Below are 144,179 nucleotides of genomic sequence, written 5' to 3' on the forward strand. Positions count from 1 at the left end.
AAGAAAGAAAGGAAGGAAGGAAGGAAGGAAGGAAGGAAGAAAGGAAGAGACAGCAAAGCACATGTTTTTAAATTATTTTGTTTTTAAACCATGGCTTTAAAAAAATGTTTTTTGCTACCTAAAGGTATTTTGGAAACTCTTTTGCTTATATGTCCTTAAAAACATCAGAGAAAATGTGTGAATGTTAATCTGTCCAACCACTGTTATCATCGCGACTTTCCTGAGCTGACATAGCTACTCCCTGATAAGCTCTGGAAAGGGTGGGTTCAGGAAGGATGAGGGTCTGAAAGAGCAAGCTTTGCCCACTTCAAGGGCAGCAGTTCTACTCCTGGCTCTTTTGACACAGAACCTCTAAGTGTTGCTTTTCCTGCCCCAACATCATGCTATCAAACTTGTCAATAAACACATGCAAGCAGTCAGTACTAAGAAAACAAACAAATGAAAACAGCCAAAAAAGAAGCCAATGAACAAAACAAACAAACAAACAAACAAACCACATTTGCAGTTCAGAATTGTGGCCTAGCATTGTTTCTGAAGCTAGAGTCCTTCAAAATTACCCAGTAGGGACTCAAAGGGTGTTGTAAGTCACAAGCTGAAAATGTTGAAATAAGGACCTAACAAGTTCACAGAGCTCACATGGCGAATAAACCACGAACATGTGCAAAACATAAAAATTACATATAAACAAAGGAAGGCTGTATTTCATGAGGCTGTGAATCCAAAGGGCTCACGTTTCAAAGCCAGATGGACTTTTGCTGCTTCACCGCAGCTCGGGCATTACCACTGTGGAGTCTCTAATGGGTGATTTAACATCTGGTTACCTTAGTATCTTTATCTGTAACCCGAGGGTGATGATGTCTTCTCTATGGCGTGGTGAGAACTAAATACATGAAAAACATTCACTCCGAGGACTGGCATATAATAAGCGCTTGGGGAAAATGGCAATTATATTTCATTTTATGAATTTGTAAATGAGAGTACCACAAGCTAAGTCATTTTTTGACCCTCCCTCCCTCCCTCCCTCCTTTTCTCCTTTCTTTCTTTCTACTTTTAGGGAGAGTCTCATACAACCTGGGCTAGCCTTTGACTCACTGTGTATCTGAGGCAGAACATGAATCCTTGTCGTTTTGATTCTTTTCTGCCTTCCACTCCCACATCCTGAGATTATATGCGAGTGTCTCCATACAAACCACACAATATTGTATCTGTAGTAAAATATTAGATGCACATGCTCTTAACAAGTCAAACGCTTTACTAAGTGTAAGGCCTACCCCTGCGCTCCCCTCTCTAGGGGTGGCAATAACTGCTTCTTTAGCTGGGCAATTTGCTGTAGGTTCATTGTCCTAATTTTTAGTTAAAACATTCACATATTACTTTGTATTGTAGAATACTCTAAAATTATGGCCTGGATTATAGTTATTTTCTTCACCCTGAAGTTAATGCTGGTCTGGGTTTTTTCCCCCTAGTATTCTTTGTAATTATCACTGAGTTCCAGCACCTACAACCTCTACGAGCCTTTTGATATGATTTCCTGTGACATCCATGAAATAGACAGCAACCTTCCTTATTTATCTCAGTCTCCTTAGGCATACATGTGCCATTTGTCTTCTCCCCTCTCTCTCCAAATGTGGGCCACGACCTTCAAGTTTAGCTTCCTAGCTAAAAGCCGGTTTGACTTGAAGGATTTAATGGCATATAATCTAATGTACAATGGAGTGTCTTCTTTTCATGGCGAGTGTGTGCAGTGTGCCTGTGTGTGTGTATATAGATCAGAAGACAACAACTTTGAGGAGTTGGTTTGTTCTTTGTATCACATGGGACCTGGGGATTGAACTTATATTATCAAGCTTGTCAGCAAGCACCAAACTCACTGACCTAACTCGCAAGCCCTGAATTTTTTTTTTTTTAACAAAGAACAGTTTCACATTGTCATGATGTCATGATGATCATGTTGCAAACTGTGTCCATGGATTTTTTTTTTTTTTACATCAACAATGATTTCATGTCAAAGCAAAGTTAGGCAAAAACTAGACTCAATTAAACTTATATTTCTTTTAAAATACATTAATGACTTTCCCTAAACTGGCTTTTCATTACTGAAATATGGTGGGCACAGTGGCACACACTTTTAATCCCAGCACTCTATAAGCAGGGGCAGATGGAGCTCTGTGAGTTCAAGGGCTATTTCTGTTCTATGTAATGAGTTCCAGGACAGCCTGGGATAGGAAGAAAAATCCTGTCTTAAAAAAAAAATGTTACTGAACTATTATTTCAGCATCTTCTCTTTTTATGAAACCAAATATTATATCTGGTTACTCTCAGTCTTAATTCATCTGAGTACTTCCCAAACTTCTCCCTCAAACATGGCTTAATACGAGATTTTGAAATATACCATTCAGAGGGACAATTTTTAGCTCTTCTAAGTGGCACTACTATCGGTACAAATGACTTTCCACTCTTGTTTTGAGAGCTTTTTCATCTTCATGTTCCTAGTGATGCGTAGCCATGAAGACATAAAGGGAAGCAAGCATGTTTGCAGTTTAGTCCCTTCTCATCTTCCTTTCTGACATTCTGCTATGCTGGCCCAGCCCGTTCATTCGTTGACTGCTCTGGACAATATAACAAAAGTTAAAAGGGAGAAAGAGACTAGGGACAGTATAATCCTAATCAAGTAAATCAATCCATTAGCCCTTCCAGTGCAGTGACCAGTCCCGGGCAGCTTTCACATTGTGCTATATCTAACCTTATGACATCTTATTTTTGGATATCTTTTTCTTAATTTCCTTAATTCCTAATCACAGGGATGATTCAGGAGGCTCAGATGGGTGCCCACAGCCCTAGCATGCCTTGGAGACTCCAGCCACTGGTACTCACGCTGAGTATGAAGGGGACACTGCTATGGGGGATCCCAGCTAGGACCACCTTGCCAGTACTGCTCAATCCATGAGCTCATCAGAAGGCCTAAGCCAGTTCCTGCCAGATTTAGTGAGGATGCGTACTGTCATTACTTTTCTATTGCTGTGCTAAGACACTGTGACCAAAACAACGTATAAAAGGAAGAGTTTCTTTGGGGTTTATAGTTTTAAAGGATTGGAGTCCACAATGGTAACGTGGACTTAGAAGGTAACTGGTGGCTGGAGCAGCTAAGAGCTCACATCTTGAACTGAAAGGAAGAGGCAGAGAGGGCACGATGGGAATAGAATAGTCTTTTGAAACTTTAAAGGCCATCCCTAGTGGCCTGTGTCCAACAAAGCCTTACATCCCAGTCTTTCCGAAGAAGAGGAGGAAATTAAAGGTGCTAGCACTGTAAAAGCAGAAGTCAAACTGTCCCTGTTTGCAGATGGCACATTGTATCTAAGAGATCCCAAGCACTGTGACGGAAAATTCTAGAAACGATAAACAAATTCAGCAGTAGGGCAGGATACAGAATCAAAGTGCACAAAGCAATGGCTTTTTCCATTCACCAAGGGTTCCAGAGAAAGTGGTCTTAGAGGCACTCTCATTCAGGATAACTCAAAGAAAATAAAATACCTAGGAATAAACGGAGCCATAAAGCAACATGAACTCCCGAACATTTCTGTTCAATGGTCAGTTGGATCATATTGAGTGAAGTAACCCAGATCCAGAAAGACAAACGCTTGTGTCCTCTTTCTTATCTATGGGGTTCTTAGCTCCAAATCTGCAGACGACATAACTTCAGAGTACATAACCTGGAGTAATTGCAGGGAAAAGTAACAGTAAGGATGTCTGAAAAAGTCATAAGGAATCAAATTACTAACTGCTTAACTAAAAATACCTATAATACATCTATGTCAGTGTATAAACGCACATACATACTTTAAATAAAAATTTCCCATCTTGGCCAACAATGTGATTGTGTCTCCCAGAAATACTAGAGACTACATTGATGATAATGTCATCCCCACCTGCAGATGACGAGCCATCCCTGCTCCCTGTGTCTGGTGCAGTCATAGTGAAGTTTGTGCTCAGTGTCCTCTGATGTTCCTTGATCCGCTCATGGCCTAACTTTGTCATTCCCATGTTATGTTAGCATCTGTTCCTTCTGTCATCCTCACGCAAAGTACCATGGCTTCCTGCTAATTAGGTAGAGCTCGTGCAGTGAAATAAGGTGGTTGCCGTCTACTGTGACTGTAGGTGATGGCTTCAAAGAGCGCCATTATCACTGAAAAGAAAAATTCATGCTGAAAACTTCTCTGATAGAGAGTTAGGAAACTAAGTCCATTGTACATCTCATTTGTAAAGATAACGATGGGAGGGGGACAGTCTCTGCTGTTAGGCAGAAAAGAAGACAATTACTGGGACATTAATCAATGATCCAAGGTCATTTTTAGAACCCTGGACTTAGAAGCTTCAGCTCTCAATGTGCCAAAGCGGGAGGTTAGAGAACACTTTTTGCTCCCATCAGGGGGTGAAGGAAAACCTTCTCTGTTCTGCTAATGCCTCAGGGGCTCACAGCACTGAACTGTCTGAACCATAGCATGGCTTTCACAGTCAGTGAGGGTGGAAGTGACAAGTGACCAAATCATGTCCTCTGCAGAACGCGTCTGTGACCTGCGTTCTCCTAACAAGAGTCTGGAGATCCTAGCTGCCAGCCCCTGCTCAACAGCTTTATCATATCACGGATCCTTCTTGGGTTCTGCTCTTACAGCATCTGGGGTTGGGGGTGGGGGCGCGTGGCAGGTGGCATAGTCTTTTATCTTTGTGTTCTTCTTCACTTCATAGCTGCAAAAAGGCTGTGGCACATGAAACACATGTCAGAAATCATAGAGGGCAGTGCCACCATGTCGTATTTTGAACAAAGAAAGGTAAACAGTTTCCCACACTCATTTCCATTTCTTGTCTGAGCTACAGATCTAAGCCACAGTGAGAAAGTATTTACATTCTCTAGCTCTCAAGATGGAGGCGGGCAAGGGAGAGAGTTTGGTAGTGACTCTTCGGTGCTGCCAACCCGTGTGTCTGCCCCAGATAGGGACTGACAAAGCTGCTGAGTCACAATTGTTCCCATCATCCACCCAGAGGACAGACCTCTGTGCAGAACAAAATGTGACAGTAACTGATGCCTGGAGGGAAGCAACTGTGATCAAGTCTCAGCTATAGAAGGTCTGGTCTTCCAACGAAGAAAATAGTAACTTCCTCTGGAATCAGATGAAGAGTCTAAAATTATTAGTAGTAAAGTTGCTCAAAACCTAAGATACGTGTACATTTACATCACTGGGTGGATGGGTGGATATGCATTATATATATATAGTGCTAGGAAAATGCCATTTCTGTCACTTATTATTGAAGGAGAATATCACCCTTCTGAAGTTGTAACCAAATTTTAAGACTTTTGGTTTTCTTCAATGTCAAAGATCTTACTGGTTTATTTTAGCGGTAAAAGAATAATTAAGAGATAAACCTAAGATTATGCAGGAAATCTGGCCCATTCGTTGAACAATAGGGTCTTAGGGACCTCCGCTTTCCACCTCCCAGGTGTTCAGGCAAAAACTAAAACACCAGCTGTCGCCCTGAAAGACTATCTGCTCTTTCAAATTTTTCCTCTTTGTTTACCTAGTAAAGAGAGGTGGTTAAGCCAATAGAGGAAAAAAAAAAAAAACAAAAAACAAAAGTAATTTTCAAAGAGATATACACTGTTATGTTTTATTATGAAACAATAGAATGAATTCAGGGATTGAACTGGGTGATGAGACCCAGTTTTCAGATCTGTGTAATGCTCGCTGGCATAGGCCCTCCCACTGTATCTCTGCGTGTAACAGAATAACAAAAGAAGAACTAGAATATTGAAAACTATAGTACTTTTTTTTTTCTTTTTGCCAGGGGCCTATCTGTGTTAAGGGAGGACAAGATCGTCACTTTTCCTCCCTCCCTGAGCTCAGAGGGTCAGGACAGACTTTGTAAGAAGAGTGGGAGGGTAACCAAAAAGACTGCCTCCAGCTCTAATTAGCAGGCCTTGTGACTCACTGAGTTGGCGTAACTACTGTTCAACCTAATTTCCAACGAAAACAGAGTGCTGCTGGCGAGGCATGTTAAGGGCCTAATGACACTTTCAAGTACACATGGTATAAATAAAGATTTTCTTTTTTTTTTTAAATAACCACACACTTGGAATGACTACAGAGGAATCTAATACCGAATAGCTCCAACCAGGAAGAGTTAATTATCTGAAAAGCGAGTGAAAACAAGAAATGGTGAGTTCTAGATCACAGAAAAATCATTTAAGAAACGACTGACATTTCTAAAAATTTCTGATGCTCCGAACGTTGCCGTAAGCGAATGCCGGTGGGTGTCGTACAAAAGGATAAAGCACGCGCGGCTGCCGGCGAGAAGGAAAGTGATCCTTGGGTTTCTGGACCGGGAAACAACACTTGATATACCAAACAGCGGTTTTGAACCATAATCTGGCCTGAAAAACACCAGCATGTTCTGACATCCGATCTACCTGCAGAGACAAATGCTGAACACCTGTAATCAATCCCGAGCTACCTCAAGGCTCTGAGGGGAGAAAGGCTTGATCCTGGGAGCCCCAGGCTAGCCTACAGTACAGTAAAATTCTATCGCAAAAGACTAAAGGAAGAAATGAGGGCCGACTAAGAAAGCTGTGTGGGAAGAGTGATGACCGAATCAGAAATCGCATCTCAATAAGACCGTGCTCCTCTGCCTGTCTCAGAGATGAGTGTGGAGCCAAGCTCAGAGCCTTTGTTTGCTTGACTGCCTTTCTTTCCCTGGTTTCTCCATCTGTACACTTCTGCCACTCAGGGCTGGAAAGATCTGTGCTTCCTCCTCTGCCGCCTGTACTGTAGCACCTTGAGCCTAGGAAAACCTGGGTGTGACCTGCCTACTCCTCTCTCTCTCTAGCCCCCGCTTTGTTTATAGAAACGTTTCTTGCCACTCCAGGCCTCCACTCCTGCACAAACTCCCCAGTTTTTAGACTTGGTGCTATTAGGTATTCTCTCCCTCCGTTTGCTGTGTTTTATGCTATTATTTAACTTTGTCTTTGCCAGATCACAGATTTCACCTTCTGGACTGTCACTAGGGTATTCTCAGTGCTTGCTGCCGGGCCTGTCTGCCATCAGAGAAAATAGCCAATGAATGCGCAGAACCAACACAACTCATTTCAAACTGTGTGCTCTCAAAAATGAGTAGCACGCCTACTTCTCCCTGTGATGTGGATTAGGTATAATAAAAGTATAACCTGTCAGTGTCCTGAGAAACATGATATGTGTGTGTGTGTGTGTGTGTGTGTGTGTGTATGTATATATATATATATATATTTGTATATATATATATATATATATATATATATATATAATTTTATTTTATTAAAAGCAGACCTCAAATTCAGTTTGCAACCATTTGATTATGTGACCGCTATGTTTTCAGAGTCTCTTTTACAATAGCTTTAACTCAAAATGTCCATCATCCCTTATAAATGGAATAGGATGAATGGAATAAAATAGGCTCATGAAACTAAACTGTGTCTAAACAACTGTCCCCGAGTTTAAATAACCTGTATCTGTGTTTCTGCTCATTTGACTTATTATCTGACTCCCCCTAAGAGTTTCTAAAATTATATGCATACACACTTCTATGGTTTATTTTTGAATCAGGTTCTTCTTGGAGAACTTTGCTTTTAGTTGGCTAATTTATAATTTACCCCATACTCTGTGGCATTTTAACGCATGTCTTTTAAAAGCAACAGCTTATGATTTGGACCAGTGACCTTCATGCAGGGGCTGGCTCTCTGGATCAGGTAGTAAATGATAGTAGTAATGATTAAAGGAAAAGGTCCCACTGTGAAAACTGCAGTATAGTTGGTTGCATTTGGTGTCGTGAAGGCAGAGGCTTGGGTTAGAAGGAAGATTAAAGATTAACATGGGTAAGGTCTGAAACATTGAGGAAGATTCATAAGAGTTGGCTGTGAAATAACCAGACTAGGCAGATAAAAGGGACAAGGGATTCTGGGCCAGTGAAAGTAGACTAGTCTCCCCTCCCCCCTCCCCCTGTCCTGGCTAGTCTCTTGTGAATTTGACACAAGTTCCAATCATTTGAGAAGAGGAAACAACAGTTGGGAAAATGCCTCCATCAGACTGGCCTGTGTGTAAGCCTGGAGTGGGGTGGGGGTGGGGGGATCATTTTATTGATTAATAATTGATTTAGGAGAACACAGCCAGTTGGATGGGGTCAGGTTGCCTCTGGGCTGATAGTCCTGGGTAAGTATAAGAAAGTAGGCTGAGCAAGTCGGATTTTTCCACGGTTTTTGTTTCACCTGCCGTAAGGTTCATACCTTACACTCCTGTCTTGGCTTCCCTAAATAGACTGTGACTCAGGATATGTGAGCTCAAATAAACCCTTTCCTTCCCAAGTTGCTTTTGGGCCTGGTCTTGATCCTCAGCAATAGAAACCAAAGTAAGATATCCCCAAACCCTGAGGAGACATGGAAGTCACTACTAGTTTCTCTTATATTCTTGCTTGTAATGCAGTTAAATTATACAGTTTGCTTCCAACAAAAAGTTCCATCCGAGAGACCTCAGACTACCCTAGGGACAAGCAACTAAACATGAGATTAACCAAGGAAGACTGTGGCTACATCTTGGTGGCTGCGATAGGGTTAATTGGCCCAGTAAAACTACAAGGTAGTCATGTAATTTTGAGAACAAAGGAAGCTTAGTTTAATTAATAGCACTGGAGACATCTGCAATATCATACCGTTCCTGGCAAAGTGACTAATAGTTACCAGTCAATAACTAACATAGTTGGAGTCAGAGATGGACTGACGGAGTAGGTGTCAATCACAGCTAGCTGGCTAAGCACCATGTGAAGAGCTCAAGAGGCTAGGGCCACAAATTTAAAGCCATGTTGGACAATACAGCAAACTCTACCTCTCAAATATGAATAAAACATAACTTTCTAAAATTCTAATCAATTTCCTTAAGTAATGTTCCATTATCCTTTAAAATTACTCCTGAATAGTGACTTGGCTGACTTAGATGAATTATACCCCGTTGGACTTTCTACATAAATACTTATTTACCAGGCCAAAGGCCACTGATGTTTTTATGTGACACCAGGAGGTTTATATCAAGAGCCCCTGAAATGTGAATTCCATATGAATTCAGGGATTTTAGCCCTTTCTAGAAGCCAAACCCTTATGACTGCCCTTTAAAAGTGGTAAGAGAATTGGTCAGTGGCCCTGACTCCAAGGTCTGGAGGATACTGACAACAGTTTCAAGGGGATACTGTTATCATTCTTCCAATCCGAAGTTCCTGGGAAACCATGGTGGACAGGAGGCTCACTGCCATTTCATTCAGAGCACAGCTGAGTTTGAAAATACAAAATGAGATGTTTTGTTTGCTCCTTAGTTGAGAAGCAAACATAGGTAACCACATACAATGGCTACAGTTAACCCTGCTCCTTACAACGTAGCCGGCCACGCTTGACACGGGTCAGTAGGACTCCACCGGTCTAGCCTTCAGCGCTCTGCCTGCCCAGTGGGGGTTGGGCCGGAAGGGCGCGGCGGGGGCGGAGCAGGTGGTCACGGGGGGCGTGGCCCAGAGGAGGCGGAGACAATATGGCCTCGCCCCTAGCTTGGAGGACCTAAGAGGCGCGGCCGGGGCCACGCCCCGGGCGGGAGGGCCGCTCTGTGCGCGCCCGCTCTATGATGCTTGCGCGCGTCCCCCGCGCGCCGCTCTGCGGGCGGGGCGGGTCTCCGGGATTCCAAGGGCTCGGTTACGGAAGAAGCGCAGAGCCGGCTGGGGAGGGGGCTGGATGCGCGCGCACCCGGGGGGAGGCCGCTGCTGCCCGGAGCAGGAGGAGGGGGAGAGCGCGGCGGGCGGCAGCGGCGCTGGCGGCGACTCCGCCATAGAGCAGGGGGGCCAGGGCAGCGCGCTCGCTCCGTCCCCGGTGAGCGGCGTGCGCAGGGAAGGCGCTCGGGGCGGCGGCCGTGGCCGGGGGCGGTGGAAGCAGGCGGCCCGGGGCGGCGGCGTCTGTGGCCGTGGCCGTGGCCGTGGCCGGGGTCGGGGCCGTGGCCGGGGCCGGGGCCGGGGCCGCGGCCGTCCCCAGAGTGGCGGCAGCGGCCTTGGCGGCGACGGCGGCGGCGGCGCGGGCGGCTGCGGCGGCGGCAGCGGTGGCGGCGTCGCCCCCCGGCGGGATCCTGTCCCTTTCCCGTCGGGGAGCTCGGGGCCGGGGCCCAGGGGACCCCGGGCCACGGAGAGCGGGAAGAGGATGGACTGCCCGGCCCTCCCCCCCGGATGGAAGAAGGAGGAAGTGATCCGAAAATCAGGGCTCAGTGCTGGCAAGAGCGATGTCTACTACTTCAGGTATCTCTCCGGGGGTGCGAGGGTGGGGTTAAATGTCAGTTCGGGGTCAGAGGTCAAGAGCTGGCCTGGGCCGGGGTCGCAGGGTTAGAGCAGAGTCCTGAAGGTCTATGACAAGGACCGGGTGAGCTGGTATGGAAAGGGGAGGGGGGGTGTGCGGCTGAAGCCCTGGGCAGAGGTTAGACCTCAGTGGAGTGAGGGGCACAAGTCTCTGAAAGGTCAGGACACATTCTGTAGAAGGCTTCCGGGAAAATGGTTGGCGAAGAAAGGGTTAATGGGAAGGGATGGCGGTTCTGTCCACGAAAGGGTTAAAAGAAGGTGTAATTCATCGAAACTGTAAAACCCAGTCACTGTTGGCGCCTGTCCCAGCATGTCCCAGATTCATCATCAGAAGTGCGTTTAATCTTGCACATGTGGAAGAATTAGCCATCTACAGGAACAAAGTTTCAGTTAACTTTGTAGGATACAGGGAGGTTTCCCATAAAGTAGGCATTTGTAACTTCAGAAACTGGAATGCTTTGGCGTGGCAGTATATTCTGGTTTGTTATTTGTTTTTTTTTTTTTTTTTGGGGGGGGGTATTATTTTTTGTTTTTTGATTTTTGACAACGGAAGTTGTCAAACTCCTAGACCAACATTTGTTCCCCAGTGAACATGTGGCAATGTCTGGAGACATTTTTAGTTTTCACCTGGGGAGAGGGTGCTGTTGGCATCTGATGGGGAGAGGTCAGAATTGCTGCTGCTTACTGTACTGTATAGTCCGCAAGCAGCCCGTGCAGTAATTATCTTTCACCAAGTATCAAACAGGACTAAAGTTAAGACATGAATCTGAAGTGCTTCAAGGTTTTTCAGTTGACTGTAATCTTGCAGTATTATGTTTATAGTGCTCATGGCCTTCATTTGTGATAGGTGGCAAGCTCAGGGAAGGGACAGTGGCCCCTTGATACCATTGGTATCATAAACAAACTGACTAAATGTTCCTCCAGACCATCCTACGTATAGGAGAGTATAAACACGTTCAACTCAGTAGTTTGGAGGTCCCAGCTTGTGGACAGATTGAGCAGTTTTCAGCCAGCGTAATATTTGAGTGTTTAGGAGCTAGTTGTTAGTCATTCAGAAGTTGGAGTAATGTGAAGGATATCCTATTGGTCATTTAGCCAGGTCAGGGAAAATATACGTAATATTTTCAATTCATGTAGTTAAGTTTAAAAGGTTAAAAAGTTGTATACAGTTATATGCATCAAAATACATGACTACAAGTCGCTGCTGAGATAGAACATAAATATGAACATATTGTTTTCCCCTCCTCCTTGGTGCTGCTGGTCAAACCCAGGACCTGGTGCATCTGCAGGCCAGAGTTCTGCCACTGAACAGTGCCCCAGACCCGAACACATTCTCACTGGTTGCTTGGGATAATTAGTTTACTATTTTTTAGCTCCTGAAATTAAAAAAACAAAAAACAAACAAACAAAAAAAAAAACCAAAAAAACCATCGTGTTGTAGTCCAATTAATTTTCTTCACTTTGTTTGAGACAACTTATTTTCAGTGTTGGATTAAATCATCTTTGCACACACCAGGCAAGTGCTATAAGCTGTGTTATATCTTGCTCCCTGTCCCCTTTTTAAAATTTAGTGATGAGAGCCTTGCCAGGCTTCCCAGCTGGCCTTGAATTTGCCTTGAGCTCCGGATGTTCTTGCACAGCCTCCTCTGTAGCTGGGGTTATAGCTGAGTACCATCAGGCCTGGCTGGAACACTTGTGTGTGTGTGCGTGTTTTAATTTCTTCATTGCTATTCAGTTCAGTGCTATGATGGTGCTAAAAGAGCTCCTACTCTCAGGTCCATTAGTTTCCTTTCGTCCTGTTACAATTCCGTGTTACTTCGTATTTCCTTTTACTGTTACCTTTTTCTAGGTAGGCAGTCTGCACAGGCTTTGTGTGAACCCTGCCAGCGTCTGTTTGGAGGCTGTTATATCTGACAAGAATTTGTGTGTGTGTCTGGGGTTGAATCCCTTGGAAAAGAGCTTCGTTCCCAGTTGAGCACTGTGGAATCTGTATCTCTGTGTTGCTTATGAAACCTGTCTTGGGATGTGGCTTGCTTGGCTTTGACTGATGTATTTATTCAACCTAAGTTTGCATTATAGAAAAGCTTGTATTTTTCTCTTTCTGGGTACGTAGCTAGGAAAGCTATTTCAGAAGCCAGACTGGGTTATCCATGCTGTGCTCTCAGGTACTCAGGAGACTGAGGAATCGGATCACTGAGCCCAGGAGTTCGAGCCGGCCTGGCCAATAGAATGAGATTCTTGTCTATAGAAATACAGTAGAGGCTGGTCAGATGGCTTGGTAGGTAAAGATGCTTGTTGTCAAACCCGATGACTTGAGTTTGATCCCTGGTACCCACCTGACAGAAGAGGACTGACGCACAAGTCGTCCTCTGACCTACTTGCCGTGCTATGCACAGCGTCTACCCTAGACGCCAAATTATAGACGCATGTGTGTACAAAAGGCAAACAGTCTGAAACTTTGACTTTTATGTTTTTTTTTTTATTAATTAATTTTTTTTTAGGGTTTTAGAGACTGCGTTTCTCTTTGTGACCCTGTCTGTCCTCAGACTCTCTTTGTAGACCAGGCTGGCCTCAAACTCAGAGCTCTGCTTGCCTCTGCCTCCCGAGTACCAGGATTAAAGGTGTGCACCATCGTGTTCAGTCTAAAAATTAATAAAATAACCAAAACTTTGGACTGGTGTAATAAACGCCTTGTCTAGCATTTATTATTGTTGTTGTTATTGAGATGGAGTCTTACTGTGTAATTCCAGCTGCCCTGGGACTCACTATATCTACCAGGCTGGCCTTGCACTCTTAGAACTTGGCTTGTCTCTGCCTAGGCCACCGTACATAATGTCTTTTATGGAATGCATGTCTGTGTGGTGTGCACGTATGCATGTGGGTGTGTGGAGGCCTCAGGTTGACATCAGGTTTCTTCCTTCACAGTTCTCTACCTTCCACACTTAGAGTTCCTGACAGAACCTGGAGCTAGCCTTTCTCTCTGCCATGCCTGCTGACACCCAGTCAGGACTGGGGCTCCTGAGTGGGTTTTGGGGCTCAGATGCCAGTCCTCACACTTAGTCTCGAGTTTTCTCCCTCCTGAGCCATCTCCTCAGACCTTGCCTAACATCCTCCAGGCTCTGGGCTGGGTCCAGTACTACAGGACAAAAGCAGACAAACAGACCAGTCACGGAGCCACAGAGCTCCGTTCTGGTCATGGTCACATTTTCCTCTTTTTTGCTTTTTTTTTTTTTTTTACAAATTTGAATAGTAATGGTTCTTAATAAGTAATAGTAATGGTTCTTAGTAGATAAGCCCTATTTAACCAGTTGAAAACCAACTTTCTGTACAAATTCATTGTTAGGAAGATCATCAAGCATCCTAGTGATAATTATATCCTTTTGTAAGATACTACAGTGAGATTTTTTGCATTTTAAAATGGAAAGGACATATAAAATGGCTTTGACCCATGCTGGCTTATTTAGGGCTACAAGGAGTGGTGTCTGCGGTTTGCCGGCATCTAGTTACAATGTGTACCTTGTGATTCTCCTGAGAGGCTGTGCTCTGAAACACACTCAGGAAGCCTCAAGTACACTGTGAAGCACGCAGCTCATTAGTCTCTTCAACTTGTGATGGTAACTGTCTGTGCTGGGTTATGAGGATAGACCAGTGTGACTGAGTTCAAATTACTTCTCAGACTCAGATTTACATAGTGCTGTCCCCTAGTGTACCTGCCTTTAAACAGAAGCTCACAGAACTGTTAGTGGTAAGTAAGTTAAGGGGGAACTCTCTTGCTGGTAATGTGAACACATGTGTCCAGCTGTTCACACAGATTCTAGTCATGTTAACCCTCGAATTAGCCTGCTCCTGGGGAGATTAATTTAAATTAAGCCATGCTTATTAACAGAGGGTGTGCCTGACACTTATTAATTGGGCCGGAATTAAACACCCAGGAAAAGCCTTAGGTTCTGGTGGAATATGTTTTGGCTGCATCCAGAAACTGCCAGTTGTAATAGCAGCACCTCTGGTTGCCAGTTAAGCAGTATAATTATGCCTTCTGTCAGGATTGCTGAGATAGTGTTGTGGCAGTTCATATATTATCATCCAAAGCATATTTTAAAGAAGGGTGTGGTTTGTTAAACTACTGGGTCCATTGGTGCAATTTCTGAAGAAAAAAAAATGCTTGCCACATTTGAACCCATAAAACAGTAATTTACTGGCTAGCATTTGGCTTTCTGTGTAACACTTGCTGGTTATGAAGACTTCCGTCTTCACAAGGTTCTTTAGGGGCTTGCGCTCTCTCCCCGTCCCTCCCCCTCCCCTCCCCTCCCCTCCCCTCCCCTCCCCTCCCCTCCCCTCCCCTCCCTGCCTCCCTCCCTCCCTCCCTCTCTTTTCCTGTGCAGCTTTTGTTGGGCCTGGTAGTTGCCATATAATCACAGGCTGGCTTTGAAGTCATGGCATTCCTTCTGTCTCAGCCTCCCAAATGCTGGACTTGCAGGCACACACTACCAGCCTTGGGTGGCTTCACTCTCTTGAGCTAGGAAGTACAGGGCCCAGATGCTGTTGAGGTCCATTAAGAATCACAAGTGATAGAAAGTCTCCAGAGGAGGTGGAAGATTGGGCCTGGAGATGCTTCTCCGGCTTGTCGGCTTACCGGGGGTGCAGCATGGGTGTGCCGCAGCAGTCCGCATGCTCCTGGCTGCCCACTCTCTGGTGGGTCTGGCTGCTACACAGAACAGAGCTCAGTATTTGACACCGGTGACTATTGTCCCTGCTCAGGTAACCAGACAGGCAGCACGCGCAGTGAGGAGTGACCTTGTCCTTTATTTCTGCTCCCAATTCCAAGGGATATAGTGCATTGCAGTCCTACCCAGGCTATTACCCTGAGCCAACCTTCAGTATTTGGAGCAAATTAATACTATATAATTTCATTCATAAGTAGCTACTTAAGTGGACTGCTTGTGGAGATAAGACTTATGTGTGGAAATTTTGTAACCACACAGAGTTCAACGTTACAAATGTAGAAGCAAAGTCAGCCGGCAGGTCAGGCTTCTTTTCCTGCCACAGTGGTCCTTTCGCTGTGTGCTAAGAGGACGGCAACACTTCTGCTCCTCTCTGAGTGCTGTGCGGGCTTCATGGTAGACACAGGATGGTAAAAAAGTAGCAGTCTCCAGAGATCTTGGAGATTGGAGCATTGCATTATGGACCAGGTAAAAAGATGGGTCATTCAGCCACTAATGATAGAGTGAATCAACCAACATGGTTGGAACAAAGGTCACTAGGTCAGAGACGTGGTTGACAGGTTAAAGGGAGCCAGGTTAAAAAGAGCCTCAGATACAGAGCTGGTGGAAAGGCTACCGAAAGCTATTTTATTTTTTTTTAAAGTTTATTTTAAACGTACCTATATTCTAAAGATAAATTTCCATAGAAGTCTTTTATAGAGGAACCGAGGTTGAAGCGCTGTTGTAGGATGAGCACTTGGGCACGTTAGAGTCTGTTGTGATGCCCTCAGGTTACGGAGGCCATTTTGACTGTGGCCAGGATGGGTTCAAATGTGATTGCTTAGTAGCCGACAGACATGGGGTAGCCGTGAAGTAAACATGAGTAGTAACGCACTTGACGGTGTTGTACGGGGCTTTTGAAGGTAAAGCTTTAGAAAAGCTTACATTTGCAGGGGGTGGAGGACTTGTGAGGAGTTGGCCTTCGTCAGCTTTCCTGTCAGCTTGCACTGTTTTCTGAAGCAGGGGTGTACGTTTTTAAAAGACTGATTTGTTAGTTTTCTGTTACAGGGTTTATATGGAAGTACAAAAAGATAACTCTAATTTTCACAATTAGCCTCACATAAAACTTGACTTCTTGGGTGACTTGTTTTTAATGTTAAGATAATCCTTCTTTTGTTTGGTTGCTTTGAATATTAACTTAAACTTTAACGATCTAATGTAGGAAAGAAATAACGTTGACGGTACAAGGGGTTAGAGAGATGGCTCAGTGGTTAGGAGCACTGACTGCTCCTCCAGAGGACATACACTTTATTACTAGTACCCACATGGTGCCTCAACTGTGTGTTATTCCAGTTCCAGGTGATAGAGGGCTTTGTATGTATGTGGTACTCAGAATGCATACAGGCAAAAGACCCTTACAAATAAAATACATTCAAAAAATAACAATTTTTTAAAAAGTTGAGGTTTTGGTTCGTTTGAGCTATTTCCATTGTTAAAGTATATAGAGATTTAGTGTGAGGGTTTTCCTTACTTTCTCAGTAAAGCTCTTGCTGCTAGTGGCGGGGAGTGCTGTACTTTTCACCACATTCACCATCACTGTTCCTAGCCCTGTGCCCTCTGGAGATGCCCTGTGCCTCACAGGCTGCTGCAGCTCCTTCTGCTGTGGTGACTGCCACACTGACAGCTCTCCTTGTCAGAAACTGCTTTGAAGAAATGGAAAGCTATAGTTCATCTTGTCATCAAAATATGTCCTGCTGTTAGTGAGGCCTTCAGAGGACAGTTCCCGCTGCACACTGCAGGCCTGGCGGGCAGGCCCAGCATGCTGCGGTTGTCTGTCTCAGGCCGCGGTGTTTCCAGGTGAGTTCAGTGTGACACAAACGCAAGCAGTCCTGAGTACTCTGGTATCACCGCTGCAGTGTTTAAGGTTTCTTCTACATAAACTTTGTTTTGGATAATTATATTTAAGAATCTTTTTTTTTTTTAATTTTATTTATTATATGTAAGTACACTGTAGCTGTCTTCAGACACACCAGAAGAGGGCGTCAGATCTCATTATGGATGGTTGTGAGCCACCATGTGGTTGCTGGGATTTGAACTCAGGACCTTCAGAAGAGCAATCAGTGCTCTTAACCACTGAGCCATCTCTCCAGCCCCTATATTTAAGAATCTTAAAGATGGAGTTAGGTTTAGCAATCACTTTTAACAGTTTTATAGAAATTAGAGAAATCTGGGCTCAAGTGATGGAATGTCCTCATGTGAACTGAGAAATCCAACTCCTGACTTTGATTTTTATTTAAGTAGTGGGTAAGAGAAATGAAAGGCATGATTGCAAGTTAGCTTGGGAACAGATAGGGGCAGTTGACAGGGAATTTTTCTCTGTGGCTGAAACTGAAATAGTATTTCATTACTGGATTAGCTTTGGTCAGAGCAAACTGAAAATGACTAATATCATTCACCAGTCTACTAACATTAAAAAAGCAATGCTGCAAACCTGAGTTATGAATCGATACTTAAAAAATAAAAGCTTAATTGACATCATAGAATAGAAGTTTAGTCACTTTGCAAGTCCTAGTATTTCTGAGATGTGGACCGGTAGCAGCCATCTTAGAGGGCAGATGGGAATGTAGTCATTGTGTGTGCTCAATCAGTCCCTCACAGGGTAGGTTGCCATGGTGCAGATGATGCAAATCTGCTGGGTACATGTCCTACTTGACTATGCTTCTGGGCCTTGTCCTCCTATTGCTTGGCTTCATCTCCTGTAGAGCAAGGTCCCTGGTCTTACATTCCTGAGATAGGCAGGTTTACTTTCTTGAAGCATGTTACAGAAAGGACAGTGGCTTGTCCTTCTGATTTTGGCATGGCACACATATCAACCAGATGCTTTGGAGAGTCAGGTTTACATGGTAGGAGCGAAGTAGAACTTACTGGGTAGCAGCTGATATTGCTAACATTGAAAACGTGGCTTCCACATTTTACCCTTTTTGGATTGTATAATTAGTGGAGTTTGTGAGACTTTTAAAAATTGTAACTAGTACTTTATATTTGTCTTTAAAATTAATTAACATAGGAGCTATTTTAAGCCATATTGATGTAGATCATACACTGATACAATGGGAATTGCTTCTTCAGTGCTAGAGACTGGCTCTGGGCCCTGTGCTTGCTAGGCAGCACTGTTGCCCTGATCTGTGTCTTTAGCGCAGTATAGTCTGGGGTTGAATTCTCAGGTATTGACGTCTCTTTGGGGTCTGAGGAGAGAAGTGTCTAGAGTGTAGCCTCCTTAGTGAGTTATTCTCTGTAGATGCTGTGACACTGGGGGGTTGTCATATTTCCAAGGTGAGTTTTAACATAGGAAATACCTTTTGCACATTCAATTTTGAAATTTACTAGTTCTTCCCAAATGTCTTCCCCAAAAGTCCCCAGATGACTTGTTTCAGCCACATGTTAAGCAGTTTTGGTAAAGTTTCTGTCTGAATATTTCCAAGTTCTGAAAATAAGTCAGCTGAAACAAGGTCCACACTGGATCTCAACTTTTTCTTGTGTTAAGAAGATCATTAGGAGGAAATGTGATTAAGAATTTTCATTTTATTTTTTGGAAAGGTATTTTTCTTGTTTTTCTCTATGTACTGGAGATTTTTTTCCCCAGCATAATATTTTTATTGCTTCGTTGGGGATTTCACATCATAGACCCCGTCACATTCACTTCCCAGTCCTTCCCTGTCCCTCCCCTCCCCTGCCCTTCTGACATCTCTGGCAGCAAACAAGAGAAAATGAGTTTATTTGTGTTATCTGTCTACTCACTGGAGCATGGTCAGACTCTCAGTGGCCCGCCTCTTCAACAGAACTGAGTCGTTCCCTAGCCTGCTGGAAGCCATCTAATGTGAAGAGCTGCTCTTTGTCCTAGGATCCCCTGCCCTAACTGGACTGCCTAGTTGGGCCTCAGTGGGAGAAGAAGAGGTGCTTAGTCCTACTGAGACTGGATGTCTCAGGGCAGGGGGCTACCCAAGGGGGACTGCTTCTCTGAGAAGAGGAGGGAGTAGTGGAGGGGGGAGGGAGAGGAAGGGAGAGAGGGAGAGAAGGAGGGAGGGTGGGGGGGAGGGAGGGAGGGGAGAGAGAGAGAGAGAGAGAGAGAGAGAGAGAGAGAGAGAGAGAGAGAGAGAGAGAGAGAGAGAGAGAGAAAAGGCTGAGATTTATAAAGGTGGGACTGGAGGAGGAAAGGGGTTTCGATTGGAAGCAGAGTGAATAAATTAATGAAAAACCTACGGTTCCACAGCTTTCTGCTTAGGCTGTTACTCTTTTCTTTGTGGGGAGAGTTGTGGGGGGTAGGGCTTGTCACTGATGTCTTCCATGTTTCTCTTTCTCAACTGTTCGTCTGCAGGTATCAGTATCACTGCCAGAGTAGCTTAATTGCTCTCCCCTGGTAGATGCCAGGAGAGCATCCTGTCACTGAGCTATATTACCTACATTCTTTACTTCTTAAAAGCTATCTGGGCTGGGCTTGCATTCTCTCTCTTGCCTCAGCCTCTTACAAGGCCTAGCACCCTCCCTCCTGCCCTTCCTCTCCTATCGCCTCCTCCCTCCCACCCTTCCTCTCCTGTCCCCTTATTTACTAGCCATTCTAAAGATAGCTTCTAGAATTGTTCCTTATCAGTCTCATGAGTTTGAATCGTTAGAGCTACATGGGTATTGTAGCATAATTAAAACTGTAATCATAAATGACTAAGGAATACAATATTTTATAACTTTTCAAACTAATTTGTGACTTATGTAGTAAAACGGACTAAACATGATATTTTTAATTTTAAGATTCATCCCAGTGTGCTGTAAAAGAAAAACTACATTCTGTCTTACTCAGTTGATAAGGCTTCTTGCTCTCAGAAAGTTACTTTTGTTCAACGGTTGCCTCTAGATTGTGACCTTTGAGTTTTAGAAAAGGGGGTTTATAATATTTGGTTGTTGCAAGTATATAGGAATCAAGGAAACATACAGAAATTGTAAGAAGACAGTTTCAGAGGATTGGACAACTGTTTTTAGTTTGGAATGAAGAATGACAAGGCTCCTTAGGGGACAGGACCATTCAGGTGAGCTTGAAGGATTAGAAACCTCATTGACAGGTTTATCCTATCTGGAAACACACACAGGGAAGACTCAAAGGGACATGGCATATTTCAGTGACTGAGTTTAGAACTCAGGGTGTCAGAGTTGACAGAAAAAAAGTCTGGAAACAGTGTCACTTACAGAATTTGAACGTGTTGCTGCATGGGTAGCTGGGAGATGTGGGACCTGAAAGATTCTTATGTCTGTCCAGCTTTGAGGGCTAGGTGCTGCATGGGCAGTGATGGATGCTGCTGGCAAAGCTGGGAACAACTGATGGTGTGTAGGCAGGAGTGAGGTGGGAGCATGTGGCCAGTGGGGGTGCTCAGGTTTCGGGCAGTTCTGAGAGTGACCTGATGGGTGCTGCTTCTGTGGTTTTGAGCGAGTTCTCAGTGTAAGTTCCGCCTGGTTATGAGCACTCTGCTATCCTCTCTTCTTTCCCAGTGTGGATTTCAGTATGAGCTGCTTTATTTTATTTATTCTCTATGGCCTGGTGATTGGTGGCTGTAATAGTCATCTGTTGGATGAAGTTTGTGTGCTTTGAATTGTGTTCCAAGAATGCTTAAGGCGGGGATTGTGGAAACAATGTTGATGGCCCTTCCAGCTGTCCAGTCTGTGCTGACAGGACATGCGCTGTGCTTAGCCTCCAGCCTGGAGTTACTTTCATCCTGAGAAGTGGTTTATTGTTTAGTTTTCCAACAATTTAAGACACCCTTTGTCTGTTGAATTATGTTGCACACATTGTGACCACTTAGTGCAGGATCACAGCCTCTTTGAGATGCTTCTCCTGCAGACACAGTCACAGTTTGCTCTAGCATATTTGGCTCATAAAAAGTGCAAGATAAGACTTTTGGGACATTCCCCCCCCACCCCCCCAAAGAGTTTCTTTTAGACTAATGGCATAGAAAGCCTTTTAAGGAAAGTCTGTGCAGTTCTGGCACTTTTATAACTTTGCATCTTCAGCAGTTGTTTGTTTGTTTACAAGAAGTAAATTGTTTATTTATCTGACTTCTTTAGGATTAAAGCCCAGGCAGGTACCATAACACCTGGCTAAGAAGATATTATTATTGATGGGTTAATTTTACTTATTTATTTTTCTCTCTTTAGATCTCTGCTTTTTTATTTTTACTTTTGAAATTATAATTACATTTCTCCCCTTTCCTCGTTCCAACATTCCTTTATACCCTTCTCTGTTTTCCTTCAAATGTATGACCTCTTTTTTCATTATATGTTATTGCGTGTATCTACATGTATGTATATACTATATATTTCTAAATATAACCTGCTCGTTGACAGGGTTATCTACGATAGTTTGTCAAAGCGAGCCACGGCAGAAGTGAATGAGCAGGTCTGCGGATCATAGTGCTTCTTTTCATTTCAGTTGTTACGGTAGCTTTAGTCGGAAACATTCACATAACAAAATTTGAGAGTTTCATTTTTTTCTGTTATAGATGTTATAAGCCTATACCAGACTATGTGCATTCCAAACGCATATATTTTAAATTAGCTACTGACTTTAAAAGTTTGTGAGCTGTTGGCATTGTACATAAACCAGTGTTTTCATTTGTGGTTGTGCTCAGTTCTCAGCAGTGAGCTGTGTGTGCAGTAGCAGCATGCGCAGCACTTTCCGGTGTTAAGTGATACATTATGTCTTTCTTCAGGAAGCTAAGGAGTTCCTTCAAGACTTGTAATAATTCCAAAATTAAACCAAACCCCTACAATTATAATTTGTAACAATTGAAAACAGGTTAAAAAGGTTATATAGGGGTCTATTTTAAAAGATTATATAGAAGCTACTACTATTTCCCTTTGTACAATTAAACATATTTTCTCCTAGTCCAAGTGGTAAGAAGTTCAGAAGTAAACCTCAGCTGGCAAGATACCTGGGAAATGCTGTTGACCTTAGCAGTTTTGACTTCAGGACCGGCAAGATGATGCCTAGTAAATTACAGAAGAACAAGCAGAGACTCCGGAATGACCCCCTCAATCAGAACAAGGTTGGTAAATGGGCTTGCAGCACTGCGTGCACTTCCTAGGCTCTCCACAAGGGCGGCGCGCTGGGGTTGGGCTGCTGAGATCTTGGTTGCCTGAGTGTCTCTGGCACTTAGTTTTCTATAGTGGAAGAGCTTCCATAGAAACAGTGTAAATGACTGCACAGAAGAAAGCAGTGTTTCAGCACGGCACTAGGCCAGCGTGGACACCACACTTTGGGATTTTCTTTTTTTTTTCTTTTTTTCTTTTTTTTTTAAAACATAGTTTCCCTGTGTAGGCATGGTTATTCGGAAACTCACTTTGTAGACCAGGCTGGCCTGTAACTCAGATACCCCTGCTTTTGCCTCCCAAGTGCTGGGATTGAAGGTGTGCGCCACCATCATCTATCTGGCTTGTGATTTTCTTAAAATATATTTTTTTTCTGTTTCCTAAAAAGAGTCAACATTACCACACAGTGTATAATTGCATAGTCAAGTCAGACGTCAAGCCTTTGATGGTGGTGATGATGTCTTCTCGTAGACATTACTGTTCTCAGTGATGATGCCTTCTCATAGACATCACTCTTCTCAGCAGAGTTTTTCACTAGCCCTTAATTTTCTTGAGCTCCTTGGTTGGCTATTCTGTAGCAATATAAACAAGTCACATTTGAATATGTTAATTTATTTTGATTAAAGCTTTACAATGTTTTTTTTAAAGAGCTTCTGTTCTTCACCACGTATGATATGACCTACAGCTAACTTCCATTGCCTTGCGTGGTTCCTCTAGGTGTGTTCTCACCTTAGGGCTGAGGTAGGCGTTGAGGTGGAAGTCACTGCAGGTGCCTCAGGGATTGCAGTGATGTTGTTTTCAGTTGTAAACGGTTTCCATTTCTATACATTTAGGAGTCTGTTTGATGTTACCATCAGCGCCCCCTTGATCAGTCTTGTGACAAGTGGAGGCATTTCTTAGGATCTGACTGCTGCAGGCCCAGCCAGACCCTCCCTCCCGTGCAGCAGTCATTCAGGAAGCAGGCTGTGGACTCAGGCAGGCATGGGCTTGGTGAGCTGGCTCTGCTGGGTATTAGATGCTAGTCATACACAACTTTCTTAACCTCTGAAGGCCTGAGGCCCTTTGTAGAGTTGGGCAATAAAACTCCCATAGCTTTATCATGAAAAAACAGTGGGAATTTACATACAAACATTTACCACGATATTGACCCATGATATTTTCCTTTCCCCCCCAAACTTCCCTTTCCTTCCTTAAGGGGCAGCAACCTTTCTGAGCACCAAGCCATCAGCTTACCATGGTATCCAGTGTAGGAGCTTTCTGGTGCGAGCTCTCTCCCTCCTCATCTTTTTTGTTTGGAACACACACGCACACACACACACACACACACACACACACACACACACACACACACAAGTGCATGTGTATATAATATATACATGTATATAACTATTAACTTTTTCTGAAACTGTCACTTTAAAACTCTAGTCACAGTGCCGTTTGCGTACCTACAGAAGGACTTAAATATTTATGAAATGAAAAGAATGCTTTTAAATTACCCTGCTGTTTCCAGAATCACAGTTTGGCCTCATTTAATGTAATGTGAAGCTTTCCACCCTGACAGTTCCGGCTCATTAAGAAGCAGACACTAATTGGTCTCTAGTTTGTGTGCACCTCTCTGCTCCAGCCGCTCTGGACCACTTGCTCGCTCCCTCGCTCGCGCTTCACCCGCAACATGGCATGCGCTCTCCGGATCTGCTTGCTTCTGTGCTGTCTCCTGTGCTTGGAATGTGCTCCCCCCCACCCTCACCCCCTGACCTGGTGACCGCCTCAGCTGCGGCTCAGCTCCATTGCCTGCATAGCTGGGAACCCTGTCCCTCCTTCCATGATGACCATGTGTTTGTGGCTGTGCTTCAGCTAGACTGTGAGCTCCAGGAGAGCAAGGACTTTCTTCGTTTTGTTTTTGTTTTTGTTTTTGTTTTTGCTTTTGCTTTTGTTTTGTATGTTGCCGCAAACCTTGCACGTAGCAGCCTGTTAAATAAATACTGCTTTTCTTTCCGTCTGATTCCAGAAGGGTGTTGTGGTAATAAATGCTTATTCAATAAATTAGTACAACACACTGTATGGAAGTGCCTGGTGTTTTCATTGTGTTCTGAATGTATGAAGTTTTTGTTCTGCCCGGTCTTACCTCCACCTGATTTATGTTTTAGGTAAGTAGCCACAATTTGGAGTTCTTGCAGTTTTACAAGGAGGCTCGCTTTGGGACTAACACTGTCATTACAAGCAGAAAAAAATATTTGTGGTAAAGTTAGCTAAATGAAGTTCTTCATGACAGTACTGAATAAAGAAAACTGGGAAATGTCAAGTGGCTGACAGAAATCTCTGTATGTAGTAAGCTTGGTCAAAGTCAATTATTCATTAGGTATTTTTCTCTTTTTAAGTTTTTTAAAAAGGATTTTCTTCTTAGAAATGGGGATATAGTCAACAAATAAGGCTTTAAACAGGATTGACCAACTGTGTTGATGTTGATGTATGTCCTGTATATTATTGCTAATGAATGGTATTTTCAAGTGTAATTAGAAAGCCCCCTTTCAAGCTCTGTGAAAGCTCTTTAATTAGACGCCAGCCAATGGGTAGGGTGAGGTGGCAAACGCCTTTTGATTAACACACACTGCGGTTTTTGTACTTGCTTTTGCTTTTCTCAAACTTAGTTTTAATCTAACCTCCATAATGGATTGCATTCTTGATTTTATTACACTTTATTGATTTTTCTTGCCGCTGCTATAATTATTTGCAGGCAACCCCATCTTTCAAGGTGATAAAATAGATCTGAAATACCAAGTAGGTTACTGAAGATCTCGATAGGGTTAATGGGAGCAGGCAGCTCAAAATAATATGAAAGTGGCCAGCTTGAGTGTGCTACAGTCATAGCAGTTTGATTACAGTGGGGAATTCTGGGATTGAATCCGGTTAGCTTTAGCCACAGGTGTGGTCAGTATGTAGCTGCATATGTCTGGTGTTCTTAGAAAGTAAAGTTCTAGAACAAAAAGGCAAAACCTTAGCTTCAAATATAAATGTGTGTGTGTGTGTGTGTGTGTGTGCTCACACACACATATTTCAAGGTTTCACAAATAGGATTTGACATTTGAAGGAGGCAGTAGAGACAAGTCACAGAGGTGTGTCCTTCTACAGAGATCCTTTTGCCTCTGATTACTGTATCCTAGGATTAAAGGTGGCACATATCGGCACGTGAAGCATGAATCAGCTTCTGAGCACTAGGTTTTGTGGGGACAGAAGCCAGGTTGGATTGTAATGTGAAAGATAAAATTGGTCAGAACGAACAGTCACTCCAGTAAATCTTCATAGGAAAAGTTGAGAGTCACTGAAGGAGAGATGAAAGAGATGACACTTCGGTTGAACTCTTGTCATTTCAAAGATTGGAATGGTTAAAAATACAGATCATGAGAGAGGAAATTGTGGAGGTCAGAAAAGTTAAATGTATTTGCAGACAACAAGACCGTGGAACTCTACTAGTTAGGGAAGAATGTGAAAGGTGCAGGAAGCTAAGGAAGAGGGATCGTCAGTTGATGGAGATTTGGGGGTCAGAAGAGGCAACAGGCAGCCCTGAGTTGTGAGCTGCAGACTGGAGGCATGCATTGCAGACTCAGATGAGTCATTGAGATCTGGAGACAGTTGGTGCTTTTGACACACATGTAACTAATGGCAGGTAAGTGAGGTTGGACAGGGGGAAGTCCAGGGATAGATAGAGGCCTTTAAAAATGAGGACGGAATTTGGGCTGAAAAAGACAAAGCATAATGAACTGTAAGAGAAGACGGTGAGGAGGAAAGATGGAGGAGCCACATGCTGGGGGCTTTAATGAAGCTGCTGCTTTGGAGGGAGAAACAATGGAGAAAGTCTGGGATGCAGTAGGGAGAGCAGAAACCTCCATCCTGATCCCTAGATACATTGTCTTAAGGGGTCAGAAAGGGGCCCAAGTCTAATGTCTGTAACTTCCATGAAGATGAACTGAGATATGTGACCTGACACAAGCACACCACCCCCAGTCAATTAATAAACATAATTTAAAAATGAAAAGGGCTCAGGGTGTAGCTCAGGCATAGAGTGAGTTTCTGGATCATTTCTTTTATATTAGTAAACTGGAACAGACAACCTTCCTTTTCATGGCAATAGTTTTGATGCAGATCTTACAGATTACATTTAATTACATTATTTTCATTTAGTACTTTTAAATTCAAGACAGAAAATAAGATTACTCAGGTTAGGGCTGTTCAGTGTAGGGCTAAATGTGTAATGGCATGTTGGCTCCAATTAGCTTATTGGAAAGAATTTTCAAAGTTGGGGCAAGCATGATTCTAAATTTGAGACTACTGGAGAGGAAGTCCCATGAGGGGTGATAAGGTGATTCGTCAATTAAAATATAAGTGCAATGCAATGAACTAAGTAATGCTAGGTGATAGTTTAGACTGAATGTTGATGACAAGTGTCTCTGCTGGTGAGTTTTAGATGAGCTCTGAATGGCAAGTGGCCGTTCTTCAATAACCCGAGAGAAAAGCGTTCTATGCAGAGTAGAGACCTTCAGCAAAATCTTTAAGGAAAGATGCACCAGTATGTGAGGACAGAAGGAGGTGTTAGAGTGGACTGAGTGGAGCCCAGATGAGGATGAAGAAGAAGATGAGCTGCTCTTAGCTGATGCCAGCACAGGGTAATGCCAGGAGGCCGAGGCTGGGTGCAGTTCCACATGAAGAAGAATACACTGTAGAGCAGTGGGTCGGAGGCCTGGGTCTCAGCTGGGATGTGTTGGAGACTGTTGTACTTGACCAGACGGTGATGGTGACTTAGGCAGCGCTTGTTTTATGAATAAAAGAAAAAATAAGAGGTAGCAAAGAAAACTGGTTAGTATATTTTTTTTGTCCAAAGAGTTTATGGTTTTATGTGTATAGAAATATCCTTAATAAATGCATAAAGGCTATTTACCCTAGCGAGTAAAGTTATTATTAGAAGCATTTCACCTTTACTACTAATTTGAGTCATACATTTAGAAACTTGGGTATAATAATAATAGTAGTAGTGATAATAACCCAAATTATAAGCTTGCTGGTGAGAGCAGTCTGATGAGTCACGTGTTAGGTTGGATTCACATGTATCCCACCATGGTAGAAACTTCTGAAAGCACCTGGACTTTTGGATTTCATGTTAATAATGGAGGTAGAATTGAGGATATGGTTGTGTGTGTGTCATGATAGTCATGCAGTTTTATTTGGATATTCATTTCCGCTAATGATTTTATTAAATTTTGTAGGTCCTGAAGGGTTAGCCCAGTTTCGCAGACCTAGAATCTGGGGTCATCGTGGTAAAGAACACATTTGTGTGACTTTCCATAGTTCTCCCAAGGATGCATAGACATGCCAAACAGAATGTGATATTCCCTGAGCTAGAGTTACGGGGAGTTGTAAACTGACATGGGTTCTGAGAACTGAACTTGGGTCTTGCAAGAACAGTAAGCGCTCTTAATTGCTGAGCCATCTCTCTATCCTAAATGTGTGTGTGTGTGTGTGTGTGTGTGTGTGTGTGTGTGTGTGTGTGTGTGTGCGCGCGCGCGCGCGCGAGTGCGTGCATGCATGTGTGCCTGCTTACAGTGTTTATGTGCACCACACATATGCAAGAGCCCATAGAGGTCAGAAGAGAATGTTGGATCCCCTGGAACTGGAGTTACAAGTATTTGTGAGTCACCATTTGGACGTTGGGAACTGGTCCTGGGTCCTGCAAAAGTAAAATGCTCAGAGACATCTTTACAGACCCTGTGTGTACTTCTCAAAAGCTATGATGGATTTCTAGACAGCATGCATTGTGGGTGTTTGTTTTTGTGAAATTTGAGATTGCTACTTGGAGATAATCTTGATTTCACTCAGACACACCCAAGATATAGCTGTCCTGGAAAACCTTAAAATGTTACAGGTCTAAGTTTTGATAGCATGCCCAGTATTGTTTTAATGCAAAACAGGCTACTATTTATTCAGAATTTATTTGCCAAGACAATTACAACCTCTTTTACTGATGGTCTCACCTCTCTGCCTTCTGGAATGTAATCTCTAAGGCAAGGAATGTTTATAAATGACATTTTCAGCTTCTGGTTAGGACCCAACACACAGTAGACACAGTCTTTGTTCAATGACTGGCTAAGACTGCATCAGTGTCATTATCACGTGCCATTTTATTTGATCTGTAGAAGAGTCTTATACAATAATTATCCAGATTAACACATAAGGAAATTGACCATAGTTGTCATATTTGCTTCCCAGTTGGGATATAAATATCTCTGGAGCATGTTGTGTACTCAAAGTGTGGCACATGAATTATACTTTACAGTGTCAGTTATAAACACGTTGGGTAAGCAGAGCAATTGTTTCCAACCTGTGATAAAGTATAGAATTTTAAAGTGAAAAGTTATCAGTCTGAACGTAAATCCTCTGTTTTAGTTATAGAATCTATACAGGGTTGGGCTATCTTTCATATAGCTTTTCTCCAAACCTGACTGACAGGGCTGGAGATGGCTCCAGGGTTAAGAGGACCTCCTGCGCTTGCATAGGACCAGGGTCCAGTTCCCAGCACCCACAAGGTGGCTCACAACTACTTTGAAACTGCAGTTCCTCATACTCTCTCTAGGCTTCTCCAGGCAACACAACCAAGTGATGCACACATACATGCAGGCAAAAACATTCATACAGATAAAATAAAATAAATTAAAAAAATCTGTCTAAAGAAGGTGATACTTAGAGTCTAAGTCACTATTCTGTAACATGTACATTTTCCATAGATGTCTCTCTGCCTGTAAGATTTCTTTACAGGGCTTTCCACATGCTATGCAGGCACTAACCACTGAGCCACACACATGCTTGACACACATGACTTGGAAGGAACCGATCTCAGCATATCTATGAAGCTTCATAAACTCTGCATGTTTTCCTTCAGCAGATCTCTGGAGATTGGAGATACCTGTGATGGGTTTTGTTTTTGGTTTTTGGTTTTTGGTTTGTTTTTTTTTCTCCACATTTTCCTCTGTCACCAGCCTTCCATTTTAGAGACCAGCATACTTCTCACTCGCAGTATTAGAATGACATTAAATGCTGTTGCCAGTAGAGGAACAGTTGGAAATACTGGATTGGGAAATGAATCACTTGGTAACAACTCTTTCCACAAAGACAGCTCTGCTTTGAACGAATGTAGGGAACTTTCTGTATCTGTCTACTGATTACTAAGTAATTGTTTTGATGGTTTACTGTGATATTTTAACACAAACTCTGGTAAAGGCAGCTCGAAGTCTGAGTCACAGGCTGAGCTCATTCTCCCCAGCCATGTGACCCGGGCTTTTCAGTGCCACCTCCTGTAGAAAAAAGGAGTAAGAATAGATGTTAGCAATTAGTAATTCTTATAGAAGAACATGAAGCTATTTCAAAATTCTTTCAGTCTGGCATGGTTGAGTGTGCCTATAATCCAGGTACTTGGGAGGGTAAGGCTGGATTTGAGAACAGGAGTTGGAGGCCAGCCTAGGCAATATGGCAAGAATCTATTTCAAAAACAAGAAGTAGAAAAGGTCCCACCAACTTTCCCTTTGACCTGTATCTTGTAGTTGAAGTTAAATATGTTTAGTAGTTATTTTAAAATATACCATGTTTCAGTATTTTTATGATCACAGTACTTTTATATGATCACAGGAAGTAGGAAAATATCACTAAATATCAGTTGGATAAAATATTAATTGTTTATTAATATTAATAATACTGATAAAATATCAGCAAATATTATTTTTCAAGTCTGAAATTGGAATAACTTTGGAAATAAAATTTTTTATTCAAAAGAAACAAATGTAGGTTGCTGACATGTTCGTTTATGCATAAAGGATTGATGGCTCCTTAGTTACAGTGTAACTAGGAAGAAGCTGACGGTTGCATTTGTAATGGTCTACATTAGGTAAAATACAGACTGCTGTCAGCTTTAGAGTGCAGTGAGCTGCGTGTGTTTTCAACATTCTGAAGAGGCAGGGATAGAAACAGCTGGCAGGCGCTGGTTTATAGAACAGTTCTGTAACCTGTGTGGCTCAGTGAAGTGTTCCATGGTACTGCGAGCCCTCCTCTCCCCAGTCACACTTACTGCGTGGACCTTAAGTCTTATGTTACAGGAAATTTGTGGAAGGCTATTGAATGTAAAAGAAAAACGAAATCTGCTCATTTAACAGGACATGTTTTTAGAATTTTAAAGTTCATGAACTTCTGACTAGAGGGCTGGACTGGTTTATACTATTGCAGTGAGTTTGCTGGTTTAGTTTGTAATATAAAGGAACTTCACTTTTTTTATATATATATATATATTTAAAGGGAGGATTTTAGTTTTATGAGCAGCTATAATGGGGCTTCATGCCCAGGTGGTTGTTTCTCATGCCCAAGCTTATGGCAGAGGGCCAGCGATCAGGCAAACTCACGTGACAGGCGGCTGCGAATTCAGTGACTCTTTGGCAGTCCTTAGGGGACTGTAACAATACAGTTTACTGGTTTTGGGAGCTTCTGGGAAGCCAGTCAGTCTACTTTGCCCACAAGAATATTATAGGATACAAAGTCACCATGTTTGTTTACTATTTAAAAGGAAAAGGAAAAGAAGTATTAAACATGGCTGCATGAGATCAAGAGAATGATGAGATCCATGAATATTTTTACTCTGTGCAGTTGTCGTCCTTAAGAAGTAGAGCAGGGAGTGGGGTTGCGGGCGGTATGGTGTGGTGCTGGGGAGATGGCTCAGTGGTTAAGATCACTGGCTGCTCTTCCAGAGGTCCTGAGTTCCATTCTCAGAAACCACATAGTGGCTTACAATCATCTATAATGGGACCTGCTGCTTCATGAGGATAGAACACCCATGTGCATAAATACATACATCTTTAAAAAAATAAAAGAATTAGACTAGGATTCTTAAAGATTACATAGAATGAACCACCTCACTAGACAGTGGACTCTAACAGTGTATCTTGAATATTTTAGCAAATTCTTCTCACTTTTCTCTATTGACCCAAGAGCATAACTGTGTATAGAAACACCAACCATAGCATTTTTAATACTAATAATTTCATATTCTACACATCTAGTCTTTGTGAATTTAAGACTCAGTGAAGAATTCTATAGTATATGATATACTTGATATGATATATGTAATGACAGCAGTTGTCTAAAGAATTCGGTTAGGATTCTTTAAGACTGAACATTGGCCTTGGGTGACTTTGTTTAGGGCCCCAAGTGTTCTAAATGATATAAGGGAGATTTTTTTTTTTTTCGAGACAGGATTTCTCTGTGTAGCCCTGGCTGTCCTGGAACTCACTTTGTAGACCAGGCTGGCCTCGAACTCAGAAATCCGACTGTGACTGCCTCCCAAGTGCTGGGATTAAAGGCGTGCGCCACCATGCCCGGCAAGGGGGAAATATTTGATGTCTTGTATGCATAACAGTGTTACTGAGAGATTTTTAAAAAAATGCTCACACCTAATACCCAAGAAAAAGCACCAACTCTGTCTACCTTTCATCCCAGCGCAAGGGAGGCAGACAGGAAGGTTGCTTCTTTCTGACCAGTTGATCTAGCCACATTGGTAAACTTCAGGTTTGGTGAGACATCTTGTCTATGAAAGTAAGGAGGACAGACACCTGACACCAACCTATGGCCTCTATACATAGGCATACATATACATATATAGCTATACCACATGTGCACAGACAGGCACATGCATACACACAAAAGCACGTGCCTGAGTCCCCATTAAGTAATGATAATAAAAAAGCCTCCCTGTGTCTGTGCCCATGTGCTCATGTGCATGGGTAGGGCCGTTCCTATTTATGGCACGTGTGTAGGACTCCGAGGACAATTTGTGGGATTAAATTCTCTCCTTCCATCATGGGCCTTCAAGGGATTAAACTCAGCTTCTTTATCCGTCTTGCTGGATCAGGCCGCAAGCTTTCTAAAGGTGGTGTCCTTAGGTGGTTATTCTGTAGCCCATTCCTTGAATTTGCACGGTTATAGATTATTGAGCTAAAGCGAAGTGCTAGGGACTACTGTTGGGATGGTTATTTGAGATAAATCTCTCTCTCGGGATAAGCACATTCACTGAGGGAAGTTAGCATGAACGAAGAACAAGAATTCATAGAATGCAGAAGAGGAGTGTTAGCTGTGGGCAGAGGAGAGGCACGCTTATAACGGATCTCAATATGACTGAAGATGTCACAGTTGTCTGCTAGGCTTGCTAACCTTCAAGTAGTGGCCACAGACACCGTGCCTATACAGCCCATACAGTTTATGCAAATGTGAGTCCTCCAGGAACGCCAGGGGACACCTTTCGCCTCTTGTGGGCAACTGTGACAAATGTTAACCCAACGAGGTCAGTGAGCCATTTCTCCATCTTTTAGTGTTTAAGAGAAACTAGAAGAGTGGATTTCATACCAGACTCCACCCTTAATCTACTGAAGACGATGAAAAACTGTCAGCACACAGCCATAGTTAGACTTGGACTACCTGCCATCAATCAGGAATCTTTCTTTAAAGCAGTGGTTCTCCAAATATGAGTGAGCATCAGCATCATTCACCAGTGGAGACCTCAAATTGATGCCAATTCCCTGGCTCCACTGCAGCCTAGCAGATCAGAAGCTCTGGGGATGGTGTCTCACATCCTCTGCTAACAAGCAGGGTGGTTCCAATGTGAACTCAGATTTGAGACTTGCTCTTTGGTAGTATGGAATTTCACATTACAATTCTGCATGATGATACTAGTAAAGACATAAGCTCTTCAAGTATAAGTTCACGAATATATCTCTACATAGAAATGTCAGGCATCGGGCGGGAAAGATGGTTCAGCAGTTAAGAGCACTGACTGTTCTGAAGGTCCTGAGTTCAAATCCCAGCAATCACATGGTGCCTCACAACCATCCGTAATGAGATCTGATGCCCTCTTCTGGTGTGTCTGAAGACAGCAACAGTGTACTTACATATATCAATAAATAAATTTTAAAAATAAAAAAAGAAATGTCAGGCATGAATTAGTCTCAGTGTATGGCTCTTTGTATCCTTTGTAAGAATCAAAATCTCAGTTAAAGTTTTGTTATCATTGCATTGGATATTACAAATGACATTAATGGGAGTTCTATTTTACAATTTGAACACACTAAAACATGTTTGGCATGTTATTTACTGGATGATTCAAATTTGATACGTGTGTCACATGACTTTCCAAAGCTTTGATTTCACATCTTGCCAAAAGCATGCCATGTGGGAGGTAACAAAGAATGCCGCTCAGGCTGGGCTCCTGCCCTGCATAGGCAGCTGAGCTACGTACCGGGTTTCTGATCCAGCGTGGATTATGTGGTGCGACTCTGCCTCAGCAAACAGAGCAGAAATGCACGGTACTATTCCCTTACACAGAGGGCCTGCATGCCGGAGGGGGTGGCCTGTGTGTGTTGTCAGGGTTTGGGGTATCTCCACATATGTAATTAGGTAGCCCTCACTTGCTGGTCAGACCCAAGTTGGTGCATGCAGCCTATAGGTTTTCATATGTCTACACTTTATACATGGACAGAGGCCATTTTATGCACTACATAAGACTTGTTTTCACCCTGTCTTGTATGTGGAATTTGCCGTTTTTATCATAGGTGCTCAATTTTTGATGTTTTAATTTGGGCATGTGTCTTCATTTTGTAAATATTTTCAAAAATGAATTCTGTTGAATGGAATTTGTTCTGTAATATGGCTTTATGGTAAGTGTGGTCTCACTGCTAATGAAGTTAAGTTTTAATGCTCATATATTTAATGCTAATATCTGTCCCTATTCTTAGAATGTAGAAATAACTGTCATCCTGATTTTTGTCTTAATGTTTTTATTCTGCCTCAGACACATTCATTCAAATGTCCTTAGTACTCTGCTAATCAGATAATATCATACAAAGAATTAAACATGCACCTTACTTATGAAAAAAATACACAACAAAGCGCTTGAAATGCAATTTTAGAGAGACTGGAGAGATGGCTGAGCGGTTAAGATCCACATTGCCCTTGTAGAGGCCCTGAGTTCAGTCTCAACACCGATACAGCAGCTCCCAACCATTTGTAACTCCAGGTCCAGGACATCTCAATGCTTCTTTAGCTGTTTCATGCACTTGCAGGCATGGGGTGCATATACACAGACTCAGGCATAGATACATATAAAATAAATAGCGTTTAAAAAATTATTGTCCCTTTAGAATATTTAACATGCTGACACTGACTGAAGTTGGAATAATCTTATTTAAAGTTTCGGACTTTGAATTTAAAAAGGTATTGATCCAATTTGTTTTCATATAATATTAATGAAAACACATTTCTATTCTCAGGGTAAACCAGACCTGAACACAACATTGCCAATTAGACAAACTGCATCAATTTTCAAGCAACCAGTAACCAAATTCACGAACCACCCGAGCAATAAGGTGAAGTCAGACCCCCAGCGGATGAATGAACAACCACGTCAGGTAAGAGCTCATTTGTCCTCCAGTCGTATTTTCCAGAAAGTTCTGGTATTTTTACCAGGAATAATGAAGGTAAATTCGGGCTAAATTGGAAAAAAGTTTTATGTTCAGTCTTATTACAGAGAATAATACAAGACTTGATAAAATACTTTAAAATTAATTAAAATGAATCAAAGTACTATTATTGGCAATGCTTTCAATTTTTCTGTGTTATACCTCAGGCTTGGTTGTACTAATCTTAGTTTTTTTAGAGGGATTATTTTTCTAGGGATGGTATTAACTAGAAGGCTGAATCCTGAAGCTTGTGTTGTGTTTGATTTGAAAACATTTTCTGTTATTTGGAAGTTGATTCTTAACCCGTTTGATTCTGGTTTTTAATTTCGAGGAATTTCAAACCTTTTGAAAAACTGAATTAGATACAGATTGCCAGTATGGGTATATTTCTGTGAGTTCCGTTTTGTATAAGTTCAACGCAGTTTTCTCTTTCTTTATTTCTACAACTTATATCTACCAGAAACTGTTCTTAGTATTATCTGAAAGGCTTCCCTGGGGCTTACCAAGGTCACACAGCCAGGGATGAAGACTGTATAGCCTTCCAGATGGCTCAGCTGGCTTGTACCTCTTGTGGTCAGAAGTTAGGCACTCCATGAACATCAGTCACAGCCAGGGTGAGAAGGTGGAGGGAGAAAGTGAATTTCCTCTCTTTTCTCTGTTTCCTCCCACTTTTGGGCTAGAAGCCCTGATTGGCCTACGATGAGTATCTTTTGCTAGAGTATTCTCCGCTCCATCTTGTCATTTGATTTGTGTTTCACTAGTCCTTCAAGTGTTTCATCTTCATACTTCACAAAGGGCCAAATCTCTCAGACATTTGCTCTAGAAGAAACTACAGAAAAAAAAAATCAGTTCCCACATCCTCTGCAGTGTTTTTTCCTCTTCAGGTGAGCCAGGAAAACAGAAGATGTGTGGAGCCACATTGGATCAGCATCTTGCTATAGATGTCTCAAGATTTGAAGTTCTAAACTTGCTTTACTGTTGGTCCCCAAGAGATTCAACAGGGGCCATGTAAGTGTATCACATCAAGTATAAAAGATGCGTACCTGCATGTGCCATTAGGTTCTTGTCAACACAGAGGTGTTCTCTGGGCCATTCAGCTTTCTGCGTGAGGCTTGGCCCTTGTTTGACTCCCGCATTTAGGATAAATACACAACTGCTGGTGTTGGTATGTTCGCTCCAACCCAGAAGGGATTCTCCCATCTTGACCTCTGTCTGCCTTTATCAAGCTGTTCTCTGGTTGCATTTTTTCATAGATAAGCTACATAGTCCTGAATATCTGTCCTCTGGCTTTTTGATGTTTTAATGTTTTTAAATTTGTTTCCTTACAAAGGTTTTTATTATTTGAAAAATTTGAAAGTTTGTAACTGAGTAAAATGCTTCTCAAACCCCAGAAGGAGGAGGTAGAATATGACCTCTACTAGTACTGTGTAAAACTCCAAAAGGAGGAGGTTGAATGTAACCTCTGCTGGTACTATGTACATGGGACAGTTGAGTTGCCTGTTGAGCTCGGGTTTTATTTAATGGGTTCTATCCTCATCTTTTCTTGCTAGACCATTCTCAATGTTGTGTATAAACTTGTGTGCTTTATTTAAAGATCAATTAATTGGCATGTTTGGTCATTTTAACAGTAACTTTATTACTTACTACACCTGAGTGCAGTCACAGATTGCTAAAGCTGTGGTAACCACATTATGCTGGATGTGTCCTTGGCTGCAGAGTTCAGGAACCTTGCTGTAGAGATTTAAACCAGACACCAACAGAATGGTGCCTGCTTATTCTTTGCTTTGTTGAATAGTTTTGAGTTTTTCTCTCTGTTGTGGTTTATGGGATTATTCTAAAATGAAAAGTGTGTGTCCCTTCTCTCCTCTGACACTTGTCAAAGAATTTTAGCATCAATCTAACACAATCTTTTGAAGGTTTACTCTTTCTTTTAGCTGGTATAGACAGGTGGTATTATAATTATTTAGCAGGTTACCTCTGCAAACATGGCTGTTTTTCCAGTTATTTTCTTGTGACCTGATAACATCTTTAAGATTTTTGATCACACCAAGACAGTTGTTTTTTACTCTTCATTATCTTCAACCTAACAGCTGAAGTAACATTTAAATGCTGTATTGTCAATATGAAGGTAATAAGGAGGTCATTTTTATAATTGTGTCATCTAAGCAGTTTAGATACAAATTTTTAAATTAAATGATCCTGGTTTTAATTATATTTTGGCACATGTATGGCAGACCAACCATTGTTGAGTAGACGGTTGATGCAATACATGAAGGCAAAAGTAATTCTGATTTGCTATTATTATTTAGATCCAATAAAGTAGGTCATCAGTATAAACTAATCATTACTCAATGTGACAAAGTCATTTTTATTAGGCAGTGAATAAATTAGGCAGTGAGATTTATATTTCTAACGTACCCTTAGGTAACATGATTTTTATTCTTTAAATATATTCTTCTCTTTTATTAAGGTCTTAAAATTAGTATTATAAGCATTGAACCTTAGGCCTAGAATTAGAATGAACTTTTTGGATTTTAATTCAAGCTCCACCCTCAATAGGTTTGAAGTTATAGATGAAAAAAAAATGAGCAGTTTTGTTTTTTAGAACAAGCATTTTATGCCCAGATCATTACAGACTTTTTCAATATGAGTTCCGTAAACTATAAATTACCAATTTATATGGATTGACTCTTTTAAATGCTTTTTAAAAAAATGTGTAAACTATTATATTTAAAGAGGGCATTAAAACAGAATTTAATATAACATAAAGTTATGTCTGCATAAATTAAGATTCCAAAGTAGGAATGGAATGTATTGTCCCTGGGTTGTTGTCCTGGATTGTGTTGCCATGCAGTAGGGTAAGCAGCTGTTGTTTTATGTGTAGCAGTGGCCTGTTAGGATGAAAAGATGGAGTGACTCTCCTAGCAGACTGTGACTCCCGTTGGGGAGGTCATTGCAGCCCTTATTTAACTAGATATACAAAACACATTCAAGGGGGATGGAGAGGTGGCTCAGCAGGTAAGAGTACTGAAAGCTCCTCCAGAGGTCCTGAGTTCAATTCCCAGCAACCACAATGGTGGCTCACCATCTGTAATGGGATCTGATGCCAACTTCTGGTGTGTCTGAAGACAACTACAGTGTACTTCGATATACAAAAATAAATAAATAATTCTTTAAAAAAAGACATATTCAAGTTTTTAAAATTGAGTTCCAATTGTGATAAGAATCTTTTTCCTAGTTAGTTCTCTGACTAGGACAGTTATGTGGATAACTCACTGTTTTGAGTTTTATTTCTTTAATATGGATGCCTTGATGACAGACAAATAGAAACAGAACAAGTAGAAAAGTTAGTTAGAAATGAAGTGTGTGGGGTCTTGTGTTTTTGTGGTTGGTTTGTGGGTGTCTCTCTCTGTGTGTCATTCATTTATTTATACAGTACTAGGTACACATTCAGGGCCATCCATGTTCTAAGCAAGTAGTCAGCCATCGGCTACGCCACTAACCCCAGAAGAAGGAAGTAATCGAAGCTGGAGTAGATCGTGTTGTGGAGGGTTTCTTAGATGCTGACCTTTACAAGGTTAAAATATCTCTATCATTTGGGTTCTTTATAAGAGAAACAAATTTGGGCTAGGTAAAAAATACACACTTTCTTTTATCCGATTCAATCTCAATTTCTTTTTACCATTTAAAATACTTTTAGTATTTTAGGACATTTTGAAGAGCACAATAGTGATTTTGTATTTGTGTATTTTAAGATATTTCATGTAATACTATATACATTTTTGAGTTTTATTTGATATGTTCCTGTAACTTGTAAGTTGGCTATACTGTATGTTGTGCTAGTAATTGTAACGTTACTATTGCTTATGATTTTCCTGTTTATCTCCCAGCTTAGTGTCCAGAGAGTTTTTGTACATAGTAAGTCTCTTCTATATGCTGCAATGGTTTCCTGGGCTAAATTCTCAGAAATATAGTTAGCATGAACTTACAATTTTGATATGTGCCATCACAATGATTTCCACAGAGTTGTACCATATTAAGAGACACCCGTCAGCAAGTTAAGCATCTCAGTGTCCTTTGTCTTCTGTGGCACTGCATGTTACTTACAAAGGCCTTTCCTTCTATATTCATTTATTTATCTATTTATTTATTTAAATTTAAGTTTATTTGAGCATGTGTGCAGTTGACTAGATCAAGGCATCTTAGTCAGGGTTTCTATTCCTGCACAAACATCATGACCAAGAAGCAAGTTGGGGAGGAAAGGGTTTATTCAATTTACACTTACACACTGCTATTGATCACCAAAGGAAGTCAGGACTGGAACTCAAGCAGGTCAGGAAGCAGGAGCTGATGCAGAAGCCATTGAGGGATGTTCTTTACTGTCTTGCCTCACCTGGCTTGCTCAGCCTGCTCTCTTAGAACCCAAGACTACCAACCCAGAGATGGTCCCACCCACAAGGGGCCTTTCCCCCTTGATCACTAATTGAGAAAATGCCTTACAGCTGGATCTCATGGAGGCATTTCCTCAACTGAAGCTCCTTTCTCTGGGATAACTCCAGCTGTGTCAAGTTGACACACAACCAGCCAGCACAGCATCTGTGTGTCTGTCCTTCTGTAAGGAGAACTCTGAGAAGATACTGGCTGTATTGTTGTTGTTACCCTGCCCTGTGCTTGATGAAACTTCCTGTGGCATAAGCTAGTGTCTGTGACTTTCTCAGACACCTCACTGAGTAGACTTGGTCATCTGCCTCTGGAGTCAAACTATATAAACTGGCTTCTTCCACAGAAGATTCACGCCTTAGGAACACGTTACCTGAACGCCCCTTTAGCGTTCAGTCTCATCCTTGTTCTCTTTAGCTCAGCTTTTGTATGATGTCTATATATTTGCAATTTACATGTTATTCAGTTTTTCATCTACAAAATAGAGCTTTTATTCCTGCTCTGCCACTGAATAACATAAAGAAGGAGCTTTTATTCTGCCACTGAAGCCGCTCTTGCTGTGCTTACTGAAGATGCTTGTTAAGTTAAAAGGATAAGGCATTCTCCTTGAGTTACCTCCTGATCTACCCGCCTCTTAGGTGCAGTTACCATTCCTGCCGACCTGTGTGTTGGGAGGGTGGGGTCTTTGTCAGTGCCTTGTTTCACTCGGTCCCTGCAGTCCTGAGTGAGCTGTGGACTGTTGGGCTCCCAGGCTACACAGTGCACCCTTGGGTTCTTTTCCCATGGCTCTCAATACATATATTAACAGCTCCATGGTGGTGCATGCCTTTGATCCCAGGACTTGGGAGGCTGAGGCAGGTGAATTTCTGAGTTCGAGGCCAGCCTGGTCTACAAAGTGAGCTCTAGGATAGCCAGGGCTATACAGAGAAACCCTGTCTTGAAAAACAAAAACAAAAAGCCAGTTCCCAAATCTGCATTTTTTTCCTGCACTTACTTGGTTCAGTCCTCATGGAAGTATCCCAAGCTTGTTACAGTCTGTACTGTCAAACCGACTGGTTCCTGTTTGTGCTCCATTTCATGAAAATGGCACTGTTCACCTTGCTGGGGCCAGGGGAGCATTCTGCTGTGTTTGCATTTTAACCCCAAACCTTCCTGTGGGCTGTCTTCCTGGCCCCACCCTGACACTCCCCTTTGACAAATCCTTTGTCGATTTTATTTTATCACCTTATCACTGCACCCCAGGAAGCTTTCTGCACTTCTCTGCTTGGTGAGTCACTTTTCAACAGCCTGGGTAGGGGTTCTTTACAATTGTGTTTACCACTTTTTCAGGAAAGGAGGCCATGAGGGAAGCCTTGTGCATACTGTCCTAGTGGAAGACAGCCCTCTGGTACTCAGCAAGAAAGTAGAATTTGAAAGATTGAGATGGAACTCAGAAATTCAGGATTTTTAAAGAAGAACCTCTTGGCTAAGCATGGTGGTTGCACCACTTTGATCGCCAGCACTCCAGAGGCAGAGGCTATCTGTGAGTTTGAAGCCAGCCTAGGCTACATAGTGAGTCCAGGACAGCCAGGGCTGTGTATAGTTCTGTCTGAAAAAACAAAAGCAAGATCCACAAACAAAAAAAAAGAACTTCTTAGTATTAAATACATTTATCTACATTATAGTCCCACTTAGTTCAAACAAGCAAACCTAAACAGTGAGACTTGACACAGAGCAGAGGCCAATAGGTACTGGAGCACAGGTAGATGTTACCACCCTTTGGTTCCTTCCCGAGCCCCATGGTTCTGAGCTGATGGTAAACCAACAGCAGCCACTCTCCTTTACCCCACACCACAGTTACCATTTTGTCTCTGCTTTCTGCCTTGCTCCCTTCAATTCATCCTTCATACTCACCTTGGTGAAGGTTTCTGTGGCTGTGATAAAAACCAAGCTTTTCATCTTACACTTCCATAGCATTGTTCGTCACTGACGGACGTCAGAGCAGGAACACAGAGGGCAGGAGCCTGGAGGCAGGAGCTGACGCTGAGGCCGTGGAGGAGCTTGCTTGCTCACTCCCATGGCTGGCTTCCTCAGCTGCTTTCTTGTATAACACTGGACCACCTGCCTAGGTGTGTTCCCATTCACAGTGAGCTGGACCCTCCCACATCAGTCAGTCATCGAGAAATGCTCTGCAGGCTTGTAGAGGCACCTCTCAGCTGAGAGTCCTTCTTCCCAAATGAAGCTAAGCTAGCTTGGTCAATTGACAGAACAGCAACCAGGGCAAGTTCTTCTGTCATGAAGATGTAAGGGTCTTTTGCTCAAGCCCCGAGGCTGCCTTTTAGTCACTTTAAAGCACCTTAACGTGACTTAATGCTATGCCCTCTCCATCTTCTAAGATAAAGTTGCCTGGGACTGATGGTAACAGATGACTTTAAGCTTCTGATGCCCATGTCCACCTCACGGTTATGGGTGTGGTCACTTGTGGGTGTGGTCACTTGCTGCTCGGCTTGAACCCAGGTTTTCATGCCTGCCAGTGAAGCAGTCTGTACCAGCTCCTAAGCTCCCCAAAGCAATTCCCCCAATTATATTTTGTTGGTTAAATAAATCAATACTTTATCACTATAAATAAGTAATTTCTTAATTATGAAATAAATTAAAATTAATATATTGCCATAGACAGGCTATTAATGAATTGAATCGGGAGCATGTTCCATAGGGTTTGTGTGGGGGTCAGAAGATAGCTTACAGGAGTCAGCTCTCTCCTTCCACCATGCAGTTTCCATGGGTTGAACTCCAGTCCCTGGATTTGATAGCAAATGCCTGTGCCTGCTGGGCTCTCTCCACAAAGCTCTTCTTGATTTTCTTGGGTTTTACTGCTCTGGCTCTGGCCTTCTTCTTTTGTCTTACACTCAAGTAACACTGAGACTTGGTTTTCAGCTTTCTGCGTTAGTGCACTGCTTGCTCCTCTCACCCTTCTATACCTTACTCATGTTTTGCACATTTTCTTTCTAACCTTTAACTAGCTAGTTTAGACTGGTCCCAGAACGCTACCCTTTTTCTGTTCTAAAAGCCTGGGTTTCATCAAGTCTGGCGTTAGCGACCCGCCTGAGTGTTTTTCCTTCCTTCTTTTTTGATTCCTACCAGAGTTTCCATGTCAGTTATCCATGTGTATTAATTGAATGGAATTCCTTTATTTTTTCACTTATATCCTTTATTGAGACATTAATAGGGGCTCGGCCCTTTCCTAAATAATGAGGATATGGTAGTGGACAAGACAGTGTCCCTGCTATTCTGGAGCTGACCACTTAGTTTGTCAGAGTGCGGTAGAAAAATACTTATTTATGTCTTATACAATGTTGAGTAGGTACAAGGAGCGTGAGAGTATATGGTCTCTAAAAGGAGGCCTGGAGCGGAGTCCTTAAGAGTGCCTGCTTCTCTTTCAGTGGACCAGCATTCAGTTACCAGTAGCCACGGCAGCTGGTAACCGTTAGTAACTCTCGTTTAAGGTGATCCAGTTCCCTCTTCTGGCCTCAGAGGGCACCAGGGATAGAGTGGTGATCAGGCAGGCATGCAGGCAACATGCCCATACACACTAAAGAGAAAGGAGAGGAATGTGAGGAGAACATTCTAGACAGAGCTCTTCACCCAGCTGTTGTGCAGAGTATAAGGATTGGCTTGTGGCTGGAAGATCATTGCAGACATTGTGATGGGCTGTTAGGACATACTCGATCAGGCCATGAGATAATTGATGACTCACTGACTGAGCTCAGCTGCTTTGGGGGAAGAGTTTTAACAGAGCCGAAAGACTAATGCCACCAGCAGGAATGTGGAAACAACAGAGTCGCTCAGTATTTTAAAGAAATAATAAAATAGGAAACTAGATAGTAGAATATTAATAATCTTTATAATCATTGGATAGCAAAAAAGGATGGCTGGGACCCAAAGGGAAATCCATATAGAAATACTAACTTACTGTTCTTTCTGAGGCAAGGGTTGCTTACTGTTGGAGCATCTTATGTAAATGAGAGTGAAGGTGTTTATAAGTGCCTCACTTACCCCAGACAGTTTATGCTCCCAGCTCCTTATAAGACTTGACAACTCAAGTGAGGGTGACTCACGTGAGGGTGACTCAGGACTTTTCCTCCAGTGTTGGGGGGTGAACCTCAGGGCTTTGTGCTTGCCAGGTCACTGACCCACCATGGAGCAAAATTCCTAACATCAACAGAATGTTGTTTCTCTAACAAACTGAAATATAGATAAACAATATTAAGTGTCATAAAATGTTTCACATCAAGAGCTGTTTGAGTCCATTATCTCTCATTTCTGTTCCCAGATATCGTGATTTTCATTCCTGCCCTTGTCTTTATGGTTACCGCTTCACTGTGTTCAACAGTAAAGCACTTGACAGCGGTGGTTAATTCTTGGTGCTGTTGGTTGTGCTCTCCCAGGGGAGAGTGATGCTCTTTCCTCCCTTGGCTGCTCGGCTGCTGCGTCACAGCCTGAGTAGGGACACTGGTGAATTCATGGTCATGGGTTGTCTCTAGGATCAAAACATTGGCAGGGCCAGCCACATACCGCAGTGGTAGGCTAGACTTTCTACATAATTATCATCTTGAGGACGTCTGCCACGTCCCTACTAGTAATGTTTCTGTTTCTTGTTGGGTGTTTTGGAGTTGTCCTAGCCGTTGCTGAGCTGGGTTAGTTCCTGAGAGCTGCTGTGCAGTTGGAGCCCTGGCTTGCCTCTGCTGAGTTTGTTTCTGCATTCCCACCTTCATCTGAGGATGCTCCTTCTTCAGTTAGTAATTAAGCCTCCAGGAGCTTGTCAGAAAATGTGCTGGAAGGTGAAGGTTTTGAAAACGTGCATATTAGACTGACTTCCTTTTATTTGGACATACTAATTTTTCTGCTGGTGGGAGTCTAGGTTGAGTCATTTTAAGGGCTTTGATTCACTGTTGCCTGCCTTCAGGGTTTCTGCTGAAGAGACCAGCATGGGCTCTCACAGCCTGGCTGCTTCTCTGACTGTTTTGTATATGATGTTAAGGAATTCATTCAAAAACTATATATAATATATCATATATACTTACACCTGTATTTTATATGTGCGAGATAGCCACAGATCGGCATGGCAGAGCATGCTCGTGATCCTAGCACTCGGCAGGCTGATGCAGGAGGATAGAGAATCGAAGGCTAGTTTTGGGCTGTATGCTGTTTCAACAGCAAAACAAAGGGGAGTGCCTGTGTGTTTCTCAGGTCTTTTCACTCACCTGGGCGTGGGTAGGAGACAGATGATTTCTGCACTTTTTGGGGGAACATTTCTTAATCTTTCAGAAGTTCCTTCTCTCTTGAATCGCTTACGTTTTCTCTTTCTACGTGTAAGTTGGCTTCTTAGACTTTTTCTCTAATTTGCCCATGTTTGTGCCTTTACAGTTTTCATTTCGTTGATCCTCTTCTTTCCTTTTATTGGTGATTCTTACATTGCTTCACGGGAGTGCTCTAGCTTGTATTTCTAAGTTTGGGTTTCACCCAGAGTGGAGCTGTTGGGTCATAGAGCACGTGTGTGTGTGTGTGTGTGTGTGTGTGTGTGTGTGTGTGTGGAGCTGTATAAGATGCTGCTGAACAGTTTCCTTGGTGGTTTCATACGCCTGCACATCCATCAAAGGGCGCAGTTCATGTCAAGTCTTTGTTGGTGCTTAGTGTTTTTAGTCTCCAGAAGTGTAAATATTTCAGTGTGTACTCAGTGGTATTTTTTTTTTTTTATGGTTCGAGTGCACATTTTCTTGGTCGTAATGGCACTAAGAACCAGTTCTGTGACTTGGCCATATGGATAATCCGTTTAACACTTTTAATTTGTTTATTATTTATTGTGTATAGATTTAGGGATTGAATTCAGGTCACTACCAGCTTGGTAGCAAGCAATGAGCTATCTCATTGACACCTCTACAAGTTTTTATTCATTATTATTATAAGGAATTAGTTTTTTCTCATGGATTTAAAGAGTTCTTTATGTATATTTGGATATAAATCCTAATATTTGCTTCAAGCTTGTAGATTACACTGTTATTCTCTTAAGATCATCTTTTGAGAAATCTGTGCTCATAATTTTAAGAAAGGTTTTGGTAGCAAGGTAAGAGACTGTCTGTGTGCCGATGAAACCCTGTCTTCCATCTGATAGCTGTCACACAGTGTTTATTTGTTAATCTCCAGTCACCGATTTTAGTTCTCAAGACCTGTTGGTTTACTTGACAGTTATCAATGTAATCCTTTGGGTTATCTTCTGAATGCTTGCTTGCATGACTTTTAGAGCTCCTGTCCACCAAGAATTGACCTTGTGTTTGATGTAAGGTGGATTCATGTCTCAATGTAAGGACATCCAGTTGACATAGCACATATTTTTTTAAAACAAAATATTTGTCCATTGCTCTGCTTTGCCATCCTTGCTGTAGAGGAAATGCTTACATCGGCAAACAAGGGCTTGTGGAGCTCATGTGTAGCCCTTACACCTCAACGTTTTTCCTGGGGATCAGCTTCATGAAGCTCTTGGTACATGGCAGGAAGTTTTGGAGTCCTGCTGGTCTGCGTCAAGATGATCCTCATGTTCTCCCTTCTCCTCGTCTTCCTTTTTCTTCTGTGTTGTGAGTTAAACCTGGTGGGAGCAGCACCTAGGAAATGTTAGCACTGCACATGATGGTCTCTTTTCATATGCATCTTAGGATGACCCAGTCCTTCAGACATGTCGTGAATATGTGGTGCTGTGTGTGCGTAGACTAGAGTCTTCTTAGCAAAATTCAGAGAAACCACTGTAGCAGGTCGTTACTATTCTTTCCTCTTCATTGACCCTGGCATTTCCTTTTATTTTTGTTCCTTAGTCTGTTTTTAGTCCAAATTGTTATTGTTTATTTAGCTTTAGCATGAGACCTCACACACACACACACACACACACACACTCAAGACATATACATCAGGACACACAGACATATACATCAGGACACACAGACATATACATCAGGACACACAGACATATATTCACATATTTGCAGCTACATTATTTATGTACAGAGTTTCACTTGTGTTGCACCATAAGTTTCTCATCATTTATCTTAGTCCCTTTTTCCTGGGACACCAGGAGAAATATGAGGTGGCTTATGCTTGTCTTTGGATCTCCGCCGGTCACGGTTTAAGTTGCCTTAGCTGTCTGTAACCAGGCAGCTCAGGTGTTAACTGAAACTGATTTATTTATTTATTTAATGTAGAGGACTACACTGTAGCTGTCTTCAGACACACCGGAGAGGGTATCAGATCCTGTTACAGATGGTTGTGAGCCACCATGTGGTTGCTGGGAATTGAACTCAGGACCTCTAGGAAGATAAGTCAGTGCTCTTAGCCACTGAACCACTGAGCCATCTCTCCAGCACCTGGACTGATTTTAAATAGAGCAATTTGACCACTGGACAGTGAATTCCTTCTAGATAGAAGCATCATTTGCCCATATAACCCTAATTAGTGTCTTACGTGTTTAACGTTTCAAAAGTCGGTGAATCAAAGTGAACCTCTTCTGGGTTTTGTTATAGTTTGTAAGTTTGTGACAAGACCTTTTTTATTTTTTTCCCTCCTCTTTTTTGTTGGATGGAAACTCAGAGCTTTGTACGTTCAAGGCTAGCATTCTATCACTGATATGCAGTCCTGGAGTATTCTACCTCTGAGATGCAGACTCAGTTCTGGATGGTGTTCTCCCAGTGAACCAGGTACTCAGTCCTGGGGAAAGTCTACTACCAGGTGACACTCCTAGTTCCAGGTTTCTGTATCCTCAGATCACACTCAGTAAATGCCTTATGAAAATGAACTTACATAAATGAATTTTGTAAGTCTAACATTTAAAAATTCTGGGCAAGTTGCTAAAAATTTGTAACATCAAAAAACTTAACAGTTTTTCAATGTTTTGATAATCTGTGATAGAAATAGCAATCATTAGTGTTTGTAGTATACTACTGAAAATACATCTAAGAATAATATGTATTATTTTCCTAAAATAATACATGTGTTTAATGCTGCACCTGATTAAAAACTTTAGCTTCCAAACCAGCCCTCTTTCCATGGATATTTGCATGCCAGCTGTGTAATATTTGCATGACAGCTGTGCTGTATCTCATGTTGCTGGGTGAGCAACTGTGTTACCTGTAACATGTGCTCGACCAAGTTGAAGACTACAGGCTAAAACTTTTAAAAAGTGAAGTGTTTTTTTTTTTTAAAACATAACTTGTTTCTTCTGTTTGATAAAGTATTAGCACTTTCCTCCTTATGTTCTGTGAAATTTATATTTCCTGTGGATTTTAGTATTTTATTGGAATACTATTTACAGTCTTTTTTTTTCCCTTTGACAAAGGCGTTTTTAATATGCTGATTAACAGAGTAGCGGATACTGGTGCATACAGAGACCCATCCTACAGGCAGAACTAAGTCCCCTGACAGCAGGTAAAGATGGTAGTGGAGTTGGGCAGAGGGTCTTGAGACAAGAATTACCCCTAGACTTACAAGGTTCTATGATCTCAAGCAAAGCCAGTGCTAACACAGTACCAGGGAGGGCAAAACCTGGGTAGAAAGAAAAGAATGTCAGGCCAGGACATTAGAAGACATTCTCTTCAGGATGAAAGAGGCAGCTTGAGAGAGCAGCCGCGTGGATGAGGATGTGTTTCAGGTCTGAGAATTCAAGTGAGCGGCTACCTTTAAGGGAAGGAGCCCAAGGAGTGGAAGTGAGATGAGGTGACCTGGGCAGTGGGCGAGCAGCAGGAGGAGGTAGAGCAGACCAGGGCCAGGGTGTGTGGCGGGCTCAGCACAGGAGCAGGACAGCTGAGGCAGAGGAGGATACTGCAGGCTTAGTGCCAGGCACCTCTCTAGTGGCCTGGGACCAAGGCTTGCGGGCTCACTGACTTAGGTGCTAATATCTAGCTCATGATGTTGAAAATAAGCAGAAAGAAATAGTTTCAAGATAGTTTTTAAAGACCTTTGCTTAGTTTCCTTCCTAAACTTTAGCATGTTTCTGAGTATTGAGTTAGTTTTTATTCCAATGGAGATAAAAAGGGGGAAATGCATTTTAAGATGATCTATGAGGGTCAAGATCAGTTCCACTCTTTTGCACGGCTAGATTTGAAGGGATACTTTTCTGTGTGATTGTTGTACACCCAGGACTTATGGACATTTGTGTGGCCAAGAGCAGCGTGTGTGTTGTGTTTTGTTACTATGTCTGTACTTGAACACCAGAAGTCACTCTGATAGGAGCCTGGCCTTTCCATGATATGACAGCTATCTGTGTCATATCTCTGCAGTAGCGTGCTCTGTGGTACTGCAGGGTTGAGAGCTCCTCCTAAAATCTGTGTGTCTGTCTACATTCTGATGGATGGCCATGGCTTTAAATGTTTCAGACATTTTGAACTCTACATCTTCCAAGATAAGTAATCATAGAATGGTTCTAGAACATCACTTAATCCAGTGTGTTTGAATTATTAATAATTAATAATTGCTCTTTATAGCCATGATTTTAGTCAGAGATTGACTGAATTTCAGCTTTTAAAAATATTTTATTACATGTTTTATACAATATATTTTATCATGTCTTCCCTCTTCAAACTTCTCTTAGGTCCTCACCCCATCTCTACCAACCCAACTTCATGTTCTCTCAGAAAAAACAAAACCAAATAAAAAAAAAACAACCCACAAAACAACAGGAAACACATAAAATAAAATCTAAACAAATGAGCAAAAGACCAGAAAGAAAGAAAAAAACAAACAAACCAAACCCTGCCAAAGTCAAGCAAAATGAAAGAAGCCCACAGACATCCTCTCAGCTCTGTTCTGTCACGCACACTGACCGCTCCCTGACCTTTGCCTAGTTTTCTGGCAGTGCAGGAGGAGACAGCCAGCTCCTGTGCTTAGTGGGTCTTACAGGCTCCAGAGGAGGAGCTGGGGCAGGGGCTACCAATTTGTTTCTCCCTCTTTTCTCTGACACCCAGGGATGTCTGTCTAGTTTCTACACTTTTAGGTTGTTAGAAATGGCCTGGTGCCCCAGGCAGAAAAGGCTGCCAAAGATCTACTGTGAGAAAGCCAGCTTGGAAAACCGTGCTGTAGACGCTTGTATCTGGATAGGGCCTCTCTGTTCAAATCTGTTGGTGACTTCAGCACAGATCCTATCTGTTCCCTCCTCTCTCTCCTGCCTGCCATTGCAGACACAAGCCCAGGTCTCCTGAGGTTTCTCTGAGGGCTTTGCCATCATCACAGTGAAGAAAGAGACTAAAAATAACAAGAAATTACAGTTTGCAGAGCTCTTAATTAAAAGCTGCCTATGCCATCCACTGGACTTGAAAAAGAAAAGGATTCAGACCGTCTCTAGGCTTTCGCTCATTTTGACCGTTGGTATAGGCTGCTAGGTGGACCACAGTACAGCGTCTATGCTGCAGTAATCAAGAAGCTTGCGAAGCAAAGCTCCCCCAGCCACAAGTGTCTAAAGCAGGGCTTCCCAATGGGTGCTTCAGTAGCTATGGTGAGGTTTAGCAGCATGGTTGGTCTACACACTCGGTGCCTATGGTACCATCCCATCCCTGACAACCAAAACACGTCTGCCTAATGCATGTGCCCTAGGCTCTCCCCTTTCTACTCATAGGGCTCAGTTGTGCCTTGGCAGTGGCTACTTTCACTGTTCCTCCCAATGTGGAATTACAGGGAGGAAACTTTTTGCATTATTTTTAGCAAGGAACCGACGTGTGTGTGTGTGTGTGTGTGTGTGTGTGTGTGTGTGTGTGTGTGTGTGTGTGTGTAGGGTGAGGGTTACTGTGTAAGTACAAACAGATTTATTTTCTGTTGTCTTTTTGAGAAACTTGCGGGATGAGATTATGTTACAGCACACCCCAAAGTGCTGCAGCCCAGCACGGATCCATTCTCTCCTCCCACTCCATTCACCACTGCTCTATACCACATTCCACCAGCTTCGTGTACAGTTCCGGAGGGCCCTGTGTGCAGTGCAGTGGGCCCTGTGCTTGGGGTAGCTCCTATAGAAGGAGATCCCTGGACCTGGTTTGCGGTTGTGCTCTTGGTGCCTAGAAATTCTTATTTTTAAAAAGGGGGCTTTCTGTTTTCATGTTTCTCTGGTCTCTCAGATGATGTCTCTAGCACTGCTTCTGAAAGCATTCTCAATTAGCACTGAGACTGTGTCCAAGTGGGAAGAGGTCGGCTTGGATGAGAGAGAGAGAGGGAGAGAGAGAGACACAGAGAGACAGACAGAGAGACAGAGACAGACAGAGACAGAGAGAAACAGAGGGGGGGAGAGAGAGGGAGAGACAGACAGAGACAGACAGAGACAGAGAAAGACAAACACACACACACACACACACGCACACAGAGAGAGAGAGAGAGAGAGAGAGAGAGAGAGAGAGAGAGCGAGCGAACGAGAGAGCGACTTGAAGTAGCAAGAAATGCTCCACAGAAAACTTGGGAGGGAAGGACAGGTGCTTAAGCGTGTGATAAGGCTCAATGTTAATGTTGTTCAAAATTAATTTCTGCTTGTTCATTTCTACCTTGAGATTATTTATTAAGACGACAGACTGCTAGTTTTTGATCAACACTTGCTATTAGGCTAGTGAGCTTGCTATTAGGCTAGTGAACTTGTGGTTGCTTTGTACTGAATTTGTTTAGGTGCCTAGCAAACCTCATTAAGTTTCTATAACCATTTGTAATGGTTTTTGTTGTCACACCTCATAGGGAAGGAAACTGATACTTATAGCTACCAACTTCATAAAGTTATTGGAAAACCAAGGCTTAGAATATAGGCTGGTCTGAGTCTAAGGCTCACCCTGCCATTCAGAATTAGATATTTCTATCTTCCCAGGAAGCTGACAAGATGAGGGCCTGAGTAAATAGCAAGATATTTTTATGTCATGTGAATTTTCAACACTGTAAAGATACTGATAGCTTTCAAATTGGGTATAATAGTAGTTATAAACAATGATGGTATACTTGGCACAGACATTTTCAGCCATGGTAAAGATAGTTCAGAACAGCATTCTTACAGAGTGAAGTTGGAAGCTCTTGGTCACACATGCTTAGGACGCAGCCTTTCTCTCCACTCGTTGCATGAAATACTTGTTCATATTCATTGTCAGCCTTGTGGTCCTGAAGATATTATCTTAAAGAATAGTCTCATTTTAAAATTTCCATCCTCTGAAATTATGTTGATTTATATGATTGGTGTTTGCAATTGGGCCCAGGAAAGCTTATTTTCAGTCTATAATTAATACTTCAAAAATCATGCAAGCTATCCAAAGAACAGTTTAATATCTCCCTGAGACTCTACATCAGTTTAAGCTAAAGGTATTGCTCACTGGGCCTCTTTATTCTGCAAAAGGAAAGGGCAGATACCAGGCATGACTTGCCGAGTATTGTGTGTAGGTTCCTTAAACGGATCCTATATTTTAAGTGGTTTCAGACTAACTCAGTAGCTTTCTTGACAGGTAAAGATATATAAGTCTATCATCCATCTCGAATGTCACGTAGAAGAGTCCAAGGCTTGTGCTGTTTGGTCCAGTGGAGAGCCAAGCACTAAGCACTAAGCACTCTTCCTGCTATGCTGTTTGCAGCATGATTGTTTCATTAGCCTAACCTGATTGTAAGTCTCATATACATTGTCAGCCTTGTGTTCCTGGAAATACTTTCTTAAAGAATAGTCTCATTTTAAAATTTCTATCCTCTGAAATTATGTTCAGCCTCACCAAGCCTCAGCTTCTTCATCTATAAATATGAATATATAGATATTTTCCAAAGTGGTGCAGCAAGCACTAACTAAATTCCTAGAACAAAGCATTTAGCAGAGGGCTGGGCTTGTGGTTGGCTAAGTGGTAGTTGTCACTTGTTGCTATTCGCCATATGCCGTTGAGATCTTGTGACTGAGTATATGTGTATATGTGCCTCAGTATATGTGTATATGTGCCTCAGCTGAACTTCGGACAAGCCCTTTCTCTACACCTAAACAGTCACTAGAGCTTTGACAAATCATTCTACAGTGAAACAAAGTGGGAGGGAACACTACTACCCTCTAGTCTCTGAGGTATAGAGGAGAATTTGTGCTTTTTCTATCCACAGACACAGTGGGGCTAAAATGTGCTGTTGATAGCAGAGTGCCCCTATGTGGATACTGCCATTCCCTCAGGGCAGCTCAAACCAGGCTTATGCCCACAGCAGAATCTCCTGAAACAACAGTTAGTTAATGAAACTCAGCGCTATGGGAATGGAGGCCGAGGCTCAGGCTTTAGGCCATTTGGCTGCTCTGGGTAGAACTACTGAGAGATGCTGGTTAATGCTTAAGCTATTTGCTTGGGTAGACATTGCTCTCCATTTCTGTTTGCCTACAGATTATTACTGTACATTTTCTAGAGCTACCTCTTAAAATCCTTCTCTAATGTTGAGGTTAATTTTTTGTCAGTATGCTTACAGTCTCTGTGGTCGATCTTGCTTTGTTTACTTTCACCAAACAGAGCTTCTTTGCCAGTTCATGAACACCGCAGTACCCACCAAAATACTGTGCGTGGGATGGGTGCTCAAAGAATGCTTACTGAGTTGGGCTTGCTTCTGATTACCTTTTCCTTGTAAACCACCCTTTCTGTGCTCTAACCTGCACAGCTTTGGGCCTGACTTGTCTGGGGCAACCAGGCCTGAAGAGACAACAAACAGTTACAGAAAGGTTGGTATGGTGTGTGTGTGTGTGCGTGTGCGTGTGCGTGTGCGTGTGCGTGTGCGTGTGTGTGTGTGTGTGTGTGTGCGTGTGCGTGTGTGTGTGTGTGTGTGTGTGTGTGTGTTGGGGTCTGTGTAGCAATGTTAGGCTGCAGGCATCTGAGAAGGTGAAGCTGTGGTCGATACTCTCTGCAAACACTGTCAACATTGGTACTCAGACCAGTGGAAGGCCTTGACGTTCCCACGGATCTGGGACCCTAGAGTTGCTGCAGTGGTCATACTCATGTCAGCACTCATTCGCACAGGACTCATCTGCTCCCACGTTTCTGGCTTTCTCAGAGAGTGCTAGTCTGTTCAGAGTGTGGCTTGTGCTCCCAGGGTGATGCTGATAAACATTCTAGCAGCTCAGTCTTTGGAGCTCCAGAATTGCGAGCTTGTGACTTTTCTTGTGGCTCTTCAGACGACAAACCAACCACAGCCCAAGCTAAACCAAACCTCAGCAGTTAAAAAGCAAAATTCTACATTTGGATTTTGAATTAGTTTTACTTTCAGTAAACATATTTGGTGGCACATCTTACAAAAGAAGCAGCTTTTGTACACACATCATGTTTGCCCCTCAGGGAGGCCAGAGTAGGTAAAGGGCAGGCAGCTGGGCCCCACTAATGCTCGCCTGAGTGTCTGTACTAAACCAAGAACTGAGAGGAGACGGCACAGTGAGACACAGGCCTGGCGGTGACTACAATGCTTTGCCCCCAGACACAGCCATCAAGGACAGTTTAGGTACTTTGGGGTTTTACATGATGCCTAATCCCATCCGATGTTTCTCCAACTGTTAGTTTCCATGACAGGTCATTGCTGAGACTACTGGCAATAGAAGATGGTGTTCATGTGGGAGTTATCTGATTTTTTCTAATATTCTGGATGGTGATAAGAAGAGCTTAGAGGCAGTTAGAGGATTTTGTTGGTAAGGATTAGAAACATACCTAATAACCCAAGGCAATAGTGCGTTGATTTTGGGACTTGATCTATTTATTAAATCAATGTTTTTCTTATGTATTATATGTATTGGACATTTGGTGTCAGAACAGGCAGCAAGACTGAATTGAGGACATGATTGAATTAGGCAGGTAAAATCTCATTTTTATGTTAGAGTTGAGGACAATGGTGGTGTTCCCAAAATGTGCTGGGAGAGACGAGGTAGCTGTGGTAAAATGGGGGTTCCTGTGATATTGTCATTGACTTGAAACAATCTAGAATTGTCCGGCAAGAGAGTCTTCAGGAACAGTAATCTACATCTGGGTTTCTAGATCCTTTTGTGTACATATCTGTGGAAGGTTGTTTTGATTTTGTTAACTGATGTGGGGCGATGCAGCTCATTGTGGGTAGCACCATTCCCTCGGCTTGACGGTCCTGAAGTATATTAAGAGTGGAGAAAGCAATCTAAACCACACGGGTATGATGCATTCATTCCCTCTCTGTTCTTGTGTGTGTGTGTGTATGAGTGTGTATGTGTGTGTGTATGAGTGTGTGTGTGTGTGTGTCTGTGTGTGTGTGTATGAGTGTGTATGTGTGTGTCTGTATCGGTGTGTGTATGAGTGTGTCTGTGTGTGTCTGTGTATGTCTGTGTGTGTGTATATGAGTGTGTGTATGTGTGTGTGTATCTGTGTGTGTGTGTCTGTGTGTGTCTGTGTGTGTGTCTGTGTGTGTGTCTCTGTGTGTGTATGAGTATGTCTGTGTGTGTCTGTGTGTCTGTGTGTGTCTGTGTGTCTGTGAGTGTGTGTGTGTGTGTGAGTGTGTGTGTGTGTGTGAGAGTGTGTGTGTGTCTGTGTGTCTGTGTGTAACAACTGCTTTACATCCCTGCTGAAATGAAGGGCTGTGACATGGAATTGTAGGCTAAGGAGCTCTCTCTCCCTGCGGCTGCTTTTCTCAGGGAATTTATCAGAGCACAAGAGGAAGCCAGCCACTAACTACACTTTCAGAAAGACTTGCACATGGCCTGTGACTGTCATTGGACATGAGCTGGCTGGGGGAGACTTCCAGATAAACGTAATCCAATCCTGGTAAACACCTGAGCTTCATGCGGAACTTGAGAAACATTTAGGCAAAAGACTTTCCCTTCCTTGTTCTTCCCTAGGACTGAGTTGTAAGCCGAGGCTAGTGAAAGCAGATGATAGAGTTTGGGGAACTGCCCACAGTGGTAATATGACTTGATAAAAATCTAAAGCTGTGTACCCATGTTGTTTCAATCCTATATTTTGTATGATTGTCTTCTTTTTGTATATTTTTTCTTCTATTGACAACTTTTAAAGTTAAACATTGAAGTTGATAGGTTCAAAATCATCTCTTAATTCTGGAAATAGAGTTTTAGTGTAAAATACTGTCAATCATACTCACCCATAACCCCCATACTTGTCGTTTTTGATACTTTTGTTCTGGTTTTACAAGTTAAGTCATAGTATAGAGTCATTTCTTCCCCATGAGCTTGGTTATAGGACCGCTTACTGATATCCAGACCCGTCTGTCTGTCTGTCTATCTGTCTTATGAAATCCATGAGATGCTGAAGTCTCTGTGTAATATGCCAGTATTATGATTATATTATTCCACATCGTCCTCCATCCTTTAGGTTATACTAGGTTACTTATGTACTTTGATGTGAACATTGTGTAAATTGTTAACATACTGTTTGTTTAGAGAATAATTGCAAGATGTTTGCACATGTCTAGTACACAGGCAGTTTTCTATAGTAAGTTGAACAATGAATATGAACTGGCAAAACAGTGGGATGCTTACAGATGTACATACATAGCCATGCATGTAACATAACATGTATATAACATAACAAATGTACATACATAGCCATGCATGTAACATAACATGTATATAACATAACAAAAGTACATACATAGCCATGCATGTAACATAACACGTATATAACATAACAAATGTACATACATAGCCATGCATGTAACATAACACGTATATAACATAACAAATGTACATACATAGCCATGCATGTAACATAACATGTATATAACATAACAAATGTACATACATAGCCATGCATGTAACATAACACGTATATAACATAACAAATGTACATACATAGCCATGCATATAACATAACATGTATATAACATAACAAATGTACATACATAGCCATGCATATAACATAAACATACGTTACTTTGGGTTCTGCATCCTTGTTTTGTGTGTGTGTGTGTGTGTGTGTGTGTGTGTGAGACAACAGCCTCAGCTGTTACGCTCATGAATGTCATCCACCTCGTTTGAGACAGATTTTCTGTCTTTAATGGTCTGTCTCACCAGTTAGGCTAAGCTGGCTGGCGTGGTAGCCAAGCCCCAGGGATCTCTGTTCTGGTACCGTGCTGGGATCCAGTCCTGTGCCACCCTGCCTGCAACTTTACTTTGATTTTTGGCATTGAACTCAGGTCCTCATTATTACAAGGCAAGCACTTTACTGACAGTCATCTTCCCAACTCTGAATTCTGCATATATTAATTAGGAATTTTACTGGATTTTATTTCCCTTAATTATTAAAAATAATAGCTGTGGTATTCAAAACAAAGGTAATATTTTCCTACCAAGAATTAAACAGAATGCAGAAAGGATTTCTCAGGATGCTTATGATAATCATCATACTTACACTGAACTCTTAATTAACCTCCCTCCATCTTCCTAGTATTGATTGACCTACTTATATTGGCTACTTACTGACATTACTTTTCAGGAAGAGGTAATACACCTAACTATAGATACAAAAGTCTTTAGCGTACTTTGTTGGAGATTATTCTTGGTGATAGGTTTGAGGTTATAAATTCTGCATCCTATGATTCTGCCCCGGGAGAATTATCCTATCATATCTTCTCCTGTGTCTGATGGGTGCTTATCTGATGCTTTACATATTAAGTTCCCAGTGCCCTAAAAGTAGCCAAAACCTGCTATAAATTATATACAGTAAGTTTTATTGACTACTGTGTGGTAGGCGCTTGACATGTATTGCCTCACCCACTCTCCACAGCTGTCTTGTGTGGTAGCCATTGCTCCCTCCTCTCTAAAGGAGAAGTAAAGCCTTTGAAGATGATTACCATGACCAGGGCTGTACCTGTCACAGCTGTGGAGCTGGAGTTCCACAGGCGCTCATGTGTCTTCCACAAGCTCAGCTCTCTTGCTTCCCTGGCTACTCATTACCTAGATTGTCTCAGCACCACCTCTGCAACAGGTCCTCTTAGGTAGGATTAAAGGAAGGAAGAAAGCTTTTGGTTTTCCTTGTCTACAGTAAATGGGATGTGGATTAAAAAGGAAAAGGAGTAGAACCATTGTTGATTGTGCACAAGACAAAGACAGTGTGTTGTAGGGGCTCAGAGAAGACTCTGCATGGATGCACACACTCTGTGAGCCATGATAACTGTCTGCGAGAAAGCCTGGCATCTGACAAGCTTATAAAGTATAAGTTTAGCATTGCTGTTTGGGAGCTAAATGTGTGTCTCAGTAGCCCTGAGTGAGTGAGGGATTCAGGGACTGCGCAGCAGAGAGAACGTGATTCATCACTGGTATTAGGATGCCTTGGAGAACTTTTTATCAGCAGCAAGTATAGTATCTACCCTCTAAAGTGTACTGAAAGGCTAAACGTAGAAATGTCTTAGAAAAACCGTGTTTTTGTAAATATATTGGTTATTTTTTTCTTCCTTTGATAAATTTTAACATTGGCATTTTATGCTAAATGAATCTTTAAAAATTCAAATTATACCTTATGAGCAATTATATATAATTTATAAGATGCAACAGTCTATAATATTGAAGCAACTGATTTTGGAAAGTCAAAACATTTTTTGAGTAATGTCATCTGACGGAGTTATCATGCATTGAAAGAATTCTTGTTTGGCATTTCATCGCGTGAGCTCTAAGGAAAGAATCAGAACACAGTAGGAGGCCATTGAACTGACTTCATTATTCAGCAGCACTGGCCAGCTCTGTGACTCCCCTGCCTTAGAAATGTGTCTGTTAACTGGTATTTTTGCCTTACAGCTTTTCTGGGAGAAGAGGCTACAAGGACTTAGCGCATCAGATGTAACAGAACAAATTATAAAAACCATGGAGCTACCTAAAGGTCTTCAAGGTATCATTTACGTTGTGTTGAGTACATATTTGCTAAGTACATACATACTGTGTGTGTGGCACTGTACTTAGATATTGTGCATTAATAATTGACAAATACCAGCAGGTCTTTGCTTTGGGGACAATGGGTTTTGCTGGATGGCATGCCTCTTACACTATAAACCAAGGGAAAACATACATGACAGACATGTGTCATAAAAATACTTCTGTATAGTATGTTGGCCTTAACTTCTCTTTTTCTTCCATGTGAAATGTTTGGTTCTCGGCTAGCCTTATGACTGACCATTAACCCATGTGCTGCTGCATTTCTGACTGCAGATGAACAAAGGGGTTTCCATCTCACCCCAGCAGTTTCTTTCTCTTTATCTACTGAAATAACAACTTCAAGGCCTCCTGCTTTTCTGTAACTGCTGCTCTCACATGGTTATGCCTTATTGAAGAGTTACATTCTTTTTCAAGTATTAGAATTTCAATCCTCAATATTGACTTAGTGTGAATTTCTCAGAAATTTTCCAAGTGTACGGTTGGGCTGCTATCTTATATTTGTATGTTCCTAGACATCATTGCTTTAAATAAATTCAGAACTTTGATTGGATCCCTTACATGTTGCTGTGAGGCTGTGCGTGTGTTACTTCCAGGAGTCTGGTTCCCGTTCTTTGAAGGTCATGACTAAGTTTTGGGCATGTCATGCTAGCACTGACCTTCCCTGAAGTCTCAGAATATAGATGATAAGCCTAGAGATAGGAAATTGTTATTAAAAGCTAAATAGGAAGAAACCAATCCAGGCATGTTAACAGGGATACTTGAGTGTAACATAGTGATCTTACAGGGTCTTAAATTATTTAACTGGTTGACCTTTCTTGAGAAAATGGACATAACTTTTCAAAAATTTGGGTTTTAAGAAATGTACTTTAAAGTTGAAATTTTGTCTACAGTTCTTAACTGTTCTGTCATTTTGGTGTGCAGTAGCTAGTGCATGGATGTGCATGGTGTGCAGTAGCTAGTGCATGGATGTGCATGGTGTGCAGTAGCTAGTGCATGGATGTGGCTTGCCCTTTGTTGCTTTAGCAGGCTTACTTGCGTGATCCTAAGTGAGCATAAACATACTGGCTGTTTTAGGCAGTGCCGGGCCCACTGCTCAGGAGTAGTTTCCTCTTACCAGCATTGCTCTCTCCTTGCAGGAGTCGGTCCAGGTAGCAATGACGAGACCCTTCTGTCTGCTGTGGCCAGTGCTTTACACACAAGCTCTGCGCCCATCACAGGACAAGTCTCTGCTGCCGTGGAAAAGAACCCTGCTGTTTGGCTTAACACATCTCAACCCCTCTGCAAAGCTTTCATTGTTACAGATGAAGACATTAGGTAAGTCATCTTAACATAATCTTAAATGCCTCACTTTTGCCTGTAGAGGAATTTTTTTTTTTTTAAATGAAAGCCCTTAGGCTCAGTGCCATAGCTAATACGGTCGATCATCCTATATTCACAACTTAAAGCCAAGTTCAACACCTGAAGCTTTTTGAGGTCTGATCCGACACCGTAAGTAAGCAGCCTGAAGCCATAAAACTTTGCTTCATACGCTCAGCTCTCAAAAATGCCATGAAAATTACCTTCACACTGACATCTTTGTCTCTATGCATACAAATCCCCCCCAAAGAGGGGTGAACCCCTATCTGTAAGGGATGGATCTGTCAGAGATCATCTTTTGGGTATTACAGGTGTCTGGGTTAGCTTTATGCCAGCTACTCACAGGTAGAGTCATCTAAGAGGAGGGACTCTCAAGTGATCAATTGCTACCATAAGATTGGGCTGTAGACAGGCCTGCAGGGCCGTGACTGACTGCTCAGCTCACTGTGGACAGCACCATCTCTGGGCTGGAGCGCCTGATTGCTGTAAGAAAGCAGATTGAGCAAGCCATGAGGACGAGCCAGTCAGCAGCTTGCTCCATGGCCTCTGCACCAGCTCCTGCCTCCAGACTCCTGCCATGCTTGATGAGTTCCGGCCCAGACCTCCTCTGATAAGGCCCTGTGATATGAAAGTGTAGTCAAAATAAACCTCATTGTCCCCAAGTTGCTTTTGGGCACACAGCAACAGCACTAAGATACAGAGCTTTTGTGAAATGCATGGAATGTGATAAAGATCTTGGGAAGGAAAATATTTTTGAAAATAAGCTTTGTTTCAGAGTGACCATCACGGGTATCGCTAGTCACGTGACTAGTCATAGTCTCAATGCTGCAGTCACAGTGTGTGCCTCTGGACCTCCACTCTAATGAGCCTCTTTCATCCATTGGGCCTTTTATGCAGTTGCTTTTTAGTTTTGGTTTGCCTTTGTAGTGCTGGAAATTGAAACCCAGCCTCTAGCATTCAAGGCAAGTATTCTATCCCCAAACCACACCATTAACCCTTTCACTGCGTCTTTGTGATTCTTCCCGCATGCGTTTGTCTGTAAACCAACCTTTCTGTGAAGAAGGTGACAGAGAGCCTTGCTGCCTCGAGGCTCAGCTGCATCTTAAAGTTCAGTTTACTTCTCATGAGTTTATTTAGTTCATTCAAACTCAGTTTAGAGGCTCACTTATATCTGCTTTGTTACATGTAAAGATTTAAAGGAGTTCCAGAGACACGGCCTATCCATCGCACACTCATACATTCATATGGCCCCCCAAGCATACACAAATGAACAGATGTACACACACATGCATCCATGCATGCACATGTATATACACACACTCATACAGTAGAGCAAGATGGGAAGCAACCGAGGAATACAGAGCAAAGAAGTAATCAGGAGTAAGAGAGGACATAGTTACATCTATGAAGATCTTTCACTCTTTCTAAGGCTGAGCCACAGAGCAGGTGTTTAGCAATAACAGTAAAAGGAAAACTCAGCTCAGACTGACAGCACCCTGAGGTATAAGCAAACTATTATTTCAGAGAAGTAACACATTGAATTGTGAGATCACAAGGAAATGTTGTTCTGGCACCTTTGAACTTTGGCGCCATTACTTTGTAATGATGACAATGACACCTCAGTACATTGCTTTGTTTTTGAAAACATGGCAGTTTGTATGTGCACTTCACTATTTCTATTTGAATCTGAGTTTTCCTGGAGTACCATTCCTAGATGAAACCAGCAGATGGCAGTTTGGAAACATCCAATTTAAAATAGCTTTCTGTTTGTGTTTGTTTTCATCTAAATGTATAAAGAGTTGATATGGAAATGTTCCTGAATGTATGAGTCTAGCTAGATTTATAATTGGAAAACCCTTCTCGGGCTCTAAAATAATCTCCTTTGAAAAGATAGAAGCAGTTCAAGGTTGTACTCAGATGCTTTCGTTTCTTGGAATTTGCAATCAACTTTATTCTTGAAGAATTTATAAAAAACAAAATATAAAAATCAAAGCAAGAGAAGAGGTGGCTTTGCGAATCATTGTGACCTTGAGGAAGAGAATCACTTGGGGAAAAGGCTCTTTCCTTCTTGGTATGAGCACAGGGATAGCAAACAGGATTTTCACAAGTTGTATGGGTTTAGGCTAGGGTACTGGGAATGCCAGTGGCTTTGACACTAGGCCTGTTGATGGTAGAAGAGCGATCGAGTTTTCTAACAGAACACTCATATGATGGACCCAGCTTAGCGGAAGTCACCAGGCAGCACTACTTGTTGAGTTGGCACAGGTTCAGAAGTGACACTGAGTGGAACTGCGGCTCTTCCTCCGACTGAAGCCGGCCTTTGCTTCTGCAAAGCTTCTAGCTAAAGATCTCATTCTTGCTCAGGGGCTGCTGGTCCTCTCGGTTATTCTAGCTATATGTGCTTCCCAAGTGAGCCTTTGCTAAAGAGCTCAGCATTAAGCTTATCTCTTCAGCATGCTTGATAATATTTTCATTCATGGGTGTAATTTCTGATACTTAGTGACATTCCCATAAATTGTAGCCTAAGTCATTTATGCGCTCACAGTCTGTGGTTTGACAGCCTGGACTCTCCTGAGCCTCACTAGGCTGAAACCCGTGGTTTCTGGGCCATCTTACCTTCATGGGAGTCTTTTTCTAAGTACAGACACTGGATAAGAAATTCACTGCGTGCTGCAGAGCTGAGACCCCTGTTCTATTCTGAACAAAGCTAGGGTACTGAGACCGCTGAACAAGGAAAGTGACCTGCGGCCCCCACTACTGAGCTGCGGTCCCCACTTGGCTTCTCTGTATACCCTGACATTTTCTCTCAGCACACTTCTTACTGGTTAGGTTCACTAGAATCAGCTTCCTTGTGATTAATTAATGATTCTGTGATTAGTAACCAATTATAGAGCAACATCCCACCTTATCCACCAATGTCATCCACTTTTCCTGGGGGCAATTGCACAAGGAGTATATATTGGATGTGGAGGAGTCTTGGAGAACATCATAGAATTCTGTCTACTCCTGCAGCAAGCACATTTGTTGCATAAAGGCAAGAAGTCATATTCAAAGTAAAAGAAACTCATCACAGACATTAGACATCTTCACAAGGTGCAGTGGCCCCACCCTGCCTCCCTGATGGATCATTCCCAGCATCTGTGCCTCTCGTGATCTGACGCTAGTGGCGGCTGATGTGAGTCTTCTTCTGTACCCCACTCCATTACATGGAGTTGGTGTTGAACTCCAGACTCATTTGATGTAAAGGAAACTGCAGTGGTCACAGGTCAGAGGTCAGAGGTCAGACTGGCAGTGTACTTTTTCCCTCCTGTTGATTGGAATCCCCACTTAGGAACTGGAAGTCTGTTAGCAATTCTTTGTGCTGTTTCTTTTAACAGAGAAAAGATAAAGTGTTTTTGTGGATACATGGTACCTATTACATGTCTTACCTTGGACATAGTGTCATTCACTTCAGGATTTTAGAACAAGATGGACTCTACAGCTGGCCAATTTCCTAGGGGTCTTCTGGAGTCCTCCAGGATGTTTCCTTTACCTGTCTGGTATCCTGGATTTCGGCAGTGCTGTAGTCTGTCTGCCCTAGTGGGAGGGAACTGCACTGGTTTTTTTTTTTTTTTTTTTTTTTTTTTTTCTGTAAAGCCCTGAATTTTCCTTGTTACTGTGGCTCCTTCACCTACTCTGTGTGGATTCTGATCATCACCTGTCTACTCACATACCAGGTTGTGGCTTTTGTCTGTGTGGTGTTAGCCCACTCTCTCTTCTTCCTCTGTCTCTTTATTTCTTGCTCTGGTCTTCTGGCTTGCTTCTGGATGTCCATTTGCCCTTGCTTTCTCAGGGAGCTGGTCTCATCTCTCCCCCACCCCCACCCCCGTGCTTCACAGAACATTCTAGTAGCCTCGTTATCCTTGATTTTGTTTTTCATCTAATGGTTTAGGAATCATTGCCACCTTTGACGTCGCCTTGCTGTCAGCAAGCTAGAGAAGCTCAGGGTATGGTCTCACCTGCTTGGCTCCTCTCAGCTGGATAGGTGGTTTTGGTCTTTGTCCTCAGTGCATGGGCTTCAGGGGTCCTGGCCCTGCTCTACTCTTCTGATATGGTCTTGAAGTACTCCTCTGTCCTGACTCATCCACAGACTGCCAGGGCAAGCCCAACACATTTGCCTATTGGGGCTGCAGCAGGCTATCTCCCTCACATATACTCACTTCCAAGTTATTTCTACTTATTTTTTTAAGTTATAACCCCAAATCGTCACATACTTGAAATTCTTGAAGTTGAGGAAAAGGCCACTCAAGTTCATGTATTCCTTCCAGAATCCCTTGAGATAAGAGGTTACCACCATTGAATAGCCCATCCAGTTTGTTTTCTGGTGAGAGTTAGCCCTGTCTGGTTCCTGTGTAGAGGCATTTGGGAAGCCTAAGGAGAAGGAAGTGTGCCTTTCTGCGTGGTCCTTGAGGGGGTTGGGTGGCCAGAGTAGTTTCATTTTTATTACTTACTGAAATTTCAGTGTCATTTCCTTTGGTTTTTGAAAAGGAAACAGGAAGAGCGAGTCCAACAAGTACGCAAGAAACTGGAGGAGGCACTGATGGCCGACATCCTGTCCCGGGCTGCGGACACGGAGGAAGTAGACATTGACATGGACAGTGGAGATGAGGCGTAAGAATATGATCAGGTGAGCCACAGCAGGCACAGAGAGAGGCTGGCCGAGGCAGAGAGGCTTGCAGAGAGAAGGCATTTACTTTCATGTTTTTTTCTCTTTGTAGCCTGCTCAACACTCATGGGTCCTGCATGTGGCCTGCTCTGCCTTAAGGACCCATAAGCTATCATGTCTGTCCTAATTCTGGGAGGACATTCTTGATGCAGTAGCCACCTACCTAGAAGGGATCTTTTGGCTTACTTCATATGGTTTTAATCCATGCTAAGAAAATGGCTAGGGTGTCCTGAAAAGAAGGCAGAGGAAGGAGAAAAGGACTCTTGGTTAGAGAGGAATGGCTGACCTGTTTGCCTTTTGGGGGATGCCATGCCCTCCTTAGAACTATGGCAGTAAGATAGGCAGACTCATACCATGAGTAGGTACTCAATACTGCATTAGATAGAGAACGGGAAGAGCATTGACAAGTATAACACTTCGTCTTAAAGATGCAATTGTGAGCTTGTGTGTGTGTGTGTGTTTTGGCAAGATGTTATACTTTCTACCACACATACAGCTATGGCTTGTTCCCCCAGAAACCAAATCTGACAGGAGAGACTGCAGAGCAGAATTTGATGGAAAGGGTCAACAAAGCTGCCCTGAGGAAGGGATGTTTACCTTGGTCCTGAAGGATGAGTAGAAGTGAGTCAGGCAGAGCACAGGCAGAAAGTGGTTGGGTTAGAGGGTCAGCAGAGAAAAGGGACGCGAAGTGGGAATGTAGGGTTCCTGTTGCCTATGGAGTACTGGGGATTGTGTGGGCAGCAGGCCCAGTCAGGAAGGCCTGTGAGTCAGGTGCAGACTTCAGCTGCTCATAGTCTCACAGAAGCTCATAGTCTCACAGAAGCTCATAGTCTCACAGAAGCTCATAGTCTCACAGAAGCTCATAGTCTCACAGAAGCTCATAGTCTCACAGAAGCTCATAGTCTCACAGAAGCTCATAGTCTCACAGAAGCTCATAGTCTCACAGAAGCTCATAGTCTCACAGAAGGTGAGTAGTATGATCAGATTTGCTTGTTTGGCATGGAGTAGAGAAGGCGTTGAGGCAGGGACCAGTTGAAATGCTGCAGTGGACAGTGGTGGCTTTCTCAAGGTGACAGGAGATGAGCAGGAAAGGGTAGGTCTGAGATGTGGTAGAATCAGGTTCCTGGTGGCTGGTTGGACGTGAGCTTGAGAGAGCCCAGGGAGAGTGAGGTTTCCACTGGAGCTGCGACATGGGAGTCCTGTCCAGTAGTGGAGCAGAGCACAAGTCCGGAGTGGAGAGAAGATGGGTTAATTGTTAGCATCACCTTCCCTTTCCTCGGGTGCCCCATACCATGGTGACACTGCAACCAAGGAGTAAACGTTCTGCCTCCTGTTTCCGTGTGCAGTGAGGGCAGCACCATCCACCATGCAATTTCCCGGACATACAGATTGTTTAGATCCACGTCAGTTCTATTTAAGTCTTTATTTCCTTACTGGGAGAGTCTGGCTCAGTCTTATTTTAAGCCCTTTATTTCCTCGCTGAGAACAGGAAGACACTGTGTTGACATTTTAGACTTTGTTTTACAAGCTGAAAGGATGCACTGTAGGCATCTGATGAGTTCGTTCAGTGTGTGTTACGTTTGTCACAGAGAGAAGTGTGGAGCATGGCCCTATGGTCTGAGGCCATAACCACAGAGTCTCTGGAGCAGTAAAGGAGTCTGCATGGGTCTTGTTCCCATGGCACAGTCTATGCCCTGTATCAAGATGCAGTCTGGGCTGGCACACCTCTTCTTCAGATTTTTTCCTTCTCTTTCAGAATTTGCTCCTGGCCGGTCAAGAGTGGCATAGTTAGGATGTAACAGACCTTCATTTTCTTGGTGATGACTTTCTAGATGCTCTGGGGTCAGCACACAACAGCTCATGTAGACAAGCAGGTGATAGCAGCTCCCGTGTACAGGGGCTGGCACCTGCTCAGAGTATGGAGGAATGGTTAGAATTGTAATGAATTCCTTAAAAAAACGACCATTATTTTGACATGTTCAATAGGGACAGATTTATGCATATTATATTCTGACCTCAAGAAGACATTGTTTGACTAGGCCAGTAGACTTGTAGCTTATAGAATACCTAGGATACTTCTTAATTATTAAAATTATATTTGCATAACCTACTCATTTATCCTATATGCACTGAAAATCCTACACATGGCTACACAACCAGAATAGGTGTCACCCTTATGTGTAGAATAGACAGGGCTCGAGCTTATAGCTAGATAAGAGGCCAATTTCACATGGCCCATAACAGACTCTTCTAAGCTTTAATTTCCTCAGCTCTGTCATTCCCCTCATGCTGTGCTCTTTCTAATCCCCTACATACACAGGAACGGCCTGTGCTTGTTGGTTTGGTTAAGCAGTGTGCTCAGGTCTTCTATGTTACCGAAACTTCACAGGACAGATAAGTCCCCAGGTTATCAAGCATTCGAAGAGTGATTGAGAAAGGAGATAGTGACAGAAACAAATGTGTGTGAGTGTGTAGCTGTGAATGAACTGGACCAAAGATGCAAACGGCTCAGTGTGCAGTTACACGGGGCCTCCAAATGCTGTGAAGTAAATCAATCATTGTGAAGTCCAAGATATCATTGTTAAGTCGAATTTTTCAAAAACATGTCTGGGTTTGGCTTTTGTCTTTTGGGATATTTTATTTATATACCTTGTGAATTTCCTTTTTAATCTTTTTTTAAAGCTAATTGTAGACCAGAAATACTGTATAAGCAACTGACCTGGCTATTAAAAGTCATCAGAATGGACACTGGAGTGTGAGGAAGGTCTGGTGACTGAGGGTTCTCAGCCATCTCTGTCTGGCCTGCAGCTCAGTGCTCTACTGGGGCTGTAGGCGTGGGGTTCTTAGTGAGTCTCTCTGACCTTTCACCTAGGAAGTCATTGTTCTTTCTTTTGTCTTCACAGGTAACTTTCGACTGACCTTCCCCAAGAGCAAATTGCTAGAAACAGAATTAAAACATTTCCACTGGGTTTCGCCTGTAAGAAAAAGTGTACCTGAGCACATAGCTTTTTAATAGCACTAACCAATGCCTTTTTAGATGTATTTTTGATGTATATATCTATTATTCCAAATGATGTTTATTTTGAATCCTAGGACTTAAAATGAGTCTTTTATAATAGCAAGCAGGGCCCTTCCGGTGCAGTGCAGCTTTGAGGCCAGGTGCAGTCTACTGGAAAGGTAGCACTTACGTGAAATATTTGTTTCCCCCACAGTTTTAATATAAACAGATCAGGAGTACCAAATAAGTTTCCCAATTAAAGATTATTATACTTCACTGTATATAAACAGATTTTTATACTTTATTGAAAGAAGATACCTGTACATTCTTCCATCATCACTGTAAAGACAAATAAATGACTATATTCACAGACTGATTGGAACTTCTTTTGTTAAAGATTACACACAAATGGAGCCCCTGGAGAGTGTCCTGCTACACGTTCAGCTTTGACCCGGGCCCTTAGTGTGGAATTGGAGGTGACAGGAAGTCGCTGGCGTGTTGCAGTGAGCCTGCAGGCTTCTCAGAGTGAGGGCGCTGATTGCCCCAGAAGCTGCACTTTGGCTTCTGGCACACAGCTTTCCTCTCTTACCCATGACTAGTACTTTGGATAGTGCTCCATAGTGAGGCTCTCATGTGACATGAGTTAGGTTTACAAGGACCCTGTAGGTGGTGTCTGAAGCTCCTCTTGTTTTGACTAGAACTATTTTCCTTTCTAGTGTCCACTAGCTGACTAAGGCAGTAGAGCACGCCAGATCTGTTGCCACCCTGAGAGGCGGCCTCTTAAGACGTAGCTTCATGGACCAGAGCGTGATACTTTGCTAACGAGCAACGTTTTCTTCTGTTAGAAGCGCTAAGCCTAACTTTCTGACCACTTAAATTGCTTGATATTTATTTACTATAACTGCCATTGAATTACCCGATGAGTTTTTAAAATGAAAACATATTTAAATTGATCAGAGCCAAAGACAAGAGGGAATGACTATAAAGAAATTAAGGGAAATCATGAAAAGAGGATCCAAAATAATGTGCTTTTTTATAGGTACAGTCTATGTGTCCGCGTGCTGGACCTGTGCTGTCTGGGTGTTCACTTTAAATGAGCACACATGCTGAGCTTGCTCGAGTCCCTACGTTCAGGTCTCAGCACCAAAAAAGAACAAAATAAAATTAGGCTCAAAGTAATGTGGTCAAGGTTGTAACCACCTGTGTCCTTGCCACCTGTGTCCTTTATCCCCAGGACCCCCAGTCCCTTCCTATTCCCAGGGACAGTGAGTGGCTGGCTTCGGGCTGCTATGGTTTTGGAACCGTGTTGCCAAACTGTAAAAGTCTGGAATTTCCGATCTGATTACATTCTTACATGTGAGCCTTAGGCCCCCAGTTTTACCGAGACAGGCCTGCTGGCGGATGTGCGGGCAGCTCTGCCTGCTCTGGGAGGATGGTTGTCAGAGGATCCTTGCTAGGGGCCCATCCAAGTGACTCAGGCTGAGTGTGTTGCAGTGGATATTGCCATCTCTTAAAGAGCTAGTCTGCTATTAGAGTGGCTTCCACAAAGTTGTCCTCCTATCCAAAGGATGGCTAGCATCAATAGTAACTATGGCTTCGGATCTCATGTCTTGTTCTTTTAGCAGCACAGTCCAAACCATTTTACAAACTTCCCTACACACATCTTTTGAAAGCAAACTGACCGCGTACGGTACGTACTACAAAGCTTTAGCAGTGTTACTCTGTATACTTTGCTCAGGTAGAAAACAAGGTGTGAAAGCCCTCAGAACGTGGCCTCTTAGTGACCATCACTCAAGGCTGAGATACTCCAAAATCAAATTCATCGTTTTATCACCACATACCCACCATCATCTTAGATTCTTCTACTTGGGTCAAAGTTGACTTTGTTCAGATGGACAAGGCAGAAATACAGAAATGATGCAGGATGCGGCTCATCCCCTTGCTCGTAGCATCTGTGAGTCAGTCCTGATAGAAGTGCTGCCATAGCCACACACCTCAGGCCCTTCCGTTCCACAGCCTCTAAGTTCACAGGACTCTTCTTTTCTCCCTCTGGACTAGGGAATAGCTTTCTTTTTCTCAGTTCTGATCCCTGTCCCTTCTCTTTCCTCTCTGTGTCCCCTGCTTTTTTTCCGACTTCCCCAGATGCCTTTAAGTGCAGCCTCAAATGTCAGAACGTGAATTTTGCAGCCAGAGAGCCCATGTCTCATCCCAGTCTTGGCATTCGTGGCTTGTCAGGGCCCTCGGTCTCCATGAGTTTATTCCTCCTCGGTGACACAGGAGTAACAATACCTACCTCATATAGAGTTGTGAGGATTCCGTGAGCTGTTGTTTGCGAGGTGTTCAGTACAGTTCCTGGCACTTAGTGGGTCAATGCTGTCGCCGCCATCTTTGTTGCTTCCAGGAGGTGCTCGTGCACAGTCCTGTCCGTGTGACTTTACCTCCAGTACTCGTTCCTCTGTAGAGGTCTGTGTTTGATTTATTGATTCGTTGTCTCTTGAGTAGAATGTGAGCTCCGTGAGAGCAAGGCTGTTTCCGGGTACAGCCGACACAGTGCCTAGACTATGGCACGTCTTCAGACAGGTAGTAAGCACTCATTCCTGTTTCCAAAAAAGGTGGGGGGATGGAAGAATAGTCAAAAGACTCTTCATGGTCTCATAAACAGCAGTCTCACCCTGTTACGATCCCGCTGCCTTTCACTTCAAGAAAAGCCACACCACTCGCTCCTTTGAAATTCCTCCGCTGTGCGCCTGGTCCCCCCCTTTTCCTGCCTGGCCACGTGGCGAGTTCCTGGCCACGGATAAGTGTCAGCGCGGTGGCTGCCTCGCCCGTGGTGTTGCCTGCCCGGATTTCTCCAGGCAGACACTCTTTCCATTACCCAGGTTCTCACTGTCTTTTGTAAATACCTCCGTGGAGGCAGTTTACTGTATTGTTAAAAAAAAATGTTTTGCATGTCTGTTTCTAGTGTTACACTGTAATCCACATCAAAGCTGAGCTGGTGTCCTTCCATCTTCAAGCCCTCAGGGGCCTCGAGCAATGCCTGGAATGTGCTTGTTAATAAGTATTTGTTGAGTGAATTTGCGAGCGCACAAAGACTCGTGCAGTTAGAAAACACGTTTTACCAAGATAGAGAGTTGCCTGGTGGCTTCCAGGATTTTTTTTCTCTCTCTAGAAAGCATTATATAATCTCTTTGAATGTAATATTATTTAAATTTTAAAAATAACACAAGTTTAATATAGATCTTCATAAATGATTGCAAAAGATAGCAGAAGCTTTGTGATCTTTCAAATGATAATAGAGTTCAAGATAAATATTTGCACTATTTCCATAGTGAATGCTATGAGGAAATGTACAGCAATAAATTTTGATGCTTTCAAAAACCGTTTGTGTAAATTATCTTCCATGACTTAATCCATGAAGGATGGCTCTGGCTTCGCGGACACAAAGGACCTCAAGGACCTAGGACTGGGTGGCAGGGCCCCAGAGCTTTCAGAGCAGCCCTCTTAACCCCTTCACTGCTGCTGAAGCAGGTGCTCAGCCTGCTGCTGCCATGCCTGGGAACACAGGACTGCCTGGGCCTCCAGGCTCTGGAGAGGCTGCTGTGACCTCAGGAGACCCCTGCCTCCCACCTGCCTGCAGGGCTGTCCCGCCCGCTCTCGCCTCTGGGATGGGTGTATATAGGACCCCTATACATGGTATGCTTCAGGTGTCTATAGAATATCTGTCAGCTCCATCACGTCGGGCTGTGCCAGGAGGAGCTTCTAGGGCAAGGCCTTGCAATGTAGGGCAAGAAGCTGCATTTAGCAGAGAGGCTGAGACAAGTGAAAAAAAATGTTAATTTGTAAAGACTATGCCCTCTTTTGTAACAATTACCTTTTAGTTTTTTAAGAGGTCATAAGTAGGGGCAATTTTTACTTCATCTTACAGTTTACAACTTAGCATTTTACAACTAAACACTTTTACCACCATCGATACCATCCTTGAGTTTTTTAACTGTCCAACACGTGCATGTTTTTATTCTCATTCAAGAGTTAAGGAATCCAAGACCCAGGCACACACATGCTTTATGGACATTAACAAGAGGCAGAGAGTAAATTTGAACGCAGTGGTCTGTTTCCAGAACCGTTCTCCCTCTGCAATGGCCCCACTCAGGCCTTCAGCTCTCTGGGACAGAAACTCACACAGTGGCAGGGGGACAGGGTACCCGGACCTGACAGCTAATGCCAGGCAGAAGGGCTGTGCTGAAGTTTTGACAGATGATGCTCCTAGAGAAATCATCTTTTATAAGGATGATTTCTTACCTAAGCATAGTTCTTCTGTCACAGAGTATAGGGTCATTTTTATGTACGGCTTAGGCTATATTTCTCATGCATTTACTTTCAGGTTTTGTGACTATCCACACCAGTGAAAGATATTTAAAGTTGGGTATGTCTGCAGGGCATTGAGAGTAGGAATATCTGATCCCACATTTATTTCTGTCTCAACATTTTGGGATTTTTCTATATTTAAATGTTTCACTGTGAACATATTTGCACATGTTTACAAATACAAGTTGCAAATAAACCTAAGTTTGGGCTCCAGGCTTTTCTTTCTGAAAGGACATTAAAGCAATTTAAGGCCACTGCTCCCACAAGAGCACCCTCTTGTCTCTGGAGTTAAGGTGGCTGCCAGCCAACATCTTCCAGTAACACGCACACTTTTGGGAACGAGTGTCTTTCTGAGGCCATTTCTTTCACTTCTGTGGAATTCTCAACAGGGAATAAAGCACCATGAGCCATCAAGGGTTGGCCTGGGACAGTCCCAGTTTGGCTACTGGTTTCACTCTGTTGTCGCAGTCAAAGTCATCTGTAGCTTAATGTCTACGTTAATTGAATGGATAAGGGCTGCAAGCATATCTCAAGTTTCCTACGTGGTAAAATATTTCATGAATGCTCGCAATTTCTTCCTTCTAAACAAAACAAAATGAAACCCAACTAAATTTAAAAAAAAACATGCACCAATAGCCCCGGGTGATTTTTTATTTTATTTTATTTATTTTTTTATTTTCTTTACCCCTTACTATCAATGTGAAATTCCACATATGTACTAATCAAAGTTCAGTGTGATATCTCTTTGCCCCTCTTCCCCCCCACCCCCACCGTCCGCATACATTCTTTTTATTGTTCAAGCATAGAGACTATCATAGGTATCTTATGGCATAAAAACATGAGTCCTGCATGAGAACAACCTTAGAGCCCCAGGTGATTTTAAAGGGTTGGAATTTCGGGAGATTTACCTGGATTCTTGTTGACTGGGTATATACTCCTTTTACTGGGAGAGACTAGAAGTCAGGGCTATACATATACATTTAGGGAGCTGTTAAGATGACAGTAAAGTGACTTAGAAAAAGAGCTCAGTCCCAACAATTAGTTGCGTGAAAATGGAGAGTTTAGAAACGAGAGAAAACCTACAATGAACACGTGGTGGAATGTGCAGGTGAGCATGAGAGTTACTTCATTTTAAAGAAAAGAATTATTACTATTTGTGTGTGTGTGTGTGTGTGTGTGTGTGTGTGTGTGTGTGTTCCCACTCCTAACCAAGAAGCTATGTATAACTGATACCCCCTTGCAAAGAAAAAAATTAAATTTTCTTCAGTGAAGTCTCTCTGGGTTTATTAGCCACACTGCAGAAAAACTGTAAAATGAACTTGATGGTATTTTTTATACACTTTTTTGTCTCAGAGTGCTTTATTGTTTTTTGGTCTTTGGTTGTATATTTTGGTTTCAGTGTTTTTTTTTTTTGGGGGGGGGTGATGGTGGTGGTGGATGCCTGTTTCTCTCTCTCTCTCTCTCTCTCTCTCTCTCTCTCTCTCTCTCGGGTTATTTTTATTTATTTATTTTTTAAAGTGAGAGAAGGGTGGAGCTGGGCGGGCAAGGAGATAGGGGGATCTGGGGGGAAGTGGGGGAGGGGAAATTGTGATCAGAATGTATGGCATGAAAAGCATTTTTTTTCAATAAAAAAAGTGGCGCACACCTTTAATCCCAGCACTCAGGAGGCAAAGGCAGGTGGATTTCTGAGTTCGAGGCCAGCCTGGTCTACAGAGTGAGTTCCAGGACAGCCAGGGTTATACAGAGAAACCCTGTCTCGAAAAAGAAAAAAGAAAAAAAAAAGTGAAATTTGTGCATGTGTCTGTGTGTCCGTGCATTTGTGTGTTCACACACCTATATGTCTGGGTATATCATGGTGTATGTGTGGAGGTCAGAGGACAGTTTTTATGATTTGGTTCTCTGCCTCCCTAATGGGATCTTGGAGTTGAATTAAGGTCTTAAACCCCCTTCTCCTTCCCCTCCTCTGTCTTCAATAAGCATAGGGTCACATGGGAAACTACAGCATTGTGGCTATGACTATAAGAAACAAAACCACTAATGTTACTAGAATTTTGTCACCACTGTGAGAAGGGGACAGATTAGTCACCTTAACAGCGAGACACAAACACCAGAAAGAAAGAGTATTACTCAGTGAGCTCAGCTTTCCCGCTCTCCAGATCCCCTTGGTGAACAGTCACTGGGTCAGCTTCCCACCACTGATAAAATGTCAGAGACGATCACAAGCCTGAGGGGCTTGATTTGGCTTGGCTGACCTGGTCCTGGAGGTCTCAGCCTTTGGGCGTGTGTTGCTGGGACACATATGTATGGTGGGGGACGAGTGGTAAGGAGATGTCTATGTCTTAAGGGCTGGGAAAGACAAGGGGATCAGGATTCAGAGGCCCCCTTCAAGGGTAGTAGCGTCACCAGTGACCTGAATTCTACCTGTGGCCTTCGGAAGGTCCTGCTTCCCTCCATAGCACTCTGGACTGTTGAGCAGTGTTTAGCATACAGACTTAGGGAGGGCACTTCATCAAACTGTAGTAGCAACAGTCTTTCCTTCTGATGTCTTAGAAAATTAAACTCCTTATAATTTGTTGCCATAGTCCTAAAATCAATAGACAAGAGGAAATCAGCCAGCACTAAGGAAGACAGTTCTGGCTACTCAGAGATTTCCCCAGATTCAGAATCTCTGAGATTTGGAGAAGAAACATACACATTTAACAACTCAGGGGCGTTAAGACACGTGACTACTTAGTCCTCTTTAATTCAAATACATCAAACTAAACATAGCTTAGCAGGGGCCCGTGTTCTCTGATCTTAAGTCCTTGCACCAATCCTAACAGTATTTTGCACGTTGTTTGCTAAATAACTGTTTCATGGGCACATGCCTTTAGGCTTTGTAAGAAAACAAAAGCCAACTGTCACGTGACTTTACGGTTCCGGTTTGCACTCTAATCATCACTGGGAAGCTTCAGTCAGGGCTGCTTCATATAGGCTGCTCGCATGCAGGACCTTGGGAAGCAAAGGCTGCTCGCATGCAGGACCTTGGGAAGCAAAGGCTGCTCTCATGCAGGACCTTGGGAAACCCTTGCTGGACCGGACTGCTGTGAGGACGGGATCTGTACTTCTGCCTTCAGTTTTTCTTTCTTTCATATTCCTTCGTTCCGTTGTTCATTCGTTCCTTTCTTTTTCTCTTTTCTTTTCTTTTCTCTTCTCTTCTCTTCTCTTCTCTTCTCTTCTCTTCTCTTCTCTTCTCTTCTCTTCTCTTCTCTTCTCTTCTCTTCTCTTCTTTTCTTTTCTTTTCTTTTCTTGAGGCAGAATTTCTCTGCATAGCTCTGGCTGTCCTGGAACTCACTCTGTGAACCAAGCTGGCCTCGAACTCACAGAGATCCCCCTGCCTCTGCCTCCCACATGCTAGGAATAAAGGCGTGTACCACCACTGCCCAGCTAGCGCCGGTTTCTCCAGCCTTCGCCCCATCCTATGTATTGCTTGCTATCCCATCTTTCTCATCTGCTCTTTACAATGTCTACTGTCCTGGCTTATGTTTACAGCTTTTATCCTTTCTACCAGCACTGAATCCCTCAAAATACTTTGCCTGTACCCACACTTCCTTATAGCTCATTGGCTAGCATCCAATAACACACGCACTGCTAAGCTAGTCACTGAGAAAGGGGTTTGGAATTACCCCGATGGCTGAGATTAATCACGGGTGTGATATGGCGGTTGGAGAGTCAACCACAACACCTGTTGGCATCTCCTCTCTTGGGCTGCTTAACTGTTCTTTGTGCCACCCTTTCCTCACTGTAGTGCTTCCATATTTCAGCATTTATTTGTAGAGGTGCCTGCCTTTCTTCGGTCTTTTCCTGCCCTACACTTTCTCTTTTCTCTTCTTTTCTCTTCTTTTCTCTTCTTTTCTCTTCTTTTCTCTTCTCTTCTCTTCTCTTCTCTTCTCTTCTCTTCTCTTCTCTTCTCTTCTCTTCTCTTCTCCTCTTCTCTTTTTCTTTTCTTTTCTTTCCTTTTTTTGAACCAAAACTTCCTTAATACAAAGTATTAAAATGCAACTGCATTTCTAAAATGAACCCATAGGTACACAGTTGTAGTCATTAAGGAAGCTAAGTTAAAAGCTTCACAATAAAGAGAAATGTCATTGAGGCCACTGGATGAATGAAGACACTCCTGAATTCCCCCATGTCACTAAGCATCAAAATCCACTGATTTATTGTTAGTCCTATTCTTGGACATGATTCCATAGTCACATTCTCTACATCGGATCGGATCTCTGAATTTTATTTCATTTTCCATGTGACATTTATCATTGGCTGCTGCTTTGGGGGTTGAACACCTTTCTGAGTGTCCCTTGTTAGTGCTTCCGCAGCTAGAAGAATTGTCCCTTCTCTGTGCACCCACCCTACATTTTTTAAGCCCAAGGGGACTGCATTTCTTTTCAAATGGCCCCTCAAATCCCCCCTGCCCCCCTTCTGTCTGTTCTCAGGGGCTGAATCTGCCTGAAACATTGTGTATAACTACATTTTGCCAGATCTCCAAATGTTTCTCATCTGAAATACATTGTAAAGTCCTATAGGATTTGGTAATTTGAAATCTTGAAGGCGCAGGCCTGCCCCAAGAACATCTTCACTTTACCGCCAATTGCAAGTCCAGGGAATTTTCCAAAGTCACCTCAAGTTGACAGTTCGCCGTCGATTGAAAATCCTCCACTAAAAATGACCATGTTCAGAGTTGCAATGTATTTCTGAGAATGAGTACAGATTGCCACCCACGGAGGAGATACACAGGGGAGCATCTTGAGGGTTTGGGGTCCCCCACTATCCTCTGTGAGAATCTCTGCTTACCTGGTACAGGAGCAATCAATCCTCATGGGACAGCGTGAAGCTGGAGAGGTCACATGAGCCACAGGGTGCAGTGTTTTCTCACTAGGGGTTCACTGTGTAGACATCGGCATCCCTGGGCTGATGGCTCATGTGATTGAACTTCAACTCCAGGTTGCCTGTTATCATGTCACTCAGTGTCCCACCTTAAGCCAGCTACTTTGCCTTTCTCTTCAGTGAGCAAGGGCTACACTGTTACTCTGAGGTATGGTTGGCTCATTCTAAAAGTCATTGTGATCAGGCTCTACCCAAAAAAAGTGTCACGGGATAGGAGCCATTCTCCCCTCCACCAACCCTGCCAAGAAGTCAATAACAAAAGCCACAGTTTTCATTTCGGGCAAGGCGCATTTTTAGATTGCATATTTTGACATAAGGATTTTGGTAGCAGATACTAACTTGGCTACTCCGAGGGACTTAAGCAAGATCCTGTTGATCATCAAATTAATATTTAGATATTATGGCAAAGCCACACTTAAAGAACAGTTGGCATCTAGTGATATTCCACCAAAGCATTCACCCTCAGCCTGCTTATCTTATGCCGGAATATATCTTCACAGTGACCCCATAAAACCCACATCTCAAATTAGAATAGATTCTTGCGCCATCACTTTCTCTTTTCTTTCTCTTTTTTCTCTTCTTTTTCTTCCTTCCTTCTTCCTTCCTTCCTTTCTTCATATCTCTCTCTCTCTCTCTCTCTCTTTCTTTCTTTCTTTCTTTCTTTCTTTCTTTCTCTCTCTCTCTCTCTCTCTCTCTCTCTCTCTCTTTCTTTCTTTCTTTCTTTCTTGTATTTTATACAAACTGCTAAGTTTTCATTTTGGTAGATCTTTTTGAATTAAAATTGTTCACGTGTATAGTCTGCTCCATAATGATGGCGACCCCTCAATTATTCAATCACTTAGGTTATAGGAGTGTTTAATCATTCTCTTGGCTTTATTTCACTAATTGTCTCTACACCAACTTTTGAAAAAAAAAAAAAAAGAATGTTCGTTGGAACGCCGGATTTTTATTTTGTATTTAAATGTTTTTATCTTATTATCTTACTTTATTTTTTCACGTTCTTTTTTCTTGATCTGGAACAAATGAATGGCTTGACAATAAACATCAAGGGCAGAGCTTTCCATGCACACTTTACCCCCTGGGTATGAGCAGCAACCTCCCGGATCTAATTTCAGCAACAATACTTCATTATCACAGCAGTAACAAACACGGGTTTCTCTTATTTCTTAGCTTTGAAAGCCAAACATTTTCCGTACTGTTTTAGCGTTTCTTTATTCTAATCTTAGGACTTCTTAAGGAGATAAGGACGTCAGGATAGAAGGGTAAGTGCTCACATGTGTTATCTTTACATTGGAGCCACTGTGTGTGGCAAAGCCTGAAGTTTGACGTCAGCATAAAGGTCAGACCCAATCTCCTTCTCCCTGTTTCCTCCTCTCTACGCATCACCGCCCTAGTCGCCTCTCTAACTCCCTTTAAAACATACAATACAGTTTGGCCACTATAACTATAAAATGTTTCTGAATTTTAGTCTAAAATCTGTATTTTAGTTTATATAAAATACAAAAAAGAGAAAAAGGAAAAGAAAAAAAAAAGAAAAAGAAAAGAGAAAATGATGGTGCAAGAATCTATTCTAATTAGAGATGTGGGTTTTATGGGGTCACGGTGAAGATATATTCCGGCATAAGATAAGCAGGCTGAGGGTGAATGCTTTGGTGGAATATCATTAGATGCCAACTGTTCTTTAAGTGTGGCTTTGCCATAATATCTAAATATTAATTTGATGATCAACAGGCTCTTGCAATTCTTTTTTTTTATTTTTTATTTTTTATTTTTTAAAAACATATGATCATTTCATTAGATGCTGAGAAAGCATTTGACAAAATCCAACATCCCTTACATGATAAAAGTCTTGGAAAGATCAGGAACTCAAGGCCCACACATAAACATAGTAAAAGCAATATACAGCAAATCAGTAATCATGTTGTGTACATGTTTGGTACATTAAACTAAGAGGCGAGAAACTTGCAGCAATGACCTCCCATGCTCATGGATTGACAGGATTAGTATAGTAAAAATGGCCATCTTGCTAAAAGCAATCTACAGATTCAATGCAATCCCAATCAAAATTCCAACTCAATTTTTCAGTTAGAAAGGGCAAATTGCAAATTCATCTAGAATAACAATAATTCTCAGCATGGGAGATCTTTCTATCTTCTGAGATCTTCTTCGATTTCTTTTTTTTTTCAATTTTTTATTAGGTATTTAGCTCATTTACATTTCCAATGCTATACTAAAAGTCCCCCATACCCACCCACCCCCACTCCCCTACCCACCCACTCCCCCTTTTTGGCCCTGGCGTTCCCCTGTACTGGGGCATACAAAGTTTACGTGTCCAATGGGCCTCTCTTTCCAGTGATGGCCGATTAGGCCATCTTTTGTTACATATGCAGCTAGAGTCAAGAGATCCGGGGTACTGGTTAGTTCATAATGTTGTTCCACCTATAGGGTTGCAGATCCCTTTAGCTCCTTGGGTTCTTTCTCTAGCTCCTCCATTGGGAGCCCTGTGATCCATCCATTAGCTGACTGTGAGCATCCACTTCTGTGTTTGCTAGGCCCCGGCATAGTCTCACAAGAGACAGCTACATCTGGGTCCTTTCAATAAAATCTTGCTAGGGTATGCAATGGTGTCAGCGTTTGGATGCTGATTATGGGGTGGATCCCTGGATATGGCAGTCTCTACATGGTCCATCCTTTCATCTCAGCTCCAAACTTTGTCTCTGTAACTCCTTCCATGGGTGTTTTGTTCCCAATTCTAAGGAGGGGCATAGTGTCGACACTTCAGTTTTCATTCTTCTTGAGTTTCATGTGTTTAGCAAATTGTACCTTATATCTTGGGAATCCTAGGTTTGGGGCTAATATCCACTTATCAGTGAGTACATATTGTGTGAGTTCCTTTGTGAATGTGTTACCTCACTCAGGATGATGCCCTCCAGGTCCATCCATTTGCCTAGGAATTTCATAAATTCATTCTTTTTAATAGCTGAGTAGTACTCCATTGTGTAGATGTACCACATTTTCTGTATCCATTCCTCTGTTGAGGGGCATCTGGGTTCTTTCCAGCTCCTGGCTATTATAAATAAGGCTGCTATGAACATAGTGGAGCATGTGTCCTTCATACCAGTTGGGGCATCTTCTGGATAAATGCCCAGGAGAGGTATTGCTGGATCCTCCGGTAGTACTATGTCCAATTTTCTGAGGAACCGCCAGACTGATTTCCAGAGTGGTTGTACAAGCCTGCAATCCCACCAACAATGGAGGAGTGTTCCTCTTTCTCCACATCCTCGCCAGCATCTGCTGTCACCTGAATTTTTGATCTTAGCCATTCTGACTGGTGTGAGGTGGAATCTCAGGGTTGTTTTGATTTGCATTTCCCTGATGATTAAGGATGTTGAACATTTTTTCAGGTGCTTCTCTGCCATTCGGTATTCCTCAGGTGAGAATTCTTTGTTCAGTTCTGAGCCCCATTTTTTAATGGGGTTGTTCGATTTTCTGAAGTCCACCTTCTTGAGTTCTTTATATATGTTGGATATTAGCCCCCTATCTGATTTAGGATAGGTAAAGATCCTTTCCCAATCTGTTGGTGGTCTTTTTGTCTTGTTGACGGTGTCTTTTGCCTTACAGAAGCTTTGCAGTTTCATTAGGTCCCATTTGTCAATTCTCGATCTTACAGCACATGCCATTGCTGTTCTGTTCAGGAATTTTTCCCCTGTGCCCATATCTTCAAGGCTTTTCCCCACTTTCTCCTCTATAAGTTTCAGTGTCTCTGGTTTTATGTGAAGTTCTTTGATCCACTTAGATTTGACCTTAGTACAAGGAGATAAGTATGGATCGATTTGCATTCTTCTACATGATAACAACCAGTTGTGCCAGCACCATTTGTTGAAAATGCTGTCTTTCTTCCACTGGATGGTTTTAGCTCCCTTGTCAAAGATAAAGTGACCATAGGTGTGTGGGTTCATTTCTGGGTCTTCAATTCTATTCCATTGGTCTACTTGCCTGTCACTATACCAGTACCATGCAGTTTTTTATCACAATTGCTCTGTAGTACAACTTTAGGTCAGGCATGGTGATTCCAACAGAGGTTCTTTTATCCTTGAGAAGACTTTTTGCTATCCTAGGTTTTTTGTTATTCCAGATGAATTTGCAAATTGCTTCTTCTAATTCGTTGAAGAATTGAGTTGGAATTTTGATGGGGATTGCATTGAATCTGTAGATTGCTTTTGGCAAGATAGCCATTTTTACAATGTTGATCCTGCCAATCCATGAGCATGGGAGATCTTTCCATCTTCTGAGATCTTCTTTAATTTCTTTCTTCAGAGATTTGAAGTTTTTATCATACAGATCTTGCAATTCTTAATCTAGGGCACGTGCTCCTTCCCTCTGCGGGGAGGTTGAGCAACACCTGGATTTTTTTAAAATTTTTTTATTACAGTTGAGGAAGAAAGGTGAGGCTGTTTATCACCCCACTGAGGGGAGAGGCTGAGAATTCTACAGTGCGTGGTGGGTCAGTTAAGGTGAACTCCTGTTTTGGAGATCATTTCATTTAAAGGCTACATGGAAATGTCTGAGCATTTTGTCTTTATAAATGTGAATCTCTGGAGGTGTATCGGGCTATGTGAGTGCAGAGTTCGAAAGTCCTCCCGCACACCCGAGGGACAGAATACCATTCTGACTTTTAAGATGTGTCTTTACTTTTTAAATTGTAGGCTAATAATATTCAGGGGTTCTGATGTTCAGTTCCGGGTGCTGACGCGTACGTACTTGCTCGCTGCTGTGTCGGCCAGAGCTGCTCACCCCTGTCCAGACACTCCTTGCACTCTTTTGTCTATTTCCTTTCTGCCTCATAGACTTGTCCTACTTCCTGGTTCCCCCTGCCCCCATCTGTCATTTAAGTGGAATCAGAACACACACACACACACACACACACACACACACACACACACACACACACACACACCCGTTTAGATTCTTTTACTATAATGTATGTCATATAATTAGTGTGTTAAAAGTTCACTTTGTTTATCTATTAAACGTCATTACTATATTATGTTTTACCATGACTATCATTAATGTGTTCTAGAAGATTTGCTTAATGTTAAGAGGATCGAACGGAGGGAAAATTTGATGTCCTGTGTACATCAGAGCTCCAGATTCACTGTAAGTCAAACACACACGAAAGCCACTTAACCACTTGACATTTTGCTTCAGTGTTGCGCTCCTTCACCTTAATTTATGCTGAGGATTGTGCTAGAGTCAATCACAAAAACAGGAAATAACTGTAAATGAAATCCACTCCCTAACCTCATAGCTGCGTACCATTAGGAGACTGTCAATCAGTGACCGAGTGAAAGGACTTAGTGATGGGACTGTTTGCTGAGACTTAGTGTCTGAAGTAGATTCTGGTTAAACATCCAGAGAGCAGCCACTCCAGGAACCTGGGCGAGGATGATGGATGCATCCCATAGAGGCTGGGGCATAGAGTGTGACTAAGGAGGGCAAGGAGGGGACAGGCTTGCTGGGTGACCCACAACTCTGAGGGTTCCTTGTTCCTCTTCCAAGCTTTTCCACCTGCTCCACCCTTCCTCCTGTCTTCCTCTCAGATCCTCCCTAGTTCTGTTCTGAAATACAACAATCTGACCAATGCTTTCCAACCCTTTCCCCAGTAGTCTGATCCTTTGTCGCCTTTGCATTTCATGTCACGAATGGTCTGTACCTGAGAAGATCTGGACATTGACTAGAATCATTTCTCGGGGTGTTTGCTCCACTTTGCTTTCTGTTGCTCTGATAAACACCGTGACCAGATGCAACTTGGGGAGGAAGTGGTTTATGGTTTGTTTCAGCCTACAGGTTATAGTCCAGTGTCAAAGAGAGCCAAGCCAGGAACTAAAGTCAGGGACTTGGAGCTAAAACCACAGAAGAAGGCTGCTTATCTGTTTACCGCTCAGTTAGCCTTTTGCACACCCCAGGACAACTTGCTCAGGGATAGCACTGCCCACAGTGGGCTGGGACCTATGACCTCTATCATAAATCAAGACAATTTCTTACAGATACGGCCATAGGTCAATTCACTCTCCCAACAGAGTCCCCTGACCTTTGACATGGCGTTGGGCTGTGTCAAGTTGATGATTATAAGTAAGCTGAGCAACGTTCTTCGTAATCTTGTTCCTATCAAATCCTTCTCTGTCTTATTTCCAGATGACTGTAATGGCAAAGCCATGCATCTTTAATCTCTTGAGTTCTTTCTATGAATGGGGGGGGGGGTCTTGTCCTATTGTCGAGTATGTCCTTGATCTCACAGTTGTCCTTTCTGCATCATCTCCTCAATGTTAAGATTACAGCTATGGGCAGTGGTGGCTCACGCCTTTAATCCCAGCACTTGGGAGGCAGAGGTGGGTGGATTTCTGAGTTCGAGGCCAGCCTGGATTACAGAGTGAGTTCCAGGACAGCCAGGGCTACACAGGGAAACCCTGTCTTGAAAAACGAAAAACAAAAAACCAAAACAACAGAAAAAGATTACAGTTATATACTGCCATGTTGGAATCGCCTTATGTTCTCAGCCCAGAAGAGATAGAAGTGTACAGGATGCAGGCATTTGAATTTTCAAGTGAGTGGCAAACAGGTAGCATCAAAAGGCCTTGTCTCTGACTTTAAATTGAAAAGTACACGTATTGCACGGGTATCTTGACGTGTTAAATGATAAAGATAGGCTGTTCGATGGTGATTGATAGGGGCTGAGGGAAAGGGGTAATGGGGGTTAGTGTTTAATCAATGTAAAGTATTGGCTTGGGAAGATAAAAGATTCTGTGGATAGGAGGTGGCTGCTATAGTTGGGACATGGTGTGTGCTCCTCAGGACAAGCATCAGTTTGTAGGGCGCACTAGAAGGTCGTATGACATTGGGAGGGGGTTCGTAAAGGCAACAGTGGAAGTGTTCTGGTTGGTTTTGTGTGTCACCTTGACACAAACAAGAGTCATCTGTAACTGTGGGCTTTTCAATCCCCCCAGCCAAGTCCTCCCCACCCCCCAAAATGTCTCTGAGATTTCTTTTTTTTTTAAATGTCAATTAAATCCTTTTTTAAAAAATTTATTTATTATATGTAAACACACTAGCTGTCTTCAGACACACAAGAAGAGGGCATCCGATCTCGTTACAGATGGTTGTGAGCCACCATGTGGTTGATGGGATTTGAACTCAGGACCTCTGGAAGAGCAGACTGAGATTTCTTATATGGGATTAAGTGCCTAGGCCAATAGCTTTGGATCATTTCTCCTAGCTCATAACTCAATTAGCCTGTTTACACTAGTTATTGCCCCATGGCTAGTTACCACTCCTTCATCTTCATGCCACCATCTTCCTCAGAGTTTGAGGTGGACCTCCACACCATGTGCCTGACTCCATCCTGGAACATCCACCTCCCTATTTCCTGCCTAAACTAATCAGCCAACAGCATTCTATTGACAAGCGATGATTCTATACATCGCATAAGAGCTTCTCTTTACAATCATCAGAAAGAAAGGCACCTCCACTGAGGAGATGCCTCTGTGAGACCCAGCTGTAAGTGATCAATTAGTGATCAATGGGGGAGGGCTCAGCCTATTGTGGGTGGTGCCATCCCTGGGCTGGAAGTCCCAGGTTCTATAAGAGAGCAAGCTGAGCAAGCCAGGAGAAGCAGGGCAGTAATCAGCAGCCCTCCGCCGTCTCAGCATTAACCCCTGCCTCCAGGTTCCTCCCTTGTTTTAGTTCCTGCCATGACTTCCTTTAGTGATGAACAAGAATATGGAAGTGTAAGTTAAAACAAACCCCTTTCCTTCCCAACTTGCTTTTTTGATCATGGAGATTTGTCACATCAATAAAAACCCTAACTAACACGGGGGATGGGGTCGTCCTCTTCTCTGCTAGCTTGCTTCACCAGGCAATCCCTACCTTGCTGTGTTGCCTTGCCATAGTACAAAGGCAATGGAGGCAAATGGCTATGGACTGAGACCTCTGAAACCATGAGCCAAAAGGAAATCTTTCTCTTTGTAAGTTGACTTAACTCAGGCCCAACACAGTCATAACACAGTCATACAACATCGTGAATGGGCCTAGGCCTCATGAAGTGTGTGCACCTCAATGCTTAAAACAATAATTTTTATTTATACATACATCCCCATAGTCTTGAAAGCTAAAACCAAAACAAAACAGACAATCAATCAATCAACCAACCAACCAACCAAACAAAAAATCCATGGCAGAGACTTATCATCATTGTCCCTAGCCTAATCAAATGTAACACAAGAATGCTCTTTCCTTAGTAGTCAGAACCACTGTGGGGCTGGAGAGAGGAGTGTAAGGTGTCTCACACGTGTGTCTCAGTGGAGATGTATCTTGAGCTTGGTAGTCTAGTATTTGACTTCACTTTTCCCCTACTGAGCATTTTCAAGTGACTTCCCGCTGCCCCCAGAGCACTATATCTTGAACCCCAAGTGATCTTTTTTTTTTTTTTTTGTATCTTGAGGCTTCAGCAATTGTGTCTGGAACTTCTTGGTGATCAAATATTAAGTAAACGGGGGTAGGCAGGCCCTGTGCTGAGCCACCTGCTGTGGCTAGACACAGCTGACCTGGTATTTCCTGAATGAGTTGAGAAAGGGTGTTTGGCCTGTTTCATGTTGGGTTCACTCTCCAGATAAAAGTTGCTTATGGCTGTCAAATGTGGAACTTAGTCCTCGGAGAGTGTTCTTTGTTAGGTAAGTTTCAGTTGTGATTTCTTATCCTGTTGTGATGACGAATCAGCTGCTTTCTCTTCCTGGATGGTTAAGGATGCAGCTGTGGTTGACTCAAAAGGAAAAAAAAAAGTGCTGAAATTTGATTGTTTTCTCTACGATGATTCTAAATCCTGGGAAATTGTCAGGCTGACCATCGTAGTATTATTATAATGTGTATTGAAAAGGGGTAGCGACCTCTGCAGTGACAGGACCTTCCTGCCCAGGAAGTGACACAGATCAAGTGCATCCAGGCTGGACCCAGCTCTCTTTCCTGTCTCTGCTCCAATGCCTGTCTGTTCCCATGGCCAAGGCCTCGGTCGAGATTGAGCGAGAGAACTTCTGGAGCTGTGTTTATAAATGGCTTTAGTACTGCCAACTCAGCTGCATAATCTCACCTTAAACTCAGAGCAGCCCCACACAATCCTACGCCGTTGGTTTTTGCAGACGAGGATACCGAGTTCTAGTGTACTTGACCCAAAGTTGGCAGGCAGGGGGCAAGAACTTGAACCTGGAGAGCCCGGTGCCAGGTTCTGTCTCCATGTTTCTGTCATCTCTGCCGCGGTCAGGGAAGCCTTGTCCCAAAATACTCACTTGGGGAAGTTGCTGTAGTCTTAGAGAAAGTCCGGTTGTGTTCATGAGAGAGAAAGAGAAAAAGTAGCTTTCTTGGCAACATTCGTGTTGAAATCATTAACCGAGAGGAAGGATATGACCTTGCCTCACTGGGGAGGGAGACCGGGAAGAGAATGACTAGGAAAAGGTGACTAATGGTGAGAAAATGCGACTTGGCTTGTGTGGTGGTTTGAATATACTCAGGGAGTGGCGCTATAAGGAGGTGTGGCCTTGTTGGAGTAGGTGGGGCCTTGTTGGAGGAAGTGTGCCACCGTGGGGGTTTTGAGACCCTCCTCGTAGCTGCCTGAAGATGCCAGTTTGCCTTCTGATCAAGATGTGGAACTCTCAGCTCCTTCTCCAGCACCACGTCTGCCTGCACACCGCCATGGTTCCCACCATGATAATAATGGACTGAAACTCTGAAGCTGTAAGCCAGCCCCAACTAAATGGTGTCCTTTATGAGAGTTGCCTTGGTTATGGTTGCTCTTCACAGCAATGGAGATCTGAACTAAGACAGCCTGGAACTGTTCTTTTTTTTTAATTTCATCTTTGAGAGTTTCATGCACAATACATTATGATCACATTCACTCTGGACTCCTCCATTCCAGCCCCCCTAGGGAAACACGACACATCTTGTTCTAACTTATTCTCTCTCTTCTAAAAATAAACACACACACACATTTTTACCATGTCAAATTAGTGCTGCCTGTATGCACTTGAGTTGGGAGCCACCTACTGGAAAAATTGGGGACAACCCCCACCGAAATAATAACTCTTAGATACCATCAATTACAGATATCATTTCATTATTTTTAAATAATTAAATAAAAGCCGAGGAGAGATTGGTAATTTTTTTAGTAACCATTTTTAAAAAAAAATAACAAAATAATATTTGTAAACAGAAACTCGTGTCAAAGCTTGCAAGAAAATAGGGACAGCAGTTCCGTGATGCAAGGCGTCTTGTTTAAGTAACTTAGAAGATATGTGGTTTTGCATCATGCATCTTTACTACATTGGCTTGCTTTATTTCTTTAGTGCTTCACATTTTCTTGTCTTTGGTCAGAGAAGAATCATCATTATTCTTTCCTCCTCCTCCCCCTCCTCCTCCTCCCCCCTTCTGCCCCCCCCCCCCCCCCCCCCGCTCCTCCTCCTCCTGCTCCTCCTACTCCTCCTGATCTGCCTCCTTCATTTTCTTTTAACCAGCTGTCAGATAAGTCTGGTTTGGATGTGCCAAGCCGAGGTAACGACCCAGGCAGGACAAATGGGGAACTTCCCAGACTCCCAAGAATAAGTCATCAATTTTATATGTTCCCTAGATGTTGTGTTCTTTCTAAGAATAATATTAAAGAGTAAAAGCAAGCGAGTTTCTGAGTTGGTTTTCTGTGGGGAAGTATTTAAGGTGAGCATTGTAAGCCTATTCATCATTGTCCACTTAATACTTAAAGTGAAATATTTTTCATGCATCAGGAGAAAAGTCATTTCTTGGTTTGGAACACAACTTTTGTGCAGATTTATAGAAATTCAGCGCTCTGACAACCTGTCCTGAGCTGTCTACAGTGTTCAAAGCAGCTCTTGTGTGTAATGGTGTATCATGGGGCTGCTCCCTTTTCCTCCCCTCCCACCTCTGCCCTGTCCCGCCCTCCCTTCTCTCCTCTCCTCTCCTCTCCTCTCCTCTCCTCTCCTCTCCTCTCCTCTCCTCTCCTCTCCTCTCCTCTCCTCTCCTCTCCTCTCCTCTCTCTTCTCCACCTTCCTCTGTTTTTCCCCTGACATCTCTGCACTCCGAAAGGAAGCACAACAAGGTTTGCTCAGGAAACTGTGTTCTGACTTTGAGAACCAGTGTGGTTTTAGCTTTCACATTCCGTCTCCCCTGCCCCTACTTTCCCTTATGTATGGCGATGGCGCCAACATTGTACAGGGAAACACAACTTCTGTTCCTTGCCAAACCTGTCCAGTATTTTGCCAAAGGCATACTGCAGTTTCTCCCAAGCATCAGCACCTAGACGTACATTACTCATGTTTGTTAGTTCCTGCCTATGAATAATTTTCCTCTTACACACTTGTGCAAAGTCTGGCTGTAAAAAGGTCTGTATTTATTACTAGCTCACTGGGACCCTTATAAGTATCACAGCTATAATATTTTAGGTGCTCCAAAGGAGGTAGCATTTTACAAAAAGAAAGTTTTAAGGTAGAATTCATGATCACAGTTGGTGAAAATTGACTGCTTCATCATAGCTTCTTGACAGTTTGACATCAAGTACAAAGGCAAGATCTTCTTTTCCTTCTCCTTCTTCCCCTTCTTTTTTTCCTTCTCTTCCTTCTCCTTCCCAGAGTTTCTGCTACTCTATGTACCGATTACCTAGAACTGCTGAAAAAGAGGCTTGCACTAGAGGCATTTGTCTCCTCATGGTTCTGAGTGCTAGGAGTCCAAGCTCATTGGGTCAGTAGAGTGGCTTCGAGGCTTCTCCTTGGATTGGAGGTGGCCTTCTGCTCCTGCGTCTCTCATGTTGTCTTTGCTCTAATGCCATCTGTGTCTTGAGTGTTCTTCTCTTAAGGACCAAGGTCAGGGCAACTCTCCCCCATGACTTCTTTGAGGATTATATCTCTGAAATAGGCACATTCCTCAGATAATGGGGGGGGGGGGCTTTGAACCTCAGAATATTCATGTTTTGCAAGCCAACCGTACTTTTTTTTCTGCTTGATCAATATGTTTATTGTGTTTATGAAAAAATCTTCATAGAAAACTGCTTTAGCTTTCATCAGCCCTTTCCTGAGCTCTGAGGAAGCTTGCCTTCTTTTGAGCAACCCGCTCTTTCTTCTGGGCAAGAGACATTTTGGGACAATTCCACCTCTTCTTCTTCACTTCTCTCTTGGGCTTCTTCTCATAGACTGGATTCTCTCGGATAGCAGCATGAGCTTTCTTATACATCTCCTCCATCATGTCTGGAGTTACGTTGTTCTTGATGTACTGAGGGAACTGTTTCTTATACGCATCTTCATCTTCCTCCATTAGGTAGCGCATGTAGTCTGCCACATTTTGACCCATGATGTGCTTCCGATGTACCTCTGCATTGAACTCCTTGCTTTCAGAGTCATAATCAGGGAATCATTTGGTACTATGAGGGATAGACAAGCCTCCATCCACAGCTCCTTTCAGGGCCCCAAAAACTTTATTGCCAGTTGTAGTTCGGGCAAGACCTGTATCCAGATAGCAAGTGAAGGCACCAGGCTGACCATCGATGCTTCCCACATTGTATTCACCTCCATTCACCTCCACTTGGCCTTCATAGATCTTGTCCATGCCAAACCTATTCAGAAGCTGTGGGCCAGCAGCAGGCCAGTGCAATAGGCTGCAGCATAATTTGTCAGGCCAACTTTCACACCATATTTTGGAAGTTCATATGCATATGCTGCACAGATGATCATATCCCCTTCTATACGGGCATATGCAATCTGGCAGATGATATCTCTGTTAGTTACACGAACTATCATCCTATATTTGGGTGTGTTGTACTTATTCTTGTCCTGGATCACCAATTGTTTTCGAGCATAGTAGTCAGTTTTACCCTCTTGCCGCCTTCGAAATCTCACTTGGTATCTTTTAAAGTAGGCCTTATTCTTGACAACTTTCACAAACCCCATCCTGCGGAATAGAGACCCGCAACCGCGGCTCCACGCAGACCTGCCCCAACCGTACTTTTAATATCCTACATACTTGATACCATATCTTAGTTTGACGCTGTTGAAGTTTGTATTCAAATTCATCATGTTCGCATATTTTCACTGTACATATAATTTCAATTTAATGCATGGATTTTTATCTAGAGTCAACGACCTCTTGGGGTTCCATAAACATACTAAAAATGCATGCCGAGATTCACTGCGCTCTGCTTTGTGTCCACATATCCATACACCTCACTAGGGTACAGGCTTTAATGGTCAATTGCCATGGTTTGGATGTAGTTTGTCTCCTCAGAAATTCACAGTGGAGTTTAATCCTCATTAACAGGGTGGAAAGATAAACTGGTTGTGGTGTTCAGAGATGAGACCCTTGGCGGTTCATTCAGATCAGACAAGGTCATCAGGATGGAGCCTCTTTTATGATAAGGCAGAAACAAGGTGATACACACACACACACACACACACACACACACACGCACACTGCTATCTCCCCTTGCACACCGATTCCTATTATGATGTAATGAACCCCAAAGCATCTTTATAAGAGTCAGTGCCATGCTGTTTTAGATTTTACACTGTGAGCTAAATAACACGGTTTTCTTTGTAAGTTGTCAGCCTTAGGGATTTGGTGATAATGACAGAGAATGGACCAGTGCACTTACACCGAGTCCCTTTGTTCATGTCACAGTGTTTTTCCTATAGAAGAATGTGCTTTCTGTGCAAGCATGAGGAAAATTCAACCCTCAGAAGCATGGAACAATCAAAGTGCAGTGGTATACACTTAGAGCCGCAGCCTCAGGCTTTTAGAAAGAGGAAGGTCCCCATGGTGCTGTGGCCAGTTAGCAGTCATCTCTATGAGCTCCAGGCCAGTGAGGAGCCCTAGCTTAGGAAACAAGATGGCTGTCTCCTGAGGAACAATACCCAGAGTTACACTTTGGCCTCAACATGCAGGTATGTACACACATGTGTACATACATGCACTTGTATGTGCTCCTGTACATACAAGCACATGTTCACACATGTATATGCATACCTTAGCACTTCACTGTCTCTATATTTAACATATTGTATACACCAGATGCTATTTTAAGTATCTTTCAAATACTAACTTGTAGCTCGTAGGGCAGCTGTGATGTGGGTGATATTTACAGATGGACATGGATACACACAAAGGTTATATAACTTAGACAACAAGGTTGTTAAATGGCAGAGCCAGACCACTAACTCCTATTCTCCACTGATTCTCCTTTCTCATCTCATGCATGAGAATGCAGTCATGTTATTTGCATCCATGAAGTCAGTGGTTTTCATAGGTTTTTTTCCCTATAACTTAGACTTTTACCCACAGCGTCTGTGCCAAAGCAGCAGGAAAGCTTTGGCAGCACAGGCGCATCACCTTGGCTGTTTGTACAGTCCACCTCCGCTCTTGTCAATAGCTTTGTTTTGTATAATCACACTTCTTAAATGAAACCCTTCTGTTTGACTAGGGACTATGGAAAATGGTAATTGCTTCTGAACTGAATACAAATCATTAATACTTCAACAGTACAAATAACAATCTTCAACACTTTTATTGGGCTTTCTGCTTTGCCAGAACCATTTTATATTGACCAGATATTTCGAAAGGGATTAAAAAAGAAAAAAAAAAGTTCTCGGACAATTCACTTTCTCTTAGGCTTTGGGAGGTGACTGCCAGTCTGTACCAGTTTGTGTGTGTGTGTGTGTGTGTGTGTGTGTGCATTTTTTTTGGGGGGTGGGTTACAGATAAAAATGTGTATGCTACTGTGCCCAGACATGTTTTTCAACTCAACTAATAGAGTAAGCCTTCAGTCTATTCTGCATTTCCATGGCGTTGGTATTCTAAGTAATCTAGAGGCAGTGACAGTATACTGGGAATATATGCAGATATATGAAAAGACTCAGCCTTGGGGCAAAGGTTAGAGTTTGGTACCTTTGGGGTTCCCGGAGACAAACTCCCTTGGATGCTGATAGATTGTAGTACTATCATGAAGATTCTTTAAATAAAACATTCTGTCATTTCTAGGTCAAAGGCTCATGTTAAAGGACTAATTCTCCCTGTAGGAGTGGGCTGCTTTCTCTCAACTTATTTTCACCTGCTGATGCCAGACAGGGCAAGACGTGCCCTAATCCCCTGAATGAAATAATACACTAATAATACACAAAGACAATGTAAGTCTAAATATTTTATTTTTGAAATTTGATGAAACTTGCATTCTACCAGTTTTTCAAAAATGTTACATGTAATTAAGAAATCTTACAATTTTATAATTAGTGCTTGTTCGGATACCCCTTTGAAACTCTGTGTGGGTAAACAGATGTCCATTAAAGCATAGTATTACATTTCTGTTTACCTAGAGACTGGAACAGGGCTCCTTATGTCAATGGAAATGGGAGTTCCTTAAAGGAAGGCTGCCAATGGTGAGGTGGATCATTTGACAGGGCTTCTATATTTATGGATTTCTTTTGCTTAGGTTCTTGGCGTGCTTTCTGAATGACAACTGCAGGTGGAAATTGGAATGTTTTGTGAGTGATTACGATGCTCTTTGAAGCTGACATCCTAATGGGCACAAGATGGCGTGTAAGTGAACTTCTCATCTATGGAAATTGTCAATCCAATTATTTCAGCTAACTCATCCATTAAGTCAGATCGCTCCCTAATCAATGGCTAGATCATTAGTGGTAAGAATGACCTGAAGTCCCTGATAAGTTGTGCTTGGGTCAACATCAAAGGCATAATTAAGATTCCCATGAAGTAGGCAACTGGCTAAGCCTAGGAGTTATTTAATTAATTACACTGCATGTTTTACTTATTTATGTATGTATCTATTTATTTATTTGGTATCAAATCAAATGGCTACATTACATATAACCCTCTCTCCTTGTGGGCACTTATTTTGAAAACAAAGAATATTCAGCCATGTATATACAGTTTTCAAAGTGCTTCATGCAGAGTTCCCAGGGATAAAGAGGTTTACCTGGGATTTATTTCTCAGGCTCAACAATTTTCAATAAACCCAGTGTCTTCCTCTGCAGGGTGTAGCTGTGTTTGAGATGATAACGATTACAACCATGGAGGAGAATGCTTTAGAGCGGCCATCTTCCAGGGGGTATCGCTAACTACCCAGAAGGGAATTGATTAGGAATCTCATTGGTACTCTTGTACATTCAGACAAAGACAGTCTGGAAAGGAAGAGGCCTTTGGCTTCTCCTGCTGACCTCAGGAACTCTTCATATCACTCGGCCTCCCTTTGAAGAGTGTCATCCACTTAATTTCAATCAGATATCCTTAAGCCATGGACTAGAGGCAGAAGCAAAATTATTTAAAAGCCAGATATGTCTCAGAAGAAGAGGGCTTCTTTAGGAAGGTTGGAACTCTTAAGAATAAAAGATCCTGGGCATGATGTTTAGGAAATTTGTCTTTGAAATATTAGCTACGGATGAAGATTGTTGGAATTTTACACCCTATTCCCCATGCCCTTTTGGATCTTTTATTGCTTTGCCATAAGAAACTTAAACCCTCAGAGTGACCTTGAAAATGTACCCCCAGTATAACATTGTTCCCATGTCTCTCTAGTATAGTAAGAATTCTAATTCGTCCAGTGTTCTACATAGGTGGTTTCTTCTTTGTTCTCTTTGGGATGGGGAGCAGGTGCCTAGGTGACTTGTAAGCTCAAATTCAAGAGTGCTTGTTTTGTCAAGATTCATTGGAAGTATGGATGCGACCCCCTCTCACCCCATCTCAGAAGCAACAAGGCAGCTTGCTTGCCTGCACAGTGTTATAGTGTTATGCTTAAACTGCATATGATATCTGGGCATTTTGGTGACTTCTTGTCTGGAAAAAAAAATCAAGCAGGATGGCAGATAATAAGACAACTCAGGATACCTGTGTTTCATATAGGACCACGACTTCCCCCTATCCTCTCAGTATTGAGAGGGGTCTGAGGGCTTGTCAGCTGACCAGGGTACTGGGCATCAAAGAAACACATTGGAAAAAAAATGTAAGTACTGGTTTCAGTCTGTCTGACAAGTACTGTAGCAGGCTTCCAGTGTGGAGGTCAGGGGATGAGAAATTCACGAAGTTTACTTCTATTAACTTCACTTTAATTGCTAGCACTCAGGGAGATTGGGTTTTGCTCCGTTTTCTACTCTTCACGCTCGCTCTGGTTGCAGGAAAGCCAAGCAACTATTTTCTTCTTGCCCAAGCCATAGCACCCGGCGAGTGAAAGGATGGCCTCTAGGGGTCAGTGCAGCGTCAAAAATGGCCACACGGGGCGGGCGTTCGTCCGTGCCGGATCCTTAAGGTTTTCCTCCTAGCTTCGTCCCTATTTCATTCTAATGAGGGAACTGTCCTATTACTTCACGCTGCGCCTGGCTTCAGAAGCAATCCCCTTGATGCCCATTTCCCTTTAATATAAGTTTAAACATTTGCAATCAAAGGCAGCTCTAATTTGAAATTTAGGGCCGGCAGTGATGTTTTCAAATATGACGCTTTTCACCTTTTCTGTTTGAACCTAGAAGGTTGCCCCCTCCCACTTTTCCCTCAAAGCCCCGTGGTTGGGCGAGGGGGAAAGGCCTGCTGTCAATTCGCCTCCCTTTATCTGCCTCCCTCTTCCATTTCTTTTTAGAGAAGAAAAGCCCTTGGTTTGAGGCTGCACCCGTCCCTTTGATTGCATTATGTCCTTCAGCCCTTTGTCTTTCCATTTTGAATTTTTTCCTAACGTCTTTCATGGTGCTATCAAAGATCAATTAAGATTGAAGCCTGGTGGGGCCAGAGTGGGGATGTGTGAAAGACGCGAGAAAAGAGTTCAGGGCTCACTAAGATGGCAGGATGGGGAGATTCGTGGGCTACCTTGGCTAACTCACTGGGAATTTCTCCAGGGCATTGTTTCCCCTCATTGTGCTCATTTTAACTGCTGTCCTTTACTGCATTAACCCCTGAGCAGTGCCCTCTGCCAAGACAGCTCTCAGTAACACCACAGATGCCCAGATGCCAGCACCCCTCTTTAACCTGATAGCTCCGTGTAGGTCTGGCACCTGTGGGATATTGTTTTACGATCTGCTTCTCTATCGCTGGCTCTCCTCGAGTGGTTTCCTGTTCAACCTTATGACTCTGGGAGGCCCCCATATTCTACCCTCCTGGCTAACAGCATGGTGGCTTATCTTGACATCTCAGACGTGGTGCTGGAGTCGTGCTCTGGAATTTTTGAGTAGACAAAACCAGTTGCTGAAAGTTGGCAGGCTGCGTCATCCCTTCTTCTCAGCCTCTGTGTTGGTTGCCTTCTTGTTCTCTTGACACAAACTGGAGTCACCTGGGAAGAGGGGGCCGTCCGTATATGAGTTTGATATAGCACCCCTTTCTCAGGTATTTCAACTTAAAATATATGTTTTTTATATGTAAGATGGTGTATAAAATTATTAGAGTCATTTCCTACCTAACATCTTTACCATCTTCAACAACCAAATATTCTTAGGGCTCTACACCAGCCAGAAGAGACGCTGTCATTTTGTCTCCTTTCAGAACAGATCCTGACACGTTCTGGCAGACACTGTGATGGTGCTCTGTGGCTGCTTCTGGCCAGGGCAGTTGGGACCAGTCTTTGCTCCCGACATCTGAGGCTTGTCACCTTAGCTCTTTATTTTATTTTATTTTATTTTAATTAGGTATTTTTTCATTTACATTTCCAATGTTATCCCAAAAGTCCCCCATATCTCTCCCCCACTCCCCTACCCACCCACTCCCACTTTTTGGCCCTGGCGTTCCCCTGTACTGAGGCATATAAAGTTTGCAAGACCAATGGGCCTCTCTTTCCAGTGATGGCCGACTAGGCCATCTTCTGATACATATGCAGCTAGAGACACGAGCTCCCGGGGGTACTGGTTAGTTCATAATGTTGTTCCACCTAGGGTTGCAGACCCCTTTAGCTCCTTGGGTACTTTCTCTAGCTCCTCCCTTGGGGGCCCTATGATCGATCTGACTGTGAGCTGACTGTGAGCATCCACTTCTGTGTTTGCTAGGCCTCGGCATAGCCTCACAAGAGACAGCTATATCAGGGTCCTTTCAGCAAAATCAGTATGCAATGATGTCAGCGTTTGGAGGCTGATTATGCCACCTTAGCTCTTTAGTGCCCTGAAACGATTGCCCTACTCAAAAACAACGGGACTGCCAGAACAACTTCATGTCCCGGTTCCTTGATTTGATAATACCACTGGGATATGATGTGAGGGTCATTGTTCCTCCAGCTCTATGTCATGTCTCTTTGATGACAGGACAGTTTCCTTTGCTCCCAAAGCAACATTGAATACAAATCTATTTTTTATAGGCAGCCCTTAGCTGTGTACAACCTTATGACTATAGTCAATCCTATCGGGATAGAGAGCAGTCTGTATGAAATTGACTATCATTCCTTAAAATTACTCTATTTAGGCCAGTGGCTCTAAACCTGTGGGTCATGACCCCCTTTGGGTCAAATGACCCTTTCACGGGGGGCGGGGTCACATAACAGGTATCTTGTATGTCAGATAGTTAGGTCATGATGCATAACAGTAATGTGAAATAGCAACAGAAATAATTTTATGGTTGGTGGTCACCACAGCATGAGGGACTGTATTAAAGTGTTGCACCATTACAAAGATTGAGAATCCCCACGGTTGAGAATCTCCACCCTAGACTATTCTAAGACGCTGTTATGGGACCGAATATATCTGAGCCTAACGGCTTTCTTTTGGGTGAACTTTGACTCAAGGAGTTTTCCCTGTCTTCCAAATTTCGTATCTTATGTTTCTGTAGAGCTGCCCCATACCCTGGAAGACATGCATAGGCATGACTTCCCAGCAGGAACATGACATAGAGTCAGATGGAATCACAATCCTTCCCTAGTTCCACAAAGACAGCCCACAAGCTGAGGGCAAATTTCCGTGGTAACACATAGAATAGCAAATCTGAAACGCCAACCCCTTCCTTCTTCCAAAGAGTGGATTCTCCCGTTGCTCGAAACATTTGTAAATTACATATTACACAAAAGAAATCATATTAATAAAATGAAACTGAAAACTATATTCTTGTGTCCTTTCTTTGATATTTAGAAGCAACTAGAGGATATTAATATCTAGGACCAGTTTCTAACCTAAACACATAAGCATATTAGTATAGTAACATTATTTTTACTTTCCTTTAAAGAGGTTCTATGAATTGAGCAAGAACATTTAGCATTAAGAATGATTTTAGGTACCCTGGCTTTCCTTTGATGGATAAAATGGCTATCTAAGAAAAAAATTTAAGACGTACGTACAGTGTTAATCTATAGGGATTTTTGTTTTCATGTCCTACTTTGGTATGATGTGTATTGGGGACAAGAATTCTGATAGATTGACTTCTTCCACTTCGGGTCCCCCCCACCCCCCCTTGGCCTTCAGTAGAGCTATCCGTAATTTCTAAGTAGCTAGCAATATTTTGATTCCAGGTATCCTTTTTGCTGACTGATTTCTATTGATTGGAAGCTAAATCCTGGTGAACTGATGGGTGATTTGTGGTTTTAAGGCGTTCTCTAAATCACTGTAGAGGGATCCTTAAAATAGTCACACAAGCTATAATGCATTACAGACCACTGTTTACCTACTGAGAAATGCAAAGTATAAAGTTATCCTGTGGCCCAGATAAAGGAAAGTTCTTTTTAAGCTTTTATTCCTGCTATGGCTTTAAAAAAGAAAAAAAAAAACCTGTGCACTGGCATATCTAAAGTTCTCTAGTGAGCATGTACTTCTAAAAATATAGAACTAGGTCTCACAGTTTCAAAGTCAATGGAGTGCTTACAGCTAGGGTCTCCTGGGGTGTCGGTACTCCCCAGCCTCAGTTCAAAGGGAAACTTTCCATATTCAGCACGTCACTATTGTTCCAGAGGCATCCCAGGAGAAGGGGGAGCCAGAGGGCTGCGTCAGTGCTGTGGAAAGTGAGAGCCTGGTGTGGCTCAGTGGACCCATCTTGCAGGAGACCAAAGCTAAAACCTCTGTCCACTTACCACACCACCGCCTTTTTCCCATTAGGTTTTGAAATATAAAGACTAAGGCAGCAATGGTACCCTGAGTGATTCCTTGCTGAATGAAGGACTGGGAGGAGCTTCTGTTGTCTGCCTTTCCCTTGCATTGATAAGGCTTAGAATACTCAACACTATTCACCTGGCCACTCAAGTCGTTGGTACACTACATAGTGCACGTGCTCGAATCTATTTCAGCAACTTACCTTAGGTACTTGATGTTCGCCATGCGATTCGTGGGGCCCGATTCTTATGCTGCAGTTCCTGGGAACTTCTAGATACACAGACATCCGTGCTTCACACATTCACATGCTGCCTAACATAATCTCCGCATTTTAAAAACGAGGCTTCCCTGGAGCCGCCTTGGCTTCTTTGTTTATTTGGCTACTTCCAGAGCACTCATTTATCCAGTGTAAGTTTATTCAGCACTAGAACTATGTATCTCTTGAGCCTAATGACTAAACTGTAGAAAACATGCCAGGAGACTGTGATTTCTCAACCCCAGCTTCGTTGTTTTTTTTTGTTTTTGTTTTTTAATATAAAATATGATGTGCAGTTTGCCTTTTATTACCCAAACATGATAAAACTAACTTACAAGCTATAAAACGAGGATGTGATTATTCACATTATAAGAGAGTGTCTGCTTTACAGGAAATTTTTCTAAATTATTTCTTGAAATTGCCTTGGGGGTACATTTGAAATAGAATTTGACTCAAGTGTTGATTCACAATCCAATTTTTTGAGATGGCGTATAATACATAAATTGAGACATGATTGCACAGACAGTAGTTTTGGGCCCATTATTAATACATTTCTGAAAGAGCTCTTTGACCATCCTTATTTATTTCTCCCATTTTATTCTAATTTCTCTAAGTCTACAATATAGAATGACCTTTTCCCCCCTAATTTATCCACCGACATATGTAACCGTATTGCTTTACATCACCATATAGCCAAAGACTTCATGGGGATTAGATTAACAGTGGAGATGCCTAAGGATAAAATCAAGAAAAATGACCCTTCAGCCTATAGTAATGGTGCCATTATGCTTGATTGGAGTTGCTACAGTCCTTGTAGATAGTGAACTATGCTGAAGAAAGTGGATATATTCCTACGGAGCACTGAGCAATAGCTCACAAATGGGTCTGGAGTGCCCAGATATCAGCTAGGATGCTAACCACAAAGGGGGAGGAGCTCTTTGCTTCCCTGGTTCACGGAACTCTTAGGCCTCTGTTCACTTGTCTCTGTCTCTTTAGGCACTCGTATTTCTATTGTGCACACTGCTTTTTGTATGACTCTCCTAAGGGCATGGAAGGCAAAGACTGAGTTTTTGTCTTTTCACGCATCTCATACCTATCTAGCACTTCATGGGATTCCACATAAGCTTGCTGGAAGACTGGGGGACGTAATGACCCATTCTTTTAGAAAGGTCCAGGAATCTTACATTTGAGCACACCAGGCACAAAATGCCAGCCAGACACGAAATCTGTTATCTCTTTTCACAGATGGAGCAGTAACATGGTTCGTCTGAAATATCAGATAATCAAAAGTAGTATTCCCCTTTTGCCTGTGAAAACTGTGGCTACATTTGAACAGAAATAACTGAAGCACCGAGAGGGGAGGAAGAAGAGGGAGATGAAGGAGAAGAACAGAACTATGGGTGACCGCCTGGAAAGGCTTTCCCTTCTCAGCTACCTAGACCTTGTTGCTGATCACAGAGGCTGGCTGTTTGTGAAGCAAATCACTTCTTGGCCAGTATAAAGAAACTTGCTGCTTCTTATAGCCCGTAAGATTTGAAAAGTTGGCCTTTCCCCCTGTAGATTTTGTTCAAAACTAAGAATCAGAATCAAACCTTTGTCATCAAAGGACTAAAGTACACATTGAGTTCTTTCAGACAGTTGGAAGCCTGTAGACACAGCAGCAGGAGATGGGCGATCTTCCAGAATCCTGCACTATCTAGGTGGTCCTCCCTTCTACGCTCTGAATTCCTACTGAGGGAGAGTACTCATGTTGAGCATATCTGTGTGCCTCCATGTTATCTGCAGATAGCCTTTAATTAAGAAATTCATGAAGGTGAATTAGCGCACAAAGACCAAACTTGTATTTTAGAATGAAAACCACATGTGGTTTCTTATAACCAGTGGTGATATTGTAGGGTTCTGTCTGAAACATGTAGTTCTTCCTCACTAAGAAAACGAGGAGAAGAGGCCCTATTCCTGTCTGGACTGAATGTGTCTTCTTCCATTTCAGAATGTGTGGTCATTTTTTAGAGTATTCCTTTTCTTTCTTTCTTTCTTTCTTTCTTTCTTTCTTTCTTTCTTTCTTTCTTTCTTTCTTTCTTTCTGTCATTTTTTATTAGATATTTTCTTTATATACATTTCAAATGCTATCCTGAAAGTTCCCTATACCCTCCCCCTGCCCTGCTCCCCTACCCACCCACTCCCACTTCTTGGTGCTGGCATTCCCCTGTACTGGGGCATATAAAGTTTGCAATACCAAGGGGCCTCTCTTCCCAGTGATGGCTGACTAGGCCATCTTCTGCTACATATGCAGCTAGTGATACAAGCTCTGGGGGGTACTGGTTAGTTCATATTGTTGTTCCACCTAGGGTTGCAGATCCCTTTAGCTCCTTGGGTGCTTTCTCTAGCTTCTCGATTGGGGGCCCTGTGTTCTACTATGTTCATAGTAGCCTTATTTATAATAGCCAGAAGCTGGAAAGAACCTAGATGTCCCTCAACAGAAGAATGGATACAGAAAATGTGGTACATTTACACAATGGAGTACTACTCAGCTATTAAAAACAATGGATTTATGAAATTCTTTGACAAATGGATGTATCTGGAGGATATCATCCTTAGTGAGGTAACCCAATCACAAAAGAAGTCATTAGATATGCACTCACTGATAAATGGTTATTAGTCCAGAAACATAGAACACCCAAGATACAATTTGCAAAACACAAGAAAACAAGAAGAGGGAAGACCAATGGGTGGATACTTCATTCCTCCTTAGAATAGGGAACAAAATACCCACGAAGGAGTTACAGAGACAAAGTTTGGAGCTAAGACAAAAGGATGGACTATCCAGAGACTACCCCATCCGGGGATCCATCCCATAAACAGTCACCAAACCCAGACACTATTGCATATGCCAGAAAGATTTTGCTGAAGGGACCCTGTTATAGCTGTCTCGTATGAGGCTATGCCAGTGCCTGGCAAATACAGAAGTGGATGCTCACAGTCATCTCTAGAGAACTTCTTAAACTGCTAACCCCATACAATTTTGTGCAGAGCTCAAACTGTGAGTTGCGACCCCTTTGGCAAGCCTCTCTCTCCCCGAAAATATTTAGATTTCTACTCATAACAGTGACAAAATTACAGTTATGGTAGTGCTACTAAAATAGTATTATGTGTTGGGGGTCACTATGACATGGGGAGCTGTATTAAAGGGTCACAGCACTAGGAGGGTTGGGGACCACTGGTTTAGGTATTTATTTGCTTCAAGCATATGCCCAGTAGAAAAGTCTTCTTTTCCTTACAGCGTTTAACCATCACATTCCTAATGAGGTCAGTTACCTCCACGGACTCTGAAAATTGTCTGCTTACGTCATCAGCCAAGATTGGGATTCTGGTTCTTAGCTTTTTCATCCTTTACTCTGTTTGTTCCCCAAACTTTGCTCTACTACCTTTCTTTTCTTCCATAATGTACCATTCTCTCTCTCTCTCTCTCTCTCTCTCTCTCTCTCTCTCTCTCTCTCTCTCCCCACTGTTGACATAAATGTAGCTTTTAGATTAGCTTTAGGACTGAGATGAACCCCTGTTAGAAAGAACATGGGCAAGTTAATGTTTATATTGTAATGCCACCAAGGATCTCCACATGCGGCAACTAACTTATAACTTCTCTTTTTAAAACGTCCATACCTCCCATCCCTGGGGTTTTCTTTCTTTCTCCTTTTTATTGGATATTTTCTCTATTTACATTTCAAATGTTATCCCCTTTCACAGTTTCCCTCCTGTCTGGAAACACCCTATCACATAGCTAGAGTTGGGGACGAAAAGAATATGGAAACACATACTATAGAAGAAAATAAGATATCACAGGTTGAGCTAGTGTGAGCGATGGCCCAGGGGGACCAGATTTCTTATCACTAGGGCAGAAGGGAATGTTAAGATACATGGAATTGCATATCAAGCAGGGTCCCTGTCCCCTTTAATGCTAGAAAACAGCAAGATGTAGAAAACTCGTTTGGTATCTTTAATTTATTTTAGCTTCTCATTTTTTTTCCTTTTTAAGTTTGAAGAATTTACAATCACATTAAACTGAGCTTTGGAGAGATACGATACACACTGGACTGACTGGCATTCCTTTGTGCTTAGAGGGAGATGCATGGGTACTTCATGATTGGACACACTTTCGTCTAAAGCTGGAAAGTGAAAGAGAACTCTTGACACAGGCAACTGGGTCCCTTGACCTACTTCATTAGCTCTGAGGTTTTACAAGCTTCCTGATGCCTTGGATATCAGTGTACTGTAGTAACCCTGGGTACCTCCATACACAGATTGCAAGTGTGACTAAAATAATTATGAAATGTCGAATAGCTGACATGTAAGAAAACAGCTGATCTCTAATCTTTTATTGGCTGGTTTAATGCTATAAGCACACTCTTGAAGGGCAAAGGAAGCAAAGATATTGATTTTTGCTTTCATTTGGGGTAGGCTAGACTTTAGTTGTATTGACAATTGCTTGTCCCCAGGGAGCTTGTTTGAAGGAATAAACACATCTCTTTTCTGGGTTAGACAGACCTTCCTCCAGAGGGCTCCCACTAACAGTGAACATGGAAGGATTTCTCAAATTCTTGTTTTACATTAGAAAAGATTAGTGCTAGTCATTTGAGGATGCTGCTATGATTTCTTTTGCGCCATGGGATTTAAGGTCATTGGGATTATCCAGTAACTCTGGCTCATCAATCCAAATTATTCACAGACTGCAATCTCTTGGCTGAAGAGATAGGAAGCAACTGTTAATGATAGTCCTTCATCACCTACCAGCTGGTATAAAATTATTGCATTAGCCTGTAATTGTTAGTCTCAATGTTCAGATGGTTTCCAGCCAGGATGCTGATTAGTGTACAAAGTGATCTTGTTAGAAATATTTGTCAAAGGAAAAATCCAACAATAGATTATTGGAGGACATTTAGATATTTTTGATTCACAAAAAAGTGGAGGGGGGAAAACAAAATTCAGCATTAGCACATTGAATGTCTCTTGGGAATTTCTAGGTTCATTTTAATATTTATAGTAAACTGTAAATATTTTTTATAGAATTAAAATGCTTATGCTTAATAATGGCTTTAATGGCTGCTTAGTATTCTATTGTGCATCCGTATTAGTTTATTATTATTATTACTATTATCATTAGTTTTGTAATTGTTCTGCTAAGATAGCAGTAACCCTTGTAGGAAGAAGGCTTTACTTTGCTTGTGGTCCCAGAGAATTCAGTTCCTGTGGCAGGCAGAGCAGCTCACACTGTGGGGAGAGGCAGCAGAGAGAAGGGAGAATATGATCACTGTTGTTGAGTTTATGGTTTTCCAACTTTTGTTCCAGTCAGGCCTTCAACTCTCTGGATGACATCATTTGTTTTAGGGTGGAGCTTCTCTCTTCAGTTAATTATGCCCTCTTAGACAGACACAGAACTATGCCATGGTCTCCTAGGCGATTCTAAATCTGGTCAAGTTGACAGTGAAGATTCATCAGCGTATTATTATTTCTCCTTGTTAGGTACCATCTATCCTTGTACTTGTCTTTATTATTTCTCCCAAATCAGTTTTCAGAAAGCGTTCAGATTATGGTTATCAGGTTGGTCTCAGTAATTCCTGTAGTGGGCTGGACTGATGTTGTTTGTATTCTAATGCTAACACTGTCCCAGAGACAAGAGACTCCCCAGGTAGACACTATGCAACCTTGCCCCCAAGTTATTTCTAATTGGTAAAGATGCTGATAGCCAATAGCTGGGCAGAAGAGACATTGGTGGGGGTTCAGAGATGGTCGAGGAGGAAGGAGAAGCTGCCATAGGTTAGGTGAGAAATGAAAAATGTGACCCTGAGGGCTGGCCAATTGGAGTTAAGAGCAGTCCAGGTGAAACAGTAAGTAATAACTATAGAAGGTAGATTTTAATAGCATAGAGGGTAGATATCTGCCCAGCTCTTGTACTGCTTAAGGTATGTTATAAAGGTTGTGTGTGTCTTATATCCAGGAACTGAATGATCAAAGGCAGGGTGGAAACCCTGAATTAGGAATAAAAATTGCTACAACAAATTCCTTGAACGGGTACTCACTCAGTGAAGTAGGTTGGTTGGGATGAGAGTAGAGTCAGGAGGGGAGTTAAAGAAGGATGGCTAAGAATGGGATTACATATTCCTGGGCCCCATTTCCCAGGAAAATGTAATCATTCCATTAGATCTAGTTCAAGAGTCTTGGATCCTTTCATAGACATTCAGGTCTTCATCATACTAAGGTGTGGAGATATGGGAGTATGAAGGTAGTTTTGATCATATGCTATTTTTGCAAAATAGGCTGATTACATGTGAGTTAGTATGACATGTATGTAGCTATGTTTGTTTGTTAAAGAAAGGCCTCGAGGGAACTGGGGCTGTATCTCAGTTCATACAGTACTTGTTTAGCCCACATGTGGTCCTGGGTTCAATCTCTGGCACTGAATAAAGTGGTGTGGTGCTACACACTTGGAATCTCAACATTCTGGGGGTGGAGGCAGGATGATTAGAAGTTCAAAGCATAGCCAGCTGCATGAGAGTTTCAGACTAGCTTGGCATAGAGGCTCTGTCTCAAGGGGAAAAAGAAGAAGGAGGAGGAGGAGGAGGAGGAGGAGGAGGAGGAGGAGGAGGAGGAGAAGGAGGAGGAGGAGAAGAAGAAGAAGAAGAAGAAGAAGAAGAAGAAGAAGAAGAAGAAGAAGAAGAAGAAGAAGAAGGAGATGTAGAAGAAGAAGGAGGAGGAGGAGGATGGAGAGGAGGAGGATGGAGAGGAGGAGGAGGGCTGAGGAGATACTTCAGTTGGTAAAGTATTTGCTGTAGAAGGCAGAGGAGCTGACTTGTATGTAGAACCTAAGTAACACAGACAGCCATGGTGATAGACAGTGGTTGTAGCAAGGTTGGTGAGGTAGAGACTCATGCCCACCCAGCCAGTCTAGCCTAATCAGCAAGCCCTAGCCCTCAGTGTCAAACCCTATCTCAATTATTAAAAATAAAAAATAAAATAAATGGCTTCTGATTTCAAATTTTTATTTTTATGAATAATTTACTTTTCTATTTAAAAATTTCAGTTTTGAGAATTTCATACATGAGTACATTGTACTTACATTTACTTCATTTCAACTTTTCCCTATGTAACTCATTCTGTACGTCATACCAATTCCTCTCCAGTTTATGACCACTTCTTCTATAATTATTGCAGCTATACACACAGAGGGAGAGAGAAGGAAGGAAGGAAGGAAGGAGAGAGAGAGAGAAGGGGGAGGGGAAGGGGAGGGGGAGGGGGAGGGGGAGGGGGAGAGAGAGAGAGAACTTGCTGAATTCATTAGTGTTTAGGGTCTTAGTCCTCCTGTGTTTAGGGTGGGCCACTTGGGTTTAGATAACTTATCAGGGTAGTCTTCTGTGGTGAAAACTAGCCCCGCCTCACTCAGCAGCCCTTTGATTGCCTGTAGCTCTTTTTCTATGGATGTGGGGCTGTGAAATTTTTCCTTGCTATGCTGGCATGCTGACTGGTTCTGTCATTATGCAAATATTATTTAGGTAACCATATCATTGAGAACTCACGGGCATAGCATCTCTGACATGTTTAGAAGATACTGTCTTGTAGCTGGTGTCCTGTTCTCGCTGCTACGGTCTTTCTACTCCATCTTTTGCAAGGTATAAGGGTTGTGTCATGTATAGAGGTACCAACTGGGGTTACTCACCCATGGTAACTTATCTGCATTTGGCCTGTTTTAGATTTATTTAGTAGCCTCTGTTTGCTTATAAAAGAAGCTTCTTTGATGAGAGGTGACAGATACACTTCTTTATGGGTATAAGAATACATATTTATAGAATATTGTTAGAAGTGATCTTGATTTAGGAACAGCAGTATTAGCTTATCCTGTAGGGTCTATGGTCTTCTTAAGCTGCAGGTAGTTGGTTGTGCCCTCCTCCCAGCCTTGAGCAGGCAAAATAGACCTTAAGTGCTTGCCTCAGTTGGACCTTAATGACCAAGGTTAATTTCCTACAGGAGCAGACTGCCTGCTGAGCTTGCTTTGCAACTCAATTCAGCTGAAATGAAGGATGGGTCTGTGGGCTCTCCCTATATAAACACAGTGCTGACTATTAAACTTTGAGCCTTGATCAGAAACGTTTGTCTTGGCTTCATCCTTCTCTCGAGCCCCCCCCCCCCCCCCGTTTTCATTTCCAGCCTCCCTTTCAGGTAACCCAGTTCATCCATGGCTGCTGGGCTACAGTTGGCTACTTGTAGTTGGCTACCAGGGATTATTTATCTCCTACAGGGTGGCTCTTAAGTCCAACTGGACAGTTGTTAGTGATCCTCAAGACAATAACACCACTGTTTAACCACTGGGAATCGTTCTGTGTGGTCATTGCTGTGAGCTGATGACTTTACTCCCTTGGCAGCTTGCACAGCACCTTCTGATAACTAGGAGAGCTGGTCCTCAGGGAGGAGGCTTTTGGGTCACTTCCTACTCCACCTCTCTAAATGCAGTGCCTGATGCATACAGTGCCTTCAGCAACAGGCTCTTACCTTCAAGCTCTGGGAGGCAGCAAAAGACAAAAGATATAGCCTGTACTGTTTTTGGAATCTCTTGGGTCTCTCTGACCCAAAGCTCTTTTGCCTGGCATTTCTGTCAGTTTATAAATCCTGAGGAAAATATTATTATTTTATGTGGTATAACTCCATATATATTATGTATATATAATGTATAACTCCAATTATATATAATATGTATATATAGTGTAATTTTAAGTGAGATTATACAATAATATGTTATAATCTTTTCAAACATCCCTAGTGATATTTCTTTGCTCCTTCTTCCCTCCCTCAGTAAAGTGCCCCCCTCCTATTTTCCCTCTTTATAACACCTGCATCCTACTAGGCACTCTTCGGAGCTCTTCCTCTCCCGGTCTCTAAATGGTTTCTTTCTACTCCCCGGCTTCTTTACATACCCAAGCAGCATTTGTCTTTCTGGATCTGTACCTCAGCCAGGATCATATTTTTCAGTTTCACCCATTTACCTCTAATTTCCGTATTTTTATTTTTGTTTCCAATTGAGTAGAATCCCATTGTGTATAGATACCCCATTTCTCTATTTATCCATCAGCTGGTGGGCATCTTAGTCTGCCTCCATTTTCCAGCTGTTGTGAATAGAGCAGACATGAACATGACTGAAGAAGTACCCGTGGAGGAGGGTGCTGGGTTATATAGTAGTCATATATATGCATATATCCATATATATGTATATATATACATATCTATCTATCTATCTATCTACACATATATGTAACATATACATATACACATATACATATACATATGTGTGTGTGTATATATATTTTTTTCCTTTGTGAGAATTATCCACACTGATCTCCAGAGTGGCTGTACCAGTTTGTACCAGTTTGAACTCCCATCAACAGGGACTGAGGATTCCTTTCTTCTAAGTTTTAAGGAATTTTGCAATTTTAGTTCTTATGTTGGTAAGTTAATTTTGAGTTAATTTTCATACGCAACTTGAGGGTGGGCTCTAAGTTTGCTCTTTTATTTGTGGACATCGAGTTTCAGCACTATTTGTTGAAAGGGATGTCCTGTCTTTATATAGTTGTCTTACGTTCTTATCACAAATCACTTGTCTGTAATTTAAGGTCTTCATTCTGGACACTAGATCCTCTTCCACTGATAAAATGTATGTACATGCATGTATGTATGTAAAATAAATAAATGTATATAGGCATGCATATATTGTCAGTTTTATCTCGTTCAACACTGCTTGGTGACTGTTGCTCTGAGGTAAGTCTTATCCATGTAATGTATGAGCCTTTCAGAGTCTTTCCTTTTTTGCAAGACTGTTTTGGCTATTATATTTTTTTGGTTTTTCAAGACAGGGTTTCTGGGTTACTCTCTTTGTCACTGGCTGACCTGGAACTTTCCCTGTAGTCCAGGCTGGCTTTGAACTCAGAGATATACCTGCCTCTGCCTCCAGAGTGCTGGGTGTTATCTTAAAATGTTTGTTTGTTTGTTTGTTTATTGTGTGTGTGTGTGTAAGTTAGAGGGCAGTTTATGGAAGTTGACTTTCTCTTTCCAGGATATATCTCTGGGATGTCAAATTCAAGCTGTCAGACTTGGGACAAATTCTATTATCTCTGGAGCCATATCTTGTGGAGCCCCTGTTTTGACTACTTTTATTTTTTCATTATTTAATTGACTTAGTATTTCTGCCTTGAATTGCTTTTTTTTTTTTGGTGAAAGAATGAATCTCTTCTGGTTTGAGAGAATGACATGAAGTGAACTTGTGATTTAAGACCCATTACTTGACTTTTATCGACTTTTGTGTGAAAAAAATAATTAAGACCAGGCAAGATCGTGCAGAGGGAAAAAAGCAGATTTTTGGCTACAGTAGCAAGCAAGAATACTTAAGATAGTGATGATGCTGACAAAAAAGCTGTAGGAGCAATAATTACAAGCAAAGACTGCCTCAGCTGAAAAGATGAATGTGGACTAGGGAATTGGGACAGTGGTTAGAAGTACTTGTTGTTCTGGCAGAAGACCCAGGTTTGATTCCCAGCATCCCCATGGTGACTCACAACCATTCATAACTGAAATTCCAGGGGATCCAATATCTTCTTGCCTCCAGGGGACTGCATGTATGTGGTACACAGTCATACATGCATATAGAAGTCCACACATGAAATAATAAAATAAGATAAAATAAAATAAATATAATATAGGATGAGTGTAACTAAGGAAGTATAACTCAACACTTCTTTGGTATATGCAAAAGGATATAGAGGCTAAGGATGAATTTATTAAACATTAAAAGTAAAATAGAACCAAGTATTATATGAAGCTAATGAATTCAGAATGTGTGCCTCAGGACTGGATCTCAGAGTCATAATGTATTGGCTGCTTAACTGTCAAAATCATTCTGTAGAATGATTCTGACTGCAAAATCTTAAAGAAATTGTATAAGAAACATGTGGAAATATAATATAAAAATGATCAAGAACAGGATGAGTGCTACACCTTCTAGTCGTCACAGCTCTTTGAAGTAGACAAATCAGAAGGAGCTAGGTTGCAATTTCCCTTTTGGGTATTTGATGGTGGTCAGGTTTCTGGGTCTTTAAATCTGGTACCCTGCCAGCAGGCATCATTCTCACCAGGCACCCTCCCTCCCTTCTGGAGCTTTTGTATGGGATTCACAGATCCTCCAATTGCATATCATAGGCTCACCTCTCATTTTCCTTTCTAGTTAAAGTGTATTTTTCTATGAAAAAAAAAGATCATTTATGGGTACATACTCACTTTTAAATTGATTGCATCCCATTAAAATATATCTATTTTGTGCAAATGGCTTGCAGGGTTCATAAGATATGAATGCAGCGATTCATGTGTATATGATAAAAATATCTGCATTAGAAATGTATGTTCATCTCTAGCAAAAGAGAAACATAAACACCAGGACATCCCCAAACCTTTGACCTACAGTGGTGTCTTGCCTGCTAGGGTAGATATGCTAGCATAGTGGTGAAACAAATCTCGGAGTAACCAACAACTATTTGAGTTGACTTAAGACTTACTCCATCATCAGATGGACTCAGTATCTAACACTGCTTGGGTAATCAAGAACCAGAGAATACATACATCACGAACATAGGATAGAACTGAATAAATACTACTGGTCTAAGGAGAGGGAGAGAGAGAGAGGGAGAGAGAGAGGGAGAGAGAGAGAGAGAGAGAGAGAGAGAAAGAGAGAGAGAGAGAGAGAGAGATGCAATAATCAAATGATTTTTGATGGCATCCTGCTATACTCAGAGATCAGTGTCTTCCTGTTTAGCCATCATTAGAGAGGCTTCCTCCTGCAGCAGATGAGAAAAAAATACAGAGACCCACAGCCAGATAGTATGAAGACACTGAGAGGCCTTGAAACACTCAGCCCTAAATGGGATGTCTCCACTAAGTCCCTCCCTTCAGGACTCAGGGAACCATGAAGAGAAGGAAAGAGTGTAAGAGGGGATGGAGGACATCAAAACAAACAAACAATTCCTCTAAATCAATATCATCAAAACACCAATGAATTTGTAGAGATTGAGGTGGAATGCTCAGGTCCGCACCAGGTCCTGCCTATATATATATATCATGGCTTCCTGGGTAGTGTTTCTATGGGATTCCTGACTATATGAATGAGTGGGTCTCTGATTTTTGTGTCCTTTCTTGGGCTCTTTTCCTTGTTTTGTGTCTTGTCCAACTTTCTGTTTTATCTTATTATGTTCTATTTGTTAATTATCTCTTAGAAGCACTTTCTTTTCTAATGAGAGACAGACAGGGAGTGTATCTAGATGAAAGTGGGGAGGAACTGGGAAGAGTAGTGGAGCAGAGACCACGAGTGAAATATATTATGTGAGAAAGGAATCTATTTTCATAAAACAAAAAGTGTGTCCAAAACTACTTCCCTAACGGTGGTGAATAGCAGGTTTCATTCTGCCTCAGACCATTTGGTTTTGAGTTTCCTTGGGCACTACTTCTTAAACGCACATCTTGGTACCCAATTCATATCCTGATGATCTGAATCCAGTTATTGGCCACTTCCTCTTGGTTTCTGCTCATCAACAGTTGAGCTTTTTGGTCAGGTGCTAATTTCTGCTTCTAATTGGAAGATGACTGTGGCATCTCACCCTTTGGCTACCTTCACATCCTTTTGCTTAGGATGAGCAGGACTTAGAAAGATCTCCTTTCTCTACTTCTTCCTTCTCTCCTCTTTATCTTAGGCTTTCTTAGTTTTTTTTTGTTTTTTGTTTTTCTTCTTTTTCTGAGCATTCTTTGGATATTTGCTAATCTCAAGGCTCCAGAGCAATGGCTCTTAACCTGTGAATCATGACTCCTTTGTGGTCGGATATCACATATCCTGCCTATAGATATTTCAATTATCAAACCAGTAGCAAAACTACAGTTATGAAGTAGCCACAAAATAACTGTATGGTTGGGGGTCCACAACCTGAGGAGCTGTGTTAAAGGGTCTCAGCATTAGGAAGGTTGAGAATCGCTGCTCTAGAATGTTTCTTTGACTTTTTAAAATATTTGTCAAAATATGTCTGGATCCCGGGCGTACTGACGTGTGTGCGAATGACCTTTTTTGACTCAGAGCATCACTGTGGGAGGGGTGCTGGTTGGGAGTCGTGAAGGTGTATGCACATGCCTGACAGCTCATCTATGGAGGGAGCTCTGCAGTTGCTCTTCACAGTCCCTTTTTAGGCTTTAGAAGCATCTCCCCATTATTACAGTGCGCCATATAGGTAGTCAACAATGACATTTTCTTCAAATGTTGCCTATAGTTGCTGGGAGGATGTAGATTGATGACAGAAAAGCGGAAGCTTCACTTTAACAAATGTTCATTTAATAAAGTTTTTGTGTACACATCTTTTTAAACTATCCCTGGTCAAGGCTATTCTTGATATTCTTTTAAATTTTACAAATTTATTTGCTACACTATGATAATTTTACACATTTATTCATTGTCTGATGATCAAGTAATCAGAAATACTTTTTTCTTCTTCCTTTCTTTCTCTGTCTGTCTCTTTCTGTCTTAGTTAGGGTTTCCATTGCTGTAAATAGACACCATGACCAAGGTCACTCTTATAAAGGACAGCCTTTAATTGGAGCTTGTTTACTGGTACTGAGGTTCAGTCCATTATCATCATGGGGGGAACCATGGCCACATCTAGGTAGGCATGGTGCTGGAGGAGCAGCTAGGAGGAAGGTCTCAAAGCCCACTCCCAAAAGTTACACGCTTCCTCCAACAATGCTGCACTTCCTAGTAGTACCACTCTCTGGGGCCAAGCATATTTGAACCACCACACTTTTTTCTTCCTTTCTCTCTTCCTCCCTTTCTCTCTTCCTCCCTTTCTCTCTTCCTTCTTTCCTTCCTTCCTTCCTTCCTTCCTTCCTTCCTTCCTTCCTTCCTTCCTTCCTTCCTTCCTCCCTCCCTTCCTTCCTTCCTTCCTTCCTCCCTCCCTCCCTCCCTCCCTCCCTCCCTCCCTCCCTCCCTCTCTCTCTCTCTCTCTCTCTCTCTCTCTCTCTCTCTCTCTCTTTCTCTCCTTTTTTTTTCCTTAAATTTGAGACACAGTATCACTACAGAGCTCTGTTTGGCCAGGAACTTGATATATAGACCAGGCTGTCCTTGAATTTATGGAGATTTCCCTGCTCTGCCTCCCAAGTGCTGTGATCAAAGGTGTATGCCAGCAAAATGGTCTCAGAATTACCGTTTTCATCTTAAATATTTTTTTGATGAACATCAAATAACCATATGCATTTATGGGGTATGATGTGGTATCTGCAATATGAACTGACCATACAAGGTAGTTAATGTTTCTTTTTAAAATATATTTTAGAATATAGTTTTATTAAAAATAATATTATCTTTTCATATATAAATAAAATATTTTTATTGGATGTTTTACTTATTTACAATTTAAATATTATTTCCTTTCCCAGTTTCACCCCACTGGAAACCCCCTCCCTTAGCCCCCTCCCCCTGCTTCTATGAAGGTGTTCCCCCATCCATTCCCACCTCTCTGCCCTGGCATTCCCCTACACTGTGCATCGAGCCTTCACAGGACCAAGAGCCTTTCCTCCCATTGATGCCTGACAAGGCCATACTCTGCTACATATGTGGCTGGACCCATGGGTCCCTTCATGTGTATGTACTCTTTGGTTGGTTGTTTAGTCCCTGGGAGCTCTTGGAGGTCTGGTTGGTTGACATTATTATTCTTATGGGGTTGCAAACCTCTTCAACTCCTTCAGTTCTCTCTCTAACTCCTCCTTTGGGGACCCTATGCTCAGTCCAATGGTTGCCTGTAAGCATCCACTCCTGTATTTGTCAGGCTCTGACAGAACCTCTCAGGAGAAAGCTATAACAGTCACTTGTCAGCAAGCACTTCCTGGCATCCACAATAGTGTCTGGGTTTGGTGACTGTATATGGGATAGATCCCCAGGTGGAGCAGTATCTGGATGGTCTTTCCTTCAGTTTCTGTTCCACACTTTGTCTCCGTATTTCCTCCCTTGAGTATTTTGTTCCCCCTTCTAAGAAAGATTGGAGTATCCAAACTTTGGCCTTCCTTCTTTTTGAGTTCCATGTAGTCTGTGAATTGTATCTTGGGTATTCTGAGACTTTGGGCTAATATTCACTTACCAGTGAGTACATACCATGTTCTTTTGTGATTGGGTTATCTCATTCAGGATGATATTTTCTAGTTCTTTCCATTTGCCTAAGAATTTAATGAATTGATGATTTTTAATAGCTGAGTAGTATTCCATTGTTTAAATGCACCACATTTTTTGTATTCATTCCTCTGTTGAGGGACATCTGGATTCTTTCCAGCCCCTGGCTATTATAAATAAGGCTGTTATAAACATAGTGGAGCATGTGTCCTTGTTATATGTTGGAGTATCCTTTGGGTATATGCCCAGGAGTGCTATAGCTCAATCCTCAGGTAATACAATGTTCAATTTTCTGAGGAACCACCAACCTGATTCCAGAGTGGTTGTACCAGCTTGCAATCCCACCAGCAATGGAGGAGAGTTCCTCTTTCTCCACATCCTTGCCAGCATCTGCTGTCACCTGAGTTTTTGATCTTAGCCATTCTGACTGGTGTGAGTTAGAATCTCAGGGTTGTTTTGATTTGCATTTCCCTGATGACTAAGGATGTTGAACATTTCTTTAGGTGCTTCTCAGCCATTCGATATTCCTCAGTTGAGAACATTTCTGTAACTTTGTCATCACTGTGCCTACATTGCTTTAAACAACCCATCCTCGGTTTACTCAGAAATGCGCATGGCTATTCCTTCTTTTGAGGGAGTGTCTTGCTGGTAGCCAAGTCTGGCCTCAGACTTCTTGTTTCAGATCTTCAGGTTTCAGGATCACAGGACTGTGTCAGCATTTCCAACTTACTAGTGACTGTTTTTGAGGGAAAAAATCTCTGTCTTTTGTACCATGCTCACACTTACTGTGTGCCTCAGCCTCTCAAGTGCTGTGATTACAGGCAACAGTCACTAGGCTCAGCCATTGTGTCCTATGCTCACTGTGCATGCTGTAGAGACTCAAACTGAGTATTCCTAATTTTTGAGTCCCTGTTCTCCAATCTTGTACTCATGTCTCTTCAATAAGAAGTGAATTTATAAAAGGACTAGAAGAAAGCATTCAGGAAACACTTCATGAGAGTATAGGCAATGAGGTCTTTGGATAAAAAAAAAGACCACTCCAAACATAGATAACAAAAACAAAAATAGACAGATTTATATCCACGTAAGAAGTTTCTGCAAAGCGAAGGGGATAATCAATCAGCAGGCAAGAGACAACTTACAGAATGAGAAAATTTGCAAACTATCTGACAGATTAATATTCAAGACATATAAAGATCTAACAAAACTGTAATGGCAAATCAACCTCAATTTACAAGTGGAGAAGGATATTAATAGAGAGAGCGCGCGAGCTCCCTCCTCCCACGCCATGTCTTTTCAGGCTCAAGCTGTGCTAGGAGATGCATCTGTGCTCTGTTTTACTCTGTCTGACAGAGGATCCTCATCCCATGTCACCACTCCAGGCCCAGGTCCATGCGGGAGCTGTATCTATCTGCTTTCTTGGTGGAAAATGGAACTCAGGATCCTCAGCCTCTCCCTGCCCCCATTCATCCTGCTCCCCCAGACCCTGCTGCATCACATGAATGTGTTCCAGCCTGGAGCCATCCACAGGCATGTGTATTTTCAGAGAATCTGCTAGGTCCCTTGCTCAGTGCTGCCTTTCCACGCCCAGCCCAAGCTTGGAGCTGCAACAGGGGACTCACTTGAATCTCAGTCACCAAAGCACCCATCCCACCAGTTACAAGGGATTTGGAATCAACTGCAATCTCTCTGGTAAATAAATAACCAGCACAGAGTAAAAGGCTGACTTGGCCTGACCTGAAGTTAGCCACATTTGAGCACTAGCACAACCAGAAATGAACTTCCACTCTGTATTCTAGAGTCTCATTTCACAAAGTCAACAAAAAGCATCCCAGAATTCCAAGGTAAGACCCCATTGGTGAAAATTCCACACACTTCAGACACAGACCTTAGAGATATCGAGCTGAGACTGACCTGAATGCCTCTGCCCTGAGGTCTAAGCTCTCACAGTTCCCACAGGAGCTGTGCAGGCTGCCAAGGGAGAATAGTTCTATCCAGCTATAATGTCTGGGAGCCAAAACAATGATTTCCTTGGCAAGATATTCCCAATGGTGTGTTAGGGGCATTTGGGTTTTGTGGCCAACAAACAGCTGTCTGATTGGATTTAAGGCCTGCTCAATAGGAGGGTATTCATGCCTGGTATGTAATCATAACCAACAACTCATGCCTGAAGAAGCCATAGACTCTGGAGGAGAACCTACTACTACCACTTTCCTGAATAAATGTAGCTCCTAACTATGTTTTAAATTCTTATCCTTGTAATGACAGACAGATACTTTATGGAAGCTTCATTTTGCAGCAGATGGAGGCCTCTAAGCAGACCTAGAGCTTGTGACGGTGGAAAGAATAAGCGGGTGCAGATTGCCTAGCCCCCGTTGGTACATCTGTAACATAATTCCTATACTTTAGGCTCAGGGAATTTCATAGAAGAGGAGGTGGAAAGCTTGGAAGAACCAGAACAGGATGCTTGCTGCTGTGCTGTCATGGTTTCTGAGCAGGAAAAGAGTTGCTACACCCATGCAAGCTCAATTGTTTAGACAAGACTTGCTTAACAACCACACTAGTCAACAACACGTTACTGAGGAATGAGGAGCATTCCCAAGTCCCCATCCTGGGATGCAGAGCCATGGGCAAACAGTAGTTGCTCTTTCTAGCCTGACTGATTGGTTATTCAATCTTTCTGACTGATTGGTTATCCAATCTCAAGTGGTTGGTTTTGACCACATTAAGGGCAACGCTAAATGATCTCAGTAGATACTTTTTGAGTGTACATGTGTGCTACAATAATGATCATAGATGAGGTCATGGGAGGAGGTGGGAGGGAGAAAGGAAGAGGGAAGGGCAGTCATGATGTAAACTGAGTACTTGTGTATAAGATCCTCAAAAAATTTAAATAAAGATATGGATAGATGCCTTTCAAAAGAATATATTTAAACAGGTAGTAAACTTATGACAAAACATTCCACTTCATTAGCTGCTAGTGAAATGTAATTTGAAACCACAATGAGCTGGCCCTGCTTTTTAATGAGGACAGCAGGCTCTGTTTTGTCAATGCCAAACACATATCTTTGAGTTCATGCACTTTAACCCAGTAATTAAACTATTGAAATTTATCGACGGTATTGAATCATTCTGAAATGTTAGCTGTGCCTACTTCAAATAAAGAGGTCTTATTTACTCGCTTTCATAATTTCCTCTAACAAGACCTCTTCGATTAGAAACCATCTTGGAAAAAAGTTTGCTGTGGAGCAGAGCACTTAGAAAGATCTAGTACCTGGTCACCACCGAATCCACTGAATAGCACCGTAAGCCCTTAGGTCTGAGTTATTGTTTGATTTTATAATATCTCCCTGTGATGGTTAATACTGACTGTCAATTTGTCGGAAGAGACAAGTGTGAGAAAAGTTTGTGGAGGCATGTCTAGATTGTATCCACTGAAGTTGGAAGACCCACCTGAAATGGGGAAATGGGAGTAAACCATCTCATGGGCTAGGGCACTGGGCTGAATAAAAGGAGGCAATGAGCAGAGTACAAATAGTTCCTTTCCTCTCTGCTTCCTCGTAGATGCAATGTGACCAACTGCATCCAGCCCCTCTGCTGGGGCTTCCTCATCAGGATGAATTGTGCTTTCAGACCAGGAGGCAGAATGAGCGCTTTCTCCCTGAAGTCACTGTTGTCAGGATATTTAATCACAGCAAAGGAAAAAGTGACTAAGATGCTCTTGGACCATAGACTTCTGTATTATTCACCTTTGACCTTTGCATAGTGGATAGTTTCAACGGCAAACATTCAGTGAACATCTATTTTGCATGTAGCAGATACCATTTTCAGTGGTGGAGACAGAGCAGATAAAATACCCTTTTGTTTAGAACTCACCTTTGTCTATTTTATCCATTAACTCTGAAAGTGAAGGGAGTTAAGACATGCGTGGTCCTTAGAACAATGACTGGCATAAGTAAGTATTTCATAAACATGAGCTATTGTTATTATTGTGAATGCTGCATTTTTTAAAAGAAAAAAATGAGGATTTAGCAACAAATAACTAACTTAAAATATTTGCAAGAAAAATATTGGTTAAATAGGGATCTACTTATATTGGAGATGAATTGGGGCTTAACTAATGTAGTATCTTTCTGACATATTAATCCAGTTACTTTGTGGCCTGTAGACCCAGTTGGTAGGATGCGCATTTTAGCGGGCCATTCTTTTTCCTCTGCTCATAGTGTAAACTCAGTGAATTGGGGAACTTCAGTGCACAGTCTTCCTAACACTCAAGCTGGTGCCATTGGATTCTAAACAAATCCATTCTGTCTACACTCTTCTTGTACTTTGAATGGTGTGTCTGCTTATTTTAGTATTCATATGTGTGGAACACCTCACCAGATAGAAATCTTACAAGAAATACAAGGACTCCCAGATTTGCCCAAGGGGGGAAAAAGCAAAACCAAAATAAAATGTCTGTCTTTGAAACACCTGTCAGTGTGCACTTTCCTGCAAGCTGGCCACGGTTTTTAGAGGATTTATCTTCAGAAACATGAACATAAATATTTTCTTGCAGGCCCAGAGTTAAATGTAAGCCCCTTGCACAATTCCTTGTTAAATATTTAAAGAACGAGGAGGAGGAGGCGGAGGAGAAGAAAACCAGTATTAATTTTTCTTCTCTGTGGCAACTTTTCTGAGTGCACAGATTAATTGAAAATATTAGAACTTTTTTTGGTTTGTTTTTCTCCCTTTGACTCAAATCTCTTGAAAGAATTCTATGCAATTTGCAAGCAATTTGAACCTTGACGATCAGGCTGTTATTATGTAGGAGAGCTCTTTTCGGTTGTGGGTTTGGTCATCACTGTATCTAAAGAAAGTTTTTTTTCCCCCTTTTAAGGAAAAAAAAAACCACTTTAAGCTCTGCCTATGAGAGACTTAGATCATAAAGGAAAAAATGGGACTGTCTAGTTTATCAGCAAGGCCTTCTTAAGAAATACCTTTGTTAATAAGCACTCACAGTGCCCCTGGCTATATTCCTTCTGTCATACTTAGTGAGGAAATTTACAAGACAAACAAATAAACACCTTGATATTAAGCTTCAGGCTCCCCATCTGTCTAGCATAGAGCTCAACAAAGGTTGCTGTTGTTGGCATTACTACTTAGCTTAGAATTTTTGTTGAAGACTATGAATGGAGTTACTAAAAATGCATTACTATTCAAGTCCTAGGCAGGAAGGAGCTGCTGGCGAAGGTGGGGATGTGGCCTAAGTCTGAGTTTGAAGAACTGCTGAGGTGCAAGATAACCATCAAGGAGTGGGGGAACTACACTATAATTATAGCTTTGCCACTAAGTGCTTGTTTTTATGCAAGTTATCTTGTTTCTTGGACTTCAGTAGTCTCCATATAAGACGGGGGCATTGGTTACAAGACTGGATTTTAAACACTATGATTGTAACTCACAGGAAGACATTTTATCTTATAACTCGCTTTGCATACTCATACACATCATATGCATTAATAGGTATATACATGTGTAAGTAGATCTCAAAGCCATGACTAAATATTTCATGAGATAATTATTCTCTCTGTATCTGAGGCTCTGATATAGTCTAGACTGTTCCATACCACTCTGCCTCAGTTAGAGGGAAATGACAGCCTAGTTTCTTTGAACTGATTTCATTCGTAGGTTGCAATTGTTCACTATGATTGTGAAGGTATTTATTAGGTATGGAAATCCTTACAGAGATTAGTAAACTACGATGGCATTTCATTGCTATTGAGAGAATACCATGTTCTTTAGGAGACTTGTCAAAGGACCTGGGAACCCAGCACACTGTTCTCAGTAAGGGCAGAATCTTTTGCCCGTGAAGTAAGCTGAGAGCTCCGCTAGCTGCTGGGCTCAGGGTCTTGTGGCTGCTTCATTTGTACTCATGTTAACTTCAGGGAGACCAGAGAAGAAGGCATTTCTATTCGCATACTCCCACCTACTTGCCAAGACTTCATTTTCCAGGATCCTCCTTTGTTTTAAGAGAGTCCAGTGCCACTGGGCACAGTATAGTGCAGGTAGGCTTGGGTGAAGTATGTGCTTGGGGAGTTACCAGTCTTATCAGCTTGCTTAGATCAAAGATTTTAGCAGAAGCAGAAACTCGTGCTTATGGTTGTCTTGGATCTTTCTCTATTACTGTGTTTAATTAGTGGACTGATCTATGTTTTCAGAGGGCGAGTCCATAACCATCATGGGGAGGAAGGAGCATGGAAGTAGGCAGACTGGAATGGCACTGGGACTATAGTTAGAGCTTATATGGTGAGACAGCAACCTTGAGACACACACCACACACACACACACACACACACACACACACACACACACACACACACACACACAAACACACACACACAGACAAGGGGGGAGTGAGAAAGAGAGACATACACAGACACACAGAGAGAGACTAAGAAAGAGAAAGAGACAAAGAGATACATAGACACACAACACAACACATACATATAGAGAGGGGCAGACAGAGACAGAGACACATAGATACACAGACAGACAGACAGACAGACAGACAGACAGACAGACAGACAAAGTGCTCTAACTGGGAATGTCAGGGGCTTTTAAAATCTTAAAGCCTGCCCCTAGTGACACACATCCTCCAAGGTCACACCTTCTAATCCTTTCCAACTAGTTCCACTAACTGAAGGCCAAGCAGTCAAAGACATGAGCCATTAGGGACCATTCTTATTCAAATCACCATAAGGCTTGAGGACAGACAGAAACCAGTATCAAGGTACCCAGGAGAGCATCATCCTGTTGTGTCAGTCTTCTGACTAATCCTCCTAGCTCCTGCTCTCTTTCTTCCTCCTGAATTGTTGGCAGCTTTCTTCCCCCTATCCTCACGAAATTTCAGTCATCTGATTTAGAGTTCAGGTGCTTGCTCCTAGCGTGAATGAGAGTCCCTCAAGGATTGCTGTGCCTTTTGTATGTGTGTGACCTCTGTGACCAACATGTCAAAACCTGCCTTGCCACAGCCTTGAGGAGCTATTTGAATCTGTGTCACTGCTGGTCACAGTTCTAGAGTCAAAAGTGTTCCATGACACAAGCGGCCAAGGGGATTGAGACATGACAGAAGACAGGTCTTGTTTACTCCTAACATACTTGTGACTTCCTGCTGAAGAGTCTGTTATGTGGGGTCTGCCATACTCTGACATACTGACACTGCCTTCTACAGCCTCCAGACAGGAAGTCAAGGAACAGTGGGTAGCACTGCTGAGTCGTACAAACTATATAACTATTATACTTGATCATTAAAGAGAATAAATCAGCTGGAGGGTGGTTTTATGTGAAAATGACCCACAAGCTAAGAAGGGAAGGAGGATATACATAGCCAACTGACAACGGCTGGGGCATCGGGTCTGTAGAAACCTCCCTTAATCTGTTATCTTACTTCCTGGAAAGTGGATGGAAAATTCAGTAACTTAAGAAAGTGTGTTAATGATCTGTTCACCAGTTGATGGAAATCTGGCCATTCTCTATCTATTGTGCAAACATCTATTTGTCCAATGAATATGGAGAAACAGATATTACTGTAATCAGATAGAGATTTACAGATACAGATGCCTAGAAGACTTGGCGATGTGGTACCTACTTCTAGATTTTTGAGGACGCTTCCCACTGATTTCTGTAGCAGCCGAGTCAGTTAGCATTCCCACTAGCAGTAAATAGGGTTTCCTTTTCCCTATACTTACGCTGTTTATCGTTTATTTTACTGAACTTGGCCATTCTAAGGTGAAATGGAGCCTCAGAGCAGTTTTCATTTGCATCTCTCTGATGGCTAAGGATGCTGAACGCCATTTAAACATTTCTTACTCTTCCTTTGAGATCATCCTGCTCAGATCCATTACCATCTTCAGTGGGGTTGTTTGTTTTCTTGATTTTCTTTTAAGTTTTCTGAGTTCTTTGTATATTACAGATGCTAACCTTCTGTCAGTTATTTATCTGACAAAGATTCTTACCACTCTTTGTGCTGCCTCTTTACTGTATTTATTGCTTCTCTTGCTGTTCAGAAACATTTTGACTTCATGAGATCTCGTTAGTGAGCTGATTTTTGATCTTGTTTCCTACTCTCCTGGAGTCCTATTCAGGAGCTTTTTGCCTGAGCATATTTGGGAGAGAATACACCCGAATTTTTCCCCTAGCAGTTTCAAATGAGTAAAATGTGGTATATATACACAATGGAGTTTTGCAAAGAAAAAACAAAATTATAGAATTTGCAAGAAAATGAATGGGACTTGAAAAAAGCGTACTGAGTAAGGTAAGTGATCGAGACTCCAACAAAAGCTTCATGTTCTCTCTCCTATGTGAATCCTCGCTTTACATCTTTAAATGTGTGGGCTCCATTTGGAATACTTGCAGAAGTTGGGAAACTATAAAGGGGCAAACTTTAGAATAGTAAAGAATGATTTCATAGGAGAAAGTTGAACACAGAGGCTATGAAGGAACAAAAATTTAATTGAGGAGAGACATGACAAGGTCAGGTAGAGGAGGAGATAGTTAATGCTAAGGGTGTTTGTTAAAGCAATGTACAAACCTATTTATATGATTCCATATGTATGTTAATATGTATATATTTAATAGAATTATCCTATATTGGGGTTTCATGCTTTTCCCATATATTATTGATTACCAAACAAGAAGACCAGTGATGGGTGTGGGGTACTTCCCTTTGAGGTTTTGGTCAGGAAAACCACTAGACCCCTAAAAACAATATAAGTTGTCACCATTGCTCTTGATTACCCACAAGAACTTGATGATAAGCTCTATTACCAGATACTAGACACTTGGACCACAGGGCCAGGTCAAGCTGATACTGATTGGAGAATTGTTTTCTGTAATATCAGAAAATGTTGTGCATGATGCTCAGGAAAAAAAACTTATTAGTAATCTTCTATAGCTGTGAATCCTATGAATAACAACCAGTCTGACCAAATATACTTACTGGTGAAAGAATGGTTTAAATGTCAGGAACAAATGGAGGTAACCAACTGTCTTCTGATCCCACAGGATGGAACTGTAAAATCTGGTACTGTAAATCTGTCCAAGAATCTGTGGCTGTAAAGTCATAGGCTTTATAGAGAACCTACTAGCTGGATGGTGGTGCTGACCCGTCTTTAACCCCAGCCCTTGAGAGGCAGAGGCAGGCAGATCTCTGTGTTCGAGGGCAGCCTGATCTACAGTTAGATCTGATCTACAGGACAGGCATGGTTATACAGAGAAACTCTGTCTTGAAACAACAACAACAACATCAATAAAATAACAAGCCCATTGTATATTTGTTTGGCATTATCAAGGAGTAATATACCAAATAAAAATATACTAAAAAAGAAAAGGTTAATGGCATAGAATGCCTCAAATTCTCTTTTCAAAATTGGGAAGAACAATCTTTTCTATTGTCAACTGAAGGGATGCTTTCATTTGAATAAGAGGTTGAAGAAACTAGAATTGTCCTGCTCAAGGGCTGCTAACTTACTCTGGAAAGGGATGGCTTTGCCAGGAACAAGTATTCAGGCTCCATAGAAAGCAGCAAAATTATGGTTGCAAGATTAGTGTAACCTATCATATGAACCATAGTAGGACGTATTTTTAAATTAATGTTTTCAGTTTTGGTACAATCTCTTCAAATAAGAGTGATATGTGCCATTGTTAGTAGTAAAAAGGTATGATAAATATAATAATAGTATAATTCTTAAGTTACAAACTGATATGTATATGTTCACACACACACATATATATATATATACACATAGACATATTTTGTATATAAAATGCTATACTTCATAATGATGTTTAACCAATGATGCTCTACATATACAATGATGGTTCTTATGATGACATGGCCTGTCATAGTTTTCCCTGTTTTTTTAATATATTGTATTATGCTTTTATAATAACAAATTTGTCTAACCATTCATTCTTCAGAATGTTTCCCTATTGATGCGTGATGCACAGTGATTTCCATTTATGTATGTATACATGCATGTACATATGAGTCTAGCAATAAGCGTATGCAGTTTCTATATAGTTATATTTAACCTGCATATGAAATAGGTAAGGTTATTATTTCATGGGCAAGTCAATTGAGTCTCATTGGATGTCTGCATGTGGAACTGTTGGAACGGTATCATCTTTAGTTAAGTCTCTGGTTGACTTTATAGTTGAGTAGGAGTTATTCCTTTCCTATATCTCTTAATTTTTGACAATTTTTATTGACATATGGCATTATAATATATGGGAGAAAGCATGCATAGTATGGATTTTCAAAGAGCATAGTTTTTACCCCAACACCCTGAACATTCTACTGTGTCTTAGCCCCCTGCCCATGCTTCTTCTTTCCAGGTACTGAGTAACCTAGTCGCTGCCTCCAGGGAACCCATCCATGGTCCTGACTTGTGCCACAATGAACTGTTCTCCACTGCTTTCTGAACACATGTGACTGAAATGATAAAGTTTGCAAAACTTTATTTAGTTTTTTGAGAGGAAAGGTAACAGGTTATCAGTTATCAGCAGTTCTTTAGTATGGAAAGTCTCCATCTGGTGATTTGAATTGACTCCCTCAGATGAGCTGGTTTGTTCTTCCTTGATGGGTCCAGAAGGATGGCTTTGCAATAGAGATGGATAGATCCTTTTCCCCTGATTTGGAGCTCTGTTTGAACAGGTTAATTAATCAGATCGTCATGATGAAATATTGTTACTTTCAGGAATCATTGCAGGTGGCTCTAAATTATAGTCTAGTCCTGATGTTTATGAATAACTCATAATAAGTAAATAGGCTTAGCATTTTTACAGAGTGACTAATAGAGTTTGGCTTATTCCTGTGAGCTGATTTAATGTGTTCAACCAGCTGCCAGGACTCAGTGCCAGGAGAAGCGCTGAGAGCGAACAGTGTGAAAGAGGTGTTGCTGATAAGGGGAAACGGTTTTGTTCTTAAAGCATAAAATGCCCCAGACCTTGTAGATAAGTCACACATAGACCTCGTTGACCTCCGTAAGTCATACTAGTCCTCTGTCCCATTTGCTTTCACTTTACTTTACTATTTAGTGCTTCCATCACTAAGAGGAAGTCTCAAAAGACTGTTAGGCCTTCAGTTTCCATATCTGTGAAATGGGGACATTAGTAAGATTGTCCTCCTAGAACTGCTATGATGTTTAAATTAAATAATCCATTGGAAGTACTTGGAATAGAACTTAAAGTCTCAATGTTTGTGGATTTTGAGCACTCAGAGATGGCAAAACGTGTAGGTAGTTCAGTTGACTGCATACGCCCCATGCCAACCCCTCTACATGCAATGTTGGAATTCTAACCTCTAGTCGATGTGATAGCATTAGGGTGGAGGGTCTGAGGGTAGCTAGGTTATGAGGTTAGAGTCCTCCCAAATGGGATTTGTGCCTGAATAAAAGGATCCCAGCGATCACTGTCACCACTCTGTCATGCGAAGTTGTATTAAGACAATGGCCACCTGCAACCTAGAAGTATCTCACCAGAACCTGGGCATGTTGACTCCAGTCTCACTTCCAGCCTCTAGAACTTTGAGGAGTCCATTTGGTCTATATATCAGCTCTCTATCTAAGTGTGTTGTTATGGCACTCAGTCTACTACGACATGCAGGGTAATTCTCTGTCCATGTGTGTTCTTCGAAAGATTTAAGAGTTCTATCTTCAAAAAATATTTCAGAAAGCTATGTAAAAAATTTTAAATTTATTTACTTACTTATTTTTTAAATGCAGAGCCTTGGCTAAGGAGGAAAGGGCATCATCATCTCAACCTGCTTCTATTTCTTCTATTATTTCTCCTCCTTCCCACTGTTCTTCCTTCTTAGCAAGGTTGCTTATACTGACAGTTTTCAATATTGCTATATTTTCTGCCTCCCCATAAACACGTTTCCAATTGTCTGTGAGGGAACTGCAATGGAATAGACTATGGATGTCTCAATCTGGAAATGTCCGGACCTCAGCATCTTCTCTGGAATAGTTCTCATGCATGCACCATAAACACATAATGCCACCCAGTGGCTATACAGTGATAAACACTATGACTGAGTCTTTCCTTTGTGGAGTTGTTGCCTACCCGAATAATTCTTGGGCAGGGTAAGGAAGAAACACAGAGCCATGAGGTTCATAGTAGGAAAATGCATTGTGATCTTGGGACAATTAATTAATCTAGACTTAAGTCATAAGGGGGCATTTCCTAGAGGAGGTGATTTATATTTATCTTGAAATTAATATACATTATGTAAAATAAAACATTTAAATTTGACATTTTCACACGTATATAGTATTTGGTCATATCCATCCAATCTCTGTGACTCAAAGAAGGAACTGAATGAAGTTTTCCAGAAAAAAGAAGTTGAGTGAATTCTACTGGTGCTCAGCTTAAAATGTAGATTCACATTAGAATTTCTACTTCCCTTTTTCTCCACCCCCTTCCAGAAAGGCCACTGGCATATACACCTCTGTGTGCCTGTGTACATAATGGCATCAGTGCTTGCATTTGGAGGAACAAACACATGCTAGACCATTTTGAAGCATTTGACACAACTTGGCTCATTTAATCTTCACCACTGAATGAATGAATGAGTGCAAGTTTGGATGTATGTATGAAAGGAAGAAAGAAAGAAAGAAAGAAAGGAAGAAAGAAAGAAAGAAAGAAAGAAAGAAAGAAAGGACAAATGAATGGATTCTAGGTTTTCATTATTTTACGAGAGAGAAAACAGAGGTGCTACATGGTAGGTAACTTCATTCATGTTTATCTGAAAGGTAAAGGAGAGAAGTGGATTAATTTTGGGGATGCATTAGAGAAGGGGTATCTGCCCTGCCTTTCCAACCACCCTGCTGGTTGTGTGCATCTGCTCCACTTCACTCCTTACCCGTTGCTGTTGTTACAGCTTATAAGTTTGCCTTACTTTGGCTTCCCAGTCAGACCAGCTTCCATCCTTGAACCTTCCAGATGGCCTCCTCTTATTCCTAGGACAATATTTGTACAAAGCAACTTTAACTATCTAACCCCTTGTGATGGTTTGTATATGCTTGGTCTATGGAGTGGCACTATTAGAGGTGTGGCCTTGTTGGAGTAGGTGTGTCACTGAGCACTTGGGCTTAAAACCATCATCCTAGCTGCCTGGAAATCGGTGTTCCACTAGCAGCCTTCAGATAAGGATGTAGAACTCTCAGCTCTGCCTGAACCATGCCTGCCTGGATGCTGCCATGTTCCCATCTTGATGATAATGGACTTAACCTCTGAACCTGTAAGCCAGCCCCAATTAAATGTTGTCTTTCATAAGACTTGCCCTGATCGTGGTGTCTGTTCACAGCAGTAAAACCCTAACTAAGACAGAAGTTGGTACCAGGGACTGGGGTATTACTATGATAGGCCAGACCTTGCTTTTGTCTGGAAGAATGTGGATTTTTGGGACTTTGGAGTTGGAAAGTAGTAGAACGCATTAAGTGGGGCTTAATAGGCTATCCTAGTAAGAATTTGAAAGGCTTTGTTGCTGAGATTTGAACTGTGCAGACCTGGCTCAAGAGGTTTCAGTGGAGAAGAATTTCAGTATGTGGCCTAGAGACTGTTTTTGTAGTATTTTGGTAGAGTGTGGCTACGTTTTGCCCTTGTCTGAGGAGTCTGACTGAAGCCAAGGTGAAGAGACTCAGATTAATTGCATTGACAAAGGAAGTCTCAGAAATGCCCATCATAGACTTTGTTTTCTGGTTAAGTCTCACGAAGAGCATTTTGAACAAATGTAGCAAGCTCAGAAAGAAAAATATAAAATATATGGTTCAAGTATTAAGGGGCAGCAGGAAGTGAAACAGAACTGAATCTTATGTTCTAGAAAATAAAAGATTAAGGGACTTTGGGGCAAGATGCTACCCAGCTAAATTTAGATCTAGGCATTATGGTACACACCTTAAATGCCAGAGACAAAGCTAAACAGATCTCTAAGTTCAAGGCCAGCCTGGGACAAAGCAGGTTCTAGTTGAAGAAAAGTTTAAATTCAGGCATAATATATGCCTTTAGTCCCAGCATTACAGGAGACAGCTATGAAAATCTATGAGTTCAAGGCTAATCTAAAGAGCAAGTTCTAGGAAAGCCAAGCTTAGGCAGAAAACAGAAAGCTGGTAATAGAATAACAGGGGCCATGCTCCAGCCCAGCAAGCAGCAGAAATCCTCATCTTTGTCCATATGGCTCTGGCTTTAGAGTCCAGAATAGAAGGAACCACTGGGACAATTGATGCTGATTAGCTGGAGTTAAAAAACTAGTGGTAATTAAAAAGAGACCAGTGTTGCTGAGGTGAAATCTTCTGGGAAGTATTTTCTAAGAGCACAAAGAAGCTGTGTTCCAGAGACAGCCAATGTTGTAGCTCCTGCAGCAGCTTACTTGGTAATGTGTAAGAGTCACCCAGGTGGTACTGGGTTTGAAGGCATGAAGGTATCATGAAGAGCAGCTGAGGCTTGGCACTGTGAGAGGCCATGGAAGGTCATTGATGAAGGTGCAGCATCAGTTGCAGTTGATGGCTCAGGACTGGAAGGGTCATGCAAAGGAGTTGAGGCTTGGCACCATGAAGAGAACCTATGAAGGGCTATCGGTAAAGCATAGTTGCAGCAGAAGATCCCAGTGTATTGGAGATGCCAGTACCATGGGATGACAACCAAGAACAGGAGCTGCAGTGGAGTGGATCAACCTGAGCTACAGAGGACAGAGCTGGAGAAGTGATGCTAGCCCTTTGGAGGAGCCCAGAAAATCATGTGTGGATCCCAGACACTGGAACAAGAAGCTATAACATTGAAGCTGCCTTGGAGGCCCCAAGATGTCCAAGATACCAGAGCCATGGGCTATCTGCTGAGGAAAGCTGCTAACAGGGAGTGGAATCCACCCAGGAGAAAGAAGTCTGTTGTAGTCAACAAAGATGAAAAAGGAGTTGTAGATCTGCCTTGACATCAGCTACGGAGATGCAGAGTGTGGAGTTTGTCCAGCTAGGTTCCTGTCTTGCTTTGGGAATTACAATTAAGTGATTGGATGGATCTGAGAAGACAGTTTGAACTTTGGATATTTAACATTGTTGAGACTGCTATAGACTATGGGGACTTTGGAAGTTGGACTAAATGTTTTTTGCATTTTGTTGTGTTTAAGTAGAGCTCCCATAGACTCATGTTTAAATAAGCCTATGGGGGCTAAGGAGTGGAATGTGATGGTTTGTATATGCTTGGGCTAGGGAGTGGCACTATTAGGTATGGCCTTGTTGGAGTAGTTATGTCATTGTAGGCTTGGCTTAAGACCCTGATCCTAGCTGTCTGGAAGTTAGTCTTCTCCTAGCGGCCTTCAGCTGAAGATGTAGCGCTCTCAGCACTGCCTGCACCATGCCTGCCTGGATGCTGCCATGTTCCTGCCTTGATGATAATGGACTGAACCTCTGAACCTGTAAGCCAACCCCAATTAAATGTTGTCCTTCATCACACTTGCCTTGGTCATGGTATCTGTTCATAGCAGTAAAACCCTAATGAGGACATGCCTTCTCTTGTGTGCATGTTCAAGCTCAGAGCTCCTATTTTGTAACCTCTGATGTTCTTTCATTACTTCATGGCCTGTGGGCCTCTGTGTCCCACTCCTGTGGCTTCACCCATCATTCCTCCCCCGACCCCCAGTTTCATCTCAAGGATTCCTTCACATTTACCCATCATTCACCAGTTACAACTCAAGGTTCCTTCACATTCACCATGGGTCTCTTGCCTTTTTGGCTCTGCAGAGAGTTTCTTCCTTCGTGTCCAGGTTCTTCTTTTTTCTGGACTTGCTCTTGCTTCTGCTTTCCTCGTCCCCACCTCTTCCAAGTCTGTCTGAGGGGTGTTGCTCCATTCTTTCATAGCAGACTCTGCACAGACACCTGACAATCTATACATATCATGACTCTTCCTGCACTCTAATGAACTTTCTTGTGTTTGTGCTTCACTCACAACTCTCTGTGGGCAAGGATGGTCTTCCTTCCTTCCTTCCTTCCTTCCTTCCTTCCTTCCTTCCTTCCTTCCTTCCTTCCTTCCTTCCTTCCTTCCTTCCTTCTTTCTTTCTTTCTTTCTTTCTTTCTTTCTTTCTTTCTTTCTTTCTTTCTTTCTTTCTTTCTTTCCTTCTGCCTCTGGAGTCTATTTCCTGACCCATAGCCATACTCTGTTAATGACTGATGAAAAAATAAACGAAAGGATGTCACAATCAGTGAACCAGTGAGACTGAAAGTGGCTAGGGATGCCGACTGAGGGGAGGCCGTGTGAGTGGCAGGAAAGGAGGCCCTCTGCTGGAAGTTGGAGGAAGTTAGCATAGGGTAGGACACAGCTCTATGTCAGCAAGTGGAGTGACTCAGGGCTCTAGAGACTCCTATGAGCTGGGTTCTGAATTTCAGAGTTCCTATCAGCTATGATCTTTGCAATGCATATGCCATCAACCCAGTTGGCTAGGAGTAAAAGTATCAGTCATTAAGTTTTCTTTCCCTCCCTTTTCATTTTAAAAATCAAAAGATCTTTCTAAATGCACAAAAGGTAGGGTTTATTAAAAGTAGCAACAAAGTACCTGAACCCTGGCAAGCATGGTGTTATTTCTTTACTGGAGTGTGATGACATGGATAATGGCAAAGTCGATGATGTAAACACACAGGTGTTGGCTTTCTCACAACCATGGGACCGTTAGTCCAAAAACGGGGTCTCAACCTGTCCTCAGGGGAGCCTGAAGGGGATGAATGCTTCTTTGCATCTCTTCCCCAGGCACTGACAGTTTTCTACATCCCTTGTCTGACTGCCCTGTCACTCTAGCCTTGTCTGCCCCTGTCATCACCTGGCCTTTGTTCTGAGTATCTATGTCTTCCCATGGCCATCTCTCTTGATGCACTCTTTTTATGAAGACAGTTGTCATATTAGATCCATGCCCACTGCACTCCTGGATGATGGTACCTAACTAATCCTGTCTGTGACCATCTGGCTCCTATCCTGAGGTACTAGGCTTTAGTTTTTTAGCATCTTTTGTTGGACACATTTATAAACAAATTTTTCTACTTCTCATAAATAATCACTGGGTTACTATTATAAATAAAAAGGTTCTGCCGTCTATTTTTTCAGCCTTCAGCTCTGTTTTAGTACCTATGTGCACGATTAGGCATTTCTAACTGAATGAATTGCCACTGTGTACTGTTATGAATGGTGGCTGTTCTTAAAGTCATGATCAGAAGTGATTAACTTGTGCCTTCTTTTGTTACATTTTCAACTCTTGTTTTCTGCCTTATTTACTGTCACTTTTAGCTATTATATCTTAAATGTGATCTGGTAATGCTCTTTTGAGTTGCAGAGCGTATTTTCGGATTATTAAGGGAACTTGCTGTGTTTCCTGTGGAGACAGAAAGTAGAAGGAAAAAAGGAGAGAGATCTAAAAGGCCCATTTCTTTCTTTCTTTCTTTCTTTCTTTCTTTCTTTCTTTCTTTCTTTCTTTCTTTCTTTCTTTCTTTCATTAGATATTTTCTTTATTTACATTTTAAATGCTATCCCGCCCTGCTCCCCTACCCACCCACTCCCACTTCTTGGCCCTGGCATTCTCCTGTACTGGGGCATATAAAGTTTGCAAGACCAAGGAGCCTTTCTTCCCAGTGATGGCCGACTAGGCCATCTTCTACTACATATACAGCTAGAGACACAAGGGGTACTGGTTAGTTCATATTGTTGTTTAAAAGGCCCATTTCATTATGGATAATCCATGTAAACATGTCTCATGGAGGGTTCTGCTCCAACTGATATTCAGACACTGGGGCTAGGCTGAGTACCTACTAGTGGAAGAGGGCTGAGGTCTCTAATTTGCATTCCTGATTAGAATCAGTGAACTGTCTGTCTAATGAAAGGTTCTGTATACAAGCTTGTTTGTTCAGAGGAACTTTTCCCTGACCTTTAATTCCCCTACCTAACACAAATATCTGCGAGGGGCTGCAGAAAGAGAGAAGCCTTTGTTGCTCAATCTCAATCTAGATAATTGTGCAAGGGAGCTAACGTAAAATGAGACACGGAAGGAAAGAAAGGCTGCGGTCTCGTCTGTGCCTCCCACCTCTCCCCTTTGCCTCCCCTTTCCTCTTTGTTAAGGCAGACTGAAGTAGACCCTGCTGTTTTCAGAAACAGGAACACGTTTGCGGCCTTAAAGAATGGCATTCATGCTTAAGATAGGAAGAATGACTGAATGGAACCAGTTCAGCTGAGCTAATGGAAAATTGATCCCCCAATGATCGGGTGCATAATCCTTCAGCATCAGGGGTTCAGCCCAGAAGAGCTTACAGAAAGAAAGTGACGATCACTAAAATAGGAGGATTTGTGAAATATCAGCCCTCGGCATTCTACAACAAATATATATATATATTTTTTCTGCTAGCCACCAAGGCCTGGTAGTATGAAATTATACAGTTTCTCGAAGGACATGTTAAAAACACAAGGCTTATCTGTACACAAGGGCGCTGCTGTTGGTCAGATCAAACCTGTGCTAGCCTGGGGTCGTCAGTCAGCTAGAACAGGCTAGGCTAGGAGACAGAGACCAAGGGCAGCAGGAGTGAATTTAACTACAAAGGGATCCAAGTGAGCGAGCATCAAAAGACAAGCAAGTGTCTTCTTGGGGGCTTAGAATAGAGATGAGAGAGAAGGTATGGCTTCAAGAGGGCAGGTACAATGCTACCGGGGGCAAAGAAAAGGCAGGACACTGAAGTTCGAATCTGAGTTCTGTCATTTACAAAGAGTCATTGGACAAATTATTGCCTCAGTTTCTTTGTCTATGAAGTGGGGTTGAAAGAAAGACCTATCCCAAAGACTTTATGAGATCATATAATAATGGACACAACACTCTTAATGCTGACCTTGGGGCATTGTACTTAATCTAGAATAAGTCAGAGGAGATAGTCTCAACCCTGGCCTAGAAACTTTTTGCAGCATTATAATTATATTAATATAATGTAATATATATTTATGTATTATATTATAGTTATATTATTGTAACTTTGAATTCTCTTTACAATTCTCCTTGAGTGTTTCTTTTTTTGTTTTTTGTTTTTTGCTTATTTTTGTTTTTTCAAGACAGGGTTTCTCTGAACAGCCCTGGCTGTCTTGGAACTCACTTTGTAGACCAGGCTGGCCTTGAATTCAGAAATCCACCTACCTCTGCCTCCCGAGTGCTGGGGTTAAAGGCGTGAGCCACCACTGCCCGGCTGAGTGTTTCTTTTCAGAGGTGAAGAAACAGAACCTTACAAATGTTAAGTGAAACAAAATCTTACAAATGTGGTAGACAATTTTAAGGATCTGGTAAGTCCCAGCATTTGAATCAACCATAAATCTCTCCATAGCTCAAGGACGTTAGTACCTTGAAGTGGCTAACACCAACTGCAGGTTTTCCAGCATGACTTTGCCACCTGAAAAGCTCCAACAGGGGTGGATACAAGAGATTCTATGGGAAGAATCTTCAGGAAAAAACAAACAAGTCAGCAAGAAAACAAAAAGAATGGAGAAGATATTAAGTCAGCATAACAAGTTCCTTGGTTTTAAGGAAGCTGCTTGGTCCATAGAGCAGAGAGATACAAAAGAAAGCCAAGGCAAGGCAAATAGCACAACACCCCTCCTTGTGTCCCTGGCTGCCCTTATGCAATCATGGAATCACTATCCAGCTTTGGATGCTTTCTGCTTCTGTCCTGTTTTACTTCCTGGGTGATGTGGCTTCTAGTCACAAGTCAGTGTCCACAGAAAGGGTCCAATTCCAATATTCCTGGCACTTAGGTAGATATTAGCCTAGTATAGGGGACCACCTAGATAGGATAGTAGTATACTCAACTTGGGCTCCTAATAACAAAATGCTGTAAAAACCTATTAAAAAAATAAAACAAAAAATATTTCTCACAGTTCTCCAGCCTGGGAAGTACAGAATTGAAGCCCTGGTACATCCTGTAACTCGCTAGGGCCTGCTGTGTAGTATCTTTTTATTGTGTTCTCAGATCTCAAAGGCATCCACTCTAAAATGCTTACCCCATGCCTGAGGTCAGGTTCCAATCTCATGACCTAATCTATTTCCAAAGACTGTGTTTTGGAGGTTTGGATTTAAATTTGTGAACCCTGGGTAGGCATGAATACTCATACCATATCACAAAACTGCATTCATGAAATTAGGTCAGTGTGCACAGTGTAAAGTCAACTGTGTTGCTTGAGGAAACTTATGACTTGCGGAGCCATTAGCTATGCTAGAGTCCAAGTCCTAATTAGAAAAAAGTACTTATTTTCATTCAATGCAAGAGACAATGTACAATGTAAGAATAATGTGTGAGGCTATTGCCAAAACATTATAAACAACTGTGGTGAGGGAAGGTGGGGAGGCAAAGATCAAGGTTTACCTTTCTCTGAATATCACATGACTTCTGACAATCTGTATAATAATCTTAAGGACTGTGGGAAGAATAGAGGGAGGGAGAAGTTGACCTATTATATCCACTTTGAGTCAGGTGGGATTTTTTTAGGGATTATTAAATCTCTGCTAGCAGATGATAAAGAGAACTTAAGAGCACATAGTACCAGGTCGTGCATGAGAGAGGTACGTAAACTCAAATTCCAGCTGTAGTTCTGCAATGCCGTCACTTGCCTGGGCCTTCACTGTGTCTGGGAAACAGGTGTCTTGGCTGTAAAATATGGAGGTCCTCTCAGCTCTAAAACCCAATTCTGTCTTGCTGGCATTCATACCAGATACTGCTATTGCATAGCTTTCACCCAAATTAGGTGTGACACTCCCCGAGTGCTTCACCAGTGATAAATGATGGGTGTATTGCTTATTCTTTGTGTTTTACTTGGGGAAAAAAATCAATGGAAAGCTTTGAGAAATTGGTTTTAAATAACACATGTTTCAGTCAAGATGGATAGTTATGGTGTAGAAGTGTTCTAAGTTGGAAAATGAGAAAGCCCATGAGACTCACTGGAACCTCTGCATGTGTGTATGGGTGGTGGTGGAGGTCAGGCCCAACTATCACCAATCCAGATAGGCAAGAATGTCATCTCCTGGGAATGAGGATGGATGGTGCTATTGTGGAACTCTGAGCGAAAGTGTGACTTAAATGGTGGCTTTGCCTCAGAAATCTATAGGCGCAGTCCCACACATCTGGCTTGTTAGTGAACTTCAGCAGCTGCATGTCATCGATGACCAGAGTACCAAGCTCATGTTTTTTTCTTTCTGTACTTTATGTATTATAGCTCTGTGCTTGTTTATAACTCACTGAGCCAATGAATTTCTTAGGTCCACTACTCTTGGATGGTCATGGGAATTCTTTCCCAGAAATGGCATCATGAGCTCCTGGGCACCCAGTTCTTAGAGCTGAAGTAGATGAGAAATAGATATTTGTAAACAATAAACAGTTTGGGAGGCTACGGTCCAGCTTTCTGTGAGCTATTCACTTAGTTAAAATGTGCTTAGTCTATTTCCATTATCACCAATTTTAAATGACAGGAATTAAAACAGTGCTTGCTTATACATCAAGTATAATTTTATAGAAAATTATGCTTTTCTAAAATGGGTCATTCTGTACTCTGCATAGCCTGCCTCTGGTTGAGCAGAGACAATGGTTTATTAATGTCCACATTCTGTGGGTTCCTCTATGACACAACTCCTGTAATGCTACATGTACCTGTAATTATACCAAGGATGTAAGGCCAATCTATGAGGTCAATTATTGCTATCCCATTAAAGCCACCTCTATGTTTGCTCACAGATGAATGGATTTTTTTTTTAAAAGGCCGATCTTCCAAAATAGGAGGGGCTTATCAGCTGATAAGACCATAAGCTTGTGCTGTTTCTTCTTTTTGTACTTTATCTAGTAGAGCTCCATGCTTGTTATGCTTGTAGCTTACTGAGCCAAGTGAGTTTCTTGGGTCCATTGACCTTTGATGGTTATGAGAGTTCGCTCCTAGAAGTGTCAGCATGTATTCTGGGGTGCCCGGTTCCTAGAGCTGGGTTAGATGAGAAACAGATGTGAAGTCCAGAAGCAAGGTGTATGGAAGCATGGCAAGCAAATATAGTTCAGGTTCATCCTTGAAGCAACCTCTTCATGAACTTAGGAGCTCTGGGGCTTGGGAGGATCCTCACTGCCCTAATGACCTCTTCTGCCATTTCTTAGCTTAACCTGTAACAACACATTTAAAGAACCAGATGAGCTCAATTGCAACCCACTGAATAATAAATAGAATATATACCAAAGAGAATATACTGGGGATGATTTACTTCCATAGAGGATGTCTCTTAACCACACACACACACACACACACACACACACACACACACACACACACACACGCAAATGTAATAACATATCTGGTACATTTTCTATAGACTTATACAAAAGCTGTACTCTTACAAGAGAAAGGATTCCATTAGAACTCAGAACAAAATTTCTGCTGTCAATGTTTAATAATAGTCACAGCAGAAGGGAGCAAATGATTTGTTAATTACGAGTGGGAGACAAATGGCTCATTATTGCCTTCTACGAGAAAACTAAAAAACATCCCCCAAAGAAAAACTCAATACAGGAGCCATTATTAGCTGCTTAAAGAGAACATTGTTAAAGCTCACTGTATCCATCAGACAACTATCAGAAACCTGATTATATATATATTAGACTGAAGAAATAGAGAGGCCAAGCAGCTTAATTTTATCCCAAAGCAGGATCAGAGCTATCGTGTTTGGACACCTGGATCTGACAGGTGAGTTCCAGAATGATGCTGCCAACACGAGGGAAAGCTCATTACTCACTCCCTAGGTGTCTGAATATTAATTTTCATGGCATTCATACTAAAACAGAACCTGGAATTAAAGATGGAGTGTGGATATTGTATAAGCTGTACACAGCATCAGAGGACCCAGTTGTTGCATGAAAATCCTGGCTGTCTAGGATTGAGAGTCTGATTCCTCAAGAATGTCAGACTTGGAGCCACTCCAACTTTCCCAGGAGCAAATTGAGACCCACGAAAGAGTAATGGGTTTATCGAAGAGTCTAATGGAGAAAGAGAGCAGAGATGAAATCGTATTAATTTCCCCCAATCACAGCCTTCAGGCACACTCGGCAGTATCTTCCTTTCTATTTCTCCATGATATCTCAGGTTTATACCATAGCTTCCCAGTCACTTTCAGTTATTAACAACATGAGTACCATCTAGACCAATCTGAACCCTCAGTCTTCATGCAGCTTAATGGCTGATTGGCTCTCTACCTCCAAGCCGGGGGCAGACATAGCTCTGATGACTTTAGACCAAGAGAGGATGAGCCCTGTTCTGTCTCTTTTCTTTTGTTCTACCCTGTCTCATACTTCTTTAGCTTCTGTGGGGATACCAGGAGAGTTTTGCCATTCAGCATTGGATTGTGGTTCTGGGTGGGGTGAGTTGTTCATCTATCTCTCTGGCAAGGCATCCAAATGTTGCCTCCATCTGGGCAAATTTGTGAGTTCATTGGAAGATTTAGGGAATGTCTTCATCAGTGTTACTATTGCTGTGATGAGACACCATGGCCAAAAGCAACTTTGAGAGAAAGGGTTTATTTGGTTTACATACCCTGAATTATAATCCACTGAGGAGAGCCAAGGCAGGGACTCAGACCAGATAAGAATCTGGAGGCAGGAACTGATGCAGCGGTCACAGAGGGGTGTAGCTTACTGGCTTGTTCCTCATGGATTTCTCCATTTTCTTTCTTTTTTTCTTTCCCCATTATCTCTTCTTCTTCTACTATTATCATTATTAATTATTTTTTAATTAAAAAATTTAAATTTACTCACTTAACATTCAGCTCACTGCCCCCTCCTGGTCATCCTCTCCAATAATCCTTCCCCCAGCCCCCTCCCATTCTCCTTTGAGTGGGTGGGGGCCCCCTGGGTATCCCTCTACCCTGGCACTTCAAGTCTCTGCGAGGCTAGTTGCATCCTTTCCCACTGAGGCCAGACAAGGCAACCCAGCTAGAAGAACATATCCCATATACAGGCAACAATTTTTGAGATCATCCCTGTTCCAGTTGTTTGGGACCCACATGAATACCAAGCTGCACATCTGCTACATATGTGTGGGGAGGCCTAAGTTCAGACCATGTATGTTCTTTGATTGGTGCTTAAGTCTCTGAGAACCCTAAGGGTCCAGGTTAGTTGATTCTCTTGGTCTTCTCAGGGGCTGCAATCCTTCCTCCTATTCTTCCACAAGAGTCCCAAAGCTTCTTTCACATTTGACTGTGTGTGTATACCTCTGTCTGAGTCAGTTGGTGGGTTGGGTCTCTCAGAGGACAGCCATGCTAGACTCCTGTCTGTAAGCATAACAGAGTATCATTAATAGTGTCAGGGTCTTGCCCATGGGATGAGTCTCAAGTTGGGCCAGTTATTGGTTGGCCAATCCCGTCTCTGCTCCATCCCTAATCCCTGCATTTTTGATAAACAGAATAAGTTGAAAGTTTTGTGGATACGTTGGTGTCCCTGTTGTTCCCCTGAGGTTCATCCCTGGCCACAATAGGCAGCCTCCCTAGGCTCCATATTCCTAATGCTGTGAGTAACAGCTAAGGACACCCCCATTGATTCTTGGGCACATCCCCCATCTCAGGTTTCTATTTCTTCCTAGAGAGGTCTCCTGCCTCCCCACTTTCATCAATTGCAGATTTTCATTCATTCTTATGGCCACCCAGTCGCCCCACCTTCCCATCCCCACATCCAGCCCTGAACCCCACCACTCCCCTTTGGATCCTCTCTCCTACCCAGATTCCTCCCTCCATCTGCCTTCCATGACCATTCCATTCCCCCTTCCAAGTGAGACTCAAGCATCCTTGCTTGTGCCCTCCAACCTGTCCAGCCTCCTTGGATGTGTGGGGTGTAGCATGGGCATCCTGTATTTTATGGCTAATAGCCACTTATAAGTGAATACACACCATGCATGTCCTTTTCGGACTGGGTTACCTCACTCAGGATGATAGCCTCAAGATCCATCCATTTGCCTGCAAAATTCATGATGTCTTTGTTTTCTTTTCTTTTCTTTCCTTTTTTTTTTTTTTTTTTGTAAATAGCTAAATAGTATGCCACTGTGTAGATTTACCACATTTTCTTTATCTGTTCTTCAGTTGAGGGATATCTAGGTTGTTTCCAGTTTCTGCCTATTATGAAAAAAGCTGCTATGAACATAGTTGAACAACTGTCTTTGTGGGATGGTAGAGCATCTTTTGGGCATATGATCAGGAGTAGTATATCTAGGTGTTGAGGTCTTGAGGTAGAACTATTCCCAGTTTTCTGAGAAACTGCCAAATTGACTTCTGAACTGGCTGTACAAGTTTGCTCTCCCACCAGCAATGGAGGAGTGTCCCCACTGTTCCCCATCCTCACCAGCATGTACCATCACTTGAGTTTTGCTCTTGGTCATTCTGACCAGTATAAGATGGAATTTCAGAGTTGTTTTGATTTGCATTTCCCTGATGAATAAGGACTTAGAACATTTCTTTAAGGGTATCTCAGCCATTCGAGATTCCTCTATTAAGAATTCACTGTTTAGTTCTGTGCTCCATTTTTTTCTAAAACTAGGTTATTTGAGTTGTTGATGTTCAACTTCTTGAGTTTTTTATACATTTTGGATATTAGTCCTCTGTGAGATGTAGGTGAGTGAAGATCCTTTCAGCCTGCTTTCTTATAGAGCCTAGGGCCACCAACCCAGTGGCGTCCTCTCCCACAGAGGGCTGGGTCTGCTCTTTTCGTTCAGTAATTAAGAAAATGTCCGACCAGTTTGTCTGATCAAGCCTTATGGAGGCATTTTTCTCAACTGAGATTCCCTCCTCTCAGATGACTCTAACTTGTGTCAAGTTGATGTAAAACTAGCCTGGGTATGGACAGTCTGTGCAGTTAAGCAGTGCCTCACTCCTTGCCATGCACTGTCAGCACATGTAGTTCATAGGGCTGGCATCTGAGTGGGCTCTAAAGACCAGTGCTTTTGGGTTGGAAACTAATAAAGTAGTTCAAATTGGAAATTACCTAATATATCCACCATACCCACACAGCATTCTCCATTGTGGTTTCGATAAACTTTAAGCTTTTTTTTTTTTTTAAACCTTCCAGATATACCAGGGCTTATTAATCAGTCTGTCACTCCATAGATGTTGTACTGGGAAACCAATATCATATTTGCCTTTTTAGAAGTACTGTGAGCTTTCTTGTTAGAAGTCATACAAGTCAAAGCTCTTGGGACTTCCTTCTCATTCCACCTCCTGACTTTGTTGCTAGGCAGACTTGAGTGATCCAACACAACCCCAGGAATGCCATTACAGGGTGTAGAAGGAACAAATCATGAGACAGGAAACTGAAATGTGCCAGTGGCCAGAGTGATTTACAACTTCTTGACTGTATGACTACTGTCTTCATCTAACCACGTGCTCAGTCTTGCCAGTCCTTCTGTTTCAGAGGTCAGATTTCTCTGCACTGAATGGTGATTTATTACTCTTGGTAATAAATGTACTGTAGTAAGGAACAGAATGTAATGGACTGTGCTGGCAGACAGCATGGCTCCGACTGTCCCACTTTCGGTTTTCTGGTATTCAATGCAATGGTCTTTTGACCATGCAAGGAGCTTTAATTTTCAGTTTTACAGGATGCTTTAGATACCGTCTCAAATCCCTGTGTGTAAATCATCCCAAGTGGCACATATTTTCTCATATACGTAAAAAGTCATTTGCTAAGCGTGTAAAACTCAATAGCATCCCCAAGTTTCTAAACCAAGAGATATGTCGTTTCCTGATTTTTTAAAAAAGGAATCATTAGAAAAGACTTGGCAAACAAAATGATGTGTTTACACCCAGCATTTTCAAATATTATGAAGAAATAGATGTGAAACATCTTTCAAGAAAATGTAGAACTAAGGATGAATATTTATCTAAAATTCTATTGTATCTTTTTTAATTAAAATTTTTAATTTGACCTTTTAATTTAACCTTAAGTAATTTTCTCTGAAGTCTAAATTGAAATAAAAATCCATGAGAATTGGATATACCAGTGTTTAGCATAGGCTATGCCAATTAGTGACAGAGACTATATAATTAACCTCTAGTAACCTTAGCCTTCTTATCTATAAGATGCAAATAGTAATCACTACCTCACAGAATAGCCTTGGAAGTTACTTAGGAAGCTCTGAGAGATGCATAAGGCAGAGAAAACCCTTAGAGCATCATCCATCCATCCCAAACATCTGCAATAGATAAGGCTGCTGTGCTGACTCTCCGATTGCCCTGTATTTGTTCTCTTTGCAGTTTCTGCCATCACAGAGCTAGAATCCATACCCGTTCCTTCTAGTCCACATGGGCAAATGGCATATGGAAAAAGCACCTCTCTTTTATTTTGCTCACCAGTGTCTTTTTTCTTGCTCTCCTCCATGAAAACTGGTGAGGGTATCACAGGATGTCTTAGCCTTTTACTACTGTGAAAAGACACCATGACAAAGGCAACTCTTGGGGCTGGCTTACAGATTCAGATTCAGTTCATTCTCATTAAGGCAGGAGTGTGGTGGCATCCAGGCAGGCATGGTGCAGGAGGAGCTGAGAGTTCTACATCTTCATCTGAAGGCTTCTAGTGGAATATTGACTTCCAGGCAGCTAGGATGAGGGGTTTAAAGCCCACACTCACAGTGACACATGTACTCCAAGGCCATACCTGCTCCAATAGGGCCATACCTTCTAATAGTGCACTCCCTGAGCAGAGCATATATAAACCATAACATAGGAGTAGCCCAATCACTGTCATTCCATCAGAAACTCAACACCCTGGAGTATCTGAACTGCAGTGGATTGAAAGACACAGAGTGAGTTCTGCTTGCACCAGCCTATCTCACTTACTAGGATATTGACACATTAATGCTGATTGCCCTAAACAACCACATCTTGGATTAGTTTTATATGGCAGCTCACTGTGGCAACAAATGAAAGTTTGTTTTCTCCCTTAAGACCCTCAATAAATGCTTCCTAACAAATGATAATTTATTTTTCTATTAATAGAATGAACTAGAAACCCCATACATTTGCGATTCATTGTTAACTTTTTATTTTATTTTATTTTATTTTATTTTATTTTTTTATTAGGTATTTTCCTCGTTTACATTTCCAATACTATCCAAAAAGTCCCCAATACACTCTCCCCCCCCCACTCCCTTACCAACCGACTCCCACTTTTTGGCCCTGGCGTTCCCATGTACTTGGGCATATAAAGTTTGCAAGTCCAATGGGCCTCTCTTTCCAGTGATGGCCGACTAGGCCATCTTTTGATACATATGCAGCTAGAGTCAAGAGCTCTGGGGTACTGGTTAGTTTATAATGTTGTTCCACCTATAGGGTTGCAGATCCCTTTAGCTCCTTGGGTACTTTCTCTAGCTCCTCCATTGGGGGGCCCTGTGATCCATCCAATAGCTGACTGTGAGCATCCACTTCTGTGTTTGCTAGGCCCCGGCATTGTCTCACATGAGACAGCTATATCTGGGTCATTTCAGCAAAATCTTGCTAGTTTATTCAATGGTGTCAGCGTTTGGAAGCTGATTATGGGATGGATCCCTGGATATGGCAGTCTTTAGATGGTCCATCCTTTCTTCACAGCTCCAAACTTTATCTCTGTAACTCTTTCCATGGGTGTTTTGTTCCCAATTCTAAGAAGGGGCACAGTGTCCACACTTTGGTCTTCCTTCTTCTTGAGTTTCATGGGTTTAACAAATTGTATCTTATATCTTGGGTATCCTAAGTTTTTGGGCTAATATCCACTTATCAGTGAGTACATATTGTGTGAGTTCCTTTGTGATTGTGTTACCTCACTCAGGATGATGCCCTCCAGGTCCATCCATTTGGCTAGGAATTTCATAAATTCATTTCTTTTAATAGCTGAGTAGTACTCCATTGTGTAAATGTACCACATTTTCTGTATCCATTCCTCTGTTGAGGGGCATCTGGGTTCTTTCCAGCTTCTGGCTATTATAAATAAGGCTGCTATGAACATAGTGGAGCATGTGTCCTTCTTACCGGTTGGATAATCTTCTGGATATATGCCCAGGAGAGGTATTGCTGGATCCTCTGGTAGTATTATGTCCAATTTTCTGAGGAACTGCCAAACTGATTTCCAGAGTGGTTGTACAAGCTTGCAATCCCACCAACAATGGACGAGTGTTCCTCTTTCTCCACATCCTCGCCAGCATCTGCTGTCACCTGAATTTTTGATCTTAGCCATTCTGACTGGTGTGAGGTGGAATCTCAGGGCTGTTTTGATTTGCATTTCCCTGATTATTAAGGATGTTGAACATTTTTTCAGGTGCTTCTCTGCCATTCGGTATTCCTTAGGTGAGAATTCTTAGTTCAGTTCTGAGCCCCATTTTTAATGGGGTTATTTGATTTTCTGGAGTCCACCTTCTTGAGTTCTTTATATATATTGGATATTAGTCCCCTGTCCGATTTGGGATAGGTAAAGATCCTTTCCCAATCTGTTGGTGGTCTTTTTGTCTTATTGATGGTATCTTTTGCCTTGCAGAAGCTTTGCAATTTTATGAGGATCCATTTATCGATTCTCGATCTTACAGCACAAGCCATTGCTGTTCTATTCAGGAATTTTTCCCCTTTACCTATATCTTCGAGGCTTTTCCCTACTTTCTCCTCTATAAGTTTCAGTGTCTCTGGTTTTATGTGGAGATCCTTAATCCACTTAGATTTGACCATAGTACAAGGAGATAGTACTGGATCAATTCGAAATCTTCTACATGATAACAGCCAGTTGTGCCAGCATCATTTGTTGAAAATGCTGTCTTTTTTCCACTGGATGGTTTTAGCTCCCTTGTCAAAGATCAAGTGACCACAGGTGTGTGGGTTCATCTCTGGTTCTTCAATTTTGTTCCATTGGTCTACTTGTCTGTCATTATACCAGTACCATGCAGATTTTATCACAATTGCTCTGTAGTACATCTTTAGGTCGGGCATGGTGATTCCACCAGAGGTTCTTTTATCCTTGAGAAGAGTTTTTGCTATCCTAGGTTTTTTGTTATTCCAGATGAATTTGCAAATTTCTCCTTCTAATTCATGGAAGAATTGAGTTGGAATTTTGATGGGGATTGCATTGAATCTGTAGATTGCTTTTGGCAAGATAGCCATTTTTACAATGTTGATCCTGCCAATCCATGAGCATGGGAGATCTTTCCATCTTCTGAGATCTTCTTTAATTTCTTTCTTCAGAGACTTGAAGTTCTTGTCATAGAGATCTTTCACTTCCTTAGTTAGAGTCATGCCAAGGTATTTTATATTGTTTTTGACTATTGAGAAGGGTGTTGTTTCCCTAATTTCTTTCTCAGACTGTTTATCCTTTTTTGTACAGAAAGGCCATTGACTTGTTTGAGTTAATTTTATATCCAGATACTTCATTGAAGCTGTTTATCAGGCTTAGGAGTTCTCTGGTGGAATTTTTAGGGTCACTTATATATACTATCGTATTATCTGCAAAAAGTGATATTTTGACTTCTTCTTTTCCAATTTGTATTCCCTTGATCACCTTTTGTTGTCTAGTTGCTCTGGCTAGGACTTCAAGTACAATGTTGAATAGGTAGGGAGAGAGTAAACAGCCTTGTCTAGTCCCTGATTTTAGTGAGATATCTTCCAGCTTCTCACCATTTACTTTGATGTTGGCTATTGGTTTACTGTAGATTGCTTTTATCATGGTTAGGTATGGGCCTTGAATTCCTGATCTTTCCAAGACTTTTATCATAAATGGGTGTTGGATTTTGTCAAATGCTTTCTCAGCATCTAATGAGATTGTCGTGTGGTTTTGTCTTTGAGTTTGTTTATATACTGGATTACGTTGATGGTTTTCCAAATATTGAACCATCCCTGCATCCCTGGGATGAAACCTACTTGGTCAGGATGGATGATTGTTTTGATGTGTTCTTGGATTCAGTTAGCGAGAACTTTATTGAGGATTTTTGCATCAATATTCATAAGGGAAATTGGTCTGAAGTTCTCTATCTTTGTTGGGTCTTTTTGTGGTTTAGGTATCAGAGTAATTGTGGCTTCATAGAATGAGTTGGGTAGAGTACCTTCTGTTTCTATTTTGTGGATTAGTTTGTGAAGAACTGGGATTAGATCTTCTTTGAAGGTCTGAGAGAACTCTGCACTAAACCCATCTGGTCCTG

General features: G+C 42.2%; 1 protein-coding gene, 2 long non-coding RNA genes and 1 pseudogene across 6 annotated transcripts; 2 read left to right on the forward strand and 2 right to left on the reverse strand.

Moving 5' to 3' along the window:
* Positions 1–1,098: 1,098 nt before the first annotated feature.
* Gm31671 lies at positions 1,099–9,662 on the reverse strand. Its single transcript, XR_386326.4, has 3 exons — positions 9,439–9,662; positions 3,927–4,183; positions 1,099–1,205 (listed from the first exon to the last, which is right to left on the reverse strand). It is a non-coding gene; the product is annotated as a predicted gene, 31671 (long non-coding RNA).
* Mbd2 (methyl-CpG binding domain protein 2) lies at positions 9,596–70,505 on the forward strand. 4 transcript variants are annotated; one of them, XR_001782347.2, is made up of 8 exons: positions 9,601–10,338; positions 22,024–22,183; positions 34,574–34,711; positions 35,647–35,770; positions 57,936–58,026; positions 59,207–59,384; positions 63,954–64,092; positions 67,035–70,505. XR_001782347.2 is itself a non-coding variant. In NM_010773.2 (7 exons), exons 1-6 carry the CDS (start codon positions 9,788–9,790, stop codon positions 64,078–64,080), a joined length of 1,245 nt encoding a protein of 414 aa, NP_034903.2. In that variant the 5' UTR covers positions 9,663–9,787; the 3' UTR covers positions 64,081–64,092; positions 67,035–67,502. The 4 variants fall into 4 exon arrangements, 3 of the variants coding, with proteins under 3 accessions (XP_006525774.1, NP_034903.2, NP_001298000.1); NM_010773.2 differs by lacking the exon at positions 35,647–35,770 and having other exon boundaries at positions 9,663–10,338; positions 67,035–67,502; XM_006525711.4 differs by lacking the exons at positions 34,574–34,711; positions 35,647–35,770; positions 57,936–58,026; ... (1 more) ...; positions 63,954–64,092; positions 67,035–70,505 and adding an exon at positions 23,851–24,287 and having other exon boundaries at positions 9,596–10,338.
* On the reverse strand, positions 88,463–89,453 carry Gm8934 (predicted gene 8934; annotated as a pseudogene).
* Gm41772 lies at positions 90,326–92,043 on the forward strand. Its single transcript, XR_877541.2, has 3 exons — positions 90,326–90,399; positions 91,493–91,638; positions 91,941–92,043. It is a non-coding gene; the product is annotated as a predicted gene, 41772 (long non-coding RNA).
* The last annotated feature ends 52,136 nt before the right edge of the window (positions 92,044–144,179 follow it).

This window comes from Mus musculus, chromosome 18 (assembly GCF_000001635.26).
Source record: "Mus musculus strain C57BL/6J chromosome 18, GRCm38.p6 C57BL/6J".
NCBI classification, from domain to species: Eukaryota; Metazoa; Chordata; class Mammalia; order Rodentia; family Muridae; genus Mus; species Mus musculus.

Bases quoted from the DNA above. Each gene is read 5' to 3' on its own strand.
- Mbd2 (NM_010773.2), top strand. From the start codon at position 9,788: ATGCGCGCGCACCCGGGGGGAGGCCGCTGCTGCCCGGAGCAGGAGGAG. The intron at 34,712-57,935 runs GTAAGAGCTCAT...TTTGCCTTACAG, and splicing joins TGAATGAACAACCACGTCAG to CTTTTCTGGGAGAAGAGGCT. The intron at 58,027-59,206 runs GTATCATTTACG...CTCTCCTTGCAG, and splicing joins GCTACCTAAAGGTCTTCAAG to GAGTCGGTCCAGGTAGCAAT.